The sequence below is a fragment of the Lontra canadensis genome, unplaced genomic scaffold (genome assembly GCF_010015895.1).
Source record: "Lontra canadensis isolate GAN:19392208 unplaced genomic scaffold, GSC_riverotter_1.0 scaffold156, whole genome shotgun sequence".
NCBI classification, from domain to species: Eukaryota; Metazoa; Chordata; class Mammalia; order Carnivora; family Mustelidae; genus Lontra; species Lontra canadensis.
The window spans coordinates 821,363-965,541 of NW_022631150.1; the positions used below are offsets into that span (position 1 = coordinate 821,363).

General features: G+C 36.6%; 1 protein-coding gene across 5 annotated transcripts; it reads right to left on the reverse strand.

Annotated features, from left to right (window-relative positions):
* Positions 1–4,935: 4,935 nt before the first annotated feature.
* Positions 4,936–90,107, reverse strand: HBS1L (HBS1 like translational GTPase). 5 transcript variants are annotated; one of them, XM_032844817.1, is made up of 18 exons: positions 89,922–90,106; positions 85,924–85,989; positions 78,381–78,509; positions 77,686–77,880; positions 40,465–40,573; positions 35,567–35,826; positions 34,939–35,104; positions 32,124–32,241; positions 26,832–26,978; positions 24,957–25,031; positions 24,279–24,396; positions 23,093–23,161; positions 20,239–20,343; positions 16,417–16,507; positions 15,883–15,991; positions 9,719–9,819; positions 6,710–6,854; positions 4,936–5,600 (listed from the first exon to the last, which is right to left on the reverse strand). In XM_032844817.1, the coding sequence occupies exons 1-18, from the start codon at positions 89,962–89,964 to the stop codon at positions 5,589–5,591; spliced, it is 2,058 nt and encodes a 685-aa protein (XP_032700708.1). In that variant the 5' UTR covers positions 89,965–90,106; the 3' UTR covers positions 4,936–5,588. The 5 variants fall into 5 exon arrangements, 4 of the variants coding, with proteins under 4 accessions (XP_032700708.1, XP_032700711.1, XP_032700710.1 ...); XR_004381163.1 differs by lacking the exons at positions 4,936–5,600; positions 6,710–6,854 and adding an exon at positions 11,377–11,493 and having other exon boundaries at positions 89,922–90,107; XM_032844819.1 differs by lacking the exons at positions 4,936–5,600; positions 9,719–9,819 and having other exon boundaries at positions 6,724–6,854; positions 89,922–90,107.
* Between the last annotated feature and the right edge of the window lie 54,072 nt (positions 90,108–144,179).

Below are 144,179 nucleotides of genomic sequence, written 5' to 3' on the forward strand. Positions count from 1 at the left end.
GGTGGAGGAAAGCAGGAGCCTGGCAGTGGAGGTGTGTACCTTCTCCAACAGAACAGTGCTCCAAGAATCACAAAATTAAACCCAGTTGATGGGGTGCTGAATTGATATTACAAAAGCCACAAGCTACTTCGTATCCTCATATTTAGGTATAATTTAATTGACCTCTTTATGTGGTCGGTTTTACACTGTTACTTCTACCTATTTCAGTGATTTCCATGTAAGAAAAAGTCACTTCTGAGAGCTAGAAGCTGGCCTGGGCCTCACAGGCAGGCCATGATGTTCTTCTGTCAAACATTAACAATTCCTAAATCTCTGACGTCAGACTAGGTCGCTCTGTGATCACACCTGAGCGAAAACCCAGGGACTGTGTAAACCTTAAAAATGATGAAACTACCCCCTCTTGTGGCTAACTTGAGTGACTGCCGTCGCTGTGCCGTGTTCATTGGCCTGACCTCTTAGATAAAAGTGGGTCCCCCAGCAGCAGAATTACTCCCTTTCTGACAGCACTCAATCCAGAAGAAACCCTTGCTCACTTGAGCCCTCCTCAAAATTACCTACTTCCACATGCCAATTCTTTAACAGCCCCACCTTACACCTTCTTACTGAGCTCCTCGTCCTCTGTGGTCTGTGTTCTCTCTTGCTGCAGCAAATATCAATAGAAATAATTTTGACTAGTTGTGCCCTGGTGGTCTTTGATCGATGACATCTACAAGTGATGGGCACCAGCCTATGCTTGCTGCATAATATTCTGTCACGATCTCCCTAATCTTAAAGCTTTGGACTACCTCCATGATCTGAGCATTTTACATCCTGCCTCCCCACTTCCTTCACCCCTCTCCCACAAGGACATCTTACCCTCACTTGTAAACAACACACAGCTGAAGAATGGGTTCATGGGTTGCATTCCAATTTAAAGTTTTATATATTTAGCTCCTGTGTTCCTTTGTCTTTTAAAATTTAGTGCTGCAGAAAAGACTGGGGTTCATTTTTTGTTTCTTTGAAGATGACTTTTTGGGGAGCTTTGTTTTGGTCCCAAGATTTGTTTTAATCTTAGAAATGTAAAAGTTTTAACAGAAAAAAATGTGATTGTAATCCCTCTGTAATGTTTTGCATAAAAACGTCATACTGTCTTCAACTGCAATCTTGGGGTCTATCATTTTCATCCATCTGTATCTAGGACTGGTTTCCAAGGAAAATTCCAGATCATCAATTCACTGTCTGCAATTAGTATCTATTTTTACAGGCTTCAGATGTTGCTATTATGATTTGGGTCCCCATGCCATCTTTTCTAACCTATTCTGATTCTGTTCTCAACCCATCAACTCTCCTACATCTCATGGACACCATGCAGCAGTTAAAGGAAAACTTGTTACCTACAATGCACAGGAAAGAAAGGTTTTTGCCTCCACCTGCTCAGAACCCTACACGTACTTCTGCTTTTTCCAAGGGCCTGTTACTATGTTTCATAGTCATCTTTAAAAGAATTCTATGTAAGCCCAGTGCTGGCAGGCGAGAATGCAGTGAGTTCCTTCGGCCATCTCGGCTATCGCACGTCCGTGCCGGTGCTGGTAGAATCCCTGGCAGCCAGTTGATTTCCTGGCCCGATTCTGAAATACAAGCACAGCTGAATCCCCAAGGCTTACGAGATCACCCCAGGTCAGGAAAGACTCTGTCCAAAGTAGGGCTGTGTCTTAACAGACAAGAGGACAGACAGAAGCAGTGCTGAAGCTTGCTTCCCTAAGTTTTCTTTTTCCTTCACTATAAAAATAGCCATTCTAATGCTGCACACACAGCATTAGAAGTAAAAACTTGTAATTTTCAGACAACGCAGGCATAAGGAAATTAAGATCATTCATATTGCTATCACCAGCATTAATTCTCACAATCATTTAACAATCGTTTATGTGCTAGGGACTAAGACCGATAATGAAATAATAAACAGAAAAGATCTCTTTCCTCTTGGGACTCAGATTTCAGTAGGAGAAAATAGTGAATTATACAAATAAATGTGAAATTGCAGCCCTGAAAGTGTTCCAGGGAGAGGAACGGGGTCCTCTGAAAGCGCATGACAGCCCACCTTCTGCTACTGTTAGCAGAGTCCTGGGGTTCCCTGGGAAGGTGGTGCAGAGCTGGTCCACAAGAGCCGAACCACACTCTTCACCTCGAATTCCAGTTGATCCTTATCATGCAGTTACATGCCTCATCTCATCAGTTTTCTAAAATCTGGAATAGCTTTGGCATTTTCAAAGAACCAGACTATTATTCATCCATCCTACTTCTTCTGAGATCTCTGATATAGAAGGGCTTTTGATGGCTCAAAGGTTACCGTTGGGCTCATCTTGCCACTGGGACCCGTCCTTCATTTCAGCGTGATGCCGCGGGCTTGTGCCAGCTCTGGTCCTACTGAGAAGATTCTCACTCATGTGGCTTTTCTTCCTGGAGGTGGGTGGGTTCTAAAGAATGGTTCTCACTGTTGGGATTTTAAATGTTGCTAGTTTGGAGGCCACAAGCTGCTCTCTTGGATGACTTTGCCAAAGCAAAACCTGCCCCCCCCCACCTCCCCCACTAGTTTCTAAACAGGCAGGTGGAAGACTATAATTTACAGACTGAATTACTTTAACCCAAGAGAATCTTTTATAGAAGTAAAATTTTACTTCAGCATTAATGGTCTCCCTCCCCATCTAGACCCTTCTGCATTGTCCTTGGGTACATTCCTGCTGGATGCTTTCATATTGTTAATTCTCCTTCGTAGTTTGTGGTACTGAGAACCCATTCCCACCCCGGCTGGGCTGTCAGCACAGTGACCTGCACTCCAGAGCTCTCTCCTGCGCCTGAATGTGGCAAGCTCATGTTAAGGAGGAAATGTTTTTACATTAATATCTCCATGGATATTTTAGAGGAAAACTAGAAAGTGACAACCCAGTAACTTTTATTGGGTCTTCTTCTGGAAGGTGTGTGTGTGTTTCAGCTGTATAACCTTGATGAACTCCTATAGATCAGTAATATGCTAGGGACATTCAAATAATTTTGTATTTTTACACCATTTTTTTAAAAGCTACTAATACATATTTTTGAAAATCTTGTTATATTATAAAAAGATCACAGAGAGGCCCAAATAGTCATAATGAACATGTGAAATAACACTGAGTCAAAACATGGATCTATGTTGTTAAGCCCAGTTACTCTACAGGCAACTGAGCAGTAAAGACTCAGAGTTGAGATCAGAGAACAAAGCCACCTGTGTGACCAAACAGTAAAACCACACAGAGCAAGAAGAAACACAGTATGGGAGGCAGAGTAACGCCAGAGGAATGTACGGTTATGAATATGGGTGGAAGTTTCACGGGGAGGATTTCCACCAAAACCAAACTTGGGCATGCTTGCTGCTGTATGTCTTGTTCCCTCGCCCCAATCTCCCACTGCCAGCACACCTGTCCCACAGGTGGTCCCCTTAATGTCACCACCCCCCCTTCTGCAAAACCAGTTGTAAACATAATGTAAATAAAAAGACTGTACCTCATCACAATATAAGAAGGAATAATATTCATTTCTACTACTGCTACTACCATTTGTTTTATGCTATATTCTTATTTAAAGTTAACTCTATCATGACCTTACATAACACGGTGGTTGTTTCTTGTTCTTGGCCCCCAGCCCTACCAGGTCTCAATCCATTTCCCTTTCCTAAAAGCACCCTCAATTTCCTTCCCAGGAATCTCAGCTATGTGCTGTGGGTGATTCACTTCACACTCAACTACAAGGATGCCCCAGGTAAAGAAATTAGACTCAATTATAGTCAATGATGAGATATTTTTAGAACTTCTGGAAAACACCTGCTCTTTTAAACCTGCTCTTGACTCGTGATGAAGCCTCAGAAGATTTATGTGTGAACCTTCAAGGGGTTCTGTATGGAGTCTGGGGGCAAAACCAACCCTGGGGAAGGCAGAGTAGAGATGAGTCTTTGCTCACACTGCGAGCTGCTTGATCTAGGCGGAGTCAAAGCAAGTCTAATACTAGTCTTTCTTTCTTGCTTAAGTCACTGTAAGTTAGGTTTTGCCAGATTTACCAGTTACATTCCTGATTAACATAATATATAAACAGAATATTTTCTTATCTTAGCAAGTTTATCTGAAATAACAACTACTCCAATACTTTTCAGTAAAGAAATGTGTGATCTGGGTGTACTCACTGTGATTGTTCTCCAAGCAGCACATTTACGCTCTGTGCATTTTAGCACACGGATGCAGTCTTCCGCAAAACCAAGGACATGCTGTTGTATACGCTAAGTCACCAACGTACAAATCACACTATTTCCCAATAAAGAAAGCTTAGCATACAGTCTATCAGATCAGAGTCCCAGGCTCGACTGAGCACAAATTCTGCTCTACAGCAGCTCGTACTCAGGAGGCAACTCAACAAATACCTGTTAACTAAATATACCTTGGAGTTTGCTGTTGATACTTCAAACAAAAACATGACTTTTACTCCCAGGGGACCTGCAGTCTATAAGGTATGCGAGATAAAGTTATCATATACGTAATTCTAAATGAGAGCAGAAGAGGGTGGCCTGAGTGCTCAGTCGGTTAAGTTCCAACTCTTGATTTTTGGCTCAGGTCATCATCTCAGGGTCACGAGATCGAGCCCTGTGCCAGGCTCTGCACTGGGCATGGAGCCTGCTTAATGTTCTCTCTCCCTCTACCCCTCCTCTAAATAAATAAATACATAAATAAATAAACAGGAGAAATAAAATTATGGTGAGAAATGGAGGAGGTAAAATTTGACCTGCTGTTAGGAAAACAAACAAACAAAAAAACAACAATTCATGTGGAAGAGCCAAGAAACTTAGGTGAAACAGATCCCATGAAATCCTTAAGTCATTCTTAGCAATGGTGGTAGAGAATCTCAACAGAATCTAAGAAACAAAACACAGTCTGCTGTTATGCTCAAACTAAGGCATTTTATTAAAGCTGGCTTTATACTTTAAATAATATCTTGGTTACCAAAGGGACAGTTTCCACTAATTCCAAACTAAGATTTCAAAAGTTCATTTGGTAGAAGAAGAATATTCTTATGCTCAATACCAAACACCTTTCCTATAATCTTCAGGAAATCTTTTTTTAGTTAACTAAACAAACAAACAAACAAAACCACCCAGGTTGAGTATTAACTGCCTCAACAATCCATTTTATTACTTTTCCTTAAAATGTGTGCAGTAAAGTTGAACACTGTAAACATTTGTGGTATGGCTGGACATAGAGTTGATTTCATGACGACTGAATGCCTTCTAATACATACTTCTGATGGTTTACATAAACCTCGGCAAATCCATTCACTAACATTTCAAAGGGAAAGCCAGTTGTTTTAATGAAAGTGTAGTATTAGCCTTTCTTTGCCATTTGGCAACTTGAAATTTTTGCAGGAGTGATGATTAATACTTCTTTGCAGCTGGTTATATCATTTTAAGTTTCTCTCTTGTTTAAAAAAATAACCAACTGCACATTATTCCTTTAACTTGAACAATTGGATTCTTTAAAAATAGAGGTTAGCTATTTCATTGCATTTGGAAACAGGGTAGAAATTTTGACCCATCATTCTTTTATCTGTAAAAGAAAAAAAAGAAAAGGTGCTATAATTTAATCAGTCACATTTTAAGAAAACAAAAGGAAAATGGCAGCAACATAATCATTATGTTAAGATGAAACTTCTTTTTTCCTGTAACTTTTCCCCTTTTCCAGTCATGCTATTTCTAAGACTTACTACAATCTCTCCATTATTTTCCACAAGAAACTATCTTATTTCTAGAATGCTCTTTTAGAAAGAATGCTTTGGCTGACTGTGAGACCGTGCGTGCCAGTTACTGTGCCAAGCGCTTTGTGACAGCCCTTTCACTTTGCAACGGTGGGAGATAGGTTCTCATACCCAGTTTTTACAGGTGAATGAACTGAAGGAGAAATGTGCTTCTGCTGCTAGGACTCAGTGGGGCGGTAACAAACTTGGGCAGCTGAATGCCAAAGCCTTTCACAGGTTGCATGTGTAACTAAATTTTGATGCAACTTTAACAGAGCCCAGTGTTCAAAGTAGACATCCCATTAAATACAGTGAACAATTTTTATGCAGAAAACAGCCACATGAAGTTCATTATAAATATAATATTTCTAAGATTTTAGATTAATCATGATTGTGTGGAAGAACATGTAAATTACTGAAGCTTGCTGGTTCACCAATGGCTATTTTCTTCAAAACTCAACTGCACCTTACATGATACAAAAGATCCCTTTCAGAAACATTCATTGAACTTTCTGAATGGATTATTTTAAATGCATAGAGAACAAGTTATTTAAAGAAAAAAAAAAAAAAGTAATGAGAGCTCTTCCAGCAAACGAAATCACCTCCCCCAATTCATTTGACTCTTAAAGACTGTGTTCACATAATCTGTATTGCTTACTTACAAATCTATTTTTCAACAAAATTACTTAAATTCTGAGAAACATTATTTGTGGAGAGGACAGTTCAGAAGTGTCATTATGAAAAGTTCTAAAACCCAACATTTTCTTGCCATCATTTAAAAAAAATCTAATATAAATTTAAAAATCTTGTTCTACTACTATAACTGTATTCCCCTTAAGTCATAAACTCTCAGGCATCATTCTTATGAAGTAGGTACAGAAAAGACACCTGGACCCATAAGCCACCAGTCCCCTCCCAATACCTCCGTGACCACGCCTGCGGCAATGGTCGAGCCGCTGTAGCGCAGCATGAACCTGCCCAGCTCCTTGAAGTCTTTGTACAGCTCCAGAGCCACTGGACGTTGTGTCTGCAGCTCCACCAAGGCATTCTGGCCTTTAGTCAACAGTCTGTCAAATAGAAGGTGGGTGGGGAACAGGGATGGCCCATACAGGTGAATAAAACAGTAACAACTGAAAAATAAGTATTTCACATTCGATCAACAAATCAACTTTCAAAACCTTCAAAAGAAAAGGTTTTTATAAAATGAAAATATACGCCTTTATATTTTTTTGGGCTAGTTGAAAGAAATGAGAGGAATGATTCTAGATAGAAGAAATGTTAGCTGGTTCATTTTACACATACTTTTTTTTTTAACCAATCTTCCAAATACAACTCTTGAAGGATCTTATAACCAAATGCTCAAGGACCCTCCACCAAAGCTTTCCCTTTCATTCCTCATGGAACTGAGAGGTTCAATTAATAAAGAAAGTAAGAAAGTAAGGAACTGTCATTTTAAAAGAGGGATACAATATAAAATTCTAACAGGTAGATTATGTGTTAGGAAAGTTACCTATGAAGAGGACAATCTCCTAGTGCCAACAGACTATTCTAAATTTCTCTTTCCCTCCCTCCTCTCTCTCTCACATAGAACAGTGATTCTTTAACAGGGGTTCAGAAGAAAATCACATAAGATTGTTCCACAATATGGTGTTTGTAGGACATGAAGGTGGGGGGGGGGACAGACACAGGAGACATGAGCCTGACTGTAAACCGTTTCATACAAATACATAACAAAAATCCTTGTGTATGGGCTCATGTAAACTTACTGGTGCACTCTGAAAAGGATCTCTAGTTTAATTCTGATGTGCTCTAGAAGGATAGAAGATAGCAATTATAGACTCTCCTTCTGCAAGGATAGAAGATAGCAATTATAGACTCTCCTTCTGCAAGATTAGTTCAGGGACAGACAGATTAGAATAAGCCAAACTCAAGTTTCTAAGAAAGTATTCCAAAATTTCCAAATATTGGTTTTGGGCAATTTCAGTCCAAAGTCCCATTCCTAAGAAAGGGAATGGAGAAAGGAGAGCATCTAATATATTCATTATTTGCACTTAAATATTGTTTTTAGAAAGCTTGATTCCATTCCACATAAAGTAGTTGAGTCTACAATATCCTTGAAGTGGAAATGAAGGAGAAAGACCAAATTATACTGGTGCAAAATAAGAGAAAAGCTACAAATAAGGTGCCAGGGAAAATTACTATGAAAATATATTAAAACCTAGCATCACTGAGCAAGGACTTTGTAGCAGAAGCAAGGAGGGGAAAATTCAGGATTAGATGTGATGAGTCAATTCTAGATTAAGAATTCTCCAAATCACTTGTGTGATGGGTCAAACAACCTGGCTTCTGCCAAAAATAACATAGTGTACATGAATCAAGGTACTAGATTAAAACCCTGAGTGCTCCCTTACTAGCTCTGTGAACCTGAACATGTTATATAACCTTTCTACACCTCAGTTTCCTTATCTGAAAAATGGGGAAAATAGCACGTGCTTCATAGGGTTGCTAAGAATGTATATCATGTGAAAGTAGTCATGATAGAGCCCAGGAAACAGTGGTCCTCAAGTAATGTTAGCCATTAGTTACAGTTCTCAGAACGAGAGCCACACTCACGCCAGAAGCTAAAGATTCGGGTTAAAAATAAAGATCGGTCACTACATTGAAAAATGTGCAGAACTACTGAGTCATTAAGCTGCACATCTGAAACTAACACAACATTGTACAGTTCAGTAAGTTCTTAAAATTTATCTTAAAAAATAAAATAAAGGACTACCTGTAAGAGAGAGATTAAGGAGCCCTTTCTTCATAACTAATGGAGAAACAGGCCTGGGTTCAGAGCAGTGTGAAGACTCCCTTCTTGTAGCCAACCTATGAACCCACTAACTCCCTCTGGCCTCCTACACAGGTGCAAATGAGGAGGAACACCCAAAGACTAAAAAAGGGGGATTTTGGATGGGATTCCCCAGGGGGCTGAAGTGAGGAAAACCCCAAAGCTAGAGCAGCCCAGCCAAACTGTGGTTACCCTTTATTGAATTAGGATAAGAAACTTAAGTTTCTCAGGAAGCACTTCCCTTGAAAAATCCCAACCTTATCCCAGCCAAAGGGACCTGTCCACATTTAGGACTGGATATTAATGGTAATCAGAGGGTAACAGGGCACCTGGGTAGCTCAGTCTATTAATCAGCTGCCTTCAGCTCAGGTTATGATCCCAGAGTCCTGGGATCAAGTCCCACATCGGGCTCGCTGCTCAGTTCGGAGCCTGCTTCTCCCTCTGCCTGCCACTCTCCCTGCTTGTGCACAGGTGCACGCTCTCGCTCTCTCTCTCTCTCTCTGACAAATAAATAAATAAATAAATAAAATCTTAAAAAAAAAAAAAATCAGAGGGAAACAACATGGTGGTGATAGCTCAGCTTAAAGCTCCAAGTGGATTCTGAGCAGAAAGAAAATAATTCCTGGAAGCTACACAGTATGTAATTCACTTTCTTCTTAGCATAGGGAATGATTCTCATTAAGAGAGTGACAAGATAGTTAAGAGGAACACTCAGCTGGAATTTGGAACTAGTGGCTAGACATAATTCAAATTCATTCTTTAAAATGCAGAACTGATTTTTTTAAGTGCCCTTTGTTTTTACATCCTCAGTATCTAGGGCCTGATGCAAACATATAAATTTATACTTAAATTTTTATACACCATTCACACCCCACTGCCACCATCCACAACAGAAATTATATCTAGCATTCATACCTAGGTAGGAGCTTAAATAGATGTTTTGTGTTTCCTTTAATCTAGTTTTTTTTTTGGGGGGGGCAGATTTCAGGAGCAAGTAAAAATAGACTTCACTTATCACAAAGAGAAATACTATAAAAATGAATTGACCAGTAAAAGATCTGCTAAGTTGCTTGTGTTCACTCTGTGCATTAAAATACTCACTTTGGCTTCTTCTTTGTGACTTCACCTGTGCTTTTGTTTAAGACACTAATCAGTCGTTTAATAACGGCAGGTTCACTGACAGTCTGGTAGTGTAACAGCACCTAAAACAAAAAATTGTCACATCAAAACACCCTTTACCGTACATTTGTGGCCTTTCACTCTGACAGTCACCTGTCATCATGTTATTACAGCCAGCGCTCCCACTGGGAACTTCCAGGGTCTCCAGCTGCTTCCTCTAAGTCCCAGTAGTCTGCCCAGGGTGCTCCCTAACTTACTAAGGTAAAGAGGTCACGGAGCCAGTTCCAGCTTCTCCTCCACCACACCTCACTGTGTGAACCTTAGTAGATCACACAACTTTCTTTACAGGACACCATCAGACAGCGCCCCATGGAGGAGATGCTTGAGGAGATGCTCAACAGATGCAAACTGCTCCCTCATGAGAAAGAGGGAAGGGGGATCTTGTCATAGTCAGCAGGACTTAATGTATTCACTGTTGGATAATGAGAATAAAAGACTATGTGGGAGGGTAGACAAGCTTTGAAGTCGGGACTGATTCTACAGTTTCCAGGTGTATGATTTAAGGCAAGTCCTTAAAGGCCCTTTACCCCCAACACCTCCAGCCTCAGGCTCCCCACCACTGAGGAAAATCCGATGATGGTATTTTGAAGTGGTGCCCAGGACATGGTAAACACTCAGTTAACTGATGACCTCAGATATTTGCTATTACTGTTCATGTTTTATGTGTAAGGAAGTTTAGTATCAAAAAGGCGAAGTGACTTCATGTGGCCATGACGACATGTTTCAGAGGTGAATTTTACGCTGAGGTCAACTGGAAGCAGAGCCGGACTGGCTATCCTGATTTAAATAATAAGCGCTGAGTGTGCAACCTGCCTGTGGTAGGGTAGTGGGAAGACCAAACACTAAGGAAGTGGCAAAGCTACAGTTTAACTGGCTTGAAATACCATTTTATGCTGCTTGCTTGAAAAAACACTGACGCTTCTACTATGAAACTGCCTGGCTCAAACAGTTTGCACGTTCAGAAAACAGAAATACCCGGGGGACCTAAGGATCCACAATCCTGAACTCTGTAATTTTCTAAAAACCGAGTCTTTCAATCAGCTCTTGGTTAATTCTGTCTACTTCTCTCTCTAGGACAATGCTGTCCACAGTCCAGGACCATCAGCTCTCACCCGCGTTAAGATGCAGGCTCCTTACTGCTCTCTCTGCCACCACTCTTGCCCCCTCTCACCCATTTCTCATATGTCTACCAGACTGATTTTCTAAAAGACAAACTTAATGGTACCTCCTTGCTTTTTAAAATCACAGAAACTTTAATTCCACCACAAGGCACCAAGGCTCTTCTCAATCTGACCGTCACTTTCTTCTCCATCCTCATCTTTCTTCGTCCCTCTCGCATTCTCTGCTCCAGACACATAGCGCTTCTACCCCCTACATGAACCAAGTCCTTACTAATCTTCAGGCTTTTACACGTATTATGCTTCTGGCCAGAACACATCAGCTTCATCTGGCTAACTCTTACTCATCTTACTCTACCTCTCTTAGAGTATTAAGCACTGCTTCTTACAAGAAACCCGAACCCCCAGTCTGAGATAGATCCCTTCATCTGTGTTCTGTAATCTCACAATGTAACATCTCACCTTTATTGTAACTGCTATTTTAAGTGTCAGTCATCCCAGGTAAATATAAACTGCATAAGACTAGGAACTATGTACACCAGTGCAGTGCCAGATATTTAATCCATGCTGAGTAAATATTTGTGAAATAAATAAAAGTATGAAGGAAAAGAACACCTAAAACACATGGAGTAAATCAGTCTTGTGGTGTTCATTTTTTTAAGGCACAACTGAGCCTCTATCACTCTGCAAAGGCAAATTAGTTTTGGGTTTTTGTTTTTTGTTTTTGTTCTGTATTTTCGTCTTTTGGCATTTGACCATTATAAACTGGAAACATTCTAGAAAAATTTAACAATCAACCCTTAGGGGAAATCCATAATGCATGATAAAGTCACATTTGGGCATCCAATAGATTCAGGGGTCAAAGAGCACCAATGTATAACATCAATGTAGGTCTACAAATCTAAGAAACATTTCTTTTGCAACAAACAAGTAAATAAGCAGATGTTGGCTCAGGTGTGACTAAGAAATTGGTACTGGTCTCCAACCACGGCTTGCCAAATTTGAAACAGAGGCACACAAACCTAGCTAAGCTTCTTCTAACCTATTTGTAAACTATGTGTGGGTTTCATCCAATGAAGTGGATAAAGAATGGGTTGTGGCAGTATGGGGTTAAGTTTTATTTGTTATTTATCTCCACACCATCTTACAGGTAATAGCTCAAAAACAAAACAACAACAACAACAACAAAAAAAAAAACCCTGTGGAACACACGAGTGAAAAAAATCTACATGTAAGTAAGTGGAAAGTAATTATATATCATCTTAATATTTAATTCATATTATATATAACCAAAGTCATCTATAATTCAAAAGAGTCTGCAGCCTAATGTAAAAGGAAAAGAAAGTACTGGATTTCAAAGTGGACAGTACTGAGTCTGAGTCCTGGCTTCATCTCTTCTCATTCGGAGAGCCACCACACCTGAGTTTCCAATCCCTCATCCTTAAGTGAAGACAACACTAACATAAGTGCACAATCTTATCGGCAATTCCAAAATCCAAAAGATTGAAAACCTAAGTTTTCCTAATTCTGCTATACACCCATTTAACTAGTAAAACAGCACTAGCAGTAAGGCAACTTACAGTCCTTATTTATTTCACTTAGCATTAATATTAATAAGCTCTGGCACAGAATGATTAGTATGTTTGATTACAGGGTGTTGCCCATTCTCTGTTAGGGGTTTTATGAAACGTACATGCATCACATCACCCTTCTATCATCTGAATATTTCTGCATTCTGAAACACAGTAGCTTGAAAAGTTTCAGGTAAGGGTTGGGACTCTACATCATGTGCAGTTGTGAAAATAAAATTATAAACTATAATGAGCTACGTAATCTGTTAGGTGGCAAAATGAGCCAATTATTATTTTCCTTATACCTCCAGGTAACCTATATTACAAAGTTATCAATGAACGTATAGTCATTTAGTTTGCAACAAGGATGCCAAGACCACTCAACAGAGAAAGGACAGTCTTTACAACAAATGGTGCTGGGAAAACTGGATATCCACAAGCAAAAGAATGAAGATGAAACCTTACTTTACTCAAGTACAAAAAATTAATTCAAAATAGATCAAAGAGCCAAACGAAAGAACTAAAACTAAAACTCAAAGAAGAAAACAGAGGGGAGAGTTTCCTTGATGTTGAATCTGGCAATGATTTCTTATACATGACACCAAAAGTATAGGCAATCAAAGAAAAAGATAAAGAGGACCTCATCAAAATTAAAAACTTTTGTACATCAAACAGCACTATTAAAAGGTCAAAAAGACAACCCACAGAATAAGAAAATATCTTCAAAGCATTTATCTGACAAGGGATTAATATCCAAAATAGATAAAGAAGTGAAAAGATACCCAACATTACTAGCTATTAGGGAAGTACAAATCAAAAGCACGATGAGATACCACTTCACACCCATTAGAGTTTGCCTATTATAAACAAACAACAAAAATCACACATCCCCCAAAACACACACACCCACTAACAAGTGTTGATGAGGAAGTGGAGAAATTAGAACCATTGTGCACTGCTAGCAGGAACATGAACTGACACAGTGACTATGGAAAACAGTTTGGTGGTTCCACAAAAAGTTGAACACAGAATGACCGTGTGATCCAACAATTCCACTCCTAGGTATACACCCGAAAAAACTGAGAGTAAGGGCTCCAACAGATACTTAAATACCGATGTTCAACTGCCCACAGATGGAAACAATCTTAATGTCCATCAACAGATGAATGGATAAACAACAGGGGGCGTATACATAAAAAGAACAACATTCAACCTTACAAAGAAATGAAATTGTGATACATGCTACAACACCAATGATCTCTGACAACATTATGCTATACTAAGTGAAGTTAAGTCAAACACCAAAGAACAAACTGTATGAGTCCACTTATAGGAGGCACCTGGAATACACAGACTCATAGAGAAAACAGAATAGCAGTTGTCAGGGGAAAAGGGGAAGGGATAACAGGGAGTTATTGTTTAATGGGGACAGAGTTTCAGGAGGGGATGAGGAAAAAGGTCGGGAGATGGATGGCGTTGATGTGAGTGTACTTAATGCCACTAAACTGAACACTTAAAAATCATTAAAATGGTAAATTTTATGTTTACAAAATATTTTACCACAATAAAAAAAAGCATGAATTTAAAGTCTAACACATTCTTCTATTTTTTCTTCTTAAACTGAGTTTATCATATAAACCAAGAGACACAAATCTATTTCTGTAGTGTTAAGAAATTAGTCCCTGAAACAGTATTATTTTAATTGCCTAGGAAGCCTTTTTGTGATTTAAAAACAAAACAAACAAAAACTGAAGGTTTCTTCCCACAAGGGGTAGATTAAATGACGAAACACGACTGTTTTTTCTGAAACAAATTTCATCCGGGGATTCGTCAATCAATATACGCGGGTGGAATCGCATACAAGAGCACTGACAAACTTTCAATTCATACATATTTTTAAGAAAGTACAGTAGACAGGAAGACAGTATTACTAAAGAAAGTAACTACTGACCTCTCGACCTCTCTGCCTCTCCAATGGCAAAAAAATTATTGCTGCATGAGTAAAAACACGCAGTAACCAACCTCTCCAGCTTCTCCCCATTGGACATATTGCTTTCTAAGAACGGGGGCCATTCATTCATAGCAAATTAGCTGTAGTTTCTTGCCTATCAAACATGAATTCTAAATATTTAAAAATGAAATTATTTTCAACTAAAGCCATTTTTTTGGGAGAGAAACTTTTACTCCTTTTTTTAGTATATGGGAGAAATGGAATATGGATTATAAAACTAAAATACTTCAACAGTATCTTATAATTTTTATCTGATCAAACTTACATAGCAATAATTACAAAGGATTATAATCAAAGCACACGGTTATCTCAAATAAAGGTGTATAAGTATAAAATGAATTTAAATGAGCTAAATAAATTTATTCCTGACCCCTAAAACATTACCACTAACTAAATTAAGTTTAAAGGTCAATTATTATTCTTGTCTTATTTTTATTGCAATGATGCATCAAATGGTGAAAACAATCTGTATTTCCAAAGGCAAGTCATTTAATTCCACGGAGACACATTTTTTTGTCCTGCAAATCTGTGCTACATAGGCTGATCAAGAAAAGAAAAGCCTAGTCTAGGGGGAAATGTCATCTGTTAAGTGGCAAAAACAAAGTCTCAAACTATAAACAGAGTATGGCCCCCAAACATCTGAAAAAAAATTACACATAAGAGAAGGAACCCACGTAATTCACAAGCATTATGTCTTCTGGCTAAGTAACATTATAGTATAAAATCCCCCTCCTCCCCATTAATGCGTATGTTTAAATGATGCTGGACAATAATAATCTACCAAACTAACCTCACAGCCTGCAGGGTTTGAACGTGTTGCTTCAGCCCAATTAAAGTTAACTCTATGGCAAGCATCCCCAGAATAGACTCATAAATACCAACGTGCACACATAAAAAAAAAAAAATCACTAAATTGTAAAGTGTAGAGATAATTATGTATTATGTAATTACAGAATATTCTTATCTTTTGTGTGTTTTCCAAAGTTTTATATATATTACTTTATGATAGGAAAGCACTATAAATAAGCATACTAAAGCAAGAACAGAAAGACACAATCTGAGATTAGTCAAATAACCCTAAAACACAATAAAAAAATTTACCATTTTCCCCAGATGAATTTGACTATTATTATCATTAGTTTGTATCCTACTGATTATAGTTCTTCTTAATGCCCCTTTGAAAAAATCCCCAGCCTCAAGGACCAAAATAAAAAAGTAAAAATGACTTTCAAAGTCTAATGTCATTGTTTCTCTGGATTAGAATATTAAGATGTTAGTTGAAAATAACTAGAGCATTATCACTTGGAAAGTAAGTTACTACTTTTTAGGATGAAGTTACTTTGAAGTTTACTTTGAATCGACGATAACAAACATTTCGAAACTTACAGGAAATCCTTTAGTGATAGGAATTTCAATATTAAAGATGAGGATTCGAGCTCTGAAACGAGTACAAGCTTTAATAGGTTCTTTGGGGCCACAAAATATGCAGCCAACACTGTAACAAAACAAAACAAAACAAAAGAGAAAGAGAGAAGGTAGTTGGAGGAAAGGTAAGTATACATCCAATAGCAATACCTTTAAAACCATTTACAAAGTAAAACAATCAAGTAAATTGGAGATTTTTACTAAACACTCCCTTTTGGGTTAAAGCATAGCTTTATACAATTATTAACCTTACACCATTTTTATACATTATAGTTTTCATTCAAAGGACATGTCAAGTACACATGCTACATGTATTAATTTCAGTTTTAAACAGGTTTTGCTCACCATTCGTATGTTTCTACAAGTGCCTATTTTTGGCCAAATGAAATTCAAAATTAATACTCATTCTTTCAGTTTAGCGAGTGAACAGCAAAATCTATGTTTTGAGGTCCCATATCCAAAACAATGGTTGCTTAAGTTCATTTTCTCACTCACTTAATCTTGATGATATCCATGCCAACCAACGTAAGACTAACATGATCACCTGCTGCCGCCCAGTCGACGGGTTCATCGTGCAGAGTGATTCCTGGAAATGAGTAAGAACCAAAGCATACAGTGAAACACCTCGATATCAAATCATAACAACCAAAAGCGCTTGGCTGATTTATGCTTCATCAGTCACTACTCATCATTTTCAATATGAATGGATTGAGAATGAGAAGTGTAACTGTGAGCGCCGAGGAAAACACACTTCCTCTACACTTGACTCTTCTAGAACACCACCCTAAACATAAAGTGACTCTTATTTGTCCAAAAGAGGCTGAGTTCAGCTTAATTAATCAAAATTTTAAAACTCATTTATACAACCAGTATATTCCTTAAACACACCTCATTCAAACAGTTCACTTACATTAACAGGTACAAGCGTAATAATGCAATTCAAATTATTTGATAACATAAAATATGGGACTAAGGAAGGTGTCCAGCAGTATTTTATTCTCTTGAACTTTGCTTTTAATTAGACAACCACCTCAACAGTCACCTGAGTTCTCTGAGGAACTCTTAGGGCATCAGTGCTCAGTCAGATGGTGCTCTTCACAGGTCCCTTCACTACTCCTGGCTCAAAAGAAATGCTTCCCAGAGAGAGAGGTGAACAATGATAACTGACTACATGAAAAGTGTAGGAAATTGAATTCAAAAACGGTCCCAGGTGTTGCTATATACCTTTATTACCAAGGGATAATCCTGGAGAACAATTATAAAGGGCATTACTCAGCTACCTTATTCAAAAGCTTTTAAAAGGTATCTCGTATTTTCTGATTCTAAGGGGAAATAAAAGGGGTAAGTTCCTTTCCACTAGAACTTGAACCTTTTGATGAAGACACTACACAGGCCAACCACTGTGAAACAGTGGACTGATGTGTTTTTAGTAAATTATAACTCATCCTTATCTTTCTCAAAATACTTACTTTTTCCATGTAGCATACTCTTAAGAAACTCTTAACTAAGTTTCTTTTAGACTTTTTATGAGTTCAAGGAGAACTTTAAGAACTCTGAGACAACTTATAGTTTTATTTAGAATTTAATGTATGTACACAGCTGCATTAATCTAAGAGGGGCCATAACTTTCAACAAGGCATCAGAGAAGTTCTTGACTCTAAAAAAATGTTAACAATTATGATATGAAGAAATGTTTGTTAAATTTGCAACTAATTAAATTTGGTTTTAAAATGTAAACTTAAAGTGACCATATCTGATTTGTGCTCTGAAATGTGGAATTGAACACAGGGGCTAGCTACTTACAAACAACAGAGATTGCCTTTAGCTTAAGATTCTGAAGAGCTTTCATACTAGAAGTCAATTAGCAATATAAAATTGTTTAGAGGCAATCTATCAACTGATTTTTTCCCTCTAAACATGTTACACTGTCCAATATAGGATATTCATCTTCTTAAGGACCTTCTTCACTGGACAGACATCCCACAAAGAAGTTCTTTTGTAACAATCCATGAACCTGATATGTTAATAAAATGAAAACTTAATTTAGAATTTTCATTTGTTGGTAGCAGACTTATTCACTTCTCTCTTTTAGGATACTAAGGGTTAGTGACAGAATTGTTGAGATAGAGGGTGCGCTGAAAAATCAAGTAAATGAAGCAAAAGCAAGAGTTTGAAATTGAGGACGGAGAACTTCCAAGTTGGGTTACAACAGTGGCTGTCAAGGAGTGGGGAGAGCTCAGGTGCTTCTGATACAGCTACCCCTTCAGATTAAAGATAAACTGTTAAGAGCTTTTCTGGTGGGGAAGGGACAGGAAGGAGAAAGGAAAACAATGTGGTACTTCCAGAGGTAAATTATGATTTCAGAGGTCACAAAGAGCCAATCTGTAAGGTCCATGATAATTTTAGGATCATGGTTTTAATTCATGCCTATTGATTATTTTAAAAATTCTTATTCTCAAAAAAGCTCATTAACATACAAAGAAATTCATATTTCAAAAGTGTTGTAGCTCTTGATCACTTTAAAAAACAAAAGCAGAGATGTGAACTTGTAAACAATACATCAACGGAAAATGATTCTTTTATGAAAAGCATGCATTACTGGGGCGCCTGGGTGCCCCAGTCAGCTGACCTTCCGACTCTCAGTTTCGGCTCAGGTCATGATCTCACGGTTGTGAAGTCGAGCCTTGTGGGGCTCCGCACTCAGTGGGAAGTCTGCTTGAGATTCTCTCTCCCTCTGCTCCTCCCCCTGCTTGCACTCTTGAGCTCTCTCTCTAAAATAAATAAATCTTGGGGCACCTGGGTGGCTCACTCGGTTAAGCATCTGCCTTCAGCTTAGGCCATGATCCCAGGGTCCTGGGATCGAGCCCTGCATCAGGCTCTCTGCTCAGTGGGGAGTTTGCTTCTCCCTCTGCCTCTCCTCCTGCTTGTGCTCGCGCTCTCTCTCTGTCAAATAAATAAAAGCTTTAAAAAAAATAAATCTTTAAAAAAATATGTGTGAATTACTTTTTATCTAAACAGAATTTTCATGATTCCTAGGCTGGCAAAAAGAAAAAAGTAAAATGGAAGTAACTTCGGCTTTCATTCCCTTATTCATTTTTAAATTTAGTTTAAACTCTGTTACCTAAACAGATATTAATTTCTTATAATCTTTAAGAAATCAGCTTTTAAAGTAAGAAAATAAATTCAAACAAAATGTACATTCAAATTTATGAGCCAGTCAGGTACAACTCTGGATATAAACTATAAATAAGAGTAACAGAGGAGGGGCACCCAGGTGGCTCAGTCGATTAAGCAACGTTGAGCACTCAGTCGATTAAGCTCTTGGTTTCAGCTCAGGTTGTGATCTCAGGGTGGGGAGATCGAGACCTACACTGGGCTCCATGCTCAGGGGGAAAATCAGCTTAGGATCCTCTTTCCCTCTCCCTCCGAAACTCCCACTCATTCTCTCTCTCTCAAAACAAATACATAAATCTTTTTTTTTTTTTTTAAGACAGAAGAAAAGTACTGAAATCTAAAAACTTTTAGCATTCTCAGTATACTTTAGTTTAAAATTGTTACAAATTATTACTCTATAGTATAAAACAGATCATCAGTTTCATGTTGAAGATGGAGGCTTAGTTGGAAGTTAGATTAAGATAAGTACAGAATTCTAAACTTTTAAGCAGAATTTGGAAGAATAACACATACACTTGCAAGTACAAAGGATCTGAAGATAGAAATAGTTATCGGTCATTATGAAAGGCCATATATTACAGGTGGGAAAGCAGGACTGTGGCACGTTAGCTCAATTTCTCTTTTCAACATTAAGAGTCTCTGCATTTGCATCTTATTTTCTTAGGTTTGTGCAAAAAAAACTTTTTTGGTATAAACATGATCAAAGCTGTTAACTTATAGTAATTCTGAAATACACATTTCAAAACAACACAGCACAGCAAGCAGTCTGCTTTGTTACTGTCTAGCGCCAGGATGGGGTTAGATTTAATTTCTGCTACCGAATACTATTTTAAATGTATCTCTCAGGTGTCTATACATCTGGTTAAATCCTAACCAGGCTTTAAGAATCAGGAAAAAAAAAAAAAGAAGAAGAAATGCTACCACAGTTAGAATGTTCTATGTACATTTATATACACATAGTCACAACAGAAAAAATCGTTTAATGTTTTCACATTTTTATCTTCAACAGTTAGTATCACTTTGACAGTCAGTTACAATTTCACTAAGAGGTTATTTACTCAGGAGTTAATAACTAAACTACTTTTTAAAAATCTGCTGTCTCAACTTAAAGGTTTTTAGCAAAAGAATCTTGCAGAGGAATACCTTTTGCAGTACAAGTTTCATTAGGAGGCATTGCTAGTAGTCGGTCACCAGTCTGGATATAACCAGCTTCAATTTTACCAGTTACACAAAATCCAGATCCTTGATCTGCAAAACATGCCCAAATCTTACAATTCATACAGCAATGTTATCTGATGATTGCTGCTGTCAGCTACAGTTAGTTACAAGGAGTTAAATAAGACTAGCAGTGCCATGAACATTAAACAGTGATCATTTCAGAATTTTTAACATATATACTAAATACAGCATACCACATTCTACTCTAGACTTCCCTACAAATCAGAATATTCATGTGATAAAAAGTGAAATTCATTATTTTTTCAAATATTTACTGAATGCTTACTAAGTACCAAGTCATGTACTAACCCAAAAGATGAAAATATAAGCCCCTACCCATAAAAGGTTTACTCCAGCAAAGAGAAAGACAAAAACAATTACACTGTCCAGAAACAAGTATTATTTAAAATGCACAATGAAAATAGAAAAAGGTACACAAAAGAATCCATGATGAGGGGAATGACTGCACTTTAACTGGGTACTAAGAAGGGGAAAGAACAGGAGTTTACTGGGTACTTATGCATATGGGTTGAGGGGTGGGGTGAGAAGGAAAGCACTGCTGACCCAGGACACTGCGCAGGCACGGAGTCATAACTGCATGTGAGATGTGCTAAGACCCACATGTCGCTCATATGACACGTTTATGGGACCACAGGGAGAAGGAGGAAAAGGGAAGACATGAGGCAACAGGGATAGGCAAGAGACAAATTAATAAAGGACCCTCATAAATCATGCTCAGGGCTAGAACTGCATCCTCAGTTAAAGAATAGGAAGGCAGTAAAGAATTGTGAACAGAGAAGTGACATGTTGTTATTTCTGTGTCAGAGAGGAAGGGAGATTGACTGAAATGCATACACTGCAGACAGGAAGCAAACTCAAGAATGTGGGAATACGGTAGATATTTGGGTGATGAGGTAGATGACAGATAATGGCAAAAAGGGAGAAATCTTAAGATGATGGTGAGATTTATCTCACATTTAATGTGAGATAGGAAATTAAGGAACAAGATCCATTTAAGGCTTGGTGAATGTAAAGTGTCTACAAGACATTCCAGAGGGCACCAATCACATCAAATTCCAGGAAATGGGAGCCCGGGAGCACAATCCTTGTGGAGATGTCCAGCAGCGGTTAGCACATGTACCCAGAGAGTAATATACGGATCTGGGAACCATCAAGACGCAGGAGGTAGAGGACCCATGGATGTCTGTCTGAAAACAGCAGGTAGACTAAGAAAAAGACTGAAGCGATAGAACACTAGTTAGGAGTCAGAAAAAGAGGAGCCTGCAAAGAAGATACAGAAAAGTCAGAGAAACAGGACAGCAGGAGAAAGTGGGTCACAGAAACGGACGGAGGAAAGTTTTAAGGCAGATATGGCTACCAGTCTCGGAAGTAATGCCAAATTCAAGTAAGGTGGAAGTAAGACAGAACTGAACAATGAGTACTGGCTTTGGCAACCAAAGGGTCATTTGGTAATGTCAGTGGGAACACGCTGACAGGGAGGAGTGTAAGAAGCCAGGAAGCAGCCCAAGGAGAGAACAAAAGATGAAAAAGCAGAGTCAGCAAATATTGTTAATCAAAACATTATTTTTGTATTTTGTATTTCAAATAGATAACAGGCATTCTAAAAAAGCATTATAATATTTCTTCTACTTCTAGAATTGGGAAGCCAATAATAATGATTCATATCAATTTCACTGAATGATTTTTAGGGAAGCACCTTCATTCATCCACTTATTAAACATTTATTAAACATGTACTATGTGCCAGGCACTGAGCTAGGTCCTGCAGATAAAGACACAGAAGAGACAGTACTCACCCTTAAGGACTTCACAATCTAAGTTAAATAAAATGCACAAAAACAATTATAAAACCGCACAAACAATGCAATGACAGAGGATACAGAGAACATGGAGGGGCACCGTAAGATATGTGCATGGGTGAGCCTATCAGTTACCAATTTATTGCTGCTCAGCTCTGAATCCACTCTGCACTGCCTATTCTGTGATAACGGAGATTTGGGAGACCACTGACATCTGAACTGTAATGATTATTCCAACATACAGACTGTATCCTTTTAGTTATTAAGACCTTTATTTCATTTCTGTTTTATAGTTTTCTAAAGAGGATCTTGTACACATTAGACTGGATGTACCCTTCGGGATTTAATACAACACCTTCTCTAGCATGGCCTTCTAAGTTTTTCCTCCTTTGCATACTCTTCTCAGTCCTCCGGTACCAGACAGAGTTTCCTTTCATCTTACAGTCAGTCACTCTTTTACCTTACTAATATTTCTTTATAATCAGCTTATCTTTTTACCGATATATGGTATCTATCTCCTGACTGGACCCAGACCGCTACAGATGGGTAGGAGATGGGCAAGTGAAGAAAAACAGAACACTGGGGAGCAAGAGTGGCAACAAAGACTCCATGTGGTTAAGAGATAGTTACCAATCCAGTCTGGCTGAAGGATACAGAAACAAAAGAGATGAGAGAAAAAAACACAGGAGGCTAGAAAGAGAAAAGATAAAGAGGTCCACACCGGGAGGATGAGTATGAGCAGGGGAAATGACGTAAACTGAAGCAAACTGGAGAGTTTTCTGGGCAGGAGAGCTAAAGAACTAGAACTATGCACTTCAAGATTAATTTGGCAATGATCCTTACGCTGCCACAGAGAAGGGAGAATATCAAGACAGTATAATAATTTCGTCTAAGAAAAGAGGTCAGGAGAAAATAAAAGCAGGGGCCAGAATGAAGCAGCACTAATGAGGGAGCACTTACCTTTGAAAACATCAGACACACATAATCTAAAAGGCTTATCAATAGATCGCTGAGGAGGCTTGAAAGAATCTGGAAAAAATGGCAAAAAAAACCCAAGATTTAATTTAAAAGTAATTTGTGACTCCAGCCCATTATAGACCCGAGTCTCCCAGAAAATAACTTTCTTTTATAATTACTAATAGCAAATTGACTTTCATTCATATAACACTTTCATTCATATAACACATTTATATAACATATAAACTAATGTTTATAAACATTAGTTTATAAAATGTTTTCATACACATTATCACATTTAAGGTTAACAACAGTCTATAGGTTAGGTAGGGTAGACCTTAGCCTCATTAACTAAAGAAAGAAAATGGAGTATTAGTTGAAATACTGCAGATGATTTCAAAATCATAGGTGCGTAGGGAGGATGGGTTTTAAAAGACCTGGCAACTTTTCAGGATTACTTGTGGAGACTCCTGAAGGTGAGGATCAGGAAAGAAAATGTGTTTTTGTTTTTGTTTTGTTTTGGTGAGTTTTCGATCTTCTTTACGTATCACTTTTTCAAAAATAGTTTAAGCTAAAGAAAACGCTTGGAGTTTTGCGCAGGCTGGTGAGAGTTGGTAAAAATTGTCACGTGTGTCTGCTTGTGAGAAGATGGTCCACTAAAGAGGAAGTCGTTAAATAACATGGGTATGTGGGCGTCTTAAAACTCAAGCTATCTGGTCTCCACCACCCCCAAAGGATAAAGAAAAATAGCTGCTTTAGGAAAATGAAGAGTATTTATCCAGTCATTTCCAAATTAATAAAGATGAAAAGTAAGATACTCATTAAACTGAATCGAAAACATTTTGTTATTCTTGATTTGCCTTTGAAATACAAATTTCTTAGTGATGCCCACAATATGTGAGGCTTCCTCTTTGGTGTGATGTCACTGACCTTCTTATGTGATGAAGGTGAAATCACTTGTCAATGCAAACTGTATTAGAAGTTGATGAAATAAAGCTTTGAGTTTGAGAAATAAAGATATATTTTTAAAAATTATATATATTTATATTTATTATATAAAGATAATACCCTAGCTCTTCTGATTATAAATCCTATGCTTTTTCACATACAACAATGCCTCCCAACAAGAACTGTAAATAACAATATCAAGCTTATAAATGCATCAAAATTAGTATGGCAGTATACTTACCAATTTGTTCTAATAAACAAAGTCCTTTATACCATTTTGTGAGTTCATTTGATTGAGATCTTGTGATTAGATTTTCACCACTGAGACCACTCGTAGGGATAAAAGCTACATCACTTTCCTATTAAAAAGGATTGAATATATGAAACTTAGTACAACACTGCTTTCAAAAAGTTAAAAGGCTCACTATTACCATGCTGCACCTAGTCTGTAAATACAACAATGTACTTTTTTAAAAGTAGTAGAAATCAAAGAACCAACAGTTTTCAACTGTTTTGATTTTGTGGGAAACTTAAAAATTTGTTCCAAAACACTCAAAGCATTTTTAACCTGGTAACATAGGCATATTTCATTCACACTTTGCTAGAGAAATTCCTCCCCACTAGTTTCCACTGTAATGGAAGTATAGTTTCCATTCCTCTGTGACCTCCCTAAACCTATCCACCTAACTTACTAACTGCAGAAAAGTCTTTTATTTACATTAAATTCAAGCCAACTTATAAAATGTGCATTTTCTATGGTGAAGTAACCCAAAAAACATAAGATATATTTGCTACCAGGCAGAAATAAAAAACGAAATTAAACATACTTAGTAAGACAAGAACACCAAATATTGGGTTTTTCTGCCATATCAGTAAGATGAGACTTGAGGTTAACTATATAGATTTAAAATTATCTTACCTTAAAACCTGCTTGCTTAAGAAAGTGCCCAAGCTTTCCAGTAATCTCTTGAAACCTTTCTTGTTGCCAATTAACCTGATAAAGATTCAATTTTTAAAACTACACTTCAGACCATGCTATATATAAAATTTAAATTTCTGCAATAAAATGTAAAGCAAGACAATAAAATATAAGCATAAAATCTATTAAATATGAAATCTATTAAAATATAAACTCAGAGTATGAGATCTTACTATTAACATCATCTAAAAATAACTTTTCCTACAACAGAAAGCCCAGAAACAAACTTCAATACACACAGAATGTTTTGTATATGCTGTAAGTGATTTCAAATTTAAGGAGACAGAGTGAATAATTTATTAAACTGTGCTCAGACCAACTGCTGAAGTAAAATAAAATTATTGATACACCCCCCAAGCCAAAGAGACTAAAAATGTATATGTGATATGAACTCTGCATGCTGTAGTATTTAGGGTTAAGTGTAACAAGGCATAACTTACTTAGAAATTCTTGTCAAAATAAGATGAATTAATGGGTAGACACGGAGAAGACAGACAAAGATGCCATCAAGTACATAGAAGAATCTTAGGTAATGGGTATAATATGGTATTTATTATAGAATTCTTTCTACTATTCTTTCCTTTTTTCTATTCTCTGTATTTGAGAATTTTCAAACTAATAAGAGGTGTATGTAATAATGATACTGTAAAAGAACTATGTAGAAAAATGCAGGTGAAAAAGTATCTGATCCCAGGGTAAGAAAGTACCTAATCATAAAAAAAGAATCAAAAGAAAATACTTATAAATTTGAATATATGTCAAAACACGCAAAATGAAAAGTAAAATAACAAATTGGGAAAGTATCTAAGACAAGATAAAGGACTAATATTTTTAATAAATAAATTACATTTAAAAATTGCTAAGAGAAGTTTTAAAAAGAGCGAATTATATAAATAATTCCAAAATTAAAAACATAAATGGTTAATATATAAAGTATATTTAAATATCAACATTCAAGTTAACAAAAAAAGAGACATGCTTTGCATATCAAGTTGGAAAATAATCACTTAATAATAGCAGTGTTAACAAATATTTGGGAAAGTACATATACTATATTGTGTTGAGAGTAAGTAACTGGAACTTTTCTTGAAGGCATTTTGATCATACATATAGCAAGTCCTAAAAATGCATATGACCTTAGGTGCAGAAATTCCCAAAGAATAAGCTTTTTCTAAGTACACATACACACACACACGTCTGGAAATATTCACAAATAGGGGATTATTTGAATAAGTTACATATATCTTTAAAACAGACTAGAAAAAAGCTATAAAAACCACCTGTTCATACAAAAGTTAATTACTTGGAAACATGCATAAGAACATTATCATTTTTTTAAAAAGGATATAACAAAACAGATAACATAACATAACACAGCATTATGAAGAAAAATATTTTTACATATAAAAATAAACAGATGGATCTGCAAAATGAAAAGTCAAAAGATTTCAGGGGGAAAAGGGGAGTTGGAAAATAGGTTATTTCAGGTTTCTTTATACTAAATTAAATTGTGTATTATTTTATAATTAAAAACAATTTTAAGATTTTTTTAAATTTAAATTCAATTAGCCAACATATAGTACATCATTAGTTTTTGGATAAGATTTTAAAATTAATGTTGGAAGTTAGAGAAGACATCTTTTTGCTTAAAAATTACTTGTATCTTATGTATTTAATATGAGGATCATGAATTCTTTAAATATGGCCACCAGACTGATAAGATGTACTCTAGTGACCTCTGAGGTCCTCGATAGGGCAGGATAACATCTTAACTAACATCTGAAATGAAAGGAATGCTCATTTGCCTTCAAATACCTGATCCATCTTATTGACTGCAACCGCAAGCTGGGTGACTCCAAGAGAGCGAACCAAGAGGCCATGTTCTCGTGTTTGTCCCCCAGTCTCAAACCCAGCTTCAAACTCCCCCCTGCTGGCGTCCACAACTAAAATGGCTACATCTGCCTAAGAAAGAAGAAATAATCAAAACTAGGAATAACATCATAGCATTTTAATTCAAAGGACAGATTAGTTGATTAACTATGGTCAGACTTTAAAGGTAGACTTTAACCTGACCCCAAGCCCCAAAGCAAACCAAACAAAAGACTTATACAGATGGATTAAAATTTAAACATAAAAAAAAAAATACTAGTATGTGGCCAAAAATAATGACATAAAAAATTTTTAAAAATTCCCATATTTGATTACATACTAATTAAAATATCAAGGCAAAGGAAATACATAAACACAGTTAAAACATAAAAAATAAGTAAAATAAATATAAATAAATAAAACAGGGACAGATATTTGTAAAAGTTATAATCAATATGAACTTTACTAAAACAGGGAAAATAGACACAGCTCTGTAGAAAAATAGTTAAAGGGTACAAACAATTTGCTCGAAAAATACAAATGGCCGAGAAACATGAAAAAATTCAAATTCACTAGAAACCAAAAACAAGACATTAGAAATACATGAACATATTCTTTCCTTCTCCCACTTTCAGAAATCACATAAGCAAGACTTAAAAGACAGACTGATTTACTATAGGCAAAGGCACAGTACCGCCTGTTTAAGGGAGGAAGCTAGCTTTCTGGAGGGCATTTTCACAGTAAGTATCAAGAGTCTTAAAATTATATATATTTTGCTTCCCATCACTTCCATTTCCTGGAATTTATCCTAGAGAATTATATACCAACAAGGATGTTTACCAGAGTACTATTTATGATAATGAAAAACTGTGAACAAATGAGTTCTCCAAAAACAGCACATTCACCCTTTAAGGCAGACAAAAAGAACTTAACAAAGGTTCCGAACCTTTCTGGAGCATTTTGAGAACGAGGTGAAAGACATTTTTCCTCTCACACGCCATTTACACACAAAGAAAGAAGGAAGTAAGCTAACCTTCGCCTTAGTTCCTTTTCCTCTTTAGCCTTATTGACACTAGTTTTATGGGTTTCCACTATTCTTTTGTGTTGATGCTTTTTTTTTTTTTTAAGATTTTTTTATTTATTTATTTGAGGGAGAGAGAGACCACACAAGCAGGGGGAACAGCAGGCAGAGGGAGAAGCAGGCTCCCTGCTGAGCAGAGAACCCAATGCTGAACTCGATCCCAGGACCCCAAGATAACAACCTGAGCCGAAGGCAGACGCTTAACCGACTAAACCACCCAGGCACCCCTGTGTTGATACTTCTTTCTGTGACTCCACATACCTCATGTGGATGCAGTCTTCGAAAATTTGCAAAGAATGTTTTGTGCAATCACAGGTGTCCCTCTACTTTCATCCTCATCAAGTATTTCTGTCAATGCCCTGTCAGGACATCCCTGAAAGGAGGACTCTTGTTTTTTCCCCCTTTGCGGTTTTTGCCTCGCAGGCCTACCTATTCTTACAGAAATCTGTTTTTCTATAATCCAGGATGTAATGACGAACTCTAGCAGTGCCCTCCAGAGCTAGCTCAGACTGGTACTGGATTATCGCTCTCTCGAGGATCCTTTTACATTCCATCCACAGGAAGCGCTCTGGTCTTCTGGTCTGAACAGTTTCCAAAATAGCTTTCCTCTTCCTTGTTTCCTCAATGACATTTAAAGTTTGTGCTATCCAGTTTTTAAAGAATTTCACATATATTGCCATATAATCTTCACCATAATGAGAAATAAAATGGTCCAAAAGTAAAGAATTTATCAGATACTTTGCTCTGAACAGAACTTTAAATTAGAAGTACCACCCACATACTCTGGTGGGGCAATTTACACCATGATTTCTATTCCTTTTTGCTTACCCAAATATTCCTGCCTTTATTCTCATCTTAAACTCAGCATTCATTTCCAATCCTTCATGACTTGAGACATTGAACCCTAATTTCTTCAATGAGATCCAGTTCTTTGAATAAGAATTCTTGGTTAAGAGCACAAACTGGAGCAATCCATTTGGAAACTGACTCTGCTTCACTCATGTGTACTCACTGAGGCCTCACACCTCCAGTAAATTGTTCAATCTTGCTGTAAGTGTGGAATGACAATACTGTACACCTGAAAATATTACATTATATCTTAACTAACTGGAATGTAAGTGAAAAAAAGAAAAAAAAAAATTGCTCACTTCACAGAAACACTGAAGAGTAAGTGTAGTTTATATAAAGCACCCTGCCCTGACCTTCCAAATCCTAGGCTCAATAACTGTAAATCTCCTCCTAATCAGTTTTTACTAATAACTGTCGAATTGTATTTATTTTCTTAGGTTAAAATTTGAAAATCTTTGGGACGCCTGGGTGGCTCAGTTGATTAAGCATCTGCCTTTGGCTGGGGCATGATCCCAGAGTCCAGGGACTGAGTTCCGCTTCGGGCTCCTTGCTCAGCAGGGAGCCTGCTTCTCTCTCTCGCTGTTTCCCCTGCTTGTGCTCTCTCTCTCTGGCAAATAAATAAAATCTAAAAAAAAAAAAAAAAAAAACCCTGAAATTTATTGAATTGACATTAAGATATCTAAGGCAATAAATATTCTTCCTAATTCTCTTTCTCATTACCATCTCCAAAATCTTGGGGGGCAATTTCTCTTTTTTCTTGCAGCAGCTTGTCTTTGGGAGCTCAAATGCCTACCGATCTTCAAGGAAGCCTTTTAGCACGACAAAGAGATCTTTCCTTATCACGTATACTGTGTATATACTTCTTGTGGTACATTTGTGTTAACCTTTCATCTTTGTATGTTTCACCTTCCTATGTGATTTCCTTGAGGAGAAGCAGCATATTGCACATTTTAGCTTGTATCCCTCAAAGCCCACCCTAGTATTTTGCACACTAAGTTCCCTAATATGTTGAGCCCATTTCTTTGTCATATAATAGAATTCAATTAGATAATTTCTGAAATCCTTTCCTATCCTAATTCCATTAGACATTTGGAATAAATGATCTTTATGATTATTCTGGAGTCTAAGATTCTAGGATTCAAAAACATTTTACTGTAACTGTTTGTTTTGATATTTCCCTCTCCCATTAAACTAACAAAATGTGCTTCTTAGTTCATACCCCTATATTGTTTACCATAGTCCTTGGCACACAGCAGGCATTCAGCAAGTATTCATTGAATGAAAACACACACACACACAATGAAACAAAGGGAAAAATACATTGTTTCCTTTGGTACATGAAATGGTAAGTACACTAATTTAAACTAGGGATGAGGCACCAGGACGGCTCAGTTGGTAGAACATGCAACTCTTGGTCTCTGGGTTGTGGGTTCGAGCCCCACCGTGGGTAGAGAGTTTACTTAAAAATATAATCTTTAAAAAAAAAAAAAAAGTAAAATTAAATAGGAATAATATACACCTTCTTTATAAGGAGTAAACTAAATGTATACAAAACACCTCATATAGTGTCTAGCCCATATTTGGTACTCAATCAAGAGGGATATTTTTTAATCTTCAATATCTTGTTCAGTCCCTGGATCTTAAATTATTATTTTGAAATTATGTATCAATTTCCTGAAATAGAATATTTTCTCATTCATCTTCAAAATATTCTAATTTATTTATAGAACATCCTTTTTAGGTTGATGAATGCTCGTATTAACATTCCCTTTAAACAGATGTTAAGAACTCAGAAAATGCCAATTGCTTAAGTCACACTTTCTCCCAAGCGACACAGGCAAACTTTTGAACTCTTTATATTTTCCATCTTTTATTGAAAAAAAAGCTGTGGCCTCTATGTACAGTGCTACTTTCATTGTTTTAAATTTTTTAAAGTTATTATCTTTGATTTTTTTCAGTATCCTTAAGAATTATATAACTCATATCACTCGGCATCAGGGAAATACAAATCAAAACCACAATGAGATACCACCTCACACCAGTCAGAAGGGCTAAAATTAACAAGTCAGGAAATGACAGATGCTGGCGAGGATATGGAGAAAGGGGAATCCTCCTACACCGTTGGTGGGAATGCAAGCTGGTGCAACCACTCTGGAAAACAGCATGGAGGTTCCTCAAAATGTTGAAAATAGAACTACCCTATGACCCAGCAATTGCACTGCTGGGTATTTACCCTAAAAAGATACAAACGTAGTGATCCGAAGGGGCACATGCACCCGAATGTTTATAGCAGCAATGTCTACAATAGCCAAACTATGGAAAGAACCTAGATGTCCATCAACAGACGAATGGATAAAGAAGATGTGGTATATATACACAATGGAATACTATGCAGCCATCAAAAGAAATGAAATCTTGCCATTTGCGACGACGTGGATGGAACTAGAGGGTATCATGCTTAGCGAAATAAGTCAATCGGAGAAAGACAACTATCATATGATCTCCCTGATATGAGGGAGAGGAGATGCAACATGGGGGGTTAAGGGGGTAGGAGAAGAGTAAATGAAGCAAGATGGGATTGGGAGGGAGATAAACCATACGTGACTCTTAATCTCACAAAACAAACTGAGGGTTGCTGGGGGGAGGGGGGTTTGGGGGGTGGGGTTATTATGGACATTGGGGAGGGTATGTCCTATGATGAGTGCGGGGAAGTGTGTAAACCTGGAGATTCACAGACCTGTACCCCTGGGGAAAAAAAATATATGTTTATAAAAAATAAAATTAAAAAAAAAATAAGTAAATAAATAAAGAAAGAAAGAATTATATAACTCTACAAATTGCAACTGTTTTTTAATCCTACAAGAAAAGTAAATAAACCACAGGGGCAAAACTCCCAAGCTTCACTGTTTCTGCTTTTAAAAGATACAGGCCTTGAAAATAAATGCAGTGAAAAGGCAGACACTGAAACATTCACTCCAGCTCATTAATATAATATAAAGCTATGTTTCATCAAGTACTGTGTCAGTATTTTTACTGTAAGAAATTCATGGCTTTTATATAATAACTAGAAAAATATAATATATATAATATATATTAATACATAATATATAGTTATATAATAACTAAAAAAGTTTTATATAGGACTAATAAGATCATAAAAATACAATCTTTATGTTTTCAAATTTTTTCAAAAGTTAAAATTTTTAATTTCAAAATATTTTAGAATTTATAATCCTAGAATTATAAGCTCAGCATCAGGAAATTGCATGTACAATCAGTGTAGTATAATTCAGGAAACATCTGAATACCTGGGCTGCTCCTGTAATCATATTTGGAATGAAATCCTTATGGCCTGGAGCATCCATTAACGTAATAACTTTGGTTGTGGTCTCAAACTTCGTCATACCAACATCCATTGTTACTCCCCTTAAAGAAAACATAAAATGGTTAGAACACTTTAGAAATAATCAGTGCTATGGACTAAATTATTTAATAATATGGGCTAAATGACAGTCTAAATTCTTAAGAAATAATGGGAGTTTTATTACACAGTCTACTATTTTGATGAATTAAGCTACCAATTGGGGCTAGAATTTCTGCTGTAACAAAATTATGTGTTATGTCTTTAAAATAAGGCTGTAGATACCACAAGAACTTAATCAAAATGCTGGATTATTTCCCATTTCTTTTTTTTTTTTTTTTTTGGTAAAAGGCTAGGTAGACTGTAAACAGAGAAAGATATATGGGGATACCTCTGGAGGAGGAAACAGTAACTACTGCACACCAGAGAAGGTAAAGTGGAGAATGACTACTATCAGGAGGCAGTTTTCCCTCATGTTCATATGTAGATGCTTCACTAATTATAAAAATAAACTTATTAACTTTCATTTCCAAGGCAGATCAGTATGTTACACAGTTAGAAAAAAGGAAATATCAAAGGAGATAGCAAATTTTTTAAAAAATTGAGAAAGATAAACAGCAGTTTGTTTCACATCCCATTTCATCTTTCCTGGAGACCAACACAGTACCGCTTCTTAGCCACAAAAATGCAGGTTCGTTTATAAGAAAGCCCAGGAAGAGTCTACAAAGGTACTAAGTCTTTCCAGACATCAGTAAAGGGAAGTCGGGTGGGCAATAAACTGGGTAATCATTTATCCTGGTTTGCCCCAAACAGTCCAGAATAATGGATGGGCCATCCCTTTTACTGCCAAGCGTTCTGACAATGAGAGTAATTTATGTGTCTCCCCTAGCAGAGTGCTGAGGTAACTGTGGGTCTCCCTGATCAAGTCATTCCAGCTTCGTCTAAAACAATGGGCCATTTGACTTGGTGGAAATGATGCTTAATTCTAATAATCCTCAAATAATCACCCAGAATACTGATGAACTAAGACTTATTCTGAGCTCCTCCCTATACTGCTTTGACCAGAATATACTCTTGAGCCAGCTCTGGTCTACATTTGCAACCCTAAGGATATAAAAATGTCACTCACTTTACTAATTTCTGTTCAACATGAGAAGAGACAACTTATAAATATTTAACATGGTGGGATAAGTAACACACTGTATTTTTGAAATACTATGAAGGAACATACAGTGATGAGTTAAAACTCTTATTAAGGTATCTAGACGTATCCATTATCTACAGAATCAAAGAATATTCTAAAATTGCATCATGCTGAGCATAGAAAACTACCAGCAGCAAAAAATAACAGCCAACCAGTAGATTAAAAAAAATAGATTAAAAAATAAAAAACCCCATGAAAATTACTGACTATTCTAGGAATTAGATAATTAGCTCACTTGCCAGCTCAACTCAGATATTAACAAGTTACGTTATTCTAACTTAAATTTTACTGTTCTCTTTACCCACATAACAGATGACATAAATATAACTAAAGAGCCATATATTTTAATAATCTGTTTGGTAACCTGGTAGGTAGAAATTATTTAGTCTTCTAACACTGAAATCATACAAGAATTCCACTGTTTTCCAACATTCATGTTCCAAAAATTTGCAGCCAACTCATTTTCCTTACTAATTGGAAAAGAAACATGATGTGATATAGACTAAAAAAGACCACCTACAAGAAAAAAAAAAAAAAACACCCACCATGACATCAAATTCTGTTTATCAAAAAAGCTAAAGAATATTATGACCCCCTTTATTGAGAATTACCTTATATATTATAATGTAGACTATTTAAGACTCCCCAAGAAAATAAACACACACTTTTTTTTTAAAAGTATGAAAATCCAAATATATTCTCTAATTATACTCAGAAGGAAGATAGGGAACGTGGAATAATTTCTTTGTTGATTTAGGACTTTTGGGAGGACTTCAGAGTCTTCAGTCATTATTTTGACACAGTCGATATACCTGCCATTTCACCTACTAGGTGTCCTCATTCTTTCCTGACAAAGGTGCCACTGGTTCCCCCATCTCTGACAGTTGTGACATGATATAAACCACCACTCTGAATACTTTGAAAGAAATACTTTGGCTGGGGTATATGAATAGCTGTTCTCTCCTGCAGAGTTAGCAATGGGCACAGTAACTGACTAGATTAAATCTCTATTGTAGGAAGTAGATCTAATTACTAGTTCGTTGATTCTATCTCATAAAAACATACTACAGAAAGTATAAAGATGAATTAAGTCTGATAATTTAAATTTACTGGTCATTTTAATTCCAGACAGAAGACAGTTTACTACAAAAATTTACCTTCCCTTAAAGTTACCTTATATAAAATTTAGTCTTATTCATAATTTTAATTCAAAATCAAGTCAATTTAACAAATACTTAGGGGGGACAAGTGAAACTTCTCCCACAGAACAATTAAGTTTTTTTACTACCATTTTCCTGTGTGTGGTGTTTTTTTTTTTTTAAGTTTTTTTGATAAACATTCTTTTCAACTATTCTCATAGAATTTGGAAGAGTAGAAAATGTATGTAGATATAATGAAACTATAATAAAAATATTTCCCTCACAATTAAAAGCTTTTCTCTAAAAGAAGTTTCTAAAATATTTCAGGACATGTTTCATACATATTCAACACATACTATATACTTATTTAAAAGACTATATATCATTTCAAACTAAAAATTTTGAAATATAGTGACTACCTTTCCCTTTCTTCGCCAGTCTCATCCAAGACCCATGCATATGCAAACGAAGCTTTGCCAGCCTTTTTAGACTCTTGTTCATACTTATGCATAGTTCTTTTGTTTACATTACCCAGAAGATAAAGCATATGGCCCATCAGAGTACTTTTCCCAGCATCAACATGACCTAAGGAAAATTGATTCAGGATTAATACTAGGTACATTTTCCAGACGCTGTTCACATTGAGGTATTACATGAATATGTAATCCAATAGTTCACGTCAGTGTTTAGAGTAATAAATACCAGTTTTTATCAAATGATAGTTAAAGTAAATGGAGAAAAAAAGAGTCTCTTGAGAGAGGGGGGAAATTTCCTTGACTTCTGGAAATTCGAACTGTCAGTAAGACATGGCATTTTCAAAACAGTCACAAAATGAAAATGCCACAAGCAAGTCTAATGACCTCCTTGGTAATCTGGCATTATTTTCCCCAGGGTGACTAGAAAGCACTATGATGTGATGCCTCCTTGCTTGTGTCCATTTTCACCCAGACAGACACTCAGAGTGCGAACGAGTATACATGCTGCCACCAGGAAGTGGCCAGACTAAGGCAGAGGTGACCAGGCATCCAGAGGAACAAAGGGCATTACCAATGACCACCAAGTTGAGGAGCTGCTTCCCTCCTTGCCGCTTCTCCAGTTCTGCTTTGATATCTATTTGCTGCCTCAGCTTGCCAGACTTTTTCACCGGCGTTGGTGTTGAGCTTTGCTCTTCTGATGTTTGAATGGTGTGGGATGGAAGAACTGGTTTAGAAACAGTGTCAAGAACATCAGAAGCAGCAATGCCAGTTCCTTCACTAAGATGTCCTTTTTGAGGTGTGTGGAAACTATGACCATTTTCTTCAGTTACTCTACAGAAAGCAGAGATAGGAAAAAAAGTGTTTAAACCAACTCAACTGACACCCTATAAGGTCAGAAGGGCAGAGAAGTCGTCCTTTCTTATTCCTTATATTTGCAGACCAACCAACAATGATCTAAGTGGCCACTCTATTAAGGTGGAAATAAGTAGTTAGACCCAAACCACACAAATACAGACTTGGAGGATCCCAGGAGAAAAACGGTCCAGCAAACACTAAGATAAGAAGAAAATAGCCTATAAAATAACTGAATTCAAGGCCACATAGCCTTAGCCATATAATCCTATCAGAACAAATGCATAATGGAGATATTTTGTAAAACATGGTACTAAATGTGTTTCTAGAGATAAAGTACTATTTAAAAAAAAAAAAAAGCTTCATCCCTAACTCATTCTTCTAACAGGACAGAGACTAACAATCTTTTTCTGTTCAAACACTATCCTTAAGGGAGCTAACTCTGTCTACATTTTCTTAATAATTTCAGCAAAGAAGTTTTTATTTAATTCATTAATTCAACTAATACTTGATTTTCTAAAAACTACAACTTCTGCTAGGCATTGATGTTGAAAAGAAAAGAAGATGCTGATGAGAAATTTATCTACTAATCCCAAAAGCTTACAATCTAGTGAGGGACTCAAATACATAAAGTAGACCCCAAGGCCATGTAGCATAACCTATTCGCTCTTTGATAATGATGATGCCCCCAAAAGTAAACACGGACCTTAGTTCATTAGCTCTTTGACTGTTATCTACAGAAACTATATCAGTACTATCTATCCCATGGACAGCTAGCAGCGATGGGATCTAATCAACCAGACTACAATATAGTTTACATTCCTTTCAGGGACACAGATAAACAAAAATAGGACAAAGAACAGGTTAAAATGCAAATTATTAAGAATGAAGCCAATTCTATCCAATCCAATTTGGAACTGGCCAAGAATTACATACAAAAAGCAGTTCATGTGAGAACAGTACATTTTTTTCTTCTTGTCCACAGTAACAAAAAAAAGGACTCATTTTTCCCCTCTCAGGGCATTTTCTTATGCTGAACACTGACCCTTCATCCTAGTCCTCAGGGAAAAGTCCCATTAGTTACATTTGCAACTTCCTTAAAAACCTCGTATCCACTCCCCTTCTCTCTCACTTTCGTCAGTCTCTACTAACAATTTTTTGGTGGTGCTTGTTGACACCATGTAGACAGATTAGCTTCATCTAGACCCACAGGGGAAAAAAATTTAAGCATGTGAAAAAGATTCCAATTCTTTTAAAGGATTCCAACAGGGTAAATTAAGTGAAATCTTAGACTATAATTTGCAAACATCTGAATGACCACAGTTAGTTCTAAAACCAAACATGACAACTCTGCATTTAGACAAGTTGAAAAAACCCTACAAATTATAATTAAAGTGTTCGACCAAAGTAACTAGACATGGGCTCTGGTTCTAATCAGACCAGGGAGAAATCACAATTTCTGGTTTCAAATCTCTGTTTTTAGTTACAGAACCTTTTCTCCAAAGCAAAGTTTATGTTAACTCCAGTATGGAGAAGAGATCCAAGCAGAACAGCTATGACTGACAGCAGGTAGAGGCCTGAAGCTCTGCTGGCCCAGCGGAGGAAGGGCTTCACAAAGCAGGGGTCTGACTGGATTATTTCATGTACAACTCAATCACATGAAGGGCTTGCTTTTCTCTTGGTGTCATGAAAACATTCAAATAAAGTCTAGGTAAAATACAAATTAGTTCAATGAATTGTACAGTGTTAGAAGGAAATGAACCAAGTAATTAGAAAAGCATCCTAGCTAAGTCTGTACTTAGTAAAAACGTCTATATATTACGAAGCAAAACTCAGTATTTTAAGGTTTTGAAAAATCTCTAAGATGAGGCCTACTACTGATTGATATGAAAATAAAAGTAATTTGGTTGAATTTTTTCAGGTGCTTTCTGATACAATTTTGTAAACTTACCTATTATTATAAAATGACTACTCTGGGGTTTTCCTAAGCCATTGTTCCAAAAGTAGGAATATTTCTACAGGAATATAGAGACTTAATCTTTCTTCTTCATTTATTTAAATGAGACTGGGAAGCTAATTTAAATTCAAGAGTATTTATTGTCTATGTAAGGTTCTAACCATCTATACTTAAATAAGCTTCTTCTAGAGAGGTATTTACCATCTTTAATATTAGTGAAGAAAAAGTTTGCTGTTTTAGTTTCTTCTAAGCAATGCATTACCCCTTTTTATGAGCTGCCATTGGGAATCACACTACATAGGTATCTATGATAATGAAATCTTGACTCAGAAGCATTTTGTTATCCTTCTCTGTGCTTCCTCAAGATCAAATCAGAACTACAGCTTAAGTTTATCCTTAGTATAAACTTTCTGAAAAATCCTATATAAGTATTTGACACAATATAGCTTGGTCCTTAAGCAATATTATGCATTTCTGAGTATCCTGAACTCTACCTACAGACCTCTCATGTTCTGATGACTTCTCTCCTAGAGCCGTAACAAAATATTGATGCACAGGCTGCTTTATCACCTTTATGTTTTTCCAAGTTTGTTTGTTTGTTTAATATTTTATTTATTTATTTGACAGAGAGAGAGACAGCCAGAGGGCACAAGCAGAGGAAACAAAAGAGGGAGCAGGAGAAGCAGGCTCCCCACTGAGCAGGGAGCCCGATGTGGGACTGAATCCTAGGACCCTGGGACCATGACCTGAGATGAAGGCAGAAGTTTCTCCGACTGAGCCACCCGGGCACCACTCCAAGTTTATTTTTAAAATAAAATATATTTCCCCAAGGACTCTGATCAATAAATAAGCTATTCTATGAAAGAAATATGATGACGAACATTAATGGTCGCTGTCCTCATGAAGCATATAGTCTTGTAAAGTTCTGAAAGGCTTGTATTACACTTGTGAAGTACAGAGTTAGATTGTCAAGAATTATTTACTTGTACTTACTATTTTTTTCTTGATCATTTATTATAATTATTCCCATAGATAACTATGCACTTACTTCTAATGTGAAACATTAATTTGGGTTTATTAGTATGTTGCTAAGATTTCTGAAACATTTTTCAATAAGATTATAAAATCCTTAAAATAAGGAATTGTATATTCTATTTATTTTTCTTCCTCTTAGTGGAAATAATCCCATTATAGGACTGTATGGTTCCCAAAATACAAGAATAAAAAAGAAATTTATGATTCTGACAACCCAACCCCAATTCAGAGAGAAAAGACATATATTAAGTTTTTGATAACTAAATGAGGACTCAAAATTATTGTAGTGGGCTACAGTTACTACCCAAATTAAATATCATTCATTTTAATTCATTAAATGTTACTCATTAAAATTTCATTCATCCAATCATTCAACATACATTAACACTTATTCTGTTCTAGATATGGGATACTTTCCTTCACCGAATTAGAATCTAAATCAAGTATTGCTTTTATAAAATCAAAAAAATTGAACTAAGTGATCATAAAGATTCTTTACAACCAAGACTTGTGAAACTTCCATTAATTTATTTTTTTCCATTTTTTTAAAGATTTCATTTATTTATTTTATTTTTTTGAAACTTCCATTAATTTAGATACAGCAATGTTATAAGGAAGAAAAATAAGGCTGCTTAGTTTTTATTTCTTGAAATTAAAAAAAAAATCCTCTACTTTGTTGTTTATATTTCATAATATTGATTCTTATCTATCTAAAGGACAGACAAAATACATGTATAATTTATAAGTAAAGGATTTAAGAAATAATTAATCTGAAAATTTTTGAAGAGGTTTAAAGTTAATGTTAAAGTTAATGTTTCAAAGAGGTTTAAAGTTTACTGTGTTGTTAAGTCTCAAGCAACCAATTTCCCTTGCTTACAGAAACTCTTCGGAGAGGTGCCTAAGTGGCTCAGTCGGTTTAAGGGGCGCCTTTGGCTCAGGTCATGATCTCTAGGTCCTCAGATCCAGCCCACATAGAGCTCCCTGCTCAGCAGGGAGCCTGCTTCTCCCTCTCATTTTGCCTTTCCCCCTGCTTGTGCTCTGTCTCTCTCTCACTGGAATAAATAAAATTAAAAAAAAAAAATTGGGGGGGAATCCTCTTATGATAAGAACAAATGAGTGCTACTAATGTAGGATCTATAATTTCTCACCAGATTTGAAATTCTAGGTATGTTTCACTTTATATTTTGTGACTTTGTTCTAGTGATCCATTTCATTCAACCTGAAAATCTAAGAGAGTTTAAAGATTAGAGTTAGAAAAAAAATTTTAATTGATTACATGATTCACCAACCACTTTTAATTCCCAAACACTGCTTACCTACGCCATCTAGTGGTAGGGTTCCTGAGCTCAGAATGCTAGATTTCACAAAATAGAGGATTTTTGTTAAAATTTATTTAATTTATATGAGGAAATGGGCAGTGAGCTAGATTGAGTAACATGCATATTTAGTATCAATCCTAATTTTTCAACCCCTTTTCTTTGTACCATGTCACACTGAGGACCCATGTTACTTCAACCTTACTGACACATCATGCAAAATTTATTAAGGTAGGTTCTCTTTCTTACAGTCAAGTGGAAGACAATACTGATTTCCAAAAAAAGATGGGGGAGGGCTTAAGAACTTACCCAGGCACTTCGAATCCCATAGTTTGCTTCTTTCCAGACACAGTCATTTTAGCAACTTTTGGCACAATTTCAGATTCACTTCGAGATGACTGGGAGTCTACTGATTTTCCTAATTAGAGAGTAAAATGTAAAGGGCTAATTAGTTAAAGCTGATTTCTAGAAAATGTTACATACTATATACTACATAAATATACAGCATGATAATTTAGTGTTATAGAATTTATATCTTTATACATATTCTTTTCCCTAAAAAAATTCAGTGAACATTAAAATGCTGAAATTTTTCTGTTACCTATATTCTGGGAAATCCCCTACTACTGGGACGCTGCTATGCTTAACCTCCACCAAATCTCTTCCTAATTTTGAACTGACTCTTAAGTTTCAGTATTAAGAGGTTACAAGGTGGTTTCTGCACTAAGCCTTGCTCTGACAGAATACCTAGACCCTAGGTCCCTGTCTCCTACCACGCCCTTTCATGCTACTAAAATTGTTTGGTCAGTTAGCAGATGGCTAAGCTATTTTTAATCCCGTGATACCTATAAACTGATGAGCAAGTTAAGAGGCTGCTGAATTGTGCTGGACACTGTACATACTTTACTTGCACACAATACTAGGCTTAGGAAGATATTTGATATCTAACAAGGATATGGGGGAAGAGGTCAATACAGAAAAAGTGAATTAAGAACAAGATCAATTATGAGCTAGGTCAAAGACTTTAATGCATTTGATATTTAAAAAACAGACCTGTGATTTATGGAATTCTTTAGAATGTAACTTTGTAATTTTCAGTAATATTACCATCAGGATTGGGTCCACTTAAAACTGGAAACTGCACATGCTACACTGGTAAATACATGTACATAAATTACTTTTTAAGTTAGAAAAGGTAAATTAATGCATATAATGCATACAAAACGCTTGCTATTTGCCTACTCTATGCCAAGCCCTATGCTGGAAATATAATGGCAAACAAAAGCAGACATAATCCCAGTGCTGAGAGAGCTTAAATCGACTGGACAAAGTGCACCAAGTGACCAAAAATAAAAAACTGTTATTAGTGTTGGAATATGTACACGGAACCATAAGGTTTGGTGGCAGGGCACACAAATTAGAAGCTTCCACAGGAAAGCGAAGAGTTCAGCAATGATGCAAAAGGAAAGACCTACACAGAAAGGAAGAGCACTGTAAACGGAGAGAGTAGCTTGCACAGTGACTGTGCTGTGGGAGGCAGCGCGGACCTCAGAGGAAGTAAGAGCAGAAGGGAAAGGGAACGCAGCTCACTAACTGAAGCTGAAGCAGGGACAGTGGCCAAGCCACGCAGGAGCCCTCAGGCCAGGCCAGAGAGCCTAACACTTGTTCTAACAAAATAGGAAGCCACCAAAACGATGTAAGCAAGTAAGAGGAAGACCAAGAGAGAGGAGAAGACAGAGTCAAGCTCAAGGACAGGTGTGGGCTGGAGCATCTATCTGTGAATCATCAGCACATGATTAGTAGTTGAAGGCACACACCTAAGTGAGATCACAAAGCAAGTGAATACAGACTAAGAACAAAAGTGGTTCTAGGACAGGGCCTTGAAAGAAATCCAGCCTTTAATCGTTACAGGGACCCTGAACCTGCAAAAGGTGACTGAGGAGGGCCGGGGTGGGCGGTGCCAAGGAAGCCAGGGGAAGAGTGCTGATGGGGCTGGCACTGCCCAAGTCTCGGAAACATTCACTAGTGACATGATCGCCTCAAGTAAAGGTCACTGGAAGAGTTCGTAAGAGCCATCTGAGAGAAGTGAGAGAAGGAAACATCACAATGGGTTAAAAAAAAAAAAAAAAGTGAAGATGAGAAAACAGAGGCAGTACCTAGCCACAATCTCCTATCCATACTTCCACAATGTGAAAGCTCTGGAAAATTAAGGTTTTTGTCTTATTTTAATTTGGAAGCAAAACCTGACTTGGACTGACATGAAGGCTATTATAGCCCTTATTTATCCCACTTAAAGTGAAAAGTCATACATTTCAAGGTCAGAAATCACAATGTGATGATTACAGGGTGCAGCCCCCCATTCCACTGAGGTTATCACACCATAGGTAGTACATACATGGTAATGCTTTTCTACATTCCAAAACTTCAGATTCCTGATGCAACTCTGGTCCCAACGGCTTTAGATGAGAGATTACAGGCATGTGCAAATGACTCACTTAAAAAGTTTGGCTGGAAAGGGAGGGCTATGGTAGAATGGTAGCAAAAAGGGTCAGCTGAGGGGCGCCTGGGTGGCTCAGTGGGTTAAGCCTCTGCCTTCTGCTCAGGTCATGATCTCAGGGTCCTGGGATGGAGCCCCGCATCGGGCTCTCTGCTTGGTGGGGAGCCTGCTTCCCCCTCTCTCTGCCTGCCTCTCTGCCTACTTGTGATCTCTCTTTCTCTCTCAAACAAATCTTTAAAAAAAAAAAAAAAAAAAAAAAAAAAGGTCAGCTGATAGAAAGGACAGCACTGAGAGAGACTGGTTGAAAATATTAGGAAGAGATAACATCACATTACATATTTTAGAACTCCTGGGAAAGCAGAAAGGGATAGGATATGAAGCATAGGCCAAATCTAAATTAAGATAGATATTACCATACAGGAGGTAGGTTTGCGTGTTGAGGAGCTGGAAGATGAAAATTCCTAACGGTTAGCTTCTATTTACTCTGTCACAAGGAGCCAGTGACCTGGTGAGACTGAGAGTGAACAAGGGAAGTAAAAGGACTGGTGAAGCAAATGGTTTTCAATAGTCATCATACAAGGGGAATGGCTGGACAGTAGTGAAGGCCCACTTAAGATCTGTGATAACACCTGAAACTAAGGTAACACTGTGGGTCAATGATACTCAAATAAAAACATCTTTTAAAAAGATCGGTGATAATAAATTTATAATGGAATCACTCTGCCTTTCTTTGTGACTTTTTCTAGCAATGATCAGCCATTTAGGAACAGGCACAGCAAAGGCATTAACTACTTCATTTAGGGTTACATTTCTACCCAACAGGTGCAAGGAGAAAGCAGAGAAATAAGGCAGAGAAATATGGCAAAATGGGAGGAAAAGTTATTGAAATTAATCAAACAGGAATCCTAAGTGGGATTAAACAAATAAAATGACAAAGGAAGAGTACTGATGCACTGGGATAAAGAAGAGAGGTCCACAGGTCAAGAGAAGGTCATGACCTGAGAAGCACAACTAGGTAGTCGTGGTCAGAACAGGACTGTGAATTCATGATTCTGGAGAAGGGGAATTAGAGTGAATTGCTAAGGAGTTAAAGGTCACTGGAAATCAAGTGGTCAAGAAACTGAAAGTCCAGGTGAGGCTTCTGTCAGTGTTTTCCCACACTGATGCACAAAAAAGCTACAATCATCAATAACTGAAGCTGAAGAAGAGTACTGTAGGCCAACTGCCAGTATTCAATGAACAAGGAAGAGTGGACAAAGAGGTTGCTGAGTAAATGACAGCAGTAAGGACTAATAAACAGGTGATTTAGGCAAAAGATGGGAATTTCAAAGGAGCAGAGACTTGAGGGGGGAAGAAAAGAATGGAGGAATAAGGAAAAGGCAGTAAAGAGAACAAAGTTGACATTCCAGGCCCTAAGGTTTGAGAGAATATAAGTGAAGTAAGGTAAGGAGTGGAAAAACCACTTGGAAAACACTGAAAATTACAGAGAGGTTTGATTTTTATGAAAAAAAGCAGTTCCAGAGTTATAGCAAAAGTAGAGAGGAGTGAGAGATGAGACAGGGATAAAAAAGGAGGACACACAGTACTGATGATGATGATGATGTTGGTGGTAGTGCTGGTGTCTATAGGTAGCGAAGACATCCTAGGGCAAGGCAAAGAGGCATGGTGGATTTTAGCCTCTATCCAAATAGGGGAGAAGAGTCATAAGGCACAGAAATGTCTTAATGCAAGCTATCCAGGACTAATTCCCACTTCCTACACATGTAGTACATCGGAACACTGTAATTTTGACTTTAAAAAAAAACTAAAACTAAAACTAAAATGACATAGAAGGTCTTAAGCACAAAAATCACAATATGGTCCTATAGTACTTCTGTGGGATGCAATAAATATAAAACCTTTTCATTTCTAGTGATTCTTATCTATAAGCTATCAAACACAAGATGTAGTATTTCAAAAATTCAATTAAGTGAAAAAATCTTTTTTTTTCTCAGAGTAAAATAAGTCTAGTATTATAGTTCTGACTATCACCCATTAGAGCAGTAATTCTGAAATCTTTTTATTTAGGACACACACCCCTTTAAGAAGCTCACAAGAACAATGAGAAATACTTGCCAGAAAAACACTAATTTTGCACACTATTTCAAGGGGTTCAATAATTCTACCTATAGAATCCTCCCTTTGATAAAACTTGACTTGGGCTATTTTGGAAATATGCTAATTTCAATTTGGTGTTATCCACAAAGAAAAAAGATACATTCAATAAATTCCCACTGAGCTGTTGTCAACAGCAATGTGATACACTTCCACTTACCCAACCATATTACAAAGTTCCTCTAATAATTACCATCAGACTGATTTCAGGCAAAATCTACACATAGGTCAGAAGTGAACTAATAACTCAAATAACCAGTCATGGATCACGAAGAGACACATATGAGTATTTGAAGCCATCACATAAAAGTATGAAATGTTTACTGTGTTCTCCGACCTTCCCCAACCAACTAGAAATTCATTCACTGCATAACATACCTCAAAAAACTGAGCATTAAATTTTTAGAAAGTCCAAAATATGTCAGTATGGAATGAATACTTGCACAGAAAAAGGAGGCATGGCTTCTGGTTCCTGCTCTGCCACTACTTAGCTACTACCTACCTTACAGCTTAAGCAGTTCCCTTAATTTTGCTAGCTTCAGTTTTCTGATCTACAGATCATCCTCAACCTACAATGGAGTCAGGTCCCAATAAACCCATCAGAAGCTGAAAATATCATAAGCTGAGAATGTATTTAATACACCCAACCTATAGAACTTCACAGTTTAGCCCAGCCTACTTTAAATATGCTCAGAACATTTGCATTGGCCTACAGTTGGGAAAACTCATCTAATGCAAACCCCACTTTTTAGTACAGTGTTGAGTATCCAATGTAATTTACTGAATACAGAAAGTGAAAAACAGAATGGCTGTGTGCATACTGGCTGTGGACCCCCGTGATCAGGTGAGTGACTGGAAGGTGCAGCTCACCGCCACTGTACAGCATCATGAGGGAAGATAGCACCACATTATCAACTGAATAAAGATCAAAATTTGAAATCCAAGGTATGGTTTCTAATGAATGCATATCTTCAGCAACACTGTAAAGTCAAAACATCTAAGTAGAACCATTGTAAGTGGGAGACCATCTGTTACAACAAAATAAATGACTTCTGTCCAGTATTAGGTCTCTGACTCCCAAACCACTAAAATGATTTTTAAATCAAATAGCCCATTAGGAAAGGTCAAAGTAAAATATGCCATTCCAGAAAAAAATAATCAATGTCCTCCCCCAAGTCATGTAAAACCTATCACAAAAAGATCTGCATTCTGAAATTTCACGTATTAGTGACTAGTGTTCAGTCTCTAGGAAAACAGGGGAGAATCAATCATCATTTTTTCATTCAGATGGGAAAAACAGCTTACCCAGCTGATCAAGCTTAACCTGCTTATTTTATAGATGAAAAAAATGACACAAGGAAATTAAGTGACTTCACAGGAAGTGGCAGGACCCGCACTTAATCATCTCACCCTACCCATCCAATTCACCATTCTCAAATACTAGTTGTCTCTAAAGCAAAGCCTTCTTTTGTCCCTGTAGTTACTCCTTCATGGAATGCTTTCTCCACGGCTTCACTACTTCTTTTCTCAACTGAGATCTAAATAGCAGTGTCTTAAGTTTTCTCTTAAATACAAAATTATCTAGGTCCCTTGCCCTGAAGATCTTTTTTAATGTATATGTCTTTGTAAAAGATACAAAGCTCAATTTCCCCAGCATCACACAACCGTCATACTCTTGCTGAATTTACTGAAAATGTAAACTTACATATCCACATGATTTACCTATCTCTGATTTATTTTTTTGGTCTTAAAGCACACTCAATTTTGGACTAACAGCTCTTGGGAGGGTGGAAACTGTCTTATACATATGTTCACATACTCCATAGCACATGAAAACAGTGTTGTGCCCACAACAAACATTCCAGAGAGTTTAATGATTATTAATCCCTAAGAGTTTACATTTTGAAGACATGAGATGATCTACTGCTTCTGCAAATTGTCGTCAATCTCTTCTTTGGACAATAATCTCAACTTACTCTCTATTACTTGCACTTAATACCAACCACCTCCTAACCCTAAGAGATCTGCATTCTAGAAAGCCAATTTGGCCCTGCTATGGGCATTCTCGTATGCTCTCCTGTTAGGTGCTTGCTTATATGTTCTTTTGCCTTCATAACAACCATGCCAAGTATGTATAATCATACCCACTTTACTTTAGGAAAACTGAGGTCTGTATCGGTTAATTTGACAAAGGCTATACAACCGTGGCCTGTGATATAACTGGGTTTAGGAAAAGACATGAATCGCATGGTGGCTATTCTCAAAGGGCTTATACACTACCCTGGGAGATAATTATAAAGTGGTAGAGATGAGTTATAGAAACAATAAGAGAATTCAAAATACGCATCTAATTAGGAAAGTCTCAACAAATGAAATTTGACATGACCCTGAAAAGAAAGAGAAGGCAAAAATAATTTGAGAAAAAGCATATTTAAGGGTCAACCAGGCAAAACTCTGAGTAAGACTGGGCTTTGTCACAGACAGTAACACAAAAGTATACTTTATCTTTAGATTGAGCCCAGGTTTTTTTTTTTTTTTTTCTTAATTTGCTTAAGTATCACACAAGTAAGTTTAAGGAGTACATAACAACAACAACAACAACAAAAAAGAATGATCCAGTAGTACAAAATCCAAAGGGACTATTTTGGGAAGAAACAAGCCAAGCTGATGCTGACGTTCATCTGCAAGAGTAATGTGAGAGAATGACCAATAAAATTTTTAAATTAAGAATAATAGGGGACTTGAACTACCAGATATTGAGACCTCTTATAAAGCTGGAGTAAATTAAAATGGGGCCATAAGAATAGTTTGATGAATGAGAAAAGAGCATCTGCAAATGGGCCAATTAATAGGAATATATTTCTTATACGTAAGAACAGCATTTGAGTATATACAAAAATACGTAAGAATATACAGAGAGTTACAAATAGAAATTCAGTATATGCAAAGTGGTATTTCAAATCAGTGGGAAAAGGATGGGTTATTCCATGTTGTATTGGGAATACTGGCCATTCACTGGAAAGAAATGTTCTATCATATGTCTGTGGTGTATCATATATAAATTCTTTGTTGATCAAAGATATGAATATAAAGAAGAAAAATATAAAAATATATTTATAGGCCACCTTGGTGGCTCAGGTGGTTAAACGACTGCCTTTGGCTCAGGTCATGATCCCGGGGTCCTGGGATCCGGTCCCACATGGGGCTCCCTGCTTAGCAGGGAGTCTGCGCTTCTCTCTCTCCCTCTTCCTGCCACTCCCCCTGCTTGTACACGCACTCTCTCTATCAAATAAATAAAATCTTAAAACAAAATAAAATAAACTAAAAATATATTTATTGGGGCACCTAAGTGGCTCAGTCAGTTAACCTTCTATCTTCTGCTCAGGTCATGATCCCAGGGTCCTGGAACAGAGCCTCACAATGCGCTCCCTGCTCAGCAGGAAGCCTGTCTCTCCCTTTCCCTCTGCCCCTCCCCCGCTGCTTGTGCATTCTCACTCTCTCAAATAAAATCTTTATAGAATATATTTCCTTTATAAATATATATTTATAATCTTTAAGTAAGACTAACGAGTTTTATATAAGATTTCTCCCTCATTAAATATACCACAAGTGAACATAAAATATGTAGGGGAAATATACATATATATAAGGGGTTAATATATACAATAAAAGAACTCCTGAGAAGGAAAAGAAAAGTGAATTTGGGGGAAATCGGAAGGAGAGATGAAGCATGAGAGACTGTGGACTCTGAGAAACAAACTGAGGGTTTTGGAGGGAGGGGTGGGGGGGATAGGTGAACCTGGTGGTGGGTATTAGGGAGGGCACATATTGCATGGAGCACTGGGTATGGGGCATAAACAGTGAACTTTGGAACACTGAAAAACAAAATAAAATTATAATTAAAAAAAATAATAAAAGAGCTCCTACAAACCAACAAGAGAAAACAACTCAGAGAGAAAGAAGTGAATAATAAAAGCACCAGGTCAAGATACACAAGTCAAAGAAAGGTGTAGCAGTGGAAAGGGGAGACACAAATTGGAGAGGGACTGAGGAAAAGGACTAAGAAGTGGAGGTGGTAGGAGAGAGGCCAGAGAGGGAGACAGGGCAGAGGAACAAGTAGAAATATTTCTACTTTTTATTAGCATCTAGAGTTGCCAAGGGAAAGAGGAAGAAGAGTGCTATCTTACACTATTAGCAAGAGCACAGCCTGATGCACTTTTGGCACAGAAAAAGGTGATAAAGTCAAAAATTTTACTATGTACATTATACTTCTGGCAATGTGTTCTACAGAAATATTAACAGGACTGTGGAACGGTGTATGAACAAGATTATTTACTGTGGTGCTGTCTGTAATGGCAAAAAAAGGTGGGTGTACATCAATAAGGGAACGGTTAAACAAATTACAGTACATCCAAACAATCCAGATATAAAAGTAGTAAACCCACACTCATGAAAAGGAAACCATGACACATTAAGTGGAAAAAGCAAGTACAATATTAAATAGCAAAGATGCTATATCACTATATTATCGGCATTAAAAAGTCCACAAGAATGGAAGTGAACTTTTAGAAGTGATTATCACTTTGATAATTGATATTATCAATATCAATAATATTTGATTATTATCTCTCTAGAGAGAGTGATAATAAAAAGGGGTAACTTTCATTTCAAAATGTACATACATTGCTTCTCGGCCTTTTGGCTAAGATCAAGTGCAAAATGTATATACTTCATGATACAACTATATTATTTTTATAATTAAAAATGTTTAAGTGAAGGGGCGCCTGGGTGGCTCAGTTGGTTAAGCATCTAATTTCAGCTCAGGTCATGATCTCAGGGTCCTGGGATCAAGCCTGCACAGGACTCCCTGCTTGGCAGGGAATCTGCTGCCCCACCCCCAGTTGTGCTCTCTTTCTCTGTCACATAAATAAAATTTTTAAAATGTTTAAGTGAAAAGCATACAAATTAAGACAAATACTTCAAAACACTAAAAACTTCTTTCTACACTGTTCTTCAGGGCACTCTTGACTTTTCTTAGAAGTTAGTAATATAAATCCTACTTGACAGTAACAGAATCAGCATCCCACAACCCAAACTCTTCCCACCAATGATCGTGAATACCGCATACTACTGAAAAGTTCGTGTTTGGAAACAAAAGTGCCAAATTCATCTAGCCAGTCATTCAATGACAACTATATATTCACTAAGCTGAAAGAAATCCTCTCGATTAGACTCTGAAGCTCCTTGACAGTAATGGCTGCAAATTTTTTCTTTCTCTCTTTCTGCAAATATTTGATACTTTGTACCTCATTGATGCATGTTTGCTGACTGCTGAAGTGAACAAACAAAATCACTGCCTCTAGCTCTTCCAAGGCTCTGACAAATTTCTAAAGGAATAAAGATGAAAACTAAAAGGGAATTATCAATGTGACTTCTCTGAACAACGTCATGGTAACTCTATCTTGCACACCTTACGTGCTCTAGAGCCGGATTTCCCAGCCTTGGTCCTGCTGATACTTCGGCAGGAAAGTTTTCTGCTGGGGGCGGGGGAGGTGGGCAGCGCGGGGAGGGGTTCTGGCGTCCCCTCTGCAGCATTCCCTTAGGGTCTACACTTTCCTCCAGGTGAGGACTGCTCTATAGCTATTTGAAAAAGCATTAAATACATACTCTATACCCTATAATCACCATCTCAAATGCATAGATCCTCTCCTAACTCATCTTCTTGCCCACAAACTGATCAACTGTCCAATCAAGCTTGAAATCCCAGTTATTGATTTCTGATTCCACCTTTTCTCAAAACCTCTATATACTACTAATTCTATTTACTTTTTCCCCATAAACATTTCTCAAATTTGTCCTTTCCTTTCCTTTCCCATCTACTTAGGTCAGGCCCTTAAGACCTCAAGGCTGATTTACCTTTCAAAACTCATCTCTTCCCTACTACTCCCGTAAGCGGACTGAAATTTTCTGGCACATGCACCTCTTGTCTTCTCACATCCAGGGCCATGGCCCATGCTATTTCCATGCTCATGCAAATACCGTTATTTTCATTAAAATTATTCATACAAGGAAGCCAAGGCTTCTTGATAATGCTGGAATCACAGAGGCCAACTTTAGTACTGTATGATCAAAGACTCAGATTCATCCTACAAAGATTTACTGAGAGCCTACGAGGTAGAAACACCTGTCTCCTCTGTGTAATTGGCAATAGAATAAAGTAACTGTAGATCCAGTTGCACACTTTCATGCTTCCACAGGAGAACCCCCATAACCATTCCATGTCAAAATCCTCCAACTTACCACAATCTGGTCAAGTAGGTAAGACATGGACTCTGCTGCAAGACAGCCTAGGTGGAATCCAGGCTCTGCTATTAACTATGTGACTTCAAATGAGTTATAGAACTTCCTTCTGTGCCTAGGTTCCTCATCTACAAAATAACAATAATGGAATCTACCTTACAGAGATGTTATGAGATTTTAAATAAGCCAATACATGTAAACTGTTTAGAGCAATGTGTGACATATATTAAGTATTCAGTGCTCCATAGTGATGACAGAAAGCAGCATAGTCTGTGGGTCTCTAATATCACCAAAATACCAACTTCCTTTTCCTCATTTGATAACAGGGTATCCACAGACACATATTACTCTCTGGCAATCACATATTAATGATGGGGAGAAGAAATATGCCAACTGTGTGACACTGCGCTAGGTACTAAGATAAAGAGAGAAAATAATACAACGTAATTCCTATCCTCAAGAAACAAAAATCTACTAGAGGTAAGACACATACTACCATGGGAATTGTGACAATGCAGGCAAAATCAATGTACAGGAAAGGTGCCACCCACCCACACTGAAAGAATTTCCTTTAAAATATTCCTAATGAATCTTGGAGGACAAAATAAGGAAAAGGGGATTGGGAAATAAGACACAATGCCTGAAATAATAGGACTGCTGGTAGATCAGCATGGCTGGGACACAGGGAAAGAGGGTAAGTGGCTAAGACATAAGAAAAGAAAAGCAGGCAACACACTGAGGGCCATGAATAACATTGAGGAATTTAACTTGATTATGAAATATAAGAAGACTCACCAACATATTATGCTTAGCAAAATAAGTCAATCGGAGAACGACAACTATCATATGATCTCCCTGATATGAGGAAGTGGAGATGCAATGTGGGGGGTTTGGGTATAATAAATGAAACAAGATGGGATCGGGAGGGAGACAAACCATAAGAGACTCTTAATCTCACAAAACAAACTGAGGGTTGCGGGGGGCGGGGGGGAGAGTGTGGTGGGGTTATGGACATTGGGGAGGGTATGTGCTATGGTGAGTGCTGTGAAGTGTGTAAACTTGGCGATTCACAGACCTGCACCTCTGGGGCTAATAATACATTATATGTTAATAAAAAAAAAAAAAGACCAACAGAATTAAAGTATTAGAATAAAGTATCAGAGCTTTTAAAACTCACTCTGACCACAGCATGGAAAATGGATTATGAAGGCAAGACTGGAGAGAGAACAGTTAGAAAACTGTTGTCCTAACACATGCAAGAAATTTTATGCATTGACCCAAGATAAGAACGATTGGAGACAATGAAAGGGATATCCAAGCTATTACAAGGTAAAATTAGAACTACTTGATACCTGGATGTATGTAACCAGGTGAGATAAGTAACAGTTTCCAAATTTTCCAGCAAGGAAGAAAGAGCAGATGGTTTTGTCATTACCGAAAAGAAAATATATTCCCAAGAACTAAAAGAAATCTGCTATCAGTGTCTTGCTTCTCTTGATTGGTCCTTTCATCAACTGCAAAATTACAAAAGTCCATACAGAAACTGCCTCCTCCTAAATAGATGGGGATTGCCCCCAACTTATTTTTTTAAACACTGCTTAGATACTATCTCGGGTCTTGAGAGTTTTGCAAGTTAAATTACAACATGTTCTTGGCACTAGGGACACAAAGATGAGTAACAGTCTCTGTTTTCAGGTAATTTTCATTCTAAATGTGATGGACGTGTAGACAGACAAGACTGAAAGAAAATACAAAGAGATTAAAGAGAATTTTGCGGAAGACAAGTGCTATGACTATAGCTGAGCAAGTACCACAGCACAGGGAGTGAGAAAGTGCAAACGGACAGGAGAGCAAAATACATCCGTACATCGTGATGAGGAATTAAATGTCAGGGAGGCAACAAATCAAGATCGTAATCCCTAGGACTCTAAATCAGATACGAATATAGAACACATTGGGTCTGAGATTCTTTCAAGGCAAAGAGAAATTGAATAGAAACCTGGATAATCATGTTTGCAGAACAGAAGAAAGGAGAGCCCTATTTAAACACAGGAAGCAACTTATGGCCTAGAAACAGATGAGGCAGCCTCTGGAAAGGGACGGATGACAAGGCAGGCAGGCCACGGAGGAACTCTAACGAATACAGGTGTAGGCAGAAAATAAGTGTTCACATTCCTTGTAGAATCCTTCCATGGAGTTTAGATTCAATGCAGTCAGGCAATTTTGTGGGCTTTATTTTTAGAAATCATGTGGTCCAGGCCCTCCTTTTACAGATGAAAAATTTAAGTAGATTTCTAAAGATCACATGTCTTACGGAAATTTTGCTTCTTTTCTCTGGGCTGCTTCCAAGGCATGTTCCCCTTTCCCATTTCTGGTTGTACCGCCTCCAGACTTCATGGGCTTGATTTTCCCAAGACTACTGAACCAGGTTTATTTTGAAGTTAAATGTATACAAAACTGCTCAATCAAATCCCTATAAACTGTCAATGCTTTGTCAAGATGATGATTTTGTGATTTTAGCGAGGTTTATCATTAGTAGCTACTCAGATGCTTCAGATAAGTTGTTAAAATCAGTAATTCTGATTTCCTTTAATGTTTGCATTTCAAAATCTCCGAAGAATCTATTTGCTTAGAGCCTAGTAGTTCAATCATTCTCTGGCCGGGGCGCCTGGGTGGCTCAGTCGGTTGAACCTCTGCCTTTGGCTCGGGTCATGGTCCCAAGGTCCTGGGATTAAGCCCCACATCGGGCTCTCTGCTCAGCAGGGAGCCTGCTTCCTCCTCTCTCTCTTTGCCTGCCTCTCTGCCTACTTGTGATCTCTGTCAAATAAATAAATAAAATCTTTAAAAAAAAAATCATTCTCTGGTTAGCAAAGAAGTTTCTGATACAATTTTAAATTCCGGTGGGAAACCAGAAGGATAGGCTAATGTTCCCCTAATAACAAATACATGCATACTAACTCCTTAACCTTTTGCTGATGCTGATTTTAGGAGGGGAAAGTGCTATTTAGGCTCTAAAGCATACATCATCGCATAAGGCTATCGATTTTAGGTTCACACATGATACTCCCAAATTCTTACCAATGAGAACTGCAGACCAAAATGGTATGACTTGAAGTCGAAAACCTTTACTGGATATTCTCATACAGCATATACTGTTTTCTGACTATACTGTAAAATATCAATATAAAATATGTGCCTTCTCTCTCCGACTAACCTATGAGCTCCAGAAGGGTACTTTGTGATGTTTTCCACAACATCCAGTCCAGTGCCTGGTACATACATACTAGTCACTCAAATATTTTATAAGATTACATAATTTTATAGATGGAAAAAAGTAATATATTCTCTAAGCCAGTGAATCTCAGCTTGGGAAGAGAAGGAAAGTGGAACAAAGAACAAGACCATCCTTGTCCCTCTTCCTTTGAAAATCCTTGTCACTGGAAGATACTGATGCTGACCAAGTATTGTATCTCTCAGATGTCCTGAGACAAAAAAGTAACTGAGAATAATTTATCAGGATAAAAATAAATCTATAAATAAAGAAGTGAGGTTCATGTAAGTTAAACAATTTGATCAGCCCAGATTAACATTCTTTGCAAATTACAACCACCTACCACTTGTTGACTGGTTTCAGGTTCATACCTAAAAAGATGTTTGAAGATCTGCCTCAAGTCAGGAAATTAGTTCAGATGACCTTTTAAGGTTCCTGCCCTCACAATCCTATTTTTAAAAATAACTAGTTAGCCTACTCAGTGAGACTCTCTCCCCCGTATGCATGTAATTAATCTCTAAATAACACCAACTGTAAAAGTTATTAACATTTTAATAATATCAGGCACATCAAATAGAGGACTAGTTATCTGGGAAATAATACTCTTAAAACCAATTAAAAATAACAAAGGTGTGTTTGGTTTTTTCCCATGTAAAATTCCCAACTAAACATAAGAAATATTACAAGGGACACGTTCAAAATGTAGGCTTGTTCTCGTGATGGCATTAAATAATTTTAAATTTGAAGTACATATAAAAATGTAAAAACACTAATATAAAACACTAGTTTTTGTTTTAAATTAAAAATGCTTTTCACGATTTTTTAATCAGTGTTTTTCAATTCACTGAATCAAACTGGGATATAAAAATTCACTCTGTATTTAAAAGTGTGTGCCCAGACAGATATAAAATGTAAAGAAAGAATATAAAATTGTATGTATAATAATTATATACAAAAACCTCAATGAGATAAAGAATAAATATGCACAGGAAAAAATTGAAAAAATATGGCAAAACACAAAACTATTATCTCTGGGTAAGAAAATCATGAGTGACTTTTCCTCTTTTTTCTAATTAAGCATATATTACACTTTGATATTGAGAAAAATAGGTGACTAGATGATTTGAAAAATTTCAGAAAGAGAAAATAATTGTGTAGACTTATAAGGTTAAGATAGAAACATTCAAAATAAATCTGTAACAGACTCTTAATGTAAGATAAATTTACAATTTAAAGTCACTCGGATCAAAACACCGTGAATTTAAAAAACATTCAAGATTACTTAGAAAGAAAAGGGGGTTGGAGTGGTGGGGGGAGTTCCAAGTAAGTATCAATCATTTGCCATCAATCATTACTGTTCCTAAAAACGTTTCAAATACATCAGTACATATAGGTATACTCACACACAAAAAGATTTTTCAAAATTTCAAAGAAACCAGTGTTAAATTTTCAATGAAAAACAACTACTTCAGATAGGAAATCATTTCAGTGAATCTGACTACATATTTAAATTCTAGTTACCAGATGTACATTCAAAAAGTACATCAACTAGGTTACAGAGAATAAACCACTTCCTTCAATATTACAGATGCACTGACTGTGATTTATTCAGTATGAATTATTTTTTCACTTTAAAACTTTTTAAATAGAAAAATTTGCCTCATCAAATCCACCATGCAGCACCATCAGCTATCACACAGAAGAAAAAGTTTTACCCCAAAATATTCACTGGGATCAGGTTTCAATATAAATATTGCTGAGCCAGCAATCTTTAAAAACTAAAAAACTTTAGATGAACAGATTTCAACCTGTTTATTACTTTAGATTATACACCTCTAAGTAGCAGCCACAAAATTTAAAATCTAATATATGTAATGAACTTAAATTACAGTACTTTAAGCATTCTATAGCAATAAAATTCTGGCTACTTCAAGAGTTAAAGAATAAAGACAGTACTATACTACTAATAATTTTCCTTTTAAAAAAGCCATTGACATTTTGTTAATAATGCTGTGATAAAAATTTTGTTAGACCAGAATTAGGAACAAAGCCATTTTATTTTACAGAATAAAATGTGTCTTTCAAATATATATATATATATATATATATATATCAGTGTCCCTAATCATTCTTTCCTAGACCTTCTCTCACTTACTCTAAGCTTTCCCTGAGAAACCTCATCTATACTCCTATTCCTGGGATTATCCACCCATGAGACTCTCCCTAACAAATCTTCTTAATACTTCACATCTTAAATTTAGGCATGAATGTATATTTGAGAAACACCTCAATACAGAATAACTAAATTTAATGAGCTCCTAACTGTGCCAAGACATGCTATAATGGCTTAATATATGACTTCATTCAACACTGTAACTACCCTAAAAATAAGATCATTATCCTAATTTTGCAATTGAGGAACTTGTGACACATAAGGTTAAGAAATTTGCTAAAGACCCATAGCTAGTAAGTGGTTCAAATGGAGTATAAATCCAAGCAATCTACACGAGTACCTCTGCTCTTCTCCAAATTACTGTGGAAACTAGAAGTGAGAAACAACTTTCAGTTATAAAATCAGTAACACACTAAACATTTGGACAGAGGAAAAGGCACTGAGGAAAAGTCTCATACTACAGATATGAGCTGAAATAAGGAGAAAGTTTACAAGAACCTTGTTGAAAACTTCAAGAAAGAGGTCCAATTTAAAAAGAGGTAAGTAAAAATTAAACTGTTATAATTCAAATTTAAAAGGTATTAAATTTCATTAATATTCTCATTAACTAGGTGTTATTCACACTTTTATTTTGAGGACTATAAAATACACACATATACACACACACCCTGGCCTACACAGATTTATCTTAATCCTTATTCCTACTTAGTCTTCAATTTCTTTCCTAAATTCTACCTTTGGGATCTTCCAAGAATATGGCCTTAAAGACAGAAGAGGCTACTGCACTGAAAAATCCTTAAAAAAAAAAAAAAAATGAAATTTTAAAAGCATATACAAAAGGTCATATACTAACCGCAGACAGCATAGTGAATTCTTATGTGGGACCAAGAGTCATTCCCAAATGATTTAAGAAGACCTGATAAAATTGAACATTACCCATACCTAGAGATAATTCCCTGATAACAAATGTAACGAATTTTAAAGCAATTAGTAAAAGGAAGAAGATAAGGGAAACAAGCACTGTTTTAAGAGACTACTATATGGCAGAAGCTGGGTTAAATAAATCTTAATACATTTGAAGTAGATAACATTATTGCCATTTTAAAGAAAGTCTCAGAAAAATCCAGTCACTTTCCCAGTCATGCAGATAACGAATGACAGAGCTAGTATGCAAAACAATACTGATCTAATTTGAGAGCTACTATCCCCTCCTACTATATCACACACAACTGATCACAGGATAAAAGCTGATACGTTGAAAATCTGGAAGAAAATAAAGTTTGACCCTTCTTTACACACCACACAAAAATAAATTTTAGAAGAATCAGAAGTCAAACATTAAAAAAAAATTCATATAATTCTCTCAAAAGAAAATTTAGAATGTTTATAACCTAGAGATTGAGGCGGGGGAGGGAGGTGTTAAATCCAAGACTGGAACCTGCTAAGTTAACAAGACAGACACAGTGTCATCAAGTTTTTAAATTTTTATGTAGAAAAAGAGATGATAAAGAAAATAAAGACTGGGAAAATTATTTACAATGCATACAATTAAAAAAAGCTCTTTCCCAGACACTGGCCTTAGCCATATATTTACAGATATGTCTCCTTAGGCAAGGGAACAAAAACAAAAAGAAAATATTAGAAATACACTAAAGTAACAGTGAAGGAAACCATCAACAAAATCAAAAAGAAACCTACTGAATGGGAGAAGATATTTGCAAACAATGATATCCAATAAGGGGTTAATATCCAAAATATATAAAGAACTCACATAACACCAAAAAATAATCTGATTACAAAACAGGCAGAAGACCTGAACAGACATTTTTCCAAAGAAGACAAACAAATGGCCAACAGCCACATGAAAAGATGCTCAACATCACTCAGGATCAGGGAAATGTAAATCAAAACCACAATGAAGCATCCCTTCACACCTGTCAGAATGGCTAGTATCCAAAAGACAGGACAAAACAAGTGTTGGTGGGGCACCTGGGTGGCTCAGTGGGTTGGGCCTCTGCCTTTGGCCCAGGTCGTGGTCCCAGGGTCCTGGAATCGAGCCCCACATCCGGCTCTCTGTTCAGCGGGGAGCCTGCTTCCCTTCCTCTCTCTCTGCCTGCCTCTCTGCCTACTTGTGATTTCTGTCTGTCAAATAAATGAATAAAATCTTAAAAAAAAAAAAACAAGTGTTGGCAAGGATATGGAGAAAAGGGAACCCTCATGCACAGCTGTTGGGAACGCAAACTGGTACAACCACTGTGGAAAACACTATGTATGGAGGCTCCTCAAAAAATTAAAAATAAAATACCACATGATACAGTTATTCCACTACTGGGTATTTACTCAAAGAAAACAAACATATTAATTTGAAAAGATGTATGCAACTCGATGTTTACTGCAGCATTATTTACCATAGCCAAGACATGGAAACAACTGAAGTGTCCATCAATCGATGAATGGATAAAGATGTGATACATACATATGCACGCGTGTGCACACACACACACAGAGGAATATTATTCAACCATAATAAATGAATGAAATCTTGCTATTTGTAACAACATGGATAGATCTAGAGAAAGTTAAGCTAAGTGAACTAAGTCAGAGAAAAGACAAATATCACATGATTTCATTTATATGTGGAATCTAAAAACTAATGAACAAAAAAACCCTCTCAAATACAAAGGTTGCCAGAGGGGAGGTGGGTGAGGAGATAGGTGAAGGAGATTAAGAGGTATAAACTTCCAGTTATAAAACAGTCATGGAGTTGAAAAGTACAGCATAGGGAATAAAGTCAATAATAATGTCACATGGTAACATGTTGATTACACTTACTGTGGTAAGCATTGAGTAATGTATAGAATTGATGAATCATTATGTAGTACACTTGAAAGTAATACAACATTGTATGTCAATTATACTCAATATTTCTTTAAATTAGTATCTGTATAATATAAAGACTTCAAATTAGTAAGGAAAAGACAACCTAATTAGAAATGGGCAAAGGATAAAATTACCAATCCACAGAAGAAAGTTCGGATGGCAAATGAATATATGAACATACTTGACTTCATTAATGATCATAGAAATGCAAACTAAAAGAGCAACAATACATTAATTTCTCACTTGTCAGACTCCCCAAATCAAGAAAAGTACTAACACCTACGCTGGAAAAGGGATGAACCACAGTAACTTTCATAAAGAATAGCCACACCTATTTAAAGCAAACAATACACCTTTCAACATAGCACTCCCACTACAGATCTATCTCATAACATCAAAAGCCTTGGCTTGTAAGGATATAGTTTGCAAATGTTCTATAAACAGCGTTCTTCATAGAAACAAAAATTGGGAATAAAATTAATATCCTCCAATACAGTATATTTTTAATAAACTGTAGCATAGCCACATCATGGAATATTATAAAATCACCAAAAAGAGTAAGTTGGAAATATACCAGCTAACAATGTATTATAAGGAAAATGAAATTACAGTATTTTAATAAAACATTAATGGAAAAAAATCCTTGTATTGTTATGTCTCTTTTTACATATTATGTGAAAATAAAGAAATATATAGAAGAATCTATATCAGGCTGTTTAAAATGACTGAGAGAGAAGAGCCAAAAGGGGCTTATACGAAAACATCATGAATGGTGAAAAAAAAAAGTCTAAAAAATGTAGCCACTGGAGGGCACTTGATGTAATGAGAACATGCAACTGATGAAACACTGGACTCTACCACTGAAACTAACGATACACTATGTTAATTGATTGATTTTTTTAAAAAAGTCAGAAGTCATTTAAGCACCCCAGTGCATTAGCCTTTAATAGAATCACCTTTTAACTGCGCTTGTTCCTTGGTCGTGAAAGAGCACTTCCTTTCTTTGAACGAAGTCAGTTAGCCCTTGGTGAGCATTTTCTATGTGCCATACAGTGTGCCAATAGCACATCATAGACTATTTTACTTAAACTAGAAACTTCTAAGTCAGATACTGTTTTCTCAAGAATAAGTGGTATTTTATACAATACCAACCTATGTAACAGCATGCACAATGCAGCACAGATAAAATTTTCAGGAACACATGAGTGACCATCATCACAGCAAGCCTCCCAAAAATGGCATAAAAAAGTCACCATCTTTGACTCTAAACAATTAGTGAAAGAAAACTTCAATACAAATATATAACCCATCAGTGAAATACAATTATTCTTTATAAAATATCAGAAATGCTATTACGATTAAAAATTAAATATAAGAAGTAAATTAGTACAATCTTTCTAAAGGGTAACTTCGCAATATGTAGAAAAGCATTAAAAGTATCCATACTTTTTTAGCTAGCTACTCTATCCAATATTATTCTATAATTATCTTTTTAACAGAATTGAAAAAATATACAAATGTACAAAATGTTTGCCGAAGCGTTTTTTGTAATAATAAACTGAAAACCTTAAGTTCCTAGAGTAAGTGATTAAGTAACAGAATACTATGAAAACCTAAATTTGCTGGCATACAAAAAAAAGTCTGGATGGTTACTAGGGGCGGGGGTGGGCACTGGGAAATGAAGAGCTGTTTTGAATACAGAGTTTTAGTTTTGCAAGATGAAAAAGTTCTGGAGATTGGTTGCAAAATACTGTGAATATATTTAACATTACTGAACTATACACTTAAAAATGGTTAATTTGGTTGCATCCATACCTTGCCTATTGTGAATAATGCTGCAGTAAACATGGGATGCATATAAAAAATGGTTAATGTAGTAAATTTTATGTTATGTGTATTTTACCCAATTAAAAATAAAATTGAAAAAAAATTTTTTAAATTTTTAAAGTATATGGTACATGATTAAGTTATAATGTGTTTAAAAAGTGATGTGTGGTCCCATTTAAAAAAAAAAAAACTAATATTCTCTATATATAGAAACAGGTACACAAACAATGTATAAAAGAGAGAAGGACATTGGGGGCGCCTGGGTGGCTCAGTTGGTTGAGCAACTGCCTTCGGCTCAGGTCATGATCCCGGACTTCCAGGATCGAGTCCCGCATCGGGCTCCCAGCTCCTTGGGGAGTCTGCTTCTCCCTCTGACCTTCTCCTCTCTCATGCTCTCTCTCACTCATTCTCCCTCAAGTAAATAAATAAAATCTTTAAAAAAAAAAAAAAAAAGAGAGAGAGAGAGAGGACGACATTGGTGTTAGAAGCATCTTACTAGAAACCTTGGTTTCGCCATGTACTAGTTTCGTGGCCTAGAGCAAGATGTTTAGTCGTTTTTGAGCTTCTGATCCTCCAGGTGTAAAACTAGGATAAAAATAATCCCTACATGGGGTGCCTGGGTGGCTTAGTTGAGCATCTGCCTTCAGCTCAGTTCATGATCCCAGGTCCTGGGATCATGCCCTGCGTCAGGGTCCCTGCTCAGTGGAGAGCCTGCTTCTCCCTCTCCCTCTGCCTCTCTCCCCGCCTCCCCCCACTCTCTCAAAATAAATAAAATCTGAAAAAAAAAAAACAAAAAACTTCTACTCTATATAATTATTGTGAATATTAAAGGAGAAAAAGTAGATAAAAAGTAGAAAAAGGAGATAAAAAGTACAATATCCGGCATATAAGTAATCACTAATATTGTCTACTGTTACTGCTTAAATGCATCAAAATGCTATTAACTCCTAAATTCTGGATAATGGGATTAGGTACAATGTTTTTTCTTTCATTTCCTCATCTGAATTTTTTAGTTTGCTCAAGAAACACTATTATTTATTTAAGCTTTTGCTCTAAAATGGCACCAGGCCTGCAACTACAAAAAAAATTTAATTTTTCAAGATTTTAAATCAAACAGAATTGTTGCTCAAGAAATGGAAGACCAATAAGTGACTTAAAATTAAACAAGAAAGGGCTTCATTTCTTAGGACTGTTCATTTGCAAGGATTTGGAAATTAATACCAATTCTCTATACATGAATGCCTTGTCTCTTAGTGAAGTCATTACTGGCAGAAAAAGTACTTGAAAGTAATTTCTGAATACCTCACTGATGGTAAAGATGACTTCCTTAACAAAGCATTTAATTTTATCCTTAAGACACTTACCAAAAACACACCGAACAAGGTTAAATTCTTAGAATATAAAACTTTGTCACGAGTACTATGTAACCATGAAAAAAGCAATGGAGTTCAAAAGAACTCATTTTGAGTTACAATTTGCCCCTCAATACTCATGTGAAATTAACTCTATTTATTTATTTTACTTGAGCCTTAGTTTCTTCCACCTAACCCCCAGATTATCCTGAAGACGAGGAGAATACTGGAGCTACTATAAAGCTCCTCAGAAAAGTCTGTGACCTAGATCTATGTCTCCAATGGCTACCACATGGTTTTCTCATAAAAAATGAATATGAAAATTAAATACTAAAATGAATTTTGTTGTTTGCTTCCATTCTACTCCTTGCTCAAGTACTTAGCAATGCTTATGTACATACATTAAGCACTCAAAAACATACTAAAAGAATTGCTTAGGAATCAAATATGAAAGTATACACCTGTAATCAGATTATAATTTCTATGGTTGGAAAAAAAAAAAAAGTAATTAAGCCTAAGAGAAAACTCTGTATTTAGCATTCATGCAATTCTTATAAGGTACTGGCTCTATCAAGAAGATGATAAACTGTTTTGAGAATCTAAAGCAAATTATTTTTAAATTAAGCAATTAGGGTTTTAAGTTTTTCCAGTGTAGGTGTACATACAAAGAGAATCTTAAGACCTATCTGAAAACATTCTGAACCAGATGAGTTTCTTCAGTGGAATAAACCACTTCCTTTCAAAAGCCCACATAATTTTAAAGCAGAAAGCCAATTAATTCTGAAGTTTTCTATACAAATATAAAATTCTTCTAATTGCTTGAATAAAGTTAGTGATAAGCTAGTGAAAAAAAATTTTCAAAGAAAAAGATATTGAAAGGGACATCAAAAATACTGTAGTTTAAATTAAATATGCCTATTTTAAACTCCTTACAACAAAGAATTAAAGTAAAATGAAATATATATTTTAAGCACATTACTGAAAGTTTATATAAAAGTGTTCATAACATCCCATTATTTAAAGCTTTCTTTGTAATACAAACTTTTCAAATTAAAACTGGGATTTGTTTTCAGGACAAAGATAAAAATCTCACAAAATGCTCTATCCAAGAGGAAAGAGGAGGCTGCATCTCCTAAAAATCTAATGTCACTTTCTCTTCCATTTAGTCAGGTAATGCTGAAAAGACAAATACAGCACAATAAAGAAGTAGAAAAAAAATGATCCTGTTGCAGACACGTTTACAATTCTGCTTTTATCTTTTTTTTAACTCCTTGTACCTTCTTTCGTGAATAACCTACCATTAAGACTCAAGAACATGAAAGTACAGTTATAAGTAATATTTTACATTCAAATAGGAGAATACAGATATACTATATGAAGACTGTTTAATAGAGTATTAACACTATAAAACCTAGCAAAGCGATGCTAGAAAATACAACTTCACTATGTAAAATTAGACTTTCTTTTCCAAATGAAGGGAAAACAAGATGAAAGGCAAAGGGAAAAGAAAATGAGTAGATTTCTAAACAGTATGAGCAAGCCAATGTTACTTAAAACAAGTCTTACCAAAAACAGTAGTTCAACTATAAAGTACACTATTGAAACAGATTTCTCCAAAGCCTCCAACATTTTTAAACAATCAGTTCTATGAATGATCTAATTAATTTAAATAATTATTGCCTACTTTATTAGTAAGGCAATGGAAATATCAATTTTAAGAACTGTAAAAACCATTAAATTTAAATTACATAGGATTCCTTTACCAGATTTGCAGACAGCTATTTTTCTCAATGCTTACTTTTTTAAGGCCAACGATTTTTCTAAAAAATAAAAAATAAATAAAATAAACTTAATGTTAGAAAAAGCCTCAACAGCCATCAAAGAGTTTAACCTCATCTTACATAATAATATCCACTGTGAGGAAAACTATTTTTCTTCCAACTTAGGTTGACTAATTATACAATTTTGAAGATAAATATTAAGATTTTTCTGCCAAGAACTTTCCTTTCAAACAATACTATATGTATCTCAATTTGGATGCCTTTGTTTTTTTGTTTTGTTTTTTTTTTTAAAGATTTTATTTATTTATTTGTCAGAGAGAGAGAGGGAGAGAGAGCGAACACAGGCAGACAGAATGGCAGGCAGAGGCAGAGGGAGAAGCAGGCTCCCTGATGAGCAAGGAGCCCGATGTGGGACTCGATCCCAGGACACTGGGATCATGACCTGAGCCGAAGGCAGCTGCTTAACCAACTGAGCCACCCAGGCGTCCCTGGATGCCTTTGTTTAAAAAAAAAAAAAAAAGAGTCTGTGTTACTCAGTTTTGGAGAGTGTTTTCTCCCTTGGCAGATTTAAGGTAGTAAGGAAAACACCAGAAAACTTAAAGATATACCCAGATTTTACTCCCTAAATATACGCTCTTTTAGCAGTCCACTCATATTAATGTGTAACAAAATTAGACAATAACCCATCTGAAGGTCATTTATATTTGCTATTGGTGATTTTCCATATTACCTATGTTAACAAAATGAACTAAAATGTTGGCCGAATTAAGGAGACACATCGACATTTAATGCATTATTTTAGACATCAGAGCTCTAATTCATTACACCATAATAAAAGGCCAATTTTCACACAAGTATTAAGTTCTTGTTCCAAACTCCTAAAAGCACAAAGACTGAAAAATTCTCTACATGAGAAACAGATTTCCTTCTATGCTGCTCAGTGGTACATCATGATCAAATCAGGTTGATATGGTTAGTGGAATCATTATACCTAAGCATTTAAATCTTTGGTACAAAGTCTGCCTTATTCATGAGTCTCTCCAATCAGTCTAGTTTTACAGTTGAAAAGACGGTGTTTAATCTGTCAACTGCTTTAAGGAAAAAAATGTCTAGTTTCTACCCCATTTTCTACACACACACATGCACACATACACACGCACGCACACAAAGGGTTGGGGGGATAGGGAAGGTAGGAGAGAGAAAGAGAACACTAAGGATAAAAGAGAAGATGATAAAAACACGAGGAGAAAAAGTTGGAAAGCAAGCCTGCAGAATTCAGAAATACAGGGGGAGATAATACTAGAGAAATAAAAGCAGCAGAATCAGACTAGCTAGCAACATACAACACTAGAAAACAGTACAGCAATGTCTGCAAAGCCCTCCATAAAAGAAAGAGGGACCCAAAACCATTATTTGTCAAGTTGCCATGCAAACACAGGCCACAGAATCACTTTCAAATATTCAAAAATTGGGAAAACATTTCACACATATACATTTTACAAGGTGATCTGTCAAACCATATGTCAAAGTCAAATGATACAAAAAGAAGCCTAATTATGAGAAATCTATTTTAAAATAACTATGGTTGGTTTTAAACTAAGGAAGTTTTGAATACAGAATAAAATTAAAATGCTATAAATCTTGGCAATAAATAACATAACTAAAAATACAGGACAAAAAGAGAGAAGGGGGCAGGTATGAGAAAGTGTAACTTTGCTGAGCTCAACTTTTAAATCCAGGACTCCTTAAATAACTGTTTAAAGTTAATAATTCAGTTAGTAGAAATTAAACGTATTATAAAATGTATAAATAAGAACTTAAAATAGCAACAAAAACTATGAGAAATAGAGTGGAGGTGAAGTATAAATTAATTACTTCATCTTTCATAATGAGATCAGCAGGTACCTTTTAGGGTTGGAAAATTTAAAAATTAAAGTATGTTACTATGTTACAAAGACAGTACAAATCTCTAAGTTATCAAAGAGTACATACCAAGTCAAAACACAGACCACATATCACAGAAAGCATTATATCTATCCTATCATTCTCATAAATGAGAAAAACTCATCTATTAAAACAGTCTCTGGCAAGCACAATTACATGCATCTACAGGAGGAACAACTAAACCAAAGTGATTCAAAACACTGAAAGCAAAAGGATGAACAAATACAACTTAGAGAAAGCAGCAATCATGACAGTAAGCAAAATGAATTTAAGTCAAAAAGCATAAAACAAATCATAGAGGAACTTTATATTAATGAAAACGTCAAATCCAGACAGATCATGTTCAAAAGGCATATGGTAAAACCTGTAAGTAGTAAGATGAAATAAAATGCAAGGGTCTTATTATATTTTAACTTACCTCTCTCAGCTTATAACCACCAATTAAGGAAATAGAATTTAAGTAAGAATACTGAACCCTGTAACAATTTAAAAGTAACTAACAAGGGGCACCTGGGTGGCTCAGTCAGTTAGGCATCTATCTGCCTTTGGCTCAGGTCATGATCCCAGGGTCCTGGGATGGAGCCCTGCGTAGGCTCCCTGGTCAATGGGGAGTCCGCTTCTCCCCCTTTCTTTCCCTTTGCCCCTCCCTGCCACCTGTGTGCTCTCTCTCAAATAAATAATTTTTAAAAAATAAATAAATAGTAACCCAAAAATGTAACTAACAGAATGTATCATATTTTGTATTCTTCAGGCAGAATTCATACTCTTGACAAGTGCTTATGAAACCATTCTAAAACTACATTGGGCCTCAAAGAAAAACCTCAATATACTTCAATAAGTAAAGGACAGAGAGCACATTCTCTGGTAACAGTACAATGAAAGCAGTCATCACAACAACAATAATAACAAAACTCCCACAACAACCTGGAAATTGTAAAATTCTTTCAGGTTCTTGGCTTAAAAAGGAAATCAAGGAGCACCTGGATGGCTCAGTGGGTTAAGGCCTCTGCCTTTGGCTCAGGTCATGATCCCAGGGTCCTAGGATCGAGCCCCGCATTGGGCTCTCTGCTCGGCAGGGAGCCTGCTTCCTCCTCTCTCTGCCTGCCTCTGCCTGCTTGTGATTTCTGTCTGTCAAATAAATAAATAAAATCTTAAAAAAAAAAAAAAGGAAATAAAAAATCAAAACTGTGAATTATCCAGAAAATAAAGTGACTCTAAAAGAACCCAGAAAATAACAGTAATCCTAAAAGAATCCATAAGCCACAGCAAATGCAGTATCAATAGGAAAAATATAATTTCAGAGACCTAAGAAAATGAGACAGAATGTGAACAATGCATATCTACTACAAGGGAGTGGGGAAGAATAAGGAAAGGGTGGAGCTAGGACTCCGATCAAACAATTTATTTCTTAATAACAGGGAGAGATATGAAACTAAATGATGGGTCCATGAGTGATTGCTAAATTATTTTCTGAAATTTTCTGTTTGCAATCTCATAAATAAAAATTAACCTCTAAGGGTAAAGAATTAAAAATGTGTTTGAGTCAAATGTTCCACTCACAAAGGAAGGGAAAAAAAAATGGAAAACAGATTTGGTAATAAACAGATGAACTCACAAACTAATGAAAAAATACCAGTAGAGCTAATTATTAATCCAGGAGCCAGTCCTCAGGGAATAAAACAAAGGTAATTTAAAAAAAAAAAAAAAAAAAAAAAAACAAGAGGAAAAAAAATGTGCAGAGGGGAAGAGTAAAGTAGAGGGAGGAAACAACATTTAAAACAAGAATGGAGATAGGGTTGCCTAGCTGGCTCAGTTGGAAGAGCAAGCAACTCTTGATCTTGGGAACCTAATTTTGAGCCCCATGTGGGGTGTAGAGATTACTTAATAAACTACCAAAAATAATTAAATAAGAATGGAGATTTAACTGCATATAAGAATAAAAAAAAAAGACAATGTTTGCTATGCTAAACAAATACATTTGTGAACCATGAAGATGGTTTTCTAAAAAAAACAAAACATTCAAAATGACCCCAGAATATTGAGAAAGATAAATCCTATGATGAAAGGAATAACTTCAATGCTCTTTAAATTAATTAAGGATACAGGTGCCTGAGTGGCTCGGTCATTAAACATCTGCCTTCGCCTTGCGTCATGATCCCAGCATATTGGGATCAAGCCCCACACTGGGCTCCTGCCCAGGAGAAGCCTGCTTCTCCCTCTCTCACTCCCCCTGCTTATGTTCCCTCTCTCACTGTGCCTCTCTGTCAAATAAATAAAAAAATCTTTAAAACAATAAATAAATAAAATAATCTCTATTTAAAAAAAATAATTACTTAAGGATAAAGAAAAACTCTAAATTCTCTATAAAAACATCACAAAGAGAAACCAAAACCCAAACACATACATACATACACATAACTGCAAATTAAATTTATGAATAGATGGAATAATCTTGAATAAAATATTAGCAAACAAAATCCATCATATTAAAAGAATAATTTACCATGACCAACTAGGGTTGTTCCAATATTACAGGTCTACTAGAAAATCTACTAAATAAAGTTTAATGTTTAATAATGTAATATCAAAAGCCTCTTGCCATCTATAAAAACAAGTATATTTTCTCCACAAAGCTTCTGATATCATTAAACATCTAAATAACAATTTTTTTCAGAAAAGTTGACAAGCTGTTTCCAAGTTAATCAAGTGGGATAACTCACAGAAACTATGAAAAAGGAAAGAAGAAACAAGAGAGACTACAAAACATAATCAAAATTATACAATAACTGTTACAGTAATTAAAAATCTGGTATTGGCATAAAACGAGCCAAAGAAATGGAACAGTAGAGTCCCAAATTAGATAGAGAAGAACTTAGTGCATGCCAAAGATGGCAGTTCAAATAAAGTTAAGAAAGAAAAGGGATATGTAATTCAAGAAAAGGTACCGTTACAAATCCAGCTATTCGAAAGACAGAAGATGCTGGTGAAGATACTGGATTCCTATCTTACTCCCTAATGGCAGCTGGATCAAAGACTCAAAGGTGTTTAAAAAAAAAAAAAAGAAAGAAAGAAAGAAAGAAAAAAAGACAACTCTGGCAAAGGTCAAATGTGTTAGAAAAAATGAATAATCTTTTAAAAAATTATCTTGTAGTGGAACAGAATTTTCAAACAAAAACTTTTAAGAGAAAGATCGATGCATTTGAATGTATTAAAATTAAAATTCCGCCTTATAAAAATGACAAGCTGGGAATCTGAAAAAGTTTTTTCCATGCATATAACAACGGACTAGTATCTTTACCATTTAAATACATGTATGTGTATGCATGTGTGTATATAATACATACATACATTGTATGTATACACACACACACACACTAAGAGTCATTACGAAAGATAACAAGCAGAAAAATGGGCAAAGATTAATAGACAGTTCCCGAAGAAGAAATATAAATGTATCTAAATATACAATAAAGCAGTTACCTTAACTCTATTTAAGACATATAAATAAATGAAAAAATATTTTCTAATTATCAGGTTGGTGTAATACCAAAAAGAGTAATAATATCTGTGAGAATCTGAAGAGAAATATTGACAAACTTGTGAGAAGGAAATCAGAACAACCTCTGTTAAAGACAATTAGGTAGTAGCAATCAAAAATTTAAAGTCTATATTTTTTGGCTTAGAAACTCAATTTCTAAAAATGTAGGATGTTCATTTTGGAGTCATAGCAAAAGCAACTGAAAATACGTTAAAATGAGTATCAACAAGGGCTATTTACTGTACAACCCTGTTATGGAATTCTACACAGCTTCTAAAAAGAATGAGATTGATCTCTACATAAGTGGTAAGGAATGATAGGCAAAATGCTTTGGTAAATGATACAGATATAGAAGTGTCATGTATCTTTCCATTTGTCTAAACATGTATATGTAGGTACACATATGTGATATGTAAGTAAACTTCTAGAGGAATAATACAAAAGAAGCAAATTGTTTACAGATTTATTTACAACTTCCTGTAGAGAACAAGAATGTGGGACTGTATTAAGGACCACACTCACTTTCTACTTAAATCCTTTCCTACATCTATGAGCCAGACGTATTCTAAGCTGAGGAGATAGCGGCAAACACATAAAATCCCTGTTCCCATAGCAACTGCATGGGGGGCATGGGGATTGGTAAGGAGACAGATAAGAAAACAATAACTGTGTACACACACACAATGTCAGATAATCTAAGTGCTGTGAGGAACAATAAAGCAGGGTTACAAGGGAAAGGGACTACATGCACCAGGGAGGAAGACTGTAATTTTACATGGAATGGTAATAAAAGGAATATAGTGAACTAGGATGCATATGAAGGTTCCCCTACACCAAGATTGGGAGTAAAGTCATATATAGACTACAACCTGAAGGATGGTTGGCCAGGGTGAATAATGGGGGCGACAGTAGGGGCAAAACACTATAAAGAAGCAGAAAAAACTCAGGTGGTTTGTTCTTGGGTGGGTTGGGGAGAGGGGCACACATGAGCAGAACCCAGCTCCTAAAAGGTCTTATAAAATAATTTTAAAAACTTATACAGAGGTTAGAAAGAGCTAAATTTGGAAAAGTTACTCTGGCTGTAATGTGTCAAGTGTTTTGGGTGAAATAAACCGAGAAGTAAAGAAACCAGACAAATGTTTCAGTAATTCTGCCCCAAACTAATGGCCTTTAAAAGGTAAAGTGGCAATAAGGATGGAGACTAGCGGGTCAAAACATGTACAGTTCATCCTTATTACTCACAGTTTCCATATCTGCAAATTTACCTATTATTAACCCCAAAAATCACTATGTGCGGCAGGCATTTTTGCAAGCATGCCCACAGAAGTGCAGAGAGGCAAAAAATTTGAACCCCCCCAACATGCACAGTCCCAGCTGAGGTCAAAAGGTGATAGATACTCTGCCTTCTTGTTTCAGCTCTCACACCATAAACAAATACCCTTTTTATGACCTATCTAGTGTTACATTTTTCACATTACAATTTTAGTTGGTAATTTTGCTGTTTAAAATGGTCCCCCCTTTAGCATGGTATGTTAAGTCCTTCAAGGTAAACATTTATAAAATTCTACCTTTTGGAAAGCAAGAATTCTAAGTGACAAATACCTTAGAAGAAATGGTTTACAACCAGATAGTTTTGTGGTTTTTTTTTTTTTAATTTGTTTATAGGAACATAAAAGCAGTTACCTTCAGCATAAATTATTAAAATCCCATTCTGAAGGATCAAGTTTATCTAAAAAAATCCCTACAGATAAACTGTTATGTTTTCTTATTTAAGAGAATCCCAGAATTATAATTTATTTCAATGTAGCTTTTACAAAAATGTATATATACACTCAAAATGACAAGTCTTTTACACCCTAAAAATTAAAAATATAATGTACAACTGCATACATTCGAGTCTTATATAATTTTAGAAGAAAACTAGTAAAGAAATTACTATCAACACTTCCCTGTCTGGTCAACATTCTCTTTGTTTATATAAGTAACAAAAAGCAATTTTTAGGCTACTACAAAAATGACTCCATAACCAAACATATACTTGTAGGAACACAAAACAAAAAACCTGTTGATACACAGTTCTTCCTCAATGTGTAACTGTGTACTTGTTAATTTGTAATGGTCCACATATAAATTCAGGGTCAATTTAAAAAGTAAATAATCACATAAGAACTCATTACTTTTCTCTTAACTGTGTTTATCTTAACAGTGCTCCCTTTTACATACAAAGAAAAGCACTGTACTAGTTTAATCTCTAGTGTGACAATCAGTTGGATGAACTGCCACTTGAATACTAAACATTGATAACACGCTGGGAATATTTATTACTACTTATATGAGAAGAAGAAAGGGTAAAAGAAAAGTTCAAGAAAGGAGGATTCAAAGCCAAAAAGAGATCAGAATGCAAGTTATTAAACTAGAAGCAGGAAAAAAGTAAAACAAAAAAAGAAAGAAAAGTTAAGCAAAATGTCATGTACACAAGTGAAACCCTAGTTCTTGGCAATTAATGGAAAAGAAGAACCATAACCAAAAAAGCCAACTGAAGACTTTAGAATGCAAGAGGACAAAACATCCATGAACCATTTAAATCATTTAGATCATTTAAAGACAAAAAAAAGTGAGCAAAAATAGTAATTTTAAATATCTTTTGTATTTTATGTCACTTAGAATATAATTACAGTATCATTTACATTCCTAAAGAAAAATGCTCTTGATCATAATGCAAATGAAAATGGCTTTGCATCACAAAACTGATATTGGAATTAGAAAATAATCCAAAACTCAGCATACCTGAGCTACCAAGACAGCAGTCAGTCAAAAACCAGCAGTTGGTGCAGAATATGTACTTGTGCAAGCAATCATCATCACTGGGAATGTATCCATTAAGAGGCACTGGTCTCTTTATCAATGGCCAAAGGCCAAAGGTAGAAGGGGCAAGGGACCTTCTGGGTTCCACTCTCTGAATCTCAGAAACTGTGACACATCCTTAAAGTCAATAAGGCCATATCATGTATGTGCCTAATGGACCAGTAGGCATGACAAGGGCAACAGGGAGACCTATCGTTCTGCAACAAAGTATTTCCCCCTAAATAATCTTACAAGTGGTAGTTACAATCCTAATCAGTCAACAAAAGGAGACCTAGTTCACTCTATAAGATCTACTATATGGCTTAAAAGTATTGTATTTTAGCTTGAAAATCTGTTATAAAAGAAGGTAAAATAATAGTACCACTATTCAATTTCACTATGGGTTAAGTAAGTATTTGTGGGTTCATGTGCAAAGTGGACCACTTGAATAACACTTAATCTATCTGGAATTATTGTCAGTTCCAAACAGACTCATAGAATACAATTCAATTCTAAGTGGGAGACTGCCCATACATAAATCTAGTTGATGAGTCATATGCTAATTTTGCAAAATTACTAAAATGTTTTATCAAGGTTTAAGGTTAGGAAAACAAAATCAGCAGTTGGGATAATTCAAACTTTAAAATCAACCCTAAACAAAATGTGATTTATATCATCTCCTAAGCATCAGTATGATATGCACTGAAATATACAGTTAAAAACAAAATTGAAGACATCATGAAAAAAAGTGGTCAAGAACAATGAAGACATAATTCTGGCTTAAGTTTTCCCACCAAACCACTGGATATAAAAACATCATACACAGCTAAAAATATTGGAATGTCATTCTAAAAATAAACTGAAACAAGAAATACAAAAAAAAAAAATTATCAAAAGCATAGTGAAGTAGCTGCCAGAGAAAAATATTTCTTTACTGGGAAAAGGCCAGCTATTTCATTTTCATTAAGAAATAACATTCTAGATACTATTTTGTTCCTGCAAGAAATATTAATAATACAGTATCAGCATCCTCTTATGCAAAAGACTGTAATTCCTAATTCGAATTTTCCTTAGTATTCCTGATTCCTAGAAACTACGAAGTATAAATTCACATTGGTCTTAGCATTAGTAATGCCTCTCATGCTACTGATTTCTTCCCCTAAGGCAGTGGTTCTTAAGTAAAAGTAACCTATCAAAATCACCTAGGGACTATTTTGAAAATACACATTCCCAAATGCCAACCCTCAGAGACTGACCACCATGTCTAGAGTGAAGCTACAGTATCTGTGTTTTGAAAAAATTCCCCCAGCGATTCTGATTGTTCGCTAAGGACCACTGCTTTAAGGGATGAATTACATATTTGTTCTAGCAACTAGAAGAACTCTTACTGGTCTACCATTGCTGTAACTTTGTCACTGCAGTACACACAGCTGTCAGTATCAAAAAGGAAAATTCCACATTTCATTACTCACAGTAAAAAAAAAAAGTAAGAGATCTGATAAAACTATCTACTCAAACAACATGCAGCCATACTTGAAAACACTTCCTACATACTTATTGTAGAGTGTGCATTTAGGACAAATGGTTTTGAAAATGTATAAAAATAATTTAGTATTAATCCAACTTCAGTACGTACATGGTCCTTTAAAGGTTTTTCATTTCATTACCATCAAAAATGTATTTCAACAACCTCTACAGTATTCTGAAGAGTCAGGAATTTTAAAATTTTCTAATAGAAAAATTTTAAGTATTTACCTACAGAAAAATAATGAATGGGAATGGTATCACTAATATTTTAAAATATAATTACATCTCACCTATGCTCTGCCACGTATCATAAGAAAAATCTTCATCACTAAACTCTAATAATCCCAAGTGGCATTTTCGTTTAAGAACGAAGCACAAAAATACTTTATAAAAGAAAATGTCTCGTCGTAAAAACTTATAAAGTTGAACGCTTCAAACAAAAATATCTGAGAGGTTTGATTTCACAATATCAAGTTTCCATATGCGCTTTGTAAACATACACCCATTTTAGGCTATCAACTTAAATAAAGCCAGTTATCACTTAAAAGAAGATAAAATTTAAAAAAAAATTTTCAGTGCAAAAACACATATCAACTAAAACTATCAACTGACTTAAGACGATTTTAATGTAAAAAATCACAACTTGAATCCCATAATATCAAGTAATTCTATAAAGACTTTAAAACAAAAGCTCTTCAATAGTTAGCAAGTTTTCCTTTTGTTACTATTCTCTAGTGAAAGCTTTCTTTTGATTAGCTTTTACAATGTCATCAGGAGATGCGGATTTGAAGTCAAATGGTGTTATTGCTATAAGAGGACTTATTTCTTTGTCCTTCACGTCTTGAACTTGTCTACTATAAAGAAAAGTCTTATATAGGTCAAGAGTGCGTCGCTTGCAGCTTTTCAGTGGGTAACGAAGACACAGTGTTGAAGCAAAAGCTGAAGGTCTAGCAGCAAGGGCCTTGGTCCAAGAGAGAGAAAAAGGTGGTTTCCTAGTCAAAGAGCCTTTATTGGTTTTCTTATTAGCCTTAGCAGAATTGAAACTTTTCCCTAACTTTGAACTTAAAGCTTTTGTTTCTGATGTTGGAGCAACTGATTGGTCTACTGCATGTTTTGGAACAAGATGAGGGGTTTTTATAAGGACACTAAGATCAATATTTGAATCTATTCCAGGTGACCTCATTTCAGATAAACTGAGCTTAGAATACTCCTTCCTAATCTGAGTGTTGTCTATATCAATTGTTTCTGCAATCAAATCAGAAAGTGACAAATTCTCAAGATCTCTTGTAGGAGAAGCTTTACAAAATGCCAAAGATGACAGGGATCCTGTTAATTCTGATATTCCAGTCGAAGATGGAGACCGATTTGCTAGCTGTGACAGGGGAAAGGATCCCAAACTTAGATCTGTGAAACTGGCAGATGACTGGTTACAAAGATCAGATAAAGGAAAGCACTGGCTTGGATTGTTTTCTTTGTGTTCCTGAAAGAGTTCAGCTAGGGATGAACTTTCACACTGGGAAAACTGCAAATTGTCATTTTTTAAAATGTTATTCATGGTAGTTTGTTCAACTGAAGAAACACTTCCAACTTCAGTCATTTCAGCAGCATTTACATTATCATGAGCTGTATCTTCCAATGTGCTAGTTAAGAGCGAAGGATTGCTTAAACTTCCTATGCTGTTTTTTACTAGAATGCTCTGCAAATCAGGTAGTGAACTGTTCTGAGTACATAAAGAGTTATTAGGTGTTATGTCCTTTGTCATTAAGGATTTTAAATCTGGTATTTCTTTGAATGAAGAATCATCTTTGGAAACACATTCAGATTCATGAGGTCTTAACATATCAGCACCTAGATTCTTTGAAAACAGACCTTCCAGACTACCTGTGTTTGCTAATCTGACTGATGGTTGACTTTTACAAGAATCTCTTGGCATATCATCAATTAGGTCAGCTAGTGACAGCTCTTTTGTTAACTTACATGATTCTAGTTTCTTTTCACTTTTAGGTCTGTCAAGTTTCTTTTTTTTGTGGAGTAAATAGTGACTTGGTATAACTGAGGAATTAGGATATAATCCAGATTTTCCTACTGGGCCAGAAAAATCAAAGGGTTTGCTACTATAATCCAAGTGGTTTGCAGATTGAGGACAAGAGCTTTGAATATTATCAGCTGAAACTTCAGAGGAAGATAATAAGACTCCTTACCTTACAAAAGCCATTAATTTTCAGATGAATAGGTTGACATATGCAGAAGGCAGTCACAGCAACCAAAAGGAAACATGAAATGAGGCATTTAATTACTAAATGTTTCTTTTGATTATAACATGAATAAAGTGATCAAACATTTGATCATTATTTAATAAAAGTGAACACTCTTAAAAAACAATAATAAAGGAATTTTACCTTCCTTTAACCATCTTAAAGTGACCTTCTCACTTTGCTCACTGATATATACAAATACAAGTACCAAGTTAGTCAATAGTCTAATTTTCACAAATTTTATAATGTGAGGTTTTAACATACTAAAATTATCATCAGAACTGTCAAATTCAAAACATCTAAAAGACCAATGAAAGAACTTATTTAGTTCATCTTCTCCTATATTCTTAATGTATTAAAAACAAGCAAACAAATAACATTCTGTAATTTCTGGAATAAACTACTAATAAAGATAAAATACTATAGACTCATCTTCATTTGGTCAGTTACAGGTACTTCCCCATCAAAATTCTTTTAAAATTTAAACAAAAAATAAAAAAAACACCCTTATTTCATGTTAAGAGACTGCATACAACTTTGTTATGGTGGAAATCTAGTCCTCGGGATATAGGAAATATATCAAGCCAGTTAATAAATCACCATGCTCCTACTGACAGACACCATACCAATTATTATAAAGATACCTCAGTTCCCTTCTTATGCCAATTAAATTCAAACACTAACCCCAAATTCTATAAATTTAAAATAAAAGATCAGGCTTTGAAATGCAAGAACAGTATATTTATGATACTTATGACATTTAAATAAAACTAATACATTTACAAACGCAATAAACATAAGGGCATTTTTGTAATTAACTGTCTGGCTATTAATTTCCATCTCCTGAGCCATCAGAGTTAAAAAAAAAAAATTAAAAAACTCTCTAAGCTACTGACAAGAAGCAACAAGTGTCTTGTCTTGTTTTTATCTGATTTTATTCCCCCTATATTCTTCTAGTTTTAAAAAAGCAGGGAAATAATTAAAAAAAAAAAACAATCTTTAACAAAGGAAAGAAAACACAGCACTCAGTTTAAAAACTCACAAATGGGGAAATGAACTGATGATCATCAGGATTACTGTTAACATGCACAATTTTCTGCCCATTTTTCTAAACAGCAAAAGCAAATCAAAGCCTCTTTTAAAGCATTAACTGTAAAAAAACTAAAAGAAAACAAGTAAAAGCATACCTTTTGCTATCTTCCCTGTAGGTATTGCTCCCTCACTCTTGACCTTCCAATTCTGCATTTTATCTTGTTCCAGAACCATTGCCAAAGCCTTCTGCACATCAAACTTGTTCTTCAGAACAGCTTCAATCAAAGTGTCATCTGGCACAGTGTCTCCAAGCACCTCTCTCATGTGATCAAGGCATGAATAAAGACGAGCTAGAACAGAAAATAAGTAAAGCCATACATAAATGATGTCATGAAAGAACCCTCAGTTTTCAGAACAAAACAAAAGAAGGATTTGAAACTCTATTAGCATGTCCAACTTTCCTCTTTCCTTGGCAAAAATTACTTATAATGATTATATTTTTATCCACAACATACCTATCTTTCCCTATTAGAGCTTATGAAACAATAAATATTGCTAAAAAAAAAAATCACTTAAGTTTCTCTCCTAAATAAATGAAGATCTCAGTCAAATATTCCAGTTACTAAATAACAACCACACAACCAATATTTCAACCATGGAGTTAACCATACACTCCTCAAAAAATATACTTAATAAAATGTAAATTTCCCATGAAGATACAAGAGACATTTGTACCATTCTTACCCACAATCACTACTGTGAACAACTGCAATAAACCTAAGAAATTCTGGTGTATTGATCATCAATCACGTTCACACAGGAAGCACAGATGAACTACTCTTTACTATACCTTGATCAATTCCACTCAGCTGATGGTTCAAGAGAGAATTGGAGGACTCTTTCAGATCGTCGTAATCGTATTCTTCTACAGGCTCACCAAGGGAAGGTCTGTCACGCCGCGAGTAAATAAACTGAGCAGCTAGAAGAGAAAATGATGGAAAAATGCTGTAGCACAGCCATTTCCCAGTAAGTCTTTTTTTCCCCCCACAAAAGTTAAAATAGAAATTAAAGATTCTGACCTACCACCTATGGCCATTTACCCACATTCTATAATAATGGATAGAATCAAAAACAAAGACAAAATATACCATATCCTAAATCCTGGTCAGATGTCCTCAGTAACTACTCACTGGCTTTAACAACCATCCTCCTTCTTTCTTCCTATCTCTAACAGCTCCACCGAGCTGACTTTTGCCATAGTTTTCGAACACTACCTTTCCTAACACCTCATCCCTGCCTACTACTCCATCTTCCATGCAAAATGTTCTCATCTTTGGAACAAATATTTCAGACCACATACCAAACTTGCTTATCTGCATAATTAAGAAAATACTAAAAACAAGTTAATTTTCACTTTCCGAGAATTGCTAATTTGCTTGAACCCAACAGCTGACCAAAATCATAGGCCTTAACTTTTGAACAACTCCTACTCTCAGTCAAACACTGTCTACGCTATATAGTAGTGTCACATACCTCACTGACTTTCAGCGATTAGTCTATGCCATTCTACAGCAGTGTCATCACTTAATATACAGCTGGTATTGTAGATTTCATTAAAAGGAGGAAAGACCATATATGCCTGAACATCATAAATAAAACACAAGTGAGCAAAGGAGAAAATCATCACACGCACCCCAAGGGCTAACTCTTCCACCTCAGCTGGATTCCCATTGAACTCAATTCCTAGGACTGTGCTCAATTGTGAAGAAATAAAATTAAAGAATAAGAAGGAAATTTTAATACAGGATTCTACAGGCAAGGTGTTATTAGGGATTTTATATTATTTAGTTTTCTGGAAGAGCACATAACACTCAAGTCTATACTGCTTAGTGTTCCTACACTTAACTTTTGTTCATGTTTTCAAGAAGGCACCATCTATGAAAGGAAAGGGAAGCTAACTCCATTCAAAGTTTGCAACTACTGCCTATAAATAATGCACATACAGACACCAGATAATAATACTATGGCTTATGTGTAACTCCCATATGCAGAAGGCTGTAGCACAACAGCTATCTATGCATAGAATAAATCAACCATGGCCTTACAGAAGAGTACGAAAGGCCAAGAAGAAACATATAATGATGTATTTTAAAAGCCAAAAGAGCAATATAGATAACAAGCGCCACAGAAGCACAGAAGATTAAGTGATCACTGAAGATCAGCACAGTTCTAAAAAATGAGGTAAGAGGGTCAGAAAAGCTGAAGAAGAGGTGGAAGACATGTTGGACAAAAAGAACAAACAAGAGAGATACAGGACAGCTGAGAGAGTCAATCTATTCTGCTATAAGGCAAGTTACCTCAACAAGACCTAGTCACACAAATGGTAAAGAGGAGAATGATGAGGACTTAGTATTCAAGTGCTTTGATTTACGACATTTTTTTTCTCCTCAACACTTAAATGTTTGGCATCACCTAAAAGCAGCAGGGACAAGGGAATACCCAGCACAAAATATGACACTGTACCTACAATGGTACTGCAATGCCAGAGAGACCCACAGGCTTCCTCGTGGCTCAGTTTGGAGGACATGTGTCGCTTTGTGCATGCTTACTGCTTGGCTCTCCAACATCTGTGAGCATTTGCCTTTGCAACATTATTCATTAGTTCAACTTTTTCTCACATTTCTATTCATATTTTTACCTTTTTTAAAATGTAAACCCCTATATTTACTGGAATATTTCTTCATTAGCAAGTTAAGGTATCTTTTCAAATGTGCAAGCATTTTTATTAAGATGATTACTGTTTTTGATAGTACTTTACAGGTTGACTGATCTGTCATGATCCTAGTTTTTCCCAGATGTTCTGTTATTTTCAGTATACAGTTTTGAAGACCATAGGTTTTTCAAGAATACACACATTATGTTTTATATATTTCTCCCTATTTATCCCTCTTCAGTACAAGAATAGAACACTATTAAAAAGTCAGCATGGCTAAACAGAAGAGTCATCCTATTTACAGACTCTCTAAGATGACCACTAATTTCATGTTAAAATCTCAGAACGAGGATGTGTCTTACGATCAAATGGCATCCAACATCATGCAACACTTAGACTGACAGGAGATTTACTTTAGGTGGTACATAAAATTACAATATACCTTACATTCTGTGGGATCTTAGATTAATAAAATGTGATAGTACTAAAAAACATAAACTGGGCCACTTTGTGCCTGGTGATTTACAAATTATTTTCCTAGCTATAATACACTATTCAGTTTAGCCTAAAAGTAACAAATATACTTGTCCCAACTTCCTCTCATAGCTTTAATCTGTAAGGAAAACCTCAAGAAAAATTAAAAATTAAGTGAGGAAAAAAATCAGATAATTTCCCCCAACAATATTTACTTAGGAAATACTGACAGGAAAAGGGAAGTTGTCAATATCCAGGCTGCAACTCAACGTCAGAGGAGCTATTTTTTCCGGGGGCGGGGGGAGGGTTTTCTTACCCCAGATGAACACACAAACCCAACTCAGAAACCTATACTATGGCCACTGTTTTGGAAGCAGTGTTGGCTAGATTTGCTGGCAAGTGGGGAGGGAAGGAGGATAGACAAATTTCCCCTGGGAACATAACTACTAGTGGGGAAAAATAGTCCAAATCTTTGAAGTTGAAATGAGAGCCCCAAAGGCAACAAATACAATAAAATAGTAAGAAAAAAAGCAATAGAGAGAAAAAGGATAAATACAAAACGCTATTTGTTTCTAAATTTAAATCACAAACTTTAATGGAAATGCTTTTTGAAAAATTGGGACATCCACGTTGACTTTTAAAACTTAAGGCAGTTTAACAAACATTAAAGTTTTAAGAATTCAAAACCAAATTGTTTCCTTAACACCTTAAAATAAAAACCATCTAAGAGGCACTCATTAATGACACAGCTGTCTGGGCTTCTTGCTCTAGAGGTTCTGATTCAGTGAGGTTGGAAATGGAGCAGGAAACCTGTATTTTTAAAGCTGCATTTGGTCCCCCAGCTAACCAATATCATCGGGGAAGATTAGGAAATACTGGCCTACAAGTCCCCCCATAGTCCATTCTGTACAGTAATTAATTCCCTTCCCAAAATACAGCCCCCTCACTCAAAACCCTTCACTAAGCTGACAGGACACACCTACAATTAAAAATTGCTTTCCAGGGGCACCTGGGTGGCTCAGTGGGTTAAAGCCTCTGCCTTCAGCTCAGGTCATGATCCCAGGGTCCTAGGAATCGCATCGGGCTCTCTGCTCGGCGGGGAGCCTGCTTCCCCCTCTCTCTCTGCCTGTCTCTCTGCCTACTTGGGATCTCTGTCTGCCAAATAAATAAATAAAATCTTAAAAAAAAAAAAATTGCCTTCCACAGCTTGCCTCCTACTTTCTTTCCTAGTCCTCTTCCCTGCTGCAACCATTATGTGTTCTCAAATAAGCCTCACACAGAGGCCAGTGCTCAAGCACTATTTTCTTCCTCGGAACAAAGCCATTCTTCCTCCCAAATTGACCAGTCCAATCTCCCTTCTTTCCAGAAGCCTTCCCAGGCCCCTTCATGTAGGAATATGGCTCCACCCACCACACTGCTATGGCATGTCTGAAGAGGACCTCTAACATGCTACCTTAAACTAATTTATAAATTTATTAAATAGGGTTTTTCATACACATTAATACTCAATAAAGATTTTGAGTTGGAACGCACTGAATAAAGATTACTACTGCTTAAGTAATCATTGAAGACCTTTTGACTGCAGTAGCTCCAATGCCTTGATAACATGAAAAACGAATCAAGAGTCAATTACTATGAATGTCTCAGGAACAATCACCAAAAGCCAACTAGGCTTCCCCAAATAATGCAACCCTTAAGCTATAGCCAATCAAATAATTTCTTTGCTTTGTTTCCTGTCTTCTCTATAAAACCCCTGCTCCTAGCTCCGTTCCAGTGGAGCACGCCTAACCACCTCCAGTTTGGAGCCACCTGATTCAAACTGATGTTTGCTCAAATAAATTCTTAAAAATTTCAATATGCTTTGGTTTATCTTTTAACACTTCTAATTTCAGTAGGCAAAACAAAACCCTTAACTGTTCAAATAAAGTTATATATATGTTGCTTTTGCCATCCCCAATTCCTTGAAATATGTTCAATATTCAGTATCAAAGTCAATCTTTCCAAAGGAAAAAAAGCTGTAACATTTAGAAATCATGAAAACTGTGCTTAGTAGAGTTCAAAAAAATACAAGCGCTGATGAATTTTAGAAAAATTCCTATTGATAAAGCACTCAATTATCAGAATTCATTAAGACCATGAATATGATCATCTCTACAATGACAGTGGCAGTTTGAGAACAGAGAGGATCCTTCTAAAACTCTTCATTATTTTTACTGAAAATCACCTGGAAAATATACCACTAAAGAAGAAAAGTTTCTGATCTAATATCACTATGTTTTAAAAAATTAAAAAATCCCAAACCAGATGTTTTTTGTTAAAAACACAGTTTGTCACAGAAAAAACTCAAAACCATTTAACTATCTCCTACTTCAATAACATCACTGACTTCTTGGAGTGTACCAAAGTAACTCAAATAATAAAACTGTCCTGAATATGAACCACACACAAGACACACATGAAGAGCTATGAGAGACACAAGGATAAACTCTGACCTCAAGAAAGCTAGACCATGAGTGTAAATCTCAGAAAAACACCCTCAGAATGTGTGACCTCAGAATGTATCATCAATTCCGAACACAAGATTAAGCATGATTTATTCAGATAAGACTAGATAAATCAATGTGTTAACCTGCAAGATTAAGATTTCTTTCAGTAGTTCCTCCCTCTGTAAAGGTTCCCACCCTTGTGCAAGTCAGATTCAAGCAACTTCTAAATCTGTAGGCCTTAACTCCTCTAATTATCTCTGGAATCTCTCTCCAAATCTAATGCTACCACCCTTGTCCTAAACAAATGATTCTCAAAGCAAGCATCAACATATCATGGAGGGCTTGTTAAAACAGTAGCTGTGCTCCACGGAGTTTCTGACTGGAACAGGGCCAAGAATTACTTTTCTAATAAATTCTCAAGTGATGCTAATGGCACATGGACATTTTGAGAACACTGTTTTCTAACATATCCATCTTTAGTTAGTATAATAACCTCCAAACTAATCTATGTATATCCACTCATGTACCGCCTTCAATCCAGTCTCTACTTTGTAGAAGGGATTTTTTTAAAAACTCCAATCTAATTATCACACCCACATCATCATCTCATTTCATGAGCATGTCATGCTCTCTACCGTGCTTAACAATATGAGTGATGAAGTTCATGCTAGCAGCTATCACTTTATCACCTAGTCAACTGTGACAGTATTATTACAGGAGCCCACAAGGGTTAACCCATGAAGTTTTCTTTAACATTGCAAATGGCAGGTGTCTGAGAGGTTCCTTGGACAACATTTTTTTTGTTTTATTTCTTTTATTTTATTCGTCATCCCTATGCAATGTGGCCTTGAAGCCCTGCATAAGGAGCTCTAAAGGAATGCTGATGAAGCCATCTGAGCTTCAAACCCAGCCTTCTTTATTCTGCTTTGTGATACTGGGGTTGCAGTCTCCAGGAAGTTCATTTCTTTGACAGTCAGTTCCTTTGGGGATCAGCCAATGGGGGAGATGCTAAAGGGAGACTGGAAGGCCAGGGGAGGAACACAAGTGCTCATTTCCTTTTTGCTTCTTGTGCAGCCCCCTTTGCCTCACCCACATTGTGCACTACAGTAACGGCAATTAGGACCAGTGAGCAGTTTGCCCAAAACTCCCAGAACCAGCTTCCATGTGTCCCCACCTACATCCCTCAGACACCATGACCAGCAAGCGAGCTAGAATTCCCTCTTCAAAAGGCTGAATCCCAGCTTCACAGGGTCCTTTTGCCAACACCAGTACCAGCCATGCAGTCCCCCTCCTCAGAGAGTTGAATCCCCCATTTCACAGTCCCTCCTCTGAATTTCAGAGGCAAAGCAGAACCCTCATCACAGGTCTAAGACCCAGCTCCAAGGAGGCCCTCTACAAGCTTCTAAAAAGTTGGGTCTGACCTCACCCATTTGCTCCTCTACAACTAAATGCTTCCTGAAGTTACCACCTTCCTTGATATTTTGCTTGCCTTTCTTGCATTTTTCACTCTTTAAAATCTGGTGAACTACTTGTATTAAATTCTCTCTGACAAAATAACTGGTGCAATTTCTATCTCCTAATAGGATCCTGATTGGTAACAGTTTAACACTAGAGAAAGAGAGGAAAGGCCTTGATTAGTAAGGCTAAATGAGGAAAGTACAAATAAAGAGCTAGATGCATTTCAGAGGAACAAATAACACGGTAAGAAATGGTAGGAAGAGAAGTGCTAAGACAACTTGTGGAACACCTATGCTTTATAAAGAAAAAGGAATTCTAAAAAAGTCAAAAGAACATATCTGGTCTTCAGAGACTGAAAGGGAGATTAAAGCAGGCACAGGGGTACAGGACAGCTCTACAGACTATATGGATTAAAGACAAAGTGGATTTTGATACAAATGTTAATTGTATGAGGCCTCTGAAGTCACAGAAAATGAGTTTTGTGAATTATATTTATGTTGTACCTAGCCATATTTAATTTTACCCTTTCCTGGCAGAGTAAAATTCAGCAAGGCATTTTAACCAAATGTTTATAGAGTAGGCTGAAATATGAAGACAAATACATTGTTAGGGAAATTAGGAGAAAAGGTCTGGTCGGAGACTATGTCTTTGCTGAAAAGAAGGTATGAATGTATCATGTTTCCTTTATATGGTGTCAAGAAGAACTCTTTCAGCTGGTAAGACAGGAGATGCAACTCTGATGTGTAGTCCTACGGGAGCGTGAACTCTAAATCACTCTGACTCCGGGAAGACTGACCTACATGGATTTGGTTGATTTAACAAACTGTTTAATAGTAGATAAACTGAAGTACCATATGAAGGGAAGTCTATGCGTGACACCTCAATGTTTCTAAGATTCAAGAGATTGCTGAATATATAAAATTAATTACTACCAGCCTTCAGAAGTTCTAGATTTTCGTTACTGACTAAATTACCATTTCTGTACAACTCAGATTATTTGCAAGTTACAAAGAATACTGGAAAAAACATAGTTTTCAAAGTTTTCTTCGAATGTTTAAAGCTAAATGATGAAATCAAAACTTTAGGTTCTATTCATGGGTAAATAAATGATTTTATACATTTCTAAAAGTTAAAGATATTATCTTTTTAAATGTTACATAACATTATAGTCTTATGGAACACTCTAGTCCTAGAATGACAATAATACTTAACATTTTTTAACACCCAAATAAGTGGAAGTCAAATTATTTTTTAAAAGTCACCTGTTGATGGCGAGATACAATAATCATCCTCTACAGACTGGCCATAGAGATCATCATCTTCAAAATCTAAAATAAAAAAACAAGAGACAAATTCTTCATAAGTTCTTTTTATATTCTTAGCTATTAACAAAGGAGCATCTGAATTCTCTCCAAACTAAACTGTCCCTCAAAATTAAAGGAGCTTGGGGGCACCTGGGTGGCTCAGTGGGTTAGAGCCTCTGCCTTCGGCTCAGGTCATGATCCCAGGGTCCTGGGATCGAGCCCCACGTCGGGCTCTCTGCTCAGCAGGGAGCCTGCTTCCTCCTCTCTCTCTGCCTGCCTCTCTGCCTACTTGTGATCTCTGTCTGTCAAATAAATAAATAAAACCTTTAAAAAAAAAAATTAAAGGAGCTTGGAATGTCTATTTCTCCAAAATTTTCTAAAAATTTTACCCCAATGTAGGTACTTACTTTCTATATTCATAAAGACATACATAGTTCTTCAGTTTTTAAGCTAACTGGGTTTTCTTAAAATTCTTCCAAGTTTTCACTGCATGTGATCAAAAAATGGTAATATCAGAGACCTCAAACTTGAACCGTCTCTCCAGTGTTAAAAATCTGAAGTCATCAATTCATTCTTTTCACCAAGTGCCCTTCCATGACCAAAGCATTTGTTTCCCATACAACTAACTAGTATAAGGAATTCCAATCGAGCATGAAAGCAGTTTTTCTTCATGTCCAGGTGGTTAATCTCTATAAAAACCATCTTATCCTAAACTCCCTTATGCTCTTTGTTCATGCTAATGAGACTTTTTTCCTACTGACCAGAATATGCACTTTGCCCAGATTTTCCTAAGGCTGTTTCTTTTTCCTCAGTAAGGTTCTAGCTAAAACATCACCTATTTGCAGATGTCTTCCCTGACCGTTCTGGTAATGCCACAAGCCCCCCTCCCACTTCCACTCTCTAGTACACTCCTTCAAAAGTGTATCTGTTTCATTCCATGAGACTATAAGCTCTTTCAGGGAAAGGTTTTGTCTTAGCCAACTACCTGGCACATGGCTGGAACTAAATTAGTTTTCCTTTTATTATAAATTAATGAATCAATTTAAAACTAAAACGTACAAAAAAGGTAAATATATTTACATAAATGCATTCATTCACTTGATAAATAGATTATGCCAAGGACTATTAGATGTATCTGAGGGACAACAGTGAGTGACAGGTACATTTTCAGATCTCTATGAATCTAAAATCTAACAGGAAAAAAGGAGACAAAAGCAGGCAATTACAAAATTATATGATAAGTGTCTGAGACATGAGAAATATAGAGTGATTATAGAGTGATTTGGGATCACACATACGAACAACAAAAACAGAACTGGGAGTGGGGTGGCTAAGGAAAGATCCCCCGGAATATAGTGTTTAAACAAATTCCAAAGGATCATTAGCTAGTTTCTGACGGTATTCATATAGTAGGAACATATGTTCAAGGGATGAAACATTTACAGCAAAGAAAAATTAGATAAATGCTACTATTGGATAAAAATATGTAGCAGCCTGGGATGCCTGGGTGGCTCAGCCAGTAAAGAATCTGCCTTCGGGTAAGGTCATGATCCCCAGGGTCCTGTGATCCAACCCAACACTGGGCTCCCTGCTCAGCAGAGAGCCTGCTTCTCCCTCTCCCTGCTGCTCCCTTGCTTGTGCGCTCTCTCTCTCTCTCTCTCTCTCTCTCTCCCGCCCTGTCAAATAAATAAATAAAATCTTTTAAAAAATATGTAACAGTCAATAAACTAGACCACAATCCCAAGTAAACACTTTATTATCAGCAAATTAATAAGGAGTCACTTTCAAAATACTATATTTAGATATGAATGCCAAGAAACTTTTCTAGGTCAGTTTTTCAACTGAAATTGATCCTAACGGTGCCACAGTATAAAAAAATGAAGAGAATTCTTTCCTAGGATTTTTGTAAAGTGGTTCTTCTCCTCAATAAAATTCTGTAGTATTTACTGCACATAAAGCATTGTTCCAGGTACTGGAATAAATATAACAATAGAGTAAATATAACAATAAGGTATGGACTACGCCCTCCTGGCACTTTTAAATTAGTAGCTAACATAGCATTAGCTGAATGAAGCCAGCCAAGTAAAGTACTACCCAAATTACAAAGAACAAAGTAAAAGTTAAATAGAGGAACGAATAGGTTTAAAGCACATACTCTCTAATAACATCGTATTACTTTTAAGAATTTTCAAATTACTATTTGAAATTAATACAAGGGGGGAAACTTTAAGAAAAAAGAGAAATAAACTGAATCCTTAAAATGAGTAGAACTTTTATAACCAGGAATTGGAGATGAACTTCCTATGCTATAGGAACAGCTTGTTTATGATGTCATCAATTGTTCCAAAGAAACATGAAGGACAACCTGAACTGGAGTTGCCTAGATGAAAAGAGATTTAGCACTTACTCCCACATGCCAAGCACCTCTCCTCCAGAAGGACTTGACTTCACATAGAAATCCTACTTAAATTCCACCAACCCACAATGAATAAGGTGTTCTCACTTACATAGCTCCCACAGCACCTTGGGAGTAATTTTTATAGCATGTCATACTCGACTCATCTGTTACTTGTATATTCCCCCCTTTAGAGTCTCTCAAACATCCAACTATCAGTCCCCAGAACTTAGAGCAGTACTCTAAGCACTCCCATTAATGAAGAATAAGCACTCAATTAATGTTGGTTGAGGAAATTATAAATACTTATTTAAGAAATAAGTTGCAATTAGGCCTATTCATATTTTTCATATCATAACCTCAAAAATAACTGTCAGGCTAAAGTCATCTCGCAGCTAGCAGTGATCCACACGCCATGTTTACATCCACTGCAACACTTAAAACGGCCTCCAATCTTAAGTGAACACCAGGAACATAACACATGACAGGCTGACTAGGTGACAGTCTCCAAATGTAGCACAGGGTGTTAGCTACCCTCCACTGTGGTTAGGGCAATACTGATGTTCAAGAATAATCGTCTGGCAGTGCCAGTAACAACCACCAACATATTAAGCACACTTACACGACCTGCACTTTAAAAAGCAATAGGTCTTTACTCCTTTTTTGCACTCCTTCATATTTGTTTATGATTTTAGTTTGCATGATGCTTGGTGATGTCTATAATTATCCACTGTGGAGAGGATGCACTTACCCTAAACTAATTCTAACTCCTTTTAAACTCCTAGAGAACATTCATATGCACATTTTTATTTCTTTTTTTTTTTTAATCAAGAAGTATGATCCAGAGCCCCCTTGCTTCTAGCATCGCCTTTTTTTTCTCCTCCCATTCCAAAATACATTTAAATCCAGCATGATTGACCAAGAATTGGGTATACACACCTCAAGATCATCTGATCCACTTATTCACTGGGTCTTTCTGATATCTTTTTTATCATCTCCTAACTTTCCAATTTAACTTGAAACTCATAGAGAATGAGTTATCTGCTCAAGCCAGGTTTTGTACTAAGTATGTATGAACAAACACAAACGATTTACCACGTAGATCTAGTTACAGCAGACAGTTGAATGTAAGCATGAAGTCAATCCGCCTTTTACAAATTAGCACAGTTTCATGGGCATTTTTGAAAGGGGGGTTGGAAGACACTACCTAGAAGTAGACAATTGTCTACCCGACCTGGGAGGAGAAAATGGGAGGGAGAGATGATAATGCTTACGTGCACAAATATCACCAGATCCCAACATTCCCAAATGTCCTCCCATACGACGGCATGCAGCAACCTCCCTCTCCCTAAATGAAATCAATCCCAGCGGGCAGAAATCATGACTTAGAACAATGCCATTCGCTGGCACTCAGATGTATTGTTATTTTCTCCAACTGAGGCTATTCCGAATTCCAGCTTGGCACCACTAACGAGAAACTCACAGATCCAAATGGGAGCCAACGGGCTGAGATCACAGCTGAAACGGCGAAAGTGACGTTCCGGCATGCCCTGCCACCTACCTTCATCGTAGTTATAGCCTCGGACATTCCGATGCCGGGCCATGGCGGCGGAGAGGGCGTTCGCCACCCCTTAGAAAACACACGGTTTAGATACTGATAAAGCGTCAACTGCGGCCTGGACACCACATACGCGCCATCTTGACTTCCGGCAGGCCTCTGCGCTGAGCGCTTGCGCACGCGCGAGGAGTTATCTGCGCACTGCACGACGATAACCTCTCAGGGTCACGCGCCTCCCTGGGGCGCATGCGCAGAGATGTGCGTGGACGTAGTCTTTTAGCATGGCGCCCGCCCACAGACAGGTTGACTGACAGAGGGCTCAAAGGGGCGGGATCCCAGTCCCTCGTTTCTGTCGGTTTGTACCAAAAACTTGGACCCCGCGTTCCTGACCTACGTCAGCGTTCCAGGTTATTTCCGGGGTCTGGTTTCTGATAATGAAGCTGACTGCTCAATAGAATCAGGAAACTTAGGTAACTTTAATCTTTGAGGCCTAGTTAGGGACGTGATAGGCACGCACAAATTTGTACTCGTTTAGTTTAAGAAGTAGTCCAGGATTTAGAGGGGGTAAAAAGGACTCTGTTTAAATGGGTATATATGGTTTAACTGAGAACCTGGCTACAATAGGTCACCGTGCCTTCATTTATGTTAATTTATGGTTTTACGTATATGCTCCATCCTGCGTTAACATCTCTAGGAAACAGGTCGGCCCTTGGCGATGCAGGCAGTTACCATCAGCATCATGAAGAATACTTCGAGCATTCACTGAACACATAATTATGTGTAACATGCTAAGGGTATTAAATATAGCTTTTTGGACATAGCGCTGGCCTTACATGTCCTCATTTCTTAGCACACAAAGTGGAAACAAAAACACAAAGTGAATGATGCCATGTAAAAAACCAACGTCATTATCATACTAAAATTACATTTCGGTTTTAGCCTGCGTTTTCAAAATGGTGATAATTTACATCAAATTCTAGAAATGAAAGCTTACTCTACTATACATAATAAAAAAATTATGCAAATGCAGTTCATATTTGTAAATGGTTTAAATATAATTTAAACGTGCATTTGACTGTGTCTGACTACCAAGTGTTTGTTCTTAACTATCATTGATGTTTAATGTAGCTCCAAGACAAAATTATACCCAAAAAGTTGCTAATTTTATGTGGCCTAAGCGTTTTATTTTACACTTTTAGATAATTTTTATGTTGCAGCCTGTTTCTTTGTAAACTGGAGATAGTAATAGTATCTAACTCACAGAGTGGTGAATAATAAATTATCCTTTTAAGATGATTTCACACAGATCTCAGATGCTTTAAAATATTAGGCATTATTAAAATACAAATAGCAGCTTCTAGTGTGGTATAATTGTCAGTTATGAGCTTCAGTATAACTCACTGAGGTACGAAGAGGATGAGTTATAAAATGACCACATAAACAGTACTACAAAGCAATGAAGAAGAAAATATTACTTCTGCCTGAGGGATAGTATATAATTTGCCTCTGGTTCATCAATAATGCACTCTCTTACATTCTAAATACTTTTTAGAGCCTTGTCTACATCTCAAGCAATAGAGCTTCTTCAGCAGTGAAGACTTCACTGACTTCCTCAGCAAGTGTTAGGGATTTTATTCTCAGCCTCTAGAACTCTTAGTTGTGATTTTTTGTATTGTGGTTTCATTGAAAGTACCATAACTTTGGAGTCATACAAGCCTGGATTTCAGTGCCAGTTCTGCCACATTCTGTTAACTTTTGGGAGCTCAATTTATTTATCTGGAAAATGGGCATAAAAAGATATGTCTTTTGTTTTGTGAAAAGTAAATGAAGTGATGGATGTAAAAAAGAGCTGTTACATAACAAGCTCTGTAAGAGAGGGAAAAAACCTCTACCTTCTTTGGGTCTCTGACTCTAAAAGCAGGAGAAAAGCGTGCAAGTTTAAATTTTTGCACATGCATGGGAGCCTTCACAAGAGAATGAAGATCCAAAGAAGTGACCAGAGCAGGAAGCTTTTATACCTTTTAAACAAAAAAACAGGGGGCTCCTGAGCAGCCCAGTCTGTTAAATATCTGCCTTTGGCTCGGGTCAAGATCTCAGGGTCCTGGAATGGAGTCCCATGTCGGGCTCCCTACTCATGCGCAGCCTGCTTCACCTATTGATAGCTATTTGGGTCATTTTCAATTTTGGCTACTATAAATAGGGCTACTATGATTATCCATGTACAGTTCTTTTTATGGCCATACACTGATTTCTCCTAGATAAATACCTAGGAGAGGAATAGCTGGATGATATGACAGATTATTTCTAGCTTTTAAGAAACTGCCAAACTGTTTTCTCAAGTGGTTGTAATATTTTATGCTCCCACCATCTGCACAGTTCCAGTTTCTCCACTGGTTGTGGTCTAAAGATGTGTTTATTTGACATTTCTATATCCTCGGTAAAATGTCTGTTTGAGTCTTTTTGTCTATTTTCAATAAGGTGTTTGTTTTCTTATTTTTTACTTTAGAGAGTTGTTTTTATATTCTGGATAAAAGTTCTTTATCTGATACAATTTGTAAATATTTCTCCCCATGTATAACTGGTCTTTTCATTCTCTAACAGTGTCTTTTGAATAGTGGAAGTTTTTAGGTTTGATGAAGTTCAGTTCATCAATTTTTTAAAATAATATATTATTTTAAATATGGATACTGTATCTAAGATATCTTTGCCTAACCCAAAGTCACAAAAATTTTCTCTTAATTTTTAAAAAAAGTTTAATGGTCTACATTTAGATTTTTTTTTTAAAGATTTTATTTATTTATTTATTTGACACACAGAGAGAGAGATCACAAGTAGGCAGAGAGGCAGGCAGAGGGAAAGGGGGACGCAGGCTCCCTGCTGAGCAGAGAGCCCGATGTGGGGCTCGATCCCAGGACCCTGAGATCATGACCTGAGCCGAAGTCAGAGGCTTTAACCCACTGAGCCACCCAGGTGCCCCTACATTTAGATTTTTTTAGTCCATTTTCAGTTGATCCATTTCAGTTGATTTTTGTGTATGGCATAAGGTTTGGATCAAAGTTCATTTTCACATATAGATATATATATGCAGTTGTTCCAGAACAATTATTTTTAAAAAGGTCCTTTTCCCACTTAGTTTCATCTGCATTTTTATCAAAAATCAGTTGTCCATATATGTATGATCTGTTTCTAGGTTCTACATTCTATTGATCTAGCTTGAAACCAATACCATGTTGTCATGATCATTGTATCTTCAAAATCCTTTTTTTTTTTTTAGATTTTATTTATTTGTTAGAGAGAGCATGAGAGACAGCAGGGGCAGAGGGAAAGGGAGAAACAGACTCATTGCTGGGCAGGGAACCCGATGTGGGACTCGATCCCAGGACCCCGGGATCACAACCTGAGCCGAAGGCATATGCTTAATGAACTGAGATACCCAGGTGCCCCTCAAAATTCTTAAAATTAGATAATGTTAATCCTCTATACTTCTTATTTTTCAGAGTTTTCTAGCTAGTCTAGGTCCTTGGCATTCTATATGAATTTTTTTTAAGATTTTATTTATTTATTTATTTGAGAGAGAGAGAGAGAGAGAGAGAGAGAGATGGAAAGCACAGAGGGAGAACGAAAGGGAGAAGCAGACTCCCCACCGAGTGAGCAGCCCGACATGGGGCTCAATTCCAGGACCCTGGGATTATGACCCGAGCCAAAGGCAAATGCTTAACCAACTGAGCCACCCAGGTGCCCCTCTATATGAATTTTTAAATGAGGTGATCAATTATTACAAATATTCTTACTGAGAGTTTGACTGGTATTTTACTGAATCTATAGATCTATAGATAGTTTGGGGAAAATTGATAATTTAACATTGCTACAAATATGTACTCTTTCAACACATGACATCATATGTCTCTCCATTTATATGGATGTTTAATTTCCCTCAATAATGCTTGCCAGTTTGCAGTGACTAGTCTTACACAACTTTTGATAATGTAGTTCTAATTATTCCATGTGTTTTTATTCTATTATAGATAATAATTTTTATTTTTTTAATTTTTAAAGATTTTATTTATTTATTTGTCAGAGGGAGAGAGATCCCAAGTAGGCAGAGAGTCAGGCAGAGAGAGAGGGGGAAGCATGCTCACCGCTGAGCAAAGAGCCCGATGCAGGGCTCGATCCCAGGAGCCTGGGATCATGACCCAAGCTGAAGGCAGAGGCTTAACCCACTGAGCCACCGAGGCGCCCCTAGATAATAATTTTTTAAATTTCAAGGTAAAGGTACATAATTACACTATTAAAATTAGTAAGTTAATTAGTGCCATGGATACACCAAAAAGTGTACTTATATATGATAGGAATAAGGTGGAAAAGTAAAAATTAAAAATAAATTACATTAGCATAGAAAATATGATCAAATACCTATGATTAATATAAAGAAATAGGAATAAGGACTAAACTGAAACTAGAAAATACTGCTCAGAATAATAAAGAAAGTCACATTAAATGGAGAAATATACTATGTCATTTTAACGGGAAGAGATGTCAAATGCCCCCAAATGAATTTATATTAATATTATCCTGGTTAGATCCTAGCAATTCTTTGGTAGAAATTGACAATCAGATTCTGTAATTTAAGCAGAGCTGCAATGATACTGGAATAGTCAAGACAATCTCAAAAAGGAATGTCTTTCTCCAGGCACCTGGGAAACACAGTTAAGCACCTGACTCTTGGTTCCAGCTCAGGTCGTCATCCCAGGGTTGTGAGATAGAGCCCCAGATTGGGCTCTGCTCTCAGCATGGATCCTGCTTGAGATTCTCTTTCCCTCTACCCCACCCCTCCCTCTCATGTGCGCGCACGCTCTCTCTCTCTAATAAATAAATCTTAAAAAAAAAAAAAATGACCTTCTCAAGTTGAAGGATTTACACTATCACTAAGACTTGCTTTAATGGTAACAGCAAGGAAGACAATGTGATATTAATTCAAGGATAGACAAATACACCACGGAAACACTATAGACAATCCAGAAACAGGTTCATACACGTGTGATCATCCAATTTACAACGAAGTCACCACTGCAGCTCAGGAGGAGAAAGGATGGTCTTGTCAATAATAGGTGATCACAATTCTAGAAAAAATATAGGAAAATATCTATATGACAACAAGATGGGTAAAGATTTTTAATTGGATACAGAAAACCCTAACTTATTCATAAATTCAAATTTATTAAAATTAAGAACTTCTGTTAGTCAAAAGACATTAAGAAAGTAAAAAGACAGGTTACGTCTAGGAGGAAATATACTACAACATATATATCTCACAAAGAACTCATATCTAGAACATAAAGGAAAACTTATGCACCCCTTCAAAATATTTACCCCTGCCCCAAATTAAAAATGTGTTAAAGTCCCAAATAAGCACTTTACAAAAAAAGAATAACAACATGGGCATTGAGCATTTGAAAAGGTCCCTAACACCATTAATCACCAAAAATAAATGCAAATAAAATCATGATGGGTATATCCCTACCAGAATGACTAAACTTAACAGTAGGGGTTGGAAAGGATGTAGAGCAATTGGAAGTCTCATAAGTAACTAGTGCGTATGCAAATTGGTACAACCACTTTGAAGAACTTCGGACAGTATCACTAAATACTAAATATGCCTTGTAACCCAAAGATGCTACTCATAAGTATAGACTCAACAAAAATTAGTACTTGTGTTCAGGAATGTTTGTAGTAATCATATTCATAACAGTCCAAAAATGAAAAAAAAGTTCAAAAATGTAAACCAAATATTTATGAACAGTGGAATAGATTAATCAGTTGTGACATACCCGTTTAATAGGAAACTATACAACATTGAAAAACAGCAAAGGAGATTTTATATATAATTTAATTTATATATATTGCATATATATATATAATTATATATATTGCAGCTTGCAATACAAAAGTTATACCTCAATAAAAACAAATTAAAAGAAAAATGGGAGGGAAAATCCATGGAATTTTCAAGATTATGTTTTTTTTTTAATACAGATTTATTTATTTGAGAAAGAGAGAGTGTATGTGCATATAGAGGGAGAGTGTAAGGGAGAAGCAGACTCTCCACTGAGCAGGGAGCCTGATGCAGGATTCAATCCCAAGGACCTAGGATCATAATCTGAGCCAAAAGCAGATGCTTAACCAACTGAGCCACCCAGGTACCCCAAGATTATCTTTTTTTAAAGATTTATTTATTTATTTGGGGAGGTGGGGCAGAGGGAAAGGGAGAGTCTTAAACAGACTCCCTGCTGAGCAGGGAGCCCAACTCAGAGCTCAGTCTCAGGACCCAGAGATCATGACCTGAGCTGAAATAAAAAATGGGATCCTTAACTAACTGAGCCACCCAGGTGCCCCTGTAGTCCACCATTCTTAAAAAGAAATAAAAGGAATTGGTCATAATCATTAGGAAAGAAAAGGGGTAGGGGAATGGTTGTAACTGTGACATTAAACACAGTATATAAGAAAAGTTCTGGAGTTTTCAAATTAAATGCCTAGGAAGATGTGGCCTATACTACAAAGTATAAAATGACTTTGATATCTAAAAGGATCCCTTTGGGGTCCTTTGTAGTTCTGTGACTGTGATTATAAACCAATAACATAAATCTATTCATCTTGGTTGTTCTTACCAAATATCTGTAGTATCTATAAAGATATTATTTGATTTTCCGCCTGACCTTTTTTTTTTTAAGATTTTATTTACTTATTTGAGAGAAAGAGAGAATGAGAGAGAGAACATGAGAGGAGAGAGCTCAGCTAGAGAAGAAGACTCCCTGCCGAGCAGGGAGCCTAATGTGGGACTCGATCCGGGGACTCCAGGATCATGACCTGAGTTGAAGGCAGTCGCTCAACCAACTGAGCCATCCATGTGCCCCCTCCCCCTGACCTTCTAAATTAATTCTAGATCCTTCTGTCTCACCTAATGATATTCTTACCCTCCTTTATGGAGTTTCCCCTAGATTCCCTCACATATTATTTTTTTCTTTCTTCATTTTTTCTTCTTTTATTTTTAAGGCATAAATTTAGTTCAGTGAAAATTGGCAGGATCCAGTGAATAGGCACATCACCAGGACAAAGATTTGCCTTCAAAGGGCTTGAGGCCATTCAGGGATTCTATGTTTGACAGAAGCATTCACAGCATGACTAAACAAACAAGAAGGTATTTAGAGAAGCTGAAACGGATCTTCAAAGAAGAGTCAGTGGTTGGTTTTTAATTTCTCTGTGGTATTATGGAGCTTAGTGCAGAACATATCAAAACCTTGGAAAGGCAATGGTCGGGTCATGAACTTCATAAGGCAGAATAATTCCTGACAAAAACGAAATAGAAGTCAAAGAACTTTACATTTATTTATTTATTTTATTTTTTATTTTATTTTATTTTATTTTATTTTATTTTTTTAGAGCTCTACATTTAGATATGAACTACTAACCAGGGAGTACCAGCAAAACAATAATGCCTGGTGGGGCGCCTGGGTGGCTCAGTGGGTTAAAGCTTCTGCCTTCGGCTCGGGTCATGATCCCGGGATCCTGGGATGGAGCCCCACATTGGCTCTCTGCCCAGCAGGGAGCCTGCTTCCTCCTCTCTCTCTGCCTGCCTCTCTGCCTACTTGTGATCTCTGTCTGTCAAATAAATAAATAAAAATCTTTAAAAAAAAAAAACAATAATGCCTGGAGAAAACCTCCTTCTTCCAAAGGTAGGTTCTTCTAATCACCGATCCTGGGCCCTCTGGTTGTCAAGCACTTTATCATGAAATATAATAATAAATGCAGTTCAGGACTTCTTTATAAGATTCATTTTTTCTGAAGCTCATGTTGTTTTAAATGTCCTAGTAATAGTTAATTCTCCAGTTTAAAAATCTTGGACTTGAAAATCATTGGAGCCACGTTACTTACAAAATAGGTCCAGATCCTTAGAAAGATACTGTGATTTCACTGCTGCCTGGGTTCCCACCTCACCTGTCACCACTCCACCCTCTTAACTGAGGTACTCTAAGCCACAGTTCCTGCTGTTAGGGTTTTGAGTCCAGCCATGCTTTTCCTGCTGTAGGACATTTGCACACTCTGTTCCTTTGCATATTGCCCAGGGGGATCTTCAATAACATCATACATTTATGCTCGCTTCGGCAGCACATATAATAATAACATCATACATTCTGTGACGCCTTCCTTAGCTCTCACAGAATAAGCACCCCTACTCTGTGCCCTTTATTTGTCTCAGCTCTAAAACATTAATAATATTCTAATTGTCTATGTTTGCTTCTAACCCTCTCCCCCTCCCTAACCAGATATAAATTTCTTAAAGCAGGACATTCTAGTTTATCATGTATCTTCAGCATGCAAAATAGTGGCTAGTATAAGGCTGGAATAAATAAAATATATTTTGTTGAGTGATTGTTGAATAAATCTATAACGGGAAAAACATATTTGTAAGGGAGAAGAATTTCATGACTTTTTAGACTTCAGTATCAATAGGGTGCTAAAGAAACTGTTTGCAAGGAATGAGAGAGGGGGTAATATGGAAAGAGGCTGTGAGTAGAAATTTCTAGACTCTAAGAGTCTCTTAATAACCCCGAAGAAATGAAACATGTTCACACAAACATTTGTACACAAATGTTCATAGCAGCATTATCCACCTTTTGATAGTCAAAAGGTAGGACCAACTGAAATGTGCTTTACCTGATAAATGGATATATTAAATGTGCTATATCCATGAAATGGAACATGATTTGACAATAAAAAGGAATGAAATACTGATAATATGCTATGATATGGATGAATCTTGAAAACATTACATTAACTAAAACAAGCCAGTCACAAAAACAAACAAACAAAAACAAAAACCCATATATTGCATGTATATGAAATGCCAGCTTGGCAAATCTGTAAAGATAGAAAGGAGATTAGCAGTTGCCTGGGGCTAAGGAAGCAGGGGGCAGATGAGGAGCGACTGCTAACGGGCAGTGGGGGGTTCTTCTGGGAGTGAGAGAAATGTTCTAAATTTTTGTGGTGATAGTTATACAACTCTGAAAATATATGAAAACCACTTTTTAAATTATACAGTTTAAAGTGTGAATTATATACGTTAATTATATATCAATAAAGCTGTTATTTAAAAAAACAAGTCTCTTTTAGTGAAATTCTATCTGTTTTAGATAAATATTCAGTCATCCTCCTGTGAAATGGTGCAGTGAGAACCTTTTGTACCTTCGTAGCTTACTATAGTCATTATGAGCCACCAGGGCAAAAAAATATACCTTGTTCTACCATTTACCAACTCTGCAATGGTGGGTCAATTGCTCATTTTCTTTTCTTTTTTTGAAAGATTTTATTTATTCATTTGAGAGAGAGAGAGAATGTACAAGCTGGGGAGAGGCAGGGAGAGAGGGAAAAGCAGACTCCTTCCCCGCCAAGCAGGGAACCCGACATGAGACTCAGTCCCAGGACCCTGGGATCATGACCAGAGCTGAAGGCAGAGGCCTAATCATCCGAGCCACCCAGGAACCCCCAATTGCTCATTTTCTGATGCCTTAGCTACCGTACTGCAAAATGGTGAATAAAAACTGAACTGCCTTGAATAGCAAGAAGGATTTGAACGTCTCAATTCCACAAAGCACCTAAACAGCTCCTGACACACAGAATGCACTCCAGCAATTCTCCTTGGGCCCCACTAACTACCCCTAAAGTGGGACAGAGGCCATCTGGCCCTTGAATGCAATGTTGGTCCCCACTGAGATGGGAGATGGGGATGGTCTGGTTTTGTGCCTTGGTGGTGACATCTACCACTGATGGTCTTGAACTTTACCACTGCCTCCAATGATAAGACCCCCACGAGGACTTCCCATCTTTAGTACAGGTGTGTTGGTCCATCACAACTTTTAGCCCTTTCCAGTTCCTTGGCAGGGCTAATGAGTTTCAGATGTTTTCTCAGCTCTGTGCTGCAGCAAGTGAGACTCAGTAGGTCTGTCCTCAGTCATAGCTCTCAGTCTCTGTCAAGGTAATACTGCACCATCCCCTACTCAACCTTCAGCATTGGATTCCACACCATGTCTAAGAAGCTTTCTTGAGGAACTTTCAGCTTCTCCCAATTATCTTAAAAAAAAAAAAAATCAAAGCTCAGCTCTCAGTATTCCTGAATTTATCCAATCCACCTGGAAATCTCTAACATAATGGCTCCTACACAGGTTGAAGGGAGCAACCATTTTGAACATAGATTTCCGGTTTTAAATTGTGTTATGTTCATTGTTCTCCCAAACCTGTCATATGAAAGACTCAGTGTAGATTACTAATGTTTAAAGTAGCAATGTATAGGAGCAGAGCCTGAAAGAACACATGAGGCCATACAGTTAGAAAGTTGGAGATATTTAGAGGATATTCCCAATTAAATGTGTTTTTGTTATGTGATAGAATTAGTGTTTTAATCATCAGTGAGATAAAGATAGCTAATGTTTATTTAACACCTTCCAAATTTTAGGCATCGCAATATGTGCTTGAAAAGCTCTGTTTACCTAAAAGAAAACATAGTCATTAAGCTCCTTGACATTAGCCTTGGTGATGATTTTGTATTTAATACCAAAAGGAAAGGCAACATAAGCAAAATTTTTAAAGGGGGACCACATCAAACTGAAAAGCCTCTGCGCAGCAAGGGAAACCATCAACAAAACGAAAAGGCAGCCAACCAAATGGGAGAAAATAGTGGCAAACTATATACTGTATTCCTCCGCTATCCGGAAGTAGAAAATGTTCTTATGAAAGCTTTCGTAAACCAAAATGTCATTAATTTATACAGAAAAACTTTTGAAAATGTTTAGACCCTAAAAACCCTCTCTTAGACTTTTCTGATACCTTAGGACACATCTTGCTAATGGATGCACAAAATGAATTAAGATGAAGCACAGATGTTCACATAGTTCAAAGCTATGGCGGCTTGGCACTAAGATGCTGAGTGTAGTTCCTGGGGTAGCAGCTTGGTGGTGCCACACTAGCTGCCAGGGGTGCGCTCTGCCCCTCTAGTGGCTCGCTGCAAAACAAATGATGGACACCTTTTTCGCTTTTCACCTTTTTTCATAAAAACAAAAATTCGTTTCTTTTTTCTTTCAGTTAATGAAACAAGTACTAATCCAGGTCCCTCATAAGAAAAGTTGGCATAATGAGAACTTTCAAAAAGTGGGGGTACCTGTATCTGATAATGAATTAATATCCAAAACATACAAAGAATTCATATAACTCAGTAGCCAAAAAAAAAAAAAAAAAAAAAAAAAAATTAAAAAAAGTAAGTAAAAAAAAAAAAAAAAAAAAAAAAAAAAGATTAAAAATAGGCAGAGGATCTGCTTAGACATTTTTCCAAACAAGAACTACAGGTGGTACATGAAAACCCATTCAATATCACTAATCAGCAGGGAAATGCAAATTAACAGCACAATGAGGTATCACCTCACACCTGTTCGAATGGCTATTATAAAAAGACAAGACATAATGAGTATTATTGAGAATGTTGAGAATGCCGCACTGTTGGCAGGAAGGTAAACTGGAAAACAGCATGGAGTTTCCTCAAAAATCTTAAAATGGAATTACTATATGATCCAGCAATTCCACTTCTGGGTATTTATCCAAAGAAATGAAAATACTAACTCAGACATATGCAATCCCAGTTTCATTGCAGCATTATTTACAATAGCCAAAACATTGCAGCAACCTAAACGTGTATTAGTGGATGAATGGTTTAAAAATGTGGTTTAAAATGTGGTTTAAAAATGGTTTAAAAAATATACAACAGAATATTACTCAACCACAAAAAAGAATAAAGTCTTGTCATTTATGGCAACATGGATGGAACTTGAGGGCATTCTGCTAAGTGAAATAAGTCAGAGAAAGACAAATACTGTATGATCTCATTTACATGTAGAATTATTACAATAAAAACAAAAATAAAAAACAACCAAGTTCAGGGGCGCCTGGGTGGCTCAGTGGGGTAAGCCTCTGCCTTCAGCTCAGGTCATTTTCTCAGGGTCCTGGGATCGAGCCCCGCATCGGGCTCTCTGCTCAACAGGGAGCCTGCTTCCCCCTCTCTCTCTCTGCCTGCCTCTGCCTACTTGTGATCTCTCTCTGTCAAATAAAATAAAATCTTTAAAAAAAAAAAAAACAACCAAGTTCATGGACACAGAGAACAGACTGGTGAAGGGAACTAAACAGAACTGAATGAGTGACAGTAGTCAAAATGTACAAACTTCCAGTTATAAAATATATCAGTCCAGCATGGTGACTATAGTCAATAATTCTGTATTGCATATTTGAAAGTTGCTAAGAGAATAGATATTAAAAGTTCCCATCACAAGAAAAAGAATTTGTAACTATGTACTGAAAGATGTTAATCAGATTTTTTGTGGTGATCATTTTACAATATACACAAATACTGAATAATTATATTGTATACCTGAAAATAATATACAATTGACCCTTGAAGAGCACAAGTTTGAGCTGCATGGGCCCACTTAAATGGGGACTTTTTAAAATAAATACAATATAGCACTATAAATGTATTTTTCTTATAATTTTTAATAACATTTTCTTTTCTTTAGCTTACTTTATGGTAAGCATACAGTATCTAATACACATAAACACACAAATATATTAACCAACTGTTTATGTTATTGGCATGGCTTCCAGTCAACAATAGGCTATTAGTAGTTAAGTTTTGGGGAAGTCAAAAATTATACACAGATTTTCAGTTGTGTGGGGTGTCAGCATCCCTAACCGCCACATTGTTCAAGGGTCAACTGTGATATCATATGTCAAGTATACCTCAAAAAAATAGTTCCTTTACCTGCCTTCCATCCACTGGTTTTCTATAGAATTAGCCTCACTGGTTTAGCTAGTGTTCAGATTTAATAAACCACATTAGAGACACTTAAAAACACATGGTAACACACTGCTGCTGGAACTTGTTCATTCTCTAGTACTGATAGACTCTTGGGCAAGTAACTTGATTTCTGAGGACCCCAATTTCCTAAATGCATCATAAAGGGCCTTGAGAAACTTACCTCTGTAGTATTTTCTTTGATTCTTTGATTTCCCATCATTCTTATCCTTTTTTTCATTCCATGCCTGTCACTTCTTTTAGGACAACTCCAAGACTCTTTCCCTATATAAATTCATTGCACAATGATCATTCACTTAGTATTTAAACACATTTTATACAAAATTATTTTGTACTTTTCTTTGATAGTTAATACATGAATTTCACTGCCTTATGACGAGGGTGACACCTTTAATTAGACCTGTGGAATTCTACCATGAATCATCCATGCATTTGAAAGACACATGTTGAAAGCATGCTGAAAATACCAACAAATCAAAACTTAAAGTAGGTTTTTAAGAAATCTGAACTCACCCAAACTATATATTCATATCTGTATTCCAAGATAATGGGCATCTAATAGGCTTTTAAAAATACATACTGAAAAAATTCTACAAATATCACAAGTGGAACAGATGTGGGTTTACCATAAAACTAAGAAGATGAAGCTTCAGAAGCACTCACTTCCATGAACTACCCCCACCCCCCCACCCCGCCCGCAGAGGCCTTGGGAGGCGCCATACGAGCTTGTTCACACAGTCATTGGGTTGTGTGAAATTTCGAAACTAAAGTGTACTCTCATGCATGGTAAAGATCTCAATGACCCTGCGCTTCAACTTTCCTTCCAAAATAAATCCTCTCATGTTGGATGTCAATGATGTGGCCACATACATTTTTAGATTCTGCCTAGGGAAAGCTGAGATGGGGATAGCTTTCCTTGAGTTTAGTGAAACATATTTCTTTTGTTCACACTTACCTCTACGTTATGAGGAGGACATCAACAAGGTAATTAATTGTATCATCACTTCAAAGGATATTGGCGATTAGTCAAGAAGTCACAAAATGCACTGAAGTGCATTTTAGTCAGTCCTAAAACTTACGTGACATTACCAGGGTCACGTAACATTATATGACACTACCATTATGCATTGTGAAACTGAAAGAAACTTTTCTAGATCTTCAACAATGAAAAAACCAGAAAGGAAATTTCAGTCAGCTTATGCTGCTTGAATCACCTTTCTATTCCTTCTACAGAAAATATTACAAAATCTTTGTCACGGAAAGAAGAGATCAAATTACAGGCAAGCAAAAAATGTAGGAAAAAGTATCACAGAAATGTGATAGACAATGAGTTCCTAAATATGTTATTTTTATGGATTTTTATTATATTTGTGATATTTGTCAGCTTTTAAAATGAATTTATAATTTTTTGAGATTCTCTTTTTCAATCTGGTTTATTTCAATGGTTTATTAAATCTGAACACTGAACACTAAATACATACTTTTTGAAATAATTTTTTAATAATTTCAAATTTCTTTTTTTCAAGAAGGACCCCCAAATTAAATGAAGTATAGACTCCACCAAGGCTGAATCTACTTTGATAAGAAACATCCCAGAGGGGCGCCTGGGTGGTTCAGTCAAGTAAGTGTTTGACTCTTGGTTTTGGCTCAGGTCATGGTCTCAGGGTCAGGAGAGGAAGCTCCATTTTGCACTCTGTGTGTTGCATGGAGTCTGCTTGTTCCTCTCCCTTCCCCCCTGCTCCTCCTCCTGCTTGTTTTTTCTCTCTCTCAAATAAATAAATAAAATCTTAAAAAAAAAAAAAAAGATAAGTCACAGATAAATAATCTGAAATAACATGGCATCTCCCTCCATTTTATTCCTCTTCTTCAAGCATTAGTCAGAAGCTGCAGTTTAAAAGTCTATAGTTTCTTATACAAGGAATAATGCAGAGGTAGTGGGGAAGATACCAGGAAAAAAAAAAAAAAGAAAGGAAGAGGTGCTTGATTGTTGTGTTGTTGGAAAAAGGAAGACCAAGGAAAATGTATTTGTTTGGATTGAAGGGTTGAAGAAAGCTGAGTAAGAAAAATGTTGGGTGGGAATATTTCAGTGAAAAGATGAAATGTGGATTTGTATATCCTGGTTTAAATCCAAGCTTGCTAGACATACACTGTTAGTGTATACACAACTGCATTTAGGATCTATACACTGTCCATTGCTGTGTATCATCTTGAATGCTGCCTGTATTTGTTTAACTTAGGGATACACACTGTTCTTTTGCCATGGGAAAGAGATAAATCCACTATATAAAATGCTCCAAGGCACCAATAGAATACAAATAACAAATCAAAGGGCAAAGCATTTTTAAATGCCAAGGGAAAATTCAAAGCAATGAAAATTTGCAAATCAAATTTAAAGGAGAAAAAAGCATAAACATAAAGGTGGGGTTTGAAAAGGTGAAATAGGCTCTCATCAGAAGTCATTTAGAACAGTGACCTGTTTGAGGAATTTCCCTTCCTTGCCTTGTCATGCTGTTTTCTTTGAAAAGGCAGTAGATGGGATACAGTGTCTATGAATTGTTTAGGAACCTAAATCTGGAAAAACTCTCAGAAGAAAAGAGTAAAATAATATAAATCAAAACCATTTAGCTACTTGAGATCATTCTTCTTAGAATTCCTTCAGAGGTGAAAGTTGGAAAGTGAGGAAAACAGAAGAGAAGCTTTTCTTTCTCCCTCATTTCAATATGTGTATAGGGCTAGAGACATTGGTCCTCTTAGAGAATTAGGATATGGTGCAGTCACACAGCAGTGCTGCCTATATATAGGACCACAGATTTTGTAAACTATCCCATAGAATGTTAACAGTTCTGAAAAAAATCACACTGATAAGAGGCCCCTTGATACTGATTAATTTAGTGTAACTTGACCAAAGGTCATTTAAAAGACTTTTGGCTCCTAAGGAAAGCATTCAATGTGATCGGTTATTTTTTCAAATTTTTCTTATGTACTGACTTGTGATTCTCAGATATGATTTTAATAAGCAAGTGTTACTTTTGACTTTGGTTGAGATATACATAACCACGTTGATAGGGCTAGAAGGCTTATAGTCATGTTTGCATTTAGATAAATAGAAAAAGCGTTAGTTCTTTTCAAGTAGAACACTGAGTAACAACTAGTCCTAATGATTACTCATTACCACTATGGTGGGTTATATTTTTCTAAGATGCCCTCATCAGTATTCCACATCTAACCTGTTTTGCTTACCATGTGAGGCTGGCACTCCTCCATTGAAAGAGGAGGGTCTATATTTCCTTGCTTAAAACTGGGTGGATTTGTGACTATAGTGGAAGCAACATTTGTGTCCTCCAACGCAAAGCCATGAAAGGTGATGCGTCTTCCTCCTGATCCTCTTGAGATGCTCACCCTGGAACCCAGCCACCATATTGTGAAGAAGTCAAATAGCCACATGGAAAAAGCCAAGCGTAGGTGTTCCTGCCTTAGCTGAGGTTCCAGATGGCAGCCGGCATCCACAACCTTGAGGCTTCAGATGATCCCATTTCCCGGCTTTCCAGATACCCTAGCTAATGCTGAAAGAAATAGAGAATATCTGTCCTCACTAATCCTATACTCATTGCAGATTTATGAACAAAAATAAATGTCTTTGTTTAAGCCAATGAGTTTTGGAGTGATTTGTTATGTAACAATAAATAGCCAGAATAATTATCAACCCAAAAATATTTCAGGCAGAGACAGCAATAAATATCTCCAAGTTAAAAAAAGAAAATCTCCACAGAGTGCCTGTGGACTCTCATAATTTATAAAAATGTTAATTGTTGTAGGGCACCTGGGTGGCATAGTCAGTTAAGCGTCTGACCGTTGGTTTCTGCTCAGGTAGTGATCTCAGGGTCGTGAGATCAAGCCAAGTGTAAGGCTCTGCACTTAGCATGGAGTCTGCTTAAGACTCTTTTTCCCTCTTCTTCTGCCCCTCCCCACTCTCAAAAAAAAAAAAAAAAGAAGAATCTTTAAACACAATTAATGATAAGTGAGATTTCTTTTCCTTTTTTATTTCTTTTATCATTAGCGACCATTCTGAAAACTGCCTCCTAGGTATACCAAGAAACATCACAAAAGATCTTTCTATTCCTTTCTGTTGATAATTTACACTAAAATTACTCAGGAAGGCTGGTGTAACAAGGCCTTGATTTTCCAACTGGAAAATGTATGTTATGAAATTGTGTCCTTTCCACTCTTTCACATGTTACCCAACATAGCAATTGCCTGAAAAGTTTTAAGGAACAAATACTTTATTCAAAGTTTTATGCTTTATTTTTTCAAAGGTTTATGCTTTTTTAAAAAAAAACCACAGCTCAACAAAGAAACTTTTGACATGTCTTCTTCCCAAGTAATGTTAATGTGGGTCATTCATGATTTTTCTTAAAAATACTACTACAGTGTTATTACATGTTGATTGTGCTAATAACTGATTCAGACTCATCACAAGGACTGTTTGTTCCTTAAGTCATTTTTTGATGACTGAATGAAAAAGAGGGCAAGAAACTCAGCAGCCTACAGCCAACCGCATCACCAAGAAAGTCTTCATAAAATTCAATAAACACAACATTCTCTGTAAGAATATTTTTAAACCTTCAGTAAGATTCTTAAGAATTGGGATGCCTGGGTGGCTCAGTCGGTTAAGCTGCTGCCTTCGAATCAGGTCATGATCCTGGGATTGAGTCCTGCATGGGGCTCCTTGTTTGCCAGGGAGCCTGCTTCTCTCTCTGCCTCTGCCTGCTTGTGCTCTCTCTCTCATTCCCTCTCTCTCTCTCTCTGAGAGATAAATAAATAAATAAATAAAATCTTAAAAAAAAAAAAAGATTCTTAAGAATTACTTGTCCCCTCCAGGCGTTTTAGACTAGACAGAAAGTGAGGCAATGTCATTCCCACACTCAGAGTATATTAGTGTACGTATTTCTGTTTTAATGTCTAGGTAAGTATAGGTAAGTCGCAGCCTCTTGACAGTCAATGATAAAGAAGAAAAAGCAATAAAAAGTTTGAGAGGAAAATGATGCTGAAATTATGATTAAAAAAAAATCACAGGGACCCTGGGTGGCTCAGTTGGTTAAGCGTTTGCCTTCAGCTCAGCTCATGATCTCAGGATCCTGGGACCAAGTCCTGCACCGGACTCCTTGCTCAGCAGGGAGCCTTCTTCTCCCTCTGCCTGCGCTGCCTACCACTCCCCTGCTTTGCTCTCTCTCTCTCTGACAAATAAATAAATAAAATCTTTTTTTTTTTTAAATCACAATCTGGCCAACAAGGGTAACAGAAAGAGCCCAGTACAGACTACTCTTTACATTGGCCTCCTTTTCTTCTTCTCAGCCATGGACCCAATGGTATTTGCTTGATAAAGTCTGAACCTGTACAGAGATTTTGCGTTTGGCTGGCTGCTTCTACTTCAGGAAAAGAACCTTTGGGGAATGTACTGATGTTTAAGAAAGAGAGATATTCAGAAGTAGTTAATGTGCCTTAGTATAGGCACTGGAGAGTAGGTGGTAAATGGGGGATTGAGAAAGATTCTAGATCATTCTGAGCTGTGGTAGGATGGAATCCTGGAGTCCTTCATGTCAGCAGATTCCCAGTATTTAGCATGGGTCTCAGGGGACCTAGTACACGACTTCATTTATTAACATAAGCAGTGACTAGAGAAAACTTTGTCTAGAAGAAATGCATAGGAAGACTCCTTTGTTTTGCTTCCTTTTAAGGAGAAATTTGGCACAAAAAAAGAATAACTGAGTGTCATTTAGGAGCCTTTGTTCTGGTTACTAATCAACAGTCACCGTGCAACTTGAGGAAGAACTCATTTTACCCTTGATTGCCTGTTTGCTTGTTTTTAAGCAGGTTTTACTACATGACCTCTAAGTTTAACATTTCTACGATTTTTGAATAACAGCAATACCAGCTCTGTCATCTTTGAATGTGAAAGAAATATATATATAGTGTCCTTCACTAGATCTGAAAATAAGAGCAAGTTTCTAGCTTTAACACTTAGTGCTGGTATGACCTGCCCATTCTATAAGGAAATGCTTATAGATTATGGCAAATAATGTGCTCATTTCCACATACAAAAAGTTGTTTGAAATGTCTCATCTTGATTATCTATCTGGATAATAATTTTAGAATTGAAAAATTTGCCCACTTCTCTCTGCCTTCTAATATATGCTATACAAATGAAATGTAAAAAACAACATAGTCTCTGTTCTAAAATTGTTTATAAGCAATATGCTTAAATTTGAACATTAGTTAAATATAAAAAATGTTAGTCAAATAAATATTAATACTGAAAAATTTGCTTTCTGGGAAGTTGATGAAAGGGAAACATGGGAATCGGGTGATTATAGACAGATGCCAATGAAGACTGAGAGTGATTCGGGGACTAACTGTAAGAGGGTGAATACTGTGCTTTACAAAAAAAAATTTTGAATGGCTTAGAGGTATTTAGTCTAGAGAAAGGAGACCGAAGAAAGTTGTGGCTGTTATTATTGAATATGTTGAGAACTGCCTATAAGTTACAGATCAGTTTACTTTGTGTTGCCCTAGAAGAGTGGGATTTATAAAGAGGAAGTTTCAGTTGAGTATATAAGGACAACTTAAATGAAGTTTTTCAATAGTAGAATGGCATGTCTTCAGAGACAGTGAATTTCCCATTATGGAAAATAACTTGTTGAGAAAATTTTAAGAATATTTCTTCATTTGGGAAAAGACTGGACTACAAATCCTTTTATGAGCTCATGCATCTCTAGTCTGTGATTCTGTTTTTAATTAAATAGTAAGCAAAGGCAAGAAAACATTTTCAGCAAAAAAATAGAGACTGAAAGAAAAGCTCAGTTTTGGGAATGTAATAGGTTTCCAATTAGAAAATTGTGCAGAAAAGGGAATATGAAATGGGAAAAGACAAGTTGAGTAAATAGGTTTAGCCAGGCATAACACTGACCTTCAAGGTAAGGGTTGGGACCTTGCACCAAAATGTAACCAGAAGCTGACAGATTAACAAGAAGAGAAAGGAAACAAATCAGAAGGTCGATGTGATGCCATAGAAGAGTGTAGGTAAAGACTATTAAGACATGCCCAGTGCTAAACATAGGTCAGGCATCCAATGACTTTGAGATTGTAGCAATTTAAGTAGGAAAAGACCAGGACACAGGCTAAATCCTTGACCAGGTATTTTTGCATAATTTATGCCAATGAATGAGATACAGTCAGGGGAGGGACAGGAAAATGAGAAGTTGGGAAACGATAGAGGGAAAGGGAGATGTGAGGTCAGTTTTTGTGAAGGTTAGGGAGAGGACTTTCCAAAGGACCTGCAGAATTTAGACTTTTTTTTTTGCTTTTGTTTTTGTTTTTATATTATTTCTCCATTAAGCAAAAGGGAATTCTTTTCTGGAAAGTAAGTAAAATCTGAGCCCTTTTACATTTGTATTTATTTAAGATTACACACTATTCCAAGAAAAAAGTATGCTAATATCCCCACATCCTGGTCAAATTCCAAGTCAAATAATTTCATTCTCTCTACTTAAATCCTCTGCTGTTGAGGGAAGTCATACTTCATTTTTACTTCCTTAAAAGCTAATAAAACATGTCTGGAGTTGTTCACACAATTATACTATGTGGTATAATGGGATTCTCAGATTTTTTTAAAGTCCACAAACTCTTTATATCCTTCAAAAAAGACTCTAAATTGAGGTTGCCAGCATTTTGCCAAATACTAACATTTTGGATCTCTATTATGTAATTAACATATGTTTATAGAGCATCATGACTAGGAAATAAAATTTAATATAATTACTTTTATAGAGCAATGTGGCATCTTCCCTTAAATTACATGATAGAAAGCAACTTCTAACTTTTCTTGTATTTTACACAATTCTCTTTGGAATGCTTTTTGGACTCACCATAGAAATCCAAGAAAACATCAACTTCTCCTTGCTGATGGGTTTTTCTGAATTCTCTTTTATATTAAGGCAAGACGTAACTTGGCCTGGTTGTTGGAAAATCCTGGCATCACAGGAGGGTGGAAACTTGGCCCTAATCCAATAAACTTTCATGATAACGCTCTTTCAGCTTCATTTTGGTGGTTTAATCTGATAACCAGAAAGAAAGGAACTACTTAACAATATGTCAGCTTACTATCCAGTTTGCTTTATGGTCTGAAGTATGAAATTCTATTACCCATTGCTGGGATAAATGTCATATCTTGCAAAGACTAATCTTGTTCAGCAGATGCACTTTTAAAATGTATACATCTAATTGAAAACCAATCTGATAACAAGGACATGCCTGCAGAAGGATGATTCAGTTGTATCAATGAACTTGTCACTCAGGCCTCAACCAAAAAAAAAAAAATAATAATAATAATAATGTGATGGGGCTGGGTGGGTGTTAAAAGCATGCAAAGTCTTGATAATATGAAAACATTAACCACAAGATGAAAAGAAGAAACTTTTTTTGAAGTTGCAGGCAAAATACTGTCTAATAAGTTTTTTAAGACTTTATTACATGAGTATAAGGAGACAAAGTGTCAACTTGCCTGAAAAATTAGTAAATCTTATAAGAGGTTTCATTTACTTTGGCCATTATCATTATTTTCTAAAATGGACATTATGCATATTGTTTTGACTTATTCTCAAATGTATGTTTGAAATTGGGAATATAATTCTTCTATGCTTCAAACAATGTATCTAATTTTGTGTATTAGTGGGGAGGAAGGCCTTTCTCCTTACTTTTTAGTTGCAGAAAATGTGTTCTAACTTCCCACCATTTCTCATTTTCTCCAATTTTCTTGCTCCAGAGTCTTTGTTGTTGTTGTCAATTGTTATTGTTGTTATTTGTCAATATAATGCAATACGATTTTGCTTGTAGGAAATACTGGCCATGTCCAATAGCCTGTAACTGAAAATGAAGGTTGTTCTCTGTGCATTCTTAATACTTTAATAGAACACTTTAACTATGTCCAATTTCACATGAGAATCTGTTCCTCTGAAAACTACTTAAACAATTCTATGGTAGGAAAAATTTCTTAATGTTTGCAAAGTCCAGCTCTAAAAAGCTACATTTTCCTAATTATTTCAACCAGCCCCTCCCTACCACAGAAACCAAATCCATACGCATACAGTCACACAAGAATATTATTTGATATATTGATCGGGGGACCCTAGTATTCCCAGGGCCTTAATTTTTTTCTAATTATAGTAAATTAGGATCTCTATCCTTGCTTTGTAGATGGATAATTAATTGCTCTTTACCTGACTTTTCTCATTTCTACTTGACCTTGAGTTGACCTTACTATCTTACTGTAACTCTAGGTGGCAGAAATAGAAGTTATTCCTTCCTTCCTTCCTCCCTCTCTTCCTCCCTTCCTTTCTTCCTTTCTTCTTGTTATTTATTCTAGTTAGGAGGTTAAGAATTTAACTAAGCACCTGTTTTGGTTCACTTTTTAATATTTTTTTCTTTGGTTGGTTATTGTATATTTGTACTTAATTGTTTAGCTAGAAATTTGATTAAATAGACCTGTGAAAGAACTCATATGTTATTTATTATTACTATATTCATGGAATATCATTTCACTTCTCACATCTTTAAGAATTTTATTAGAAAAATTCACAGACTAATTAATAGCTTTCCATTCCTATGTCCATTTAAAATGCAAACATAAAAACATTAAATGAGGAGCACCTGGGTGGCTCAGTGGGTTAAGCCTCTGCCTTCAGCTCAGGTCATGATCTCAGGGTCCTGGGATCAAAGCCCCACATCGGGCTCTCTGCTCAGCAGGGAGCCCGCTTACCCCCATCTCTCTCTGCCTGCTTCTCTGCGTACTTGTCACCTCTGTCAAATAAATAAATAAAATCTTAAAAAAAAAAACATTAAATGAATATATGCAATGTTTTCTAATTCCATTTTAAAGAACTAAGCAAATAATATTGATATTTTATATTTGTGTTTTAGGCAAAGCTAAAATATGACTATATCTGATTTCCTCTTTGAGGTCCTGAACCTGTAGTGCCTCTGTGAACTTTCAAATGCTAGTATCATTTCAAAATTTTCTATTATTGACTGACTATGACTCAATGCATCATTTCTTCTTGGGGGGGGGAGTGGGATCTTTGGACTTTAAATCAGCCTTCCTAAAACCAAATGCCTAAACCTAAAGGTAAGAGTGCCTAGTAGTTGGCATTTTGGTCACAGGAAAATCAGTGGGGTTCTATACTCTCGGAAAAGGGAAAACACATTTGTGCATATATTGTCCAAGCATTTATTAACACTTACTATACGATGAGCTTTTTATTAGAAACTGGAGATACACACTGGAAAAAGAAAAGTAGTATAAAACTATGAGGATACAGTCTAAAGAAAATAACACTGTCATTGAATACCAACTGTTCTCTACCTGGAACACTCACGCCCACTCCCCTTGCTCTTGACTCCTTCCCAGTGTGAGTTCACTCATGCTATCCTGCGTTCCTCCTTCACCTCTCCATTCCCCATCACCTGTTCAACTTCTATTCCTTTTTCAGATTTCAACCTAAATGTCACTCCTTCAGGGAGACCTTCTCCAACTCCACAGACTCAGTGAGGTATACCAGCTATGAACTTGCAATTGTTTTTAAAGATTTCATTTATTTGTCAGAGAAAGAGAGGACAAGAAGGGGGAGTGGCAGGCAGAGGGAGAAGCAGACTCCCTGCTGAGCAGAAAGCCAGATGGGGGACCCTGGGATCACAACCTGAGCTGAAGGCAGACATCCAACTGACTGAGCCATCCAGGTGTCCTTGCAATTTTTCCTTATAATTAATTTCAACCATTTTATTATATTACTCACTTAATGTCTATCTATGGAAATTTAACAAAGAAACATGTTTGTTTTTTTGTTGTTGTTGTTGTTTGCTACTATATTCTTAATACCTTTCACATTTCCAGGCTTATAGTAAGTGCTCAATAAATACTTTCTGAATTAACAAATGAATGAATAGATGCAATTCAACATTGATAAATGAAAAGATATGTTTATTTAATAAATAGAGTGAGAGAGTGCCTGGGTGGCTCAGTGGATTAAAGCCTCTGCCTTCAGCTCAGGTCATGATCCCAGAGTCCTGGGATCGAACCCCACATGGGGCTCTCTGCTCAGCAGGGGGCCTGCTTCCTCCTCTCTCTCTGCCTGCTTCTCTGCCTACTTGTGATCTCTGTCTGTCAAATAAATAAATAAAATCTTTATAAATAAATAAATAAAAATAAATAGGGTGAGTAAAATAGAAAGCATTTTTTAAAGCAAAGATAAAAACATGATTGGTTCATGACTCCAGTGTTTTAACTTGCTCCCTGCTGCCTGGAGTCCACATGCCCTCTCAAATCTTTCTACAATGTGTTATTACAACTAAGTTTTACAACTCCAACTTTACTACTTTCTGATTCCTCATTTTAGATTATAGTACTATCAAATTATCTTGGAAAGTCTAGGCACACATTCACCTTTTTTTTCTTTTTTACTAAATGAAAATTGTTTATAATGAAATGAAAGTTGTTTGTAATGAAATAACAATGTACATCTCTGCATACTTACTTAAGACAAAAAAAAAAAATGAGTTGTTCTGTGTATACTGTGGAATGTCTCTCTTCCTAACATCTAATGTACTTTGACTCCCTAACATTGATCAGAAGTCCAGCTGGGATCACAAATATTTAAAAGCAATGGTCAAAACTACGTGTACTGATTATTATGTCATTATTTCAGCTCGAAACCCTGTTTTGTGATGCTGGGGCTGAGACTCTGCAAAGTACACTGTCCTTTGCCATCTGACTCCTGGCTAAGCTCAGCCAATAAAAGATACTAGAAAGAGGCAGCGATGCTGGAGCTGAAGAAAGGACTTGCTCCTTCCTGTTTGCTTTCTGCTTTGTTGATGGTGGTGTCTCAGCAAAGGTCTGTCACCCTGGCAGAGGCAAAGGTTTCTGGGTCCTGTTAGCCTCACCGTACCGCCTCCCACCCCCGACCCTGCACTGTTAACCAACAGGGTCTAGTCAGAAAAACAGAAACTATGCCAAATTAATATACGGAGAGACTGAATGAGTGTTAAAGAACTGGAAAGCAAGAAGGGGCCACTGAAGTGAAAAAGAGATAAGCAACCCCAGGAAGCGGCTACCACCCAGAGGCAAAAAGGAAGAAGTGGGAGTTATCAGAACCTAGAGGCCTACAGGAAGGGCTCAGCAGAGCCTCTGAGGAGGGGCTGTGCCTGGCTGGTGCTGATGCCCCAGGAGCTCAGAGGAGGAAGTTCACAGAGCTGGGACTCAGACCCTGAAAGTGGGTACTGCCTGGCTGGGACAGCACGTACAGAAAGAATCTTCAGTGTGAGCCTAGGCTGTGTCCACTACTGTGATCCAGGAATAGCTAAGCATATTTGTTTATTTGTTTTGGTACCAGAAGGAGGAAATAGGGTTTAGTAACCTAATGCCTAAGGGGAAAGATGGGTGAACGAAGAGCAAGCACGACATTTAATTCTTAGCAAGGTCTCTGCCAAGTCAGAGGGAGAGAGATTCATTTCAGATTCAGGATCTGAATCGAATTCAGAGATCAGGATTCAGAGATCATTTCCATGAGGCTCTTCGTATAATACAAGGCAGGAGGAATAGCTCTTAGACTTCCACATGACAAAGTATCTCGTGAACTGTAGGAAATGAGTGCTCTGTCCCCCAGTTTCTGACGACCCTTTGTCACGACGACCTGATAAAAGCTGACTTGCTTGTGGTGCCACTCAGCCGGGTGTTGTTACTGCCAAGCTGAAAATCAGAGAATGCAAGTGTTCAATAGGGGAACAGTCTTAAAGGTGTAACCGGAAGGTAAGTTCTACCACAGATGCTAGATCTTTCCCTCAATATTCTCTACTCTACAAATGGATTTTGAAGTAACATTTTGATTTCTCGGTGAGGTGTTCATTGAATCGTTATTGATATTTTCAGCCTAAAGCACAAAGTCTTGTGTGAGATTCAGAAACATTTGTAGGATCCATTGAGAACACATGTCCCTGCCATGAAATTTTGATTCAGTTAAAATGTGTGCTAATTAAATTAGGTATTACTAATTATGTGAAATATGGGAAACACATGTCACAAATATCGAGAGTAATTTAATACCATGCCTGTATTTACAACATACCTTATTTTTTCAGGAGGTCATTCCCCACATAGTCTCTCACATAGGGAACCACAGAAGTCAGTGGCTTCCATGCATTAAAGCCTTTGTTTTACCATAAAAAGTGGTGTGCTAACATGTCCAGAAAGAAACATGGAAGCTAGGCCACCAAATTCTAACCATGAGTTCCCCTTAAAATCTTTTAATCTTATATTAGAGGAAGTAAGCCTTTATGGAGTCAGAATTTTTATTAATTTAAAGAACATTAAATGTCCAATCATTTGCTTTGGGGTATACATAAAAAGATGTCAAATGCAACAGAACATTTAAAAAACATTCTGAAATGCTGCCACTCCATATGCTGGAGAGCATACTGTAGTATTGCAGAGAATTGTCAGAAGCATGGTTTCCCTGTAACACTTTTTGTACTAACAATGATATTTAAGCAGACAATCTGCTCAAGACTCCTGCCTCCTCAATTATTTACAGTCTTAGTCTAATGTATGCCTGACACATTTATTTCTGTGAACAGCAAGTATTTTGATGTAGAAAGAAGGTGTTTGTAAGCATTGCCACATGGTCCTTAGGATATCTGAGCACATAAGACAGTCCTTTCGTTTTAAACTAGGAAACAAAGGCAATCCATAGACTAGAGAGAAGCACTGTTGAGTTTTGTTCATTTAAAATGTTTCATGGATTTTTACATTGCTTTTAACTTAAGACACGAAAGATATATGGTACAAAAAGTAATTTCCTTTTTACGTAATAAAAACACTCTCCCTAAGAGCTGAAAATATGCCTTAACATACACACACACACACACACACAGTCCCTCAGGAAAAGGTAGAATATTTACTAGCTGAAGGCATTTTAAGAAATCTCTGGGGGCACCTGGGTGGTTCAGATGGTTACACATCTGCCTTTGGCTCTGGTCATGATCTCTAGGTCCTAGGATCGAGCCCCATGTTAAGCTCCCTAGCTCAGCGGGGAATCTGCTTTTCCCTCTCCCTCTGCCTCTCCCCGTTTGTGCTCTGTCTCTCTCTCTCTCAAAAGAATAAATAAAATCTTTAAAAAAGAAAAAAAGAGAGAGAGAAATCTCTGATCACTCACTAGCTGAGCACTGGGCTAACAGAGCAGAGACTTAAGTGGTTACACACAAAAAAATATACAGACTTTATATAATTAGTTTGGAAAGCCACCAAATAAACAAATAGCATTAGTGACCACAAACCCTTGGGTTTCCAGATTTCCACAGTTTGCCACAGTATATTATTTCAAATGTCCAATTCCTAATATAAAATAATTAGAAGACACACAAAAAAACAGGAAAGCATGGTTCATTCACAGAAAAACAATAGTCCACAAAAACTGTTTCTGAAGAAACACAGACATTAGATGGCTTAGACAAAGACTTTAAATCAGATTAAGGAACTAAAAGGAAACCAGGGTGCCTGGGTGGCTCAGTCATTAAGCATCTGCCTTTGGCTTGGGTCCTGATCCCAGGGTCCTGGGATCGAGCCCCAGGTCAGGTTCCTTGCTCAATGGAAGACTGCTTCTACCTCACCCACTCCCCCTGCTTGTGTCCCCTCTCTTGCTGTCTCTCTCTGTGTCAAATAAATAAATAAAATCTTTAAAACAACAACAAAAAGGAACTAAAGGAAACCATGCTAAAGAATTAGGGCAAGTATGAGAATGGTGCCTCATCAAATACGGAATATCAATAATTTAGTAGAAACTATAAAAATGAACCTAATAGAAATTATGGAGTTGAAAAGTACAATAACTGAAATGAAAATATCACTAGAAGGACTTGGTATCAAATTTCAACTGACAGAAGAAAGAATCAGTATCCTTGAAGATAAGTCAATTGAGATTATCTAGTTTAAGGAACATGGAGGAAAAGAGAATGAAGAGAAATAAACAGAGCCTCAGAGACAGTTGTACCAAGATAAATATAATGGAATCAGTTGTACCAAGATAAGTATAATGGAAGTTCCAGAAGGAAAGGAGACAGAGAAAGGAGCAGAAGGAATATTTGAAGAAGTAACTGTTTAAAACTTTCCTAATTTAATAAAAAACATTAATTTGCACATTCAAGAAGCTCAATAAACATTAAGTGGGATAAACTCAAAGAGATTAAGAGCTAGGTAAACTGTCATTTATCATTGTCAAACCACTGCAAGACAAACATAAAGAAAGAATCTTGAAGGCCCAAGAGAAAAAAGTGGTTCACCATGTCCAAGGGATCCTCAGTAAGAGTTACATTCTGACTTCTAATCAGAACTCATGAAATCCAGAAGGCAGTGAGATAACACATTTAAAGTGCTAAAAGGGAATGACTATCTACCGAGAATTTTATATCCAGCAAAACTATCCTTCAAAAACGAAGAAATTGAGGGACTACAAAATAAACAAAATACTAAAAACACTAAAAACAGGCCTTCAAATTGAAGTGAAAGAACACCAGACAGTAATTTGAATCAACATGAAACAATAAAACTGTCAGTGAAAAAAATATATAAGTGAATATAAAGACAGCACACATGCATTTTGGGGGTAACTCTTTTCTTCTTCTACTTGATTTAAAAGATAATTGTATAAACAATCATGTAACTGTGTTGATAGTCTTCTAACAGCACAATGGAAAGGGGGGATGGAGCTATATTTGAGCAAAATTTTTGATAATATTGAAATTAGTTCACTCTTAACCCGATGTCTTTTTTTTAACCCAATGTTTTTAAATTTACATGCTACTGACAATCTCCAGAGAAACTTCCAAGAAAAATAACAAATACATATATACATATGTATATGTATATATATATATATATATAGGGAGAGAGAGAGAGAAACAAGGGAATTAAAATATTACACAAGAATGTGCCAATTTAACATAAAAGCAGGCAATTAGTATTACATTTTATTCAACTTTTTGGCCTAATGTGATAAAATTAAACTGCTGAGTTCCTATTAGGTAAGATGATCGCATAATTTATATCAAAATCAAAGTAGTTTTGAGAGTGACTGAGGAAATTATTAATAATTATGTCAAGACAAAAGGCGTAAGTCAGAACTGTCTCTTGTTAAAGGATATACAATACCCTGCTTTTAAGAGAAATGCTTAAGTATTTTGAAAAATTTAGTTTGTATGATATATCTGGCTATAATCTCCTAGAGCAAATTAGGCACTATGATTTAACATTTTGATACAATCTGATTATGATAAATTACTTTTAATGATTTAAATATGGCCACTACCACCAGGTAAATATTTTGTCTGGGATTGTATTGGCTGTATAGACCAATTTAAAGACAATGTCTTACAGTTTTCATGATATAGATTTTGTGTATATATTGTTAGATGTATCCCTAAGCATCTCATGCTTTTTATGCTATTGTAATCTGTATGTTTTCAATTTGTTTATTGCTAATGTAAAAAGAGAATTTATTTTTGTATATTGACCTTGTGTTCTACAACCTTGATAGATTCACTTATTAGTTCTGGCAGTTTTTTGTAGTTTTCATTTTATCCTGTTATACAAGACTAATATTTGAAAATATCAATGCTTACTTACTGATGAGGATGCAGGGAAATTGTATTTGCAAATGTAAATTATTAATGCCCTTTTGGAAAACATTTTGATTGCATCTATTAAAATTGAAATTCAAACATACATATACTTTTAGCTTAGCAGTCTCACTGCTGGGAATCTATTTCATAGCCTGTGTAAGAATACATTTACAAAGATGTTGATTACAGCTCTCCTTTGTGATGGCAGGAAATGAAGTGGATGTGACCAATAGGTGAGTGGTTAAGTAGTATATCCATCCTTTGCTTAAGCTAGCTTCAATGGGTTTCTTTGACTTCAGGAAAAACCTATTTCCGCAAAGGACTCTATAGTACACCAATAATATTTCATTTCCAGATCCTATATGTGCTGAAAACTCTCTTGAAGATTTATTACTGCAAAACAGTATTTATTCTTTATTCTTTCTAAAGCTTTGTCTTGCTTTGAGAATAGGTATCCATAGTCTGCAAAACAATTATTTGTCCCTTTCGAATTTGCATAATGGACATGCAGCTACCCAATTTTTTACTCAATTGCCAGAGATTTTTCATATTTTGTTCAAAAAAAAGTTATTCAAGGGGCACCTGAGTGGCTCAGTCAGTTAAGCGCCCACCTTTGGTTCAGGTTATGATCCCAGGGTTCTGGGATTAAGCCCCGCATTGGGTTCCCTGCTCAGCAGAGAGCTGGCTTCTCCCTCTCTATGCCTGCTGCTCCCCCTTGCTTGTGCTCTCTTTCTCTCTCTCAAAAAAATAAATAAAATCTCTTAAAAAAAAAAGTTACTCAAATACAGCTGTGTATCTACTTAACCTACTGCTAACTCTTTTTTAAAACTCTGGTTTCTATCTCTCCTCCATTATCAATTCCTTAAAGAGAAAAACAAACAAGCAAGCAAAAACAAAACTATTCTGACAGATGATGAGATTACCATGACTTCCACATATTTCCTTGTACTACCTTCTTTCATGCATACTCTTAGTGTTGGATGCTGTCTGAAATTATTCCTAATGTCACTGTATATCATATTAAATGTCTATTTTTATTGCTATATAGACTTTTTACCCTTTGAAGAAATACACAAATACTTTTCTAATAAAAATAAAAGTGAAGCAGTAAAGACATATTATAATCAGATCTTCTGCAAGGCCATCCAGAGTACGGATGGTTATCTTTTTAAGGTTTGACATATGAGAGGACTGATTTATAGCACATTCTTGGAACAACTACTATCTGGAGGACCTAGCACACAGAAAAAAATGCAAAGACTTAAACTAAAAAAAAAAAAAAAAAAAAAAAGCCACTTTTGCATAGTCATTAACTGCAGAGAATATGGTTTATGCTCTTTTAAAGAAATTATTTGAAATACCAGATGCAAAGGGGAAGTCAGAGGCAGTGACAGATGCTACAAATGGGTGCTGCAAGCTAGGCTTGTCAGGCTTAGAGAGGGACACACAGCATGGACTAGGGGAAACATGCTGATTATTTCCTTTTCTATTTTTTTTTAAATCTAGAATTATAATGAAACCCCTTTTTATATTTTTCTTTATCTAATATCCTCTTGCCTACAATGTCCTTATTCTGCTCTAGTGTCCCGAACAACTACAACCGAAGTCAGTTCTCAAAGTACTGTATTTCCTCATCTTTTGCCATGAACCAGAGATTTCATATAAGAATAAACTGAAAACTGGTGGTAAGTATATTCTTCAGAGATAAATAACTCTCCTTCACCAAACCTAGACTACAAGGTATGCTTTCAAGGGCTCAAAATTCTTAAAACTATCTACTGGGCTAATACTCAAGGTGACCCTTCAGTGTAATTAGCAAAGATGTTAGCTTGTTTCCTGCTGTGAGGGAAATATACAATAGTATTGAGTATTTTCATGCATTTGATATATTCAGCTAGCTAATTTATAGCCAGCTAAGTTCAGTAAGTATGATGGCTTACAATGAACATTTCTGGGGTGGCTGTGTGACTCGGTCAGTTAACCGTCCAACTTTTGATTTTGGCTCAGGTCATGATTTTAGGTTCATGATCTCAGGGTCATGAGATGGAGCTCCACATTAGGCTCTGTCCTCATCGGGGAGTCTGCTTGAGATTCCCTCTCTTTCTCTCTTTCTCTCCCCCTGCCCTACTCTCCTACTCTCTCTCTCTCTCTCTCTCTCTCTCTCTAAAAATAAAATAATTAAATCTTAAAAAAAAATCCTGGGGTTCCTGGGTGGCTCAGCCTGTTAAGAAACTGCCTTCAGCTCAGGTCATATTCTCAGGTTGCTGGGATTGAGCCCCACATCAGGCTCTCTGCTCAGCAGGGAGTTTGCTTCTCCCTCTCACTCTTTCTCAAATAAATAAAAAATATATATATTTAAAAAAGATAGTAAAGCAAGGTGATTTTCAAAATCAATGACCAAAGAAACTTCTCAGAAGAAAGAAATATATATATATATATATATATTTCCTGCACTATTTCCTGAATATATATTTCCTGCTCCTCACCCTTCAGATCTTAGAAGAAAAGTGCCAAATAAATATTAACTGACAATAAATACATTTTAGCTATGATGGTATAGCCATGAAAAAAACCTTAAAGGTAGTGTTTACAGTGTTAATCAAATGTAGGAAACCATAATTTGGTGAAGAATGACAAAAATGTAGGAAGGAAGGAAGAAATAGCAGTCTGTGAAATTCAGCCTTGACTCTACCTGATCTGTTGAGAATGAAATTTATGCTGCAAATTAAAAGCATGGTCTCCAAGGAAAGATCAAAATTAATGAAAAATCTTATAAACATGGTGGAGATGCTGTAATCATCAAATAATTGGGAGTAAAATCACTATAACTTGAGAGGTACCTTTTGCTAAAAATTACATACAGGAAATTTCACCGAGAAAACCCTAAAAAAGAAAATCTATGTGATTGACCCCGGGTTGTCAAAGCAGAGATTACCCAGGATAAATATGAGGTGGTGGCTGATTACAGCCCATTTTTTAAATGGCAACACTGGTATATGACTTTGAGTCAAACTTAGAAGTCTCTCTCCTCTACAAAAAGACAAGTGAGGCTTTAAAATTACTGCCAATTAATGCAAGAATTGAACCAAACTGCCTTTGAATGTAAGCTCTAGAGGAATTTTTTTAAGGGTTTTATTTACTTTTTTAAAAGATTTAAAGATTTTTATTTACTTATTTGACAGACAGAGATCGCAAGTATGCAGAGAGGCAGGCGAGGGGCAGAGAGGCTCTGCTCCCTGTTGAGCAGAGAGCCTGATGCGGGACTCAATCCCAGGACCCTGAGATCATGACCTGAGCCGAAGGCAGAGGCTTAACCCACTGAGCCACCCAGGCACCCTGGTAGTTGATCTTACAAAAAGAAATGCACCTTTCTACAGTCAAATATTGGGGAAAAAGTAAAAAATGGTAGGTTTGTGTTCAAAATAATATTAATAAATGTCTTTAATATTTTACAAATTAACCTTTAGGCTTAGGCCTGAGTATTCCCTAGCCAACTTCAGAAGATCTACTTTACCCTTCCTTGAGGCCAGCAGGGGAGCCCCTCAGCAAGGGGAGCTGGAAAGGCACAAGCTGATTTGTCATAGCCCCCACACACCACAGCACACTTCTTGCACGAGTTACCCATGGCTGCAGACAGAGGGACGTGCTGCATGGACTGGCTCTAGAGATGCCCTGAGCAAGTTCACCTAATTCAGGCCAATGCTTTCATGTGTTTCTATGTATGCAACCGTACCACAGAAAGATGACTTCAACTGCTTTCACATGAGGTAGCTCTCCTAATGCATTTTCTCTTTTTTTTTTAATATAATAATTGCCTCCAGATTGACTGGGTTCTAAATGAATTGTGAATTTGGTAAAAGCCTGAACTTCGTGTTTCTATATTCCAAATCTTGTGTCTGTTACTACTGTTATGGTTCTGCACTCTGGATTTTCAAGCCTCAGAAATAATCACAGTGTCAATACCAGTGGCTCCGTTTAGAATATTCCATCCGCAGGAAGTCAGCACAGATAAGTTTCACTCGAGCATCCCAGCTCTCAGTGACCCTTGAAGATCTTTATATTCAAATGATGCATTAAAAAAAGACAATCACACCTATTTTTACTTAATTTCAGCCACATCTGGAAGAAGAAAAGAAAATTTATTCTGAACTGCATCACTCGAATATTATGATGGTTACTTAATTGTTGAAACTAGGGAAAATTAGCCTGAGATCTGGAAAGAGCAGCAAAAATGATTTATTCCAGATTCTTATCATGGTTGAACTAGACTATGGCAAAAAAAAAAAAAAAAGACAAAAACCTGAGTAACAGAAATACTGTTTGGCATGTACAAAGAGCCACACAGAGACACACATCCCTAGGTAAGCGCATTGTGTTAAGCTAGTGATACCATTACACTTCAGCTTCTTCTATAAAATGGAAATGGTAATTCCTTCATGGCATTGCTGTGAGAATTACAACATGATGAGGAACTCTCATACTTGACACACAGGATGCACTCGATGTATTGATGCTGTTAGTATTAGGAAAGCCTTTTTCTACTCATGATACAGACAGAGGTTAAGCACTGAACCAGAGTATTTATGATGACTACCTAGAAAGACTTTGGCTTCTATGGTGATGTCATAGCATAGGAATTAAGACAAAAACTTACCTATCCTTTTGAGACTCAATAAAAAAGAAAAATCTGAGGGTGCTGAGCGCTAGCCCATGGTTGAATTAACACAGCTGGACCAGGTGGTTGATTAGGACAACCAGCTGGTTGAGGACAATCATCCCCTTCCCCTTCCCAACCCATAAAACCTAGAACCCCATGCCTTTTGGGGTGAGCTTTGTACCTTCATGTATGAAGCAAGCAAGGATCTCCCCAAACAGGTCCCAGTGAGTATATTACCAATGACTTTCACCAAATACCACCTGTGTCCTGCCTCCTTTCCATGCCTTCCTGCCCATCCACCACCACTAAGGAAACACCTTTATTATCTATCATGATTATGTTTTATTTCTTTAAGCAAAAGACATTCCACAAAACATTTCACTTACAAGCAGATTCAAAACCTAAGTTCCACTACTTTAAAAATGGTCATGTGATTGTGTTTTTTTTCCCATGAGGGAGTTACACCTTTGTAAACCATATGGTTAGGGGACAAGACAGAACATGAGTCACAGTACACATGGGAACAAACAGCCAAACAGCCAGACATGAAGACAGACAGCGTCACAACAACTCCAGAGGCTGGCAGTTTCTAAAGTAGAATCATTTCTTTTTTTTTTTTTCTTTTGTACAAGGCAAACCACAGCTACTTGTGTGGTTGCTGTGTAGCTAAAGGCCATGGCTCTCCTATCACATGATCTCAAATAGAGCTGGCGTTCTTCCAGGGAGCAGGTGCTAACGGTCCTTAAAAACCAGTTTTTAAAAGAGACTATAGAAGGGTCAAAAGACACAGTCAGCTGTCATCCCAGGGTGATATGCTTTGAAATCGAAAGAAACTTGGGTTTCCCAGAGAACTGGCATCACAGTTGAACAGAGATTCCAGCACACGAGCAGGACACCACTTACTCACCATTTCTCTTTCTCGAGACCTACTGTGTGCCAAGTACTATGCACCTCCCTAGTTTTGTCTATTCAAATCCTGCTGTTCCTTTAAATCTCTGTGAATCATCACTTCCTTCCCAGACTAGGTCAAATCCTTTTAGAAAGGCTGGTAATACTATGTATCTCTCCTTCACAGCTCTTACAACTCTTACAGCTGAATTTTACATTCATTTATGTTATTCTTTGATTAACATCAGTCAAAAATGAATGAATGAATGAATGAATGAATGAATGAATGAATAGCATATTTTTTGACACAGGTAGGTACTCAAAAAGCTTCCATTTAATTAACTATAACTTAAATATATGAAAAAAGACCTTTGTAAAAGATCTTAAGGTTGAAAACATTTAAAATAGGCACAAGATAGAAGCAGTAAATGGGGGCAGATATGACAATAGAGTCTTTGATGTTGATAGAAAGGCAAACTGGAAAATATTCACCCTTCAGAAGCTCAAATCCACCCACACTGGAAATTGTCACTAACGTATTCTCGCCCAGGAATAACACATACCTTGAGTTGTGAAGCTTGTCTTGTTCTTTTATACTAGAAAGAGGTCAAGGGGCAAAGAGAGGACAACACAGTTCTAACAAATCCAGGTTGAACTGGGCAAAAAACGCCCAACTAATTCAGACACCAAAACAGTGAGAAGTTATGCAGTCTAGATTTTAAACAGTTTGTTATCCCTCTGATATTCCAAACCTCTATCAGGAAAGCTGCTTGGTTTTGAAATATTTTATATTTACTCTGAGGGATTGGGCAATTTTTCCTTCATTTAGTTACACTGATTGGCTTGGAATAAAATCTTCTGTGTACTATTTCTCAGTAACAAAAAATTACAGTGGCATCTACTTTATGATAACTTCGTTTTCTGGGTCTCATAAACTCTTGGTTGCTACTTTGCAAGAAAATCTGGAGCTCCGGTCATTTCTCAAAAGATGAAATTTTCCGGTCATTACCAATGCGGTAAGTGGAATAATGGCCTCCACTGTTGTCCAAATCTTAATCCGTGGACACTGTATGTTAGTTTACATGGAAAAGGAGGACTTTGCAGATGTAAAGATTAATATTAAGGACCTCGAGAAGGGAAGATTATCTAGGCCAACCCAACCTAATCACACGAGTCTTTAAAAGCAGGAACCTTTCCCAACTAGGTCAGCATCAGAGGGGGTTGTATGAAATACACAGGAGAGTTAGAGAACTGTGATTGGAGGAGTCCACCCCCTGCCGCTGCTGTTGAAGATGAGGAAGAGGACCATGAGCTAAGGAATATGAGTAGCCCCTGAACCTGGCGCCTCATTCTCCCCTGGAGTCTCCAGAAAGGAGTACGGCCCGACAGACACCTTAATTTGAGCCCGATAAAGCCTGTGCCAAACTTCTAATGTACAGAAATATAAGATAATAAATTTGTGTTTTAAACCACTAAGTTTGTGTAAACTTGTTACGGAAGCAGTAAAGAGTGGATACAGCTAACCCTACCCTTATGCCCCACTGCTCTGTAGGCATGCCCTTTGGAGGGTACCTACTTACCTTGATCTTCAATGCCAAATAAGAGCATACCCTTTTAGAGGACGTATGACAATTAAAATCAACACATGTAGTATCAATAATGCATGTAACTAAATGGAATCGGCCGTGATACAAGGAGCCATGACCAAGTTCAGGCATGTACAGGCAATAACGATGACATTACAACCGCCCCCTCACTGACGGTGATCTAGAATGGTAAGACACAGCCCCATTTCCGAAACACTGGAGTGTGAACAAATAGAAACTATGGAATGTGGAAGGTAGGGACTGTGCTCTTTGCTCTTCACAGACCCCACCATTCCCCACCACCAGCAACTCACACTCACTGGCATTACCTGCCTGGCCTCTGAGGGCCCTGGTGTAATCTTTCAGCGTCCTCTTTTATAGACAGGAAATGCGGTTCAAAACCTGCTATTTCTCTTCTCCTCTGGTCAGTTTTATAAACAACTACATGGCTAATTTTTTTTTTTTTAAACAAAGTCTTATCTATGTCTGTCTTTCCTGACTGGAAACTCCAAATTCTTAATGGTCCTACATTTTGACTGAAAAAGCACAAACACTTCACCCTGGCACCTGAGGCCCATCACGATGCTGCTCTTTACCAAAACACACCTAAACCCAGCATGTTTTTCCCAAGAGCATTCTCCTGGCCTCACTCTCTTCCTCTATGTATATCTAAGTGCTAAGATTTTGTTAGAATTGAGCTGAAGAGGGGCGCCTGGGTGGCTCAGTCTGTTGAGCGTCTGGGTTCAGGTCATGGTTCCAGGGTCCTGGGATCACATTGGGCTCCCTGCTGAGCAAAGAGCCTGTTTCTCCCTCTCCTTCTGCCACTCCCCCTATTTGTACTCTCTCATTCTGTCAAATAAATAAAATCTTTAAAAAAAAAAAAAAAGAATTGAGCTGAAGATTCAGCTCCTCCATGAAACTATTATCAACCACCACAGTCCTTGATCGCCCCCTCTGACTCCTTGTATCAGGTGTCTAAGACCTCCAAATTTGCTGATATTGCTAGCACCGTGCCCTAAATCATATAAGATGGCAGTTGTTAATGACTGTGAAAATGGTCTCAGACTTGTTATTGTCCCTTGACTCTGCTTTGCTCACCTCTCAATTGGCAATTTACTGATGCACTTTACTTTGCCTGAAACACCTTTTGCTTACATGTAACCTACTCACCCTTCAAGGGTCAGCTCAAGTTTCCTACTTTGCCTAAAAACTGAGCCACTCTAGCTCATGCCATCAGCACTGTTTGAATTATTAATTTGGACAACTGAGTCTGTTCTGTGCTATCTAGTTGGTACATGTAATGCATTAGTTTTTCCTCCAAAAAAATTTAAACTCTTTAAGACAAGAACTTTCATCATACTTTTTAGATATTAGAATTTCATCCCTGGCACGTACTTGCTATGTGGCCTTGGAAAAGTTGCTCAATATCTAAGAGCCTCAATTTCCTCATTTGCAAAATGGAGAAAATGTATGAGAAGGAGCCTATCGAAGTGCCTGGCATGTAGTAAGTCCTCATTAAATATTTATTGTTGCCTAATATTAGTTTATAAGCTTCTATCCCATCTCAGTCCCCGCCACTGAGTCCATGTTTACATAAAGGCTACTGGTTAGACTAATTATTTCATCCCTAAACTGGTATAATTCTAATCTTTGGAATGGTTTGCTGCTCACCACAATGACCACAACTAATGATATGCTATCCAGAGGACAGACACTCCCAGAAGTTGGTGCTTTGTTAGTGAGATATTGAAGGAAAACACTGTCATCTTTGATCCTGTACCTTATATTTTCCAACTATAATAACATCTGCCTCCTTAACAAGAGTTTTGTGAAGTTCAAATGAGATAAATTATGTGAAAGTGTTTTATGTTTTATAAAGTACCATTAACATAGGTTATTATTATTCCAGTGTCCTTATTTATAATGTTGTTTCAATTAAATCGCTTTCCCAAATACAGTTGAAAAAGGTTGCAAACTATACTCAAAGATCACTCTTTTATCCCTTCATTCCCTCTATCAACAAATAATTATGAATGTTCTATTACGGGCAGAGTACATTAGTCACAAAGTGGGATACAAAAATGTAATGCATCTACCCTTAAAAACCTTCATATGATCCTTTTTCCCTTCTCACCTTTCACCTTAAGCCATCCTGTTTACCAACTGAACGTTTTACGTGTCTGCACATGCGACAGGATGGGGTGGAGAAAGGAGCTGAGTAGGTGACACTGAAAGGGACTGTATGAACAACTCTGTTGTACCATGTGAACCACAAGAACTGTATTTATAGCGTAGTGAATCTTCTAGAGATGAAAAGTCCCAGCCCCAGAAAGCAATGCCAAATTATGAAAAATCCGGAGGCAGAAGAAAACCACCAAAGGGTATTCTTTAAAAAAAAAAAAGCAAACCTACCAAAGACTCTGACCACATATCATTATGACTCATAGTAAAATGGTCCTTGGTGATTCACTGCTACTTATTTTTTTTAAGCATGATAATTATCTTTACTGCTTAAATTAAGTTTTCTTATTTCCAAAAACAATTTTTTAAAACCTTTGAGGCTTTGTTGGATTTTTATTCCATTGTTTAATGTAAATAAGATTAAATACTCTGGGCCTTTCAAGTCTAACATGAGACTTGGTTACACTTTTGTAATACAGGATGTATTTGGAGTTTCCATTCTAGATCATTACTTGAAAGGATAAAAAGATTTTTTTAAATTGTAAGTTAGCTATGAAGTAGAATTTTCAAAATATATATTAAAACAATGTATTCAAACACCGAGCACTTAAAGATAAGCAAAGGAAGAGAGAACAGTACGGAAGGAAAAATCTATGAGATAGTCTCACTGTCTATACTTAAACAAGTATTACCTACTTCCAAACCAGTATCAGATTCAGAGTAAATGAGTTTTTGACACGTGCATGACTATGCTTACATTTAAGTGAAAATGGCCTGGCCTGAGGCTGAAAATCATCTGAAACACTAACCACCTCAAGTATCCTGAATACATTTGTTCATTAATAAATGCGTTCGTGTGATGGATAGATTAGATGCAACTGAGCTCTCCATTGAGTAAATGAATTTATATATATTTTTAATGCCCGGTCATTTGTGAAAAAGGAAATAACCTGAAATGCTCTAAAGAATAGCAAAATTATATCCTCCAAAGACCAGTTTACCCCCCGAGCTTGGTCCTTGTTCTCCTGTACTTCTCTACATCTTCCATGGTACTTGGCACACCATACTTGGTTGTTTGATTTTCTTTTTATACTGAAGTGAATTCATTGAAAAATAAACCACACTGAGAGGGGAATGTGCATTTCTACATACCTATTTTAACAATCTAATCTGTCTTAGTGGGCAGAAAGCTAAACTACTTTGCCAAGAATTTCATTATTTAATTAACCAGCACTGCTACTAATTTACACCATGTGCTCAACCAGATCACTTACTCTTCTGTTTCCTCATGTTGGTTTGTTTAATAATTCTTTTACTATTTGTGAGATAGGACTGTCTTCTCTGACTTTACGAATGTATGAGTATATTCTTTGTACCTGCTAACCTAGGTAGGGATACATAATCAGAACTTTGTATGATGTCACGAACTCATTAAAAGGCTGAAGTCCAAGTGTATTAAAATACTAAAACAAGACTTAAGCTACTACCTAGTCCAGAATGCTGTAAGATTTTAGAGAAACATATATTCACATTGTCTTGTATGTCTGAAGCATATTTAAAAGAATGTCTCAGACACTTACGAACTATCATGTTGTGAGAGTTAATTCTATCTTTGACCTTAATTATGATTTTTAGTCCTTTTATTTTCTCTTAAACCTCTATATTTAAAGAAAGCTACTGAGAAAACAACTGATCCATATTGGTAATAAACATGCATTTTTAATACAAAGTCTTTTCAAATACCTTCAACCTAGCCAATGAACTGATGAGTTTGGTAATATTACTGATCCTATTTTTCAGATTCTGTAATTAAGCAGAGGACCAGGTAGTAAAAAAGGCATCAGTTAGTTCAATATATACACAGCAGCATTGCTCAAGAGAATTAGAGGTAACTAGAAGGAACGACACATGCACAAAATTCAAAGTAGGCTGGTAGTTCTACCAGTGAACACTATCAACATTACTTAATTAGGCACCAGACTGCTTGTTTATGAATTCTTCAAAAATATGTATTAGTATTTTAGTAAGTACCAAACACTATTTCAATAATGTTGAATCACTTGTAATTTTTCAGTCCTCCTAAGACGTTCTGAGGCTGGTATTCTTATTGTTCCCATTTTATAGATGAAGAAGCGAGGATACACAGAAGTCAGAGCCCAAGGTCCACACAGCTAGTAAGTGAAGGGCCTGGGAGCCAAACACAGAACTCTGGATTTTAAGCCTCTATAAAGCAAGAAGCATTTCTGCCATAATTAACATGGTACACAGCACATAGAGGCATTTATTCAGTATTTGCCGAATAGAATTGTGAAAGGTTTTGGTCATATATAAGTAACTCTGGTCGATGAAAGGTCTGGGTCAACACAAGTTACTGAGCTTTTCTCTGCCAGCCACTATCTCCAAAGTAAACCAAAGCTACTACCTTTCATTGATGTTTACTGGAGCAAAAGGGCTTTAGTGAATGAAACGAACTGGAATGACCATTGCAGCTTGCTCTTGAAGTTGGGTCAGCACGCTCTCAGAACGCTCTCAGAACCCCAGTTTCTCTCTTCATCAGGAAAATAGGAAGACCCAGGACCCTGAGAAAGAAGCTATGAGAATTAGAGAGAATAAAGTGCTGCAGAAAGTAATCTGTAGTAATCAAGAGCTTAATAATAATAATGCGAGCAATTATTATTATTATCTCATTAGCTCTAAGCACACCTCAAGCTGGTTGAACAAATGGAACTAGAACCTGGGTCTTCGGATTTCTAATCTAGCCTGTCTAAACGCTCACTGTTCTGCCTCTCCTTTATGGATATTAGGGGTAAATTAAATAACAAACATCCACTGAACACTACCATCATATTTCCAATGCACACCATTTTTAAGTGCTGTTTTTCAGCCCGATTGCGAAAACAATTTTGCAGTGTTGCAGGAGAACAAAGCAATTTGGTCTTTCTGATTAAGGAACTCTACTGACACTACATCAGGATTAAATTCACTTTGGAAAGCAGATGTTATTATATCAAAACCACAAAACGTTATCAGGGCGGTTCCCTCAGGAGACACTTACTGGCAGAAAACTTCTGACACTGTCAAAAAATTTAACATTTTTCTCATTATAAGAGTTTATGGTAGAAAATTTTAGAAAGTACAAAGGAAAAGAAAAGCAGTCAAAAAAAATTCTCCAGAAATGCCAGCACTGAGAAAAGCACAGGCCTATGGGAAAAAATATGGAACTGTTCTAAAGTGTATGCAGTATTTGTTATTTGCGTTTTACTTCTGTAATAGACATTTCTTCATGTCATTAAATATTCTTGTATAACATCACCTTAAAAGGCCATGTGGCATTCTATTATATGAATACACAATAATTTAGTTAACTGAACATACGATTGTTTACAATTTTTTTTTTTACTAATATGAGCAATAGTGCTATGAAGATTCCTATGCACAGATATAGTTAAGATAAAATTCTGGAAGTGGAATCACTTGGTCAAGGTTTTAGGTATTTTTACCACTTGCCACAGTGCTTCTGTCAAGTGAATGAAACTTGCCAGCAAATAAAAATCCATCTTTGTCCCTTTGTTGCTGTTTTTCTTTAAATGACATCTCTCTAGCCCTTCAAAACCTAAAATTTCTTTGCCTACTAATGATACCCAAATTTAAAAATATATTTGTCTTTCATTTTATATTCTTCTCCTGTGAAGGCCTATTCACATATTTAATCACTTTTATATGGGACATATTTTACCATTTATTTCTGTGTACTGTTTATGTAATAGCCCTTTACTATAAAAATAGCAGTATTTTCATTAGTCTCTTTTCTTTTGATTTTTAGTTTTTAATGTTTTTACCAAAACAAACAAACAAACAAACTTTATGTTTTCATTTTTTATGTAATTTAATCTGCTACGTTTGGCACCAAGCTTAGAAATGCTCATCCTACCAGAGATTGTAAAGATTTTAACAGTTATTCTTTGGCACTTAAAGGTTTTAGTTTTAATACTTAAGAAGTTATTATCCCTGAGATCTGTTTTTGGACCTTCCTGGAGGTAGGAATATACGCATATATTGAGATCCCTATATAAAAGTACATATATAATATACATTTTATATTTTCTTCCTCAAATAATTAGCCATTCGCTATAACACCATTTATTGAATTACTATCCTTTCCCCCAGTGACTTGAAGTACCACTTAGTTCATATTCTACGCTTTTTTTTCTGAGATTTTGTTTATATTTTTGAGAGAGAGAGAGTGTGTGTGACAGAGAGAAAGAGAGAGAGCACAAGCAAGGGAGAGGGGCAGAGGGAGAGCCTGATTGGAGGACTGAATCCCAGGACCCTCAGATGATGACCTGAGCCAAAGGCAGACCCTTAACTGACTGGACCACACACGTGCCCCCACATACTACATTCTGGTAGTGTTTATGGACTTTTCAAACTATTGCTCTGATCATTCCTATACCAATTCCACATTATTTTTTTTAAGATTTTTTTCATTTATTTATTTGACAGACTGAGATCACAAGTAGGCAGAGAGGCAGGCAGAGAGAGGAGGAAGCAGGCTCCCCACTGAGCAGAGAGCCCGATGCGGGGCTCGATCCCAGGACCCTGGGATCATGACCTGAGCCGAATGCAGAGGCTTTAACCCACTGAGCCACCCAGGCGCCCCACCAATTCCACATTATTTTAATTAGAGTGACTTAATGTTACTTCTTAAAACTAATAGGACAAATCTCTCTCATTGCTTTTCATTTCTTAGAATTTCTTGGCAAGTCTAATTCAGATTTTCTTCCAAATAAATTTAAAATTTATTTCGACATAGTTTTATAGCTAAGGATTCACAATTTGTCTATTGTGATTGTTCTTCCACAAAATGCCTAAAATTGCAATACTTTGGACTAGTAGAAGAAAACAAGGTTGGAGATTATAAAACACAGTACTAGGGAAAGCTGTGAATGATTTTTCCCATGTCTTTAATTTCAAGGTAGTCCTTCAGATGAAGATATACATGAAACCAATGTGTTTGACTCACTTCTACTTCATCATAAAGCTGCTGATTTTGCCCCACAATATTTCTGAAAGCATGACCTATGTGATTTTGGTCTAGAATCATGGTATGTTTAAAATAGAGCAATTTGAAGCTAAGAATAATTTTTTTTTACTTAAAAATTAGGAAAGGGACATGAGTTCTATGCTTCCTTTAAGATTCAGATCACATTCACTTTCTTACCGGAAGCCTTATCCATTGCCATTCTCTCCAGACATTGGAATTCTCTCTTTACTGAGAACAGCTATCAGACTGTCTCGTGGTATATACTGCCTTTTGCTGTTGAGGAGGGTGTGTGTGTGTGTGTGTATGTGTGCGTGTGTGTGTGTGTGTGTGTGCGCGCGCGTGCGCGTGCGCATGTGGCCAGATGAATCCACTCTCTATAGCAGACTGCAAATACTATTCACCCAGTGTCCCAGAGCCGATACTCTCAAAATGTGACCTTTGAGGGATCATTTCCAATCCTGCCATTCCATGTGTGTGTTTTCATTTTTCAGTACCTCATAGTCTGGTACTGGTATTGGAGTATTATACTACTTATTTAATTTAAAATATCATAGCTTTTATAATTAACCTACACCAGTTAGCATTATGTTGGTGTGTAGATCATCTAGGAATTTTACTGTGAAGATTTTTTTAAAGGACTTCTGAGGGAAAATTATGGAATAAAGCAGGACTGTAGAATGTCTCTTCCAAACATAGCAAATAAAATTGAACTATAAAGTTAGAAAAGGGATGAGGAGGAGGACAAAACTGTTGGATGGGGTACAACATGACACTGCATAGCTTCTAAATCTTCCCCCAGGCATAATCAGCAAGGAGCTAAAAGTCCTGCACAACAGCATTAGGGTACCCACTGATAGCTATGGGAAAAGTCTAGAGAAATTCCTCAAAAGTAGAAGCCCCTACAATTAACCTGGAAGTTCAACTGAGGCAGAAGGCTATCAGTACCTGTCACCCTGCAGGGTGCTATGCCGTCTTAGGGTGGGACCAAAACCCATACATGGGCTATGCCTCTGGCTAAATGGACGGAGTTACAGGACAAGACATTTCAAACACTAAAAAGGCTACAGAACAAGATTTCCCAGTAAGGGCTGCATGAGCCCAGATTAAGTTCGTTCTCTTTCTTTTCCCTTACCTCTTTGAAAAGTGGTTTGAAAGAATAAAACTACTCTCAAATATTAGTCCAGAGGGAAAATAATAAATAGTTCCAGAGGTAAGTAGGAAGAGAATTAGGGAGAACACACCCACACTGTGTTATAAAATGCAGAGTGTTTGAACTAAGCCATCTAACTAAAACATGAACAGGAAGGAGAAAATGTCATAGCAATTAGACAAACACAGGAAGGAAGGAAGGAAGGAAGGAAGGAAGGAAGGAAGGAAGGAAGGAAGGAAGGAAGGAAAGAAAATGGAGAACAGGGAGGGATAGTGGGAGGGAGGAGAATATTTTAGCAGCAAAATTAGGTGAAGAAACTTTTTTGAAAAATAAAATAACAAAGAAACAGAGGCAGATTTCTCAAGCACTTTATTATATGAAAAAATGTAATAAGTGTACAGATTTAATAAGAAGAACAGAAGGCCCAGCTAATAAAAAAAAGAATGAGATGATAAAGTGATTGTAAGACCAGGAGTCTACAAATTACAACTCTTTTTGTTTGGCCTTTACCCGCAATTTAATATTGGTTTTTACATTTATGAAGAATTATAAAAACAAAAAATGAAGAATATGTGACAGAAATGATACGTGGCTCATAAAGCCTAAAATATTTACCTTCTGATCCTTTAGAGAAAAAGCATGTTGACTCCTGCTCTCAAGCAATGAAATAAATTGAGAATAAAATTATACTGTTAAAGATTTTTATAATCTATAGGCTGCAACAAATGGGATTATTTAAGTATATATGCATGGATAGACATATATACTTATTAGTATCGAGCTATCTGATATTTAAATGAAAAAAGCTTGAAATATTCCTTGTGAATCCAAAATGTAAAGAAAGAAATTAAAATGATAGGGAAATAGAGGACAAAGAAGAATTTATCCAACATAAAATTTGGTCCCTAAAATACCACCTCAACAAACCTCATGAAAAACTTATTTTAAAACATAATTCAGTAATATTCTTCTGAAACGAAGGACTAGCTAATTCTGCAGGTCAAATGGAATATACCATGTACTAGAAAAGGTTGATGCAGATTGCCCACAATGGAACATATACATGCTAAGTTATTGAACTTCAAAGCCAAAGGTAGACTTCTTCTGGAATCCAAGCAGAAGAAAGAAGTCATCTACTGGGGAAAGGGGGGGTGTATCAGTCAGGCCTCTGGTTATCTTCTCAGCAATATTCGACACCACAAGGCAGTAGAACAGTGCTTACAGTGCTCTGCAGAGGAAGAATATGACTCAAGAATATCGTACTCTGCCAGTTTGATGTTCAAATATAGAGATACAGGCATTCTTCAATAAGAAGGCCTTCAGGGACTAGAGCTTATCCTGAAAAACCCTCTTTAACAATGAAAGCTAACCAACTTTGCAGTGAATCAAAACCCAAGTCTCAACAAGAGAAATAGGAGGGAAAAGACTGGTGATCACTAAGCCCATTTATTTTCTCAAAGGTTTTATTCATTCGTTCGTTCATTTGACAAAGAGACAGAGAGACAGAGCACAAGCAGGCAGAATGGCAGGCAGAGGGAGAGGGAGAAGCAGACTCCCCACTAAGGAAGGAGCCCCGTGCAGGACTCGATCCCAGGATCCTGAGATCATGACCTGAGCTGAAGGCAGAAGCTTAACCTTAAGACTGAGCCATCCAGGCACACACCCCATTTAGATATAAACTTAAAACTAAACAATTTAGGGGACTGTATTTTTCGGAATAGAGTGTAAATGATCTAAACTCCAATAAAATAAAAATAGTAGAAGTAACAGAACTTGGGAGACTGGTGTAGTGGAGATGGAAGTATAAGTGTGCTAATCACATTTCTTTCATTGCACGAAGTCAGTTCACCTGTTGTCCGAAATTAAGGCGTGTGGCTTAAAAAAAAAAAAAAAAAATTTGATCCAGGGGCACCTGGGTGGCTCAGGGGTTAAGCCTCTGCCTTCGGCCCAGGTCATGATCTCAGGTTCCTGGGATTGAGCCCCCGCATCGAGCCCCGCATCGGGCTCTCTACTCGGCAGGAAGCCTGCTTCCCCCCTCTCTCTGTCTGCCGCTCTGCCCACTTGTGATCTCTCTCTCTGTCAAATAAATACATAAAATCTTTAAAAAAAAAAATTTGATCCAACCTAAGTTGGAACCAGTCTTAACTGCCTTCTTACGGTAAAATAAATAAATAAATCTGAATTTCAATAATTCAGTTTCATTGTAGTTTTTTCTCCCTGGGTTATATTTAGGTCATGTTAAATAAATATAACACATCTATTTTAAAAATATATGTATAGTATGATCTCATTCTTATTAAATTGCTTATTATGTTCCATATCCCAGTCCACACAACTGCCAGTCCACGCATTCATTCATTCAACCATCTTAATGAAATGCACAGAGATGTCTTAAATCATACTTATCATCATGTAAGACAATCAGAAAACCTGCTGCTTTCCACTTGGTAATTTTCTCTATTGCCTAAAATTCATATGCATGTTATCACTTAAAAAAAAAAAAAAGGTAACACCTGAAACTAATATAATATTGTGGGTCAACTCTACTTCAATATAAAAAAACAAAATAAAAACTTTTCATGTTTTAGAGAGAGAGGGAGGTGGGGGAAGGGCAGAGGGAAAGGCAACGATGACCCCAAGCAAACTCCCTGCTGAACTTGGAGCCCCACGTGGGGCTCTATTCCAGAACCCAGAGACCATGATTTGAGTGGAAACCAAGAGTCAGACGCTTAACAGACCTAGCCACCCAGGCACCCCTAAAAACTATTCTTTTTAATTTTTAACAAAATTTTTAAAAAATCATTACATTTTTCTGACTGATATAAAGATTTCTTTTTAAAAACTGTGATAAAAATGTACATAACATAAAATTTGCCCTTTTAACCAAGCTTAAGTGCACACCTCTGTGCCATCAAGTATGTTTACAATGTTGTGCAACCATCAGGGTTACCCATCTCCAGAACTTTTTAATCATCCCAAACAGAAATTCTGTACCCATTAAATAATAACTCCCCAATCCCCCCTTCTCCAGCCTCTAGTAACCACTATTCTACTTCTGTCTCTACGAATTTGCCTCTTCTGGTCCCTCTTTTAAGTGGAATCAATCATATGATATTGGTTCTTTTGTGTCTGGCTTACTTCACCCACCGTGATATTTTCAGTGTTCATCCGTATTGTAGCCTGTGTCAATGTCACTCCCTTTTAAGGCTGGATAACATTCCATTGCATGTCTATACCACATTTCATTTACTCATTTATCTGTTTATGGGCATTTGGGTTGTTTCTACCTTTTGGCTATAAGGAATAATGCAATTATGAGCATTGGTGTACAAGTATCTGTTGGAGTCTTTGCTTTCAATTCTTTTGAGCATATACATAGAAGTGGAATTGCTGGATGACAATAATTTTACTTAATTTTTCTACTTAACATTTTTGCTATAATGTTTTCCACAGTGACTATCCCATTTTACATTCCCATTAGCAATGCATGATTCCAGTTTGCCATTTCCTTGACAACAGGTTTTGTTCTTGGCTTTTTATTTTTAATAAAAGCCACAGTAATGGATAAGCAGGGCTACTTATTGTGTTTTTGATTTGCATTTCCCTATTGATTAGTTTTGCTAATGATCTTTTCTAGTGTTAATTGGACATTCATATATATTCTTTGGAGAAAAATCTATTCAGGTCCTTTGCTCAGTTTTGAATTGAATCATTAGTTTTTTGTTGTTGTTAAGTTAGAGGAGTTCTTTATATATTCTGGATTTTAATTCCTTATCAGATATATGATTGGCAAATGTCTATCTTCTGTGGGTTGCCCTTTCACTCTGTTGTGTTCTTGGATGCATGAACCTTTTTAATGTTGATGAAGTCCGGTTTATCTATTTCGTCTTTTGTGACCTATCCTTTTGGTATGTTATAGAAGAAATCAGTGCCACGTCCAAGGTCATGAAGCTTTTTCCTGGTTTCTTCTACAAGTTTTATTGTTTTTGTCTCTTAGATTTAAATCTTTCATCCATTTTGAGCTAACTTTTGTATATGATGCAAGGTAAGGGTCCAACTTCATTCTTTTACATGTAAAGTCATTACTTTTTAATAAATGTTATCTTCCAGCAATTTAGACTCTGACATTGAAGACTCACCCAGGAGAGAGTGCAGTGAGCACCCAGGCGCCCTAAGGCACCTCTGTGCCATAAGTGACCCAAAGCTGTTGCTGAGCCACTCTTCCCATTGCTCCCACTCATCATTTCCTGAAGGCTGCTGTAGACTGGTACAAGAGCTGCTTTTTCTTTTTTAAACATCTACAAGCACCTGTTCTTTGAAGTGGGTGTCAGCTGCACATGCAACACCCATCATCACATGACAGCTGTTTTTAGTTAGTGGAAAATGCTGCAATACTTTACTTACTTGCCACCCTGCTTAAAAATCCACAAACTAAAATTTCTCACAAGGGCTAATTATTTTTTTCTCAAGTAACTTTTTTTATATCAAAAGATTTTTTTAAGTATTTAAACAAAACGGCATATTTTAAAAATAGTATCTTATAGGCCAATTGTCAGACCAGAAATATCAAAAATTCTTGGCAGCCTTCCAACTGGAAAGGCAGATGAACGATCATTTAAAAAGTCACCAGCAGCAAACAGGACACACATCACAAAAACAAAATACTATAGGTCAATGGAGATGACAAATATGTTCATTTTGTAAGTATTCCATAGTGCTTTTTCTAACTCATATCAATTGTATTTTTTCTCTATATAAATCAACCTGTAAGTAGTAATTCACATTACATCTATCCAAAAATGTTTTAATAATTTATACCAAGTAACACTATCATGAAATATTTCTAGATCAATTATTTCTACTTTCAAAGCTGCTATAATTATCTGAAATAAGAAATGAGCACTCTTAATTAAAGCAGACTATGGGAAGATCCTTACAATTTCCACCAGAAGGAAATTCTACCACCTAGCTCTATAAAATCCATTTTTCTCATGCCAAACACTCAATATTCTATTCCTCTTCCTCAAATATCATGAGAAACTATGGTGTGTACCTTAGGTTGGCTACATAATTTGTGAGGACCCATGCAAAGTCAAAGCACAGAACTCCCTGTTTAAAAAAAAAATGTAAATTTAAAGACCCTACTAACAATTTGAAGATGACAACAGCAGAGCTTCAAACCAAGTGCAAGGCCATTCTGAACCCAGAGCCCTGTGCAACCCCCTAGGCTTCACACCCATGAAGTCACCATTACGTGTATTCGTTTCTGTGTTTAGCCTTGGAGATTTCTGAGCCCCCAGTTGCAGACACTGATTCTCAGATGCTACCAAGAACTCATTTTCTTTACTTTTCTTTTTTCCCCCATAATACAATCATTTCTCCTCCCTAGGATGTGGTAGCCCCATCTCTTGGTTGCTGTGCTAACTTTCTACCTTCTGTGAAACTATGCTGCAACTGTCCCCTCTCCATCTTGTTTCTAAATGTATATCCAGATTCCACTGTGAATAATTCATTCAACAATAACAAATATTTATCATCTTGGTTTGGGTTGCTCCAAACAGGTCCTGAGACAAGAATTTGAGGGTAAATATTTACTTGAGACGTGCAAGAAGGAAGGGGGTGGGGAAACGATACTAGGAAGGGAAGGAAGCCAATAAACTGTGTGTTGTTAAGAGAGCTACTTCAGTCCCAGAAGTCCTCCCTCCATTTCCTTACTCTGAACCTCCATGGAAGGACAAGGAAACTATAATATTTGTACAGCAAATGCTGAGAATTAACAATTGAGGGCTGCTCTTTGGCAGAGGTTGGGGTTGTAAATCCTCAAGCCTGATGCCTACATGGGCAAAATGACCTTCTACAGTTTCTGGAAAGCATCCTCTAATCTGAAGACACAGATATTGGCAGCTGGGATTTGGCTTCAATGATACAGGGTGGGGCACAGACAACATCTATTTTGTTTGGTGCCTGCTTTTTCCCACTGCTTTTTCTAAGTGCTGGGAATATAGGCCATCAACAAAATCCAAACTCATGAAATTCACGTTCTGATTGAAAACATAGACAATATACAAACATATAACAAAAGATTGTAAGTGCTATAAAAAAAATAAAACTTATTACGGGAATACAAAAGGGGAACTGGGTTAGGAAGGGGGGTTGGGGAAAGTCTCTCTGTAAGATCATGTTTGAGCAGTGACCTGAGCCAGTGAGGAAGAAAGCCTCATGGGTATCAGGCGTAGGGAGATCCAAGCTGGAAGAAGAGTAAGTACAAAGGCCCTGAGATAAGAGTACACCAGCATGTTCAGGAAGGAGCAAGAAGGCTAATGTTGCTGGCTAGATTGCCAGAAGAAAGGAAAAGAGTCATACAGTGAGAAGAGTAGGTTGAAGTGAAATCATTCAGGGCTTTGTAGACCACACAAAGGACTTGGTATTTCATTTTGTTTTGTTGTGATCTATTCTGAAATGGAAAAAAGTGGAGGCTTCAGAGTAGAGAGTGATTTGATCTGTGGTGTCACCAATCAGAATTCATAGTTGCCATATTGTTTCTGTTTTTCACCCTATATGTAATAATAGTTAGTAACAGACATTTGTAGGCCAAAGCCTGCCTAGCTTTTTTATGGTCCCTGTAATGTAACTTAAGAAACAAAACACTAAAAATAGTAAGGTAAACACATGATCACTCATCCATTCATCCATATGTTGAGAAAACCTTTCAAAGTTGAGTAATTCCTGCTCCCCAGCCCCCACTGCCATCTGGGACAAGCCGCTGTGGGGTGTGGCAACTGGGAGACATGACCTATTAAGGAGCATAAAGCGGAATGAAGAACAAAGACAAAGATGCTGGCCAACCTAATTATTGCTGCTTCTCGTTTTTCCTTTCCTTTTCTTTTCTTCGAATAGCTTCGAATAGCTACCAAAAAAAGAGTTCCAATCAAACATACACCATAGTTCTAGACATGAGAAAATATTTAACATATATTGGTGAATTATAAAAATCTGTACTAATTTTTTAAAAGTCATTATATTTTATTTCAAAAATTAAAATTATAAAAAGTAAGTACAAAATGCACATTAACATAAGCAGCAGAATATGTACAAGTTTACCCCCCAAAAAAATCACACAAGGGGTTTGCTTGTGTCCCCAGGAGGATAAGCCTCTAGGCCAGGGATCATCATGGTGAGGAAATTAATTTCCCTTTTACTAGAAGATTGAACTACTGTGATTGTTGAAAATGGGGCTGGGGAGTCAGGATAGGGAATTGGGGTTCCTCCTGTTGAACTGAAAGGTGTGAAATGTTGCTCCCTCTCAGGGTGTGAGTGATGGATCAGGAAGAAGGAGAAGCGCATCTGCCAGGAGATCTGCATCCTGGCTAGCTCAGATTTTCATGGGACGAAATGGTAGAAATGGAAAAATCGACTTCAGTCCTCTGTTCCATCTGCTAGAAGACAGCAGGTTAAGTTTAAAGTGTATACCCTTGAGACAGACTTTTTTTTTCTTCTGGTTTTTAGTATTCTACTAAAGGCAGAAATGCAAAGGAAAGAATTCCTTCACTGAAAGAATGCTTCTCTTGTGGCCAAGGCCAGTTTTGTTCATAGCAAAGACAGACAAGGGGGCAGCAGTTCTAGGGAAGGATAAAGAAGAAGCCCTAGAGAGTCTCAAAATAATGTTGCATCTGTGATGCTGGACAGGTGTCATGGCCAGAATCTAGAAAGAGGAATGGAGGATGTCATGTGGCCCTTCCAAGACTTAGACTGAAGGGAGCCCCATGGGCAAGTGAACAGCCAGGACAGCAGGTGTGAGAGAGAAGAAGGTCTTGTCTGCCCATCAGTTAGGATTTATAGAGGGAGATATTTGGGGGACAGCACTCTCCCAGATAGTCTGCAAAATGTGGGGTTAAGAAAAAATTATACTCTGCTCAGAATGACTAAGGAGTCACATTTGGGTTGAATATCAAGTCTTGAAGGCCAGGAAGGAGAATAATCCTTCTGAGTTTAGGACACAAATGGTCACCGAGTTAACGGAAGGAGCAATGAAGCTTTCTTTGATCTTCCTTAGAGTCTTCTTTTACCACTAAAAGGTGTATACACACAGTCTCATCTTAAAAAAAATACTTAATGTGATGTCTGTTTTTTACACTTATTTTTCTTAATTCAGAAACTGCAAACTTGGTGGGATGCTTGAGTGAGCCACTGGGTTAAGCATCTGACTCTTGGTTTCGGCTCAGATCATGATCTCAGGGTGGTGAGATCGAGCCTCACCTTGGGCTCCGTGCTCAGGCACAAAGACTGCTTGAGACCTTCTCTCTCCCTCTTCCCCTCTCCCCCACCTGCACATGCATGCCTGCTCTCTCGTTTTCTAAAATAAACAAATAAATCTTTAAAAAAAAAGAAGAAAGAAACTGCAAACTTGGTGTATTTTTCCTGGATCACGATCTTTCTGATTTTGTTAACTTTAGCAAACTTCATTTTAAACAGAAAGCAGACCAGCATGTCTAGTCTTCACATTGAGGTCCTAAGTCCTAACTGCGATTCTAAAGATCAAATTAAAGATCATTCTTTGAGCAAGACAACAAGCATAATTTCTTATTTAGAAATTACAGTTATGAAACACATAGATTATGACTACTCTTCACCTGCACAAATATCTCTGTTCTCATAGGTATTAAGCTGTGTATATAAGTAACAACTCAACTTTGTCATAGACATTCAGAATTTTTCCTTTCTTTTTAAAGATTCTTATTTATCTGAAGAGCGAGAGACCACACACCAGCAGTGGGGGGATGGGCAGAGGGGAAGGGACAGAGAATCTCAAGAAGACTCCCTACTGAGCTTGGAGCCCAATGCAGGGCTTGATCTCACGACCCCTAGATCATGATTTGAGCCAAAATCAAAAGCTGGACACTCAACTGACTAAGCCACCAAAGTGTCCCCTTTTATTTCCATTCTTACAGATAAAAAGCTAAATTATTTTAATGCTATAACAGAAGTCTCTTTTTCTTTCCCACAAGTTCTAAAAGAAAAAAGGAACTCAACAGAGCAATATGAGGGAAAAATCTTCAAATGTACTCTACATATTCAAACATCATAATAAAACTTCAGAAAAGCCAACTTCATTCTGAATTTATATCATCA

Bases quoted from the DNA above. Each gene is read 5' to 3' on its own strand.
- HBS1L (XM_032844817.1), bottom strand. From the start codon at position 89,964: ATGGCCCGGCATCGGAATGTCCGAGGCTATAACTACGATGAAG. The intron at 85,990-89,921 runs GTAGGTGGCAGG...TTTTTATTTTAG, and splicing joins AGGCTATAACTACGATGAAG to ATTTTGAAGATGATGATCTC. The intron at 32,242-34,938 runs GTAGTCACTATA...GTTTTCTTTAAG, and splicing joins ACTGGCGAAGAAAGGGAAAG to GGGAGTAACAATGGATGTTG.